Source organism: Phodopus roborovskii, unplaced genomic scaffold (genome assembly GCF_943737965.1).
Source record: "Phodopus roborovskii unplaced genomic scaffold, PHOROB, whole genome shotgun sequence".
Classification (NCBI taxonomy): domain Eukaryota; kingdom Metazoa; phylum Chordata; class Mammalia; order Rodentia; family Cricetidae; genus Phodopus; species Phodopus roborovskii.
Genome location: NW_026126625.1, coordinates 6,169,817 through 6,301,226, shown reverse-complemented (window position 1 = coordinate 6,301,226; position 131,410 = coordinate 6,169,817). Strand labels below are relative to the sequence as shown.

The following is a 131,410-nucleotide window of genomic DNA, read 5'->3' as shown; positions in this document are numbered from 1 at the left end:
TTTACTTTTTCGTGTTGCAGACACCATCAATATACCTCCCAATATGATTATGTGCTCAGAACTGGAGTCCTGAACTTGGATTTGGTGATGTCTGCTTGAAGTTTTAGAACTTGGAACTAAAGAAAATGGCTGGGCTGTCCTGAACAGGAGGCAGGTGGATGGGGAGGAAAGGATGGCGCCGTGTTGCCTAGCACTGGGGAGTCAGGACTGAATTAGACAGTTCTTGCCTCAAGGTGCACATAGACCAGTGAGAAAGCAAGACTCTTCAACTAAACAAGCTGTTCAGTTCAGACAAGCAAAGCCAAAAGCAGGTGGAGGTAGCACATATACCTAGAATCCCCAGGAGCATCAGGAGCTCAGGGTCATCACCTGCTACATAGTGAATCTGCAGCCAGCCTGGGCTACATGAGACTGACTCAGAAACAAAAAAAGGCAAAAAGAACAAGAAAATGGATCTCTGGAACTTCCCACTTACTATTTCTGGGCTGATTGCCAACACATACTGCAAATGCAAAAAGTGATACCACAGCTAAGGACACCACCACCCCTATCCCCACCCTACCACACACACACACACACACACCACACCACACACATACCACACACACCACACCAAACACACATACACCACACACACACTACACACACACACCACACACATACCACACACACCACACCAAACACACATACACCACACACACCACACCAAACACACATACACCACACACACACTACACACACACACCACACACACACACCACACACACACCACACACACACCACACACACCACACCAAACACACATACACCACACACACACCACACACACACACCACACACACACCACACACACACCACACACACCACACCAAACACACATACACCACACACACACTACACACACACACCACACACACACCTGTACATACACCCACACACACCACACACACACTACACACACACACACATACTACACACACCACACCAAACACACACACACACCACACACACACCACACACACACCACACACATACCACACACACACATACCACACACACACACACCTGTACATACACCCACACACACCACACCACACACACACACACCACACACATACCACACACCGCACACACACATACCACACACACACCACACACACACACACCTGTACATACACCCACACACACCACACCACACACACCACACACATACCACACACCGCACACACACATACCACACACACCCACCACACACACACCACGCACACACCATACACACACACCACACCACACACACACCATGAACACACACCACACACACACACCTGTACATACACCCACACACACCACACCACACACACACACACTACACACACCCACACCACCCACACCACACCCACACCACACACACATACCACACACCACACACACACCACACCACGCACACACACCACACACACACACCTGTACATACACCCACACACACCACACACACACACCACACACACTACACACACACCACACCCACACCACACACACATACCACACACACACCACACCACGCACACACACCACACACACACACCACACATACCACACACCACACACACACCACACACACACACACACACACACACACCTGCACACCACACACACACACACACACACACACACACACACCTGCACATACACACACACACACAGTGCCAGGCCAGGCCAGACTACAGCATCTCAAAAGCCCAAGACAACAAAAGTAAACAACTCTCCCAACAAGAAATAATAAGAAAAATGTTCTACAGTTCTATAAAAAGCAATAGTGACTTCTTGCCTCTGCCTGGATGCTGTGTACATGTGTACTACCTCAAATCCACACCTCAGTGGATCGAATAAAGGGTTCCCATGGAGAAGAGAAGGCACCTTTCCAACTTAAAAAAAAAAAAAAAAAAAAAACAGTGGAGAGGGAGGCAGGAACTGAGGAAGACAAGTATCAACTGCTGGCCTCCATATTCCCACCAACACTCAAAGACTGTGTCATGCTCATCACTAACTACATGCTAATTTATTCATTTGATTTTTAGAGTCAAGGTTTCTCCCTGTAACAGTCCTGGCTGTCCTGGAACTCACAGAGGATCAAAGGTGTACGCCACCACTGGCCAGCAGTATATGCTAATTTAAACAACTATGGTCCATATATTGCTCATCATAACGGATTTTGAAATTCTGCCTGTGCTCTGAAAGAGCTGTATCACAAGTAGACTGATGCTCAGGACAGCAGCCTTTCGGGGGGACAGTTTGCCTCCCTATCAGCAGAACTGCTGAGGTCTTGGAAGGAAATATGATAAAATATTTTTATATTCTTGGAATAGAGAAAACTCTGGAAGCAAAATCTTTAGAAATCCTAAGGTGTGACTTTATCAAAAAGGAAAAGCCACATAGTGCTGGAGCCCACAGCGAAGATAAAGAAAAATGACAGATACTTCATGCAACATGCATGACCACCCTAAGATACAAAGGGCCCCTCACATCAGAGGATGCAGCTTCATAGCCCAGTGCAGACACAGCCCAGGGAGAAGAACAGTCAATTTACGGGGAAGAAACTCCATGGCCAGCTGTTAAGAAAAGATTTGCTGCTCACTGGCTCTCTGTGGATCAGAGAAATGCGAATTTTTTAAATGGATCATATCTAGCGTCTGTGGGAGGAAGGGAACATGCCTGTAGTCTGTGGGCATTGCTTTTATTTAGCCTTCTGAAAGGCCTTTGGAAGACCCTGTCAACATGTCAAATGTGCAGATAAACTTGTAGCTGTTTGGCTTTTGGCAATCCAGACTCAACCACACTTGGCAAGGAATGTCTGAATCAGAGAGAAAATGGCATCGTCAGAACAGCAGGAGTGGGAAGAAAAGGAACAGCTTACGTTTGCAGTTGTGTGTGAGAGAGAGCTGGGGGGGGTGCACAGGCACAAAGGGTGTATACACATGGGTTAGTGCACGAGGGGCTGTGTGAATGTCTGAGGCCAGCTTTTCTACCTCACCTGTCTCTTTCTTCTTTGCTGGTTTCGTTTTGCTCAAAGACAGCCTGACTAGAGTTTAAAAGAAAAACTAGAGGGCGGGCAGGCTGGTACAGGGAGATGGGAGACGGGGAGAGAGGTGGCCATGTGGTGGAAGCAGGAGAGGAGATTGATCCAAAAGAGATAGAAAAGGAACAGTTGGGGAATTGGGCTTTGAGCTTTTCTCAGACCTGACTCAGCTGCGGGCAGGCCTTAGCAGAGCCCTTGGCGGCTCCATCCGCCACTGCCTCCTCCACTTTGTTATTTAACGGGTCTTCGTTTTGTTCTGCTGTCCTGCATGCTCCCGGCCATCTGGCCAGCGAGCTTCCAGGCCATTCTCCCGATTTCAAATGTGCACCCACTGTTCCCAGATATTTTTTTTTTTTAATTAACATGGGCTCAGATTCAAATTCCGGTTGTCAGAGGCAGGCTTGCATGCCCGTGTTTCCATATGGAGCCATCTCTCTGCCCCCCCCCACTTTGTTTTGTTTTGGGACAAGTGCATCAGATATCCCAGACTGACCTGGTTCTCACAAAGTAGCTAAGGATAACCTTGAACTTCTGACCCAGCTGATTCTACATCCTGAGTGCTGGGATTACAGGTGTGCCCCACCATGCCTGGCTTGTGTGGTGCTTGGGAGGAAATCCAGGGTTTCGCTCATGCTAGGTAAACCCTCTACCAACTGAGTTACAACCTCAGCCCAGTTTGGTATTGTATTTTGTAATGAACACTAAAAAGGGAAATTGATTTTTATCAAAAAGGGAAAATGTTCAATATCTGCTTCCAGGAAGTTGGAAGACTAGACTGAAATTCTGGCACCTTCTGCCCAAACGTCTACCCAGACCAGATGTCAGCTACAGCTAGTACAAAGAAGGCTGAGGGAGGCGCGGCATCCATGCAATCCAGCCTCTCCCAAGGGAAGAGGGAAAACAGAGGAAGCCCACCCCCGGAAGCCCCATCCCCATCCCCCCCACACACACACCTAGCTGGAGGCTGACACAGGGCAGGGTAGGGCACAGCCACCAAGTGGGCACCATCTCAGCAGGCCCTCACCCATTTACAGGGAAGGCACAGAAACTCAGGAGCCCAGGGGTAACCTGTGTGCTGAGGGCCAGGACTGCAGTGAAGCTGGGCTGGGGCTGGGGACCCTGTCTTGTGGAGTGAGCCCTTCTCCTTGTCTCCCCCATACATCTTCCTCTCATAGTCTTGTCTCTCTGCGAACCCATCCCTACTAGGCGTAATGGTCAGAACAGCTAACACCTACTGAGCATGGACACTGTGGCGATGTGAGAATGGCATCCAGAACCTCAAACACTTGAATACTTGATCCCAAGTGGATGGCCCTAGTTAAGTAAATTTAGGAGGCATGGTCTTGCTGGAGGAAGTTTGTTGGGGTGGGGGAGGCTTTGAGAGTTTAAAACACCTTCACCTGCTTAGTGTTGTCTCCATCTTTAATCCCAGTAATCCCAGCACTCAGGAGGCAGAGGGAGGCGGATCTCTATGAGTTTGAAGCCAGCCTGGTCTTCAGAGTGAGTTTTAAGGCAGCCAGAGCTGTTACACAGAGAAATCCTGTCTTGAAAACACAAAACAAAATAAAAAGCAGGCTGAGCAAGCCATGAGGAGCAAGCCAGTAGGCAGCTCTCCTCTCCAGCCTCTGCTTCAGCCCCTGCCTCCAGGTTCCTGTCTTGAGTTCTTGCCCTGGCTTCCCTCAGTGATGGACCGGAAACCATAAGACAAAGAAGCATAAGACAAAATGAACCCTTTCTATCCCAAATTGCTTTTGCTCAGTATCTTATCATAGTAATAGAAAATAAACTAAGACACCGACCAACCTAAAATATTTTCATCAACAAGAATGTCCATAGTCATTAAAGGCTCACAGCAAATATCTTACCAAGGAAAGAGGCAAACCATTAAAACCATCATGGACACATGTCTGAGAGGAAGAGCCTCAGTCCAAGGTGGGGGAGGGTCCAGAAGAAGACACCATCATCATAGGATAGCCCCATGGGTGTCACTGACCCTAAAGACCAACTAATAGGACAAGCGCAGGAGGGTTACAATGATACTGATAGCCCCAACCCTGGGCAGGTCTAGCTAGAGTAAGGAGTGTGCTTAGATTCTGTTGTTTTGTTTTCTTTTAAATTTTAATTTCGTGTGTGTGTGTGTGTGTGTGTGTGTGTGTGTGTGTGTGTGTGTGTGTGTGACAGAGAGAGAGAGAGAGAGAGAGAGAGAGAGAGAGAGAGAGAGGGAGGGAGGGAGAACAGTGTCCTCAGGCTGGAAGAGTGCATTAGAGTCTCTGGACGGGTGATGGGAGTCGAACTTGGGTCATCTGCAAGAGTAAGTAACATGCCCTTTAAAAATGTATTATGTGTATGCATGTTTTGTCTGCATGTGTATCTCTGTACCACATGTGTGCCTGTTGCCTGTGGAGGTCAGTAGAAAGCATCTGGTCCCCTGAAACTGGAGTTACAGGCAATTGTGAGCTGCCATGTGGGTCCTGGGAATTGAAATTGGATCCTCCAGAAGAGCTCCCAGTGCTTTTAGCCACTGAGCCATCTCTCCAACCCCTTGGGTCTTAACCGTTTAATAAAAATGTTTAAAAGGTTTTTAAAGAACTAAGAATAGAAGTTTCTGGAATAAGGGCAGAGACAAAGACTCTGATTAGCCCATCTTTTCTGGTTGCACAAAGACATACTGTGAGTTACTAAGCTCTGTCTGGGTGAGTGTCTTAATCAGGAGTCTGCCTCCTGGAACACTGAGGTTAACAAGCTGAACGTAGTGTAATAGCATCTGAGTTGAGAACTGATCCTAACATCTCCCTTCAAGACTACCCATATGGTCACAGTTACTCATGAAGATTCCTTAAATTACCCTCAAGTTTCTGTATTACATAGCACTACCTATCAGCCAATTTTCCTTCCATAAAGGGGACAAATGGCTGTCTCTCTGGATGACACCAGATGAAGTAGAAGGCTTGCCTTATGGGTCATGTTGTTTGAAAAATAGAGATCTGTTGACTTAAGAACCCCACTTCTCTTGAGGAGCTGCTCCCATGTGAGAAGCGTATGAGACCCACATGGAGGACCTGGAAGATACAGGGAGGGCCCACTAGGCTCTAGGAGAAGCAGAGCCTTCCATGTCTTCTGTCTCTGCTCTGTCTCAGACACTCTCTCTCTTTGTGGAACTATAATTGGGGTTTGGGCTCTATCTGAACTATCCTTCCCTCTTTCTCTTTACTTCCCTCAATTTCCTTCTGAATATGGTGTTAGAAACAATAACCTCATTGCTCTTGTTGAGGTCACTCACAGACAGAGGTCTGGATACAGGAAGAAAACTAATCTGGCACCTCCCAAGAGCCCCTGGCTCCAGGAGAGGTCCCTACGGTCCTGTTCCCTGAGCCTGGTCTCTCCCGAGGACTATAAAGAGATTTGAGTATATAGAGTTATGCTCAGGGAGATCAAACAAGGATATTACAGAGAACGGGGTGCTTTATCATGTTAGACGGGCCCTGGAGCTTGGATGAATTGGCTCTTAGGAAACTGGGTTGTTAAAGATGAGACGGACAAGAGCAGCCTGTATGGGGGGGGGGGGGTTCTGAGGAAGTTAAAGGGGAGCAGGAGCATCAGGCTTAAAGTGTGACAATACAGGCCAGGCAGTGGTAGTGCTCACCTTTAATCCCAGCATTTGAGAGGCTGTGAGTTTGAGGCCAACCTGGTGTACAGAGTGAGTGCCAGGACAGGCTCCAAAGCTACACAAAGAAACCCTGTCTGGAAGGAAAAAAAAAAAGTATGGCAATACAGTATTGGAAGAAAAATAGACCTTAAGTTTCTGGATCAAATGAATCAAAGAGAAGAAAGCTACTTACAAAATGTGTTCTCTCTCTCTCTCTCTCTCTCTCTCTCTCTCTATCTATCTATCTATCTATCTCGTGTGTGTGTGTGTGTGTGTGTGTGTGTGTGTGTGTTGTAGTTTGTATCACCATTGTGTCTCAAATGTGTTCAAGCTTGGTCCCAGTGGGTTAGCCTTGAAGAGGTAGAGCCCTGTGGAAGTCTTCGGGTAACTGGGGCATGCCCTTCAAGGGGACTGTAGGACTAAGTCTTGTCCTCTCTGTCTTTTGCTTCCCTGTCATGAGGTGACTGAATTTGTTTGGCCATGGCTGACATACTGCCTCCCCAAAGTCCAAAGCAATGAGACCTTTAAAATGGTCAGCCAAGATAACCCTTTTCTTTTACACATTGATTATCTCAAGTATGGGCTATAGTGACAGAAAACAAATACATACACAATTGCAAAACCCACAAAGACCAAGTTTTATGTGTTTTCTCACCAAATTTAGTGCACTAACTCACCTGTGTCTCTCTTCCAAATCCCCAGGTAAAGGGTTACTGGACTTATCACTGCCCCTTTTGTCCTGTGACTGCTGTGGATGGGAGCAGGAATGTTTGGTGGGGACAGAGCCCACTCACAGAAGTGGCAACGGATGTGGGAGTTCTCAGATAAAAGGGCAAAATCCGGAACAACCTTCAAAAGCATCTATTTAGGGCTGTTTGCGTTACTGTATATTGGTGCTAAGCCCACAGAGCACACCAAGAGCGACCTAATGTAATAGAAATTGAACTGGGATGCATCAGTGTGGCTGTGATTATAACAAATGCCATTCCTGGTGGTGGGGGTTTACAAAGTGAGGGGGGAATGGCACTAAGCATGCAGAGGGCCAGAACTTAGGAGAACCCTCTGCCTTCCTCTCTATTTTTCTACATAATAATTGAAAAGGTTCCAAGTCTCCAAAAAGAGATGCACCAAGAAGTCCCTGGGGAAGCACCTCTGTGCAAGCCATCTGAGGCTCTGCGCTTTCTCTGAGGGGATTTCATAATTACATGTAAATTCCTAGGGCTAGACAGAAATCACTTCCACCGGAGCCTGCAATGAGGCGGTAGGTGTCCTGATGCTCCCCAGATTGATGGGGCAGAAAGGTCTGCTCAACTCCCACATGCTGAGGCAGCATCTTCACACAGCTTCTTCCTCATTTAAAGATACTATAATTATATATCATGCCCTGACATTGCTGAGAGTCTGTGTAAAATCTTGGCCCACGAAGAATCAAATCGCGATATGCAGTTTCTATGATTTAATGTGGCCAAGATTTTCTCTAAAAAATAATAATAATAATAGTAATATAAAAAAAACTGCATGTTGTCAAAGACAACTCCAGGAGCAGAGCTGTCTTGGAGGACACCCTCCATGGATCTCAGAAAGGCACTGACAGGGAAGGCTGGTGGGCAGCCAGAAGGCGCTTTCCCAACACACAGCTGCTGGGGAGGTGTGGGCTTGGCCACAGAAAGGAGGCTGCAGTTTCTGTCTTCTGATGTTAGATAAACCCCAGAAGACGGGATGCCTGCTTTGGCCTCTTCATAAAAACAATATACAGCCGAGTTCCTCAACCTGCGCCTGCATCGCAGAAATCTGCTGGTGCCCAGAGGAGGACCTTGCCAAGGCCAGATGCTGGCCTTGTCCTACTCAGAGGCTTTGGGGAGTGCATGGCTGCTCTGTGCTCTGAAAGGCAGGTGCTAACATCCAGGACCCACCTTCATACCGTGAGCAAAGGAGCTCCAATTGGCTCTGGTTGATTCATCTCCTTAATTTAATTGTTGTTTGAATTGTTGTATTTTAAATATCAGTTAAATAGCAGCTCTCTCCTAACCCAGCCCTTCAAAGGTCAAACTCAAGTGTTTTACATGTAGCCATTTATTTCACTGCCACCACCCTCAGGACAATGGGATTCTATAGTTTTATGTAGAGCTGTGAGGGTTCCGTTGAAGCAGTTCTCAAGAAAGCAATGAGGCTGGCCTGAAGGTGGCAGTCAGGCTCAACCCAGGAACCCAGACCAGTGGAACTTTAGTTAGGACAGCAAAAGAAGATGAAGGTAGGAGATGATGAGAGGGGCCCTGACTCAAACACCTGAGGTTTGAAGTGCCTGTGGAGTATGTGGGCCATAAGAGGGGAGTAAAAAAAAAAGGGGGGGGGACTGGAACAATGTGGGAAAATACTTTTTTAAAGTAATAGCTGGCTTCCAATTTTCTGTGAAGAAATTAGCTTTGTGTGGGAAAAAGTCATGTTAGGAGTTCACCCTAGCTGGGAAACTCCCACTCTAGAAAGGCTCGGAGTTCATCTCCAGATTCAGGGAGGAGAGAAGCTTCAATAACAGAGAGGATGTTGGAAGTGCCATGGCAAGTTGTAGATGAAGGCTGAGATGCTAAGAGAGAATGAAGGAAAATCAAGATGGCAGGGGCTGGCCAAGGCCCAGAGCCTCAGGCTTGGAACACCCCCTACCCATAGGCCAGGAACCCAGAGTAGATGTGACCACATCCTTCCAGAGAGCTGAGGCAGAGGCTGAATTGTCTGTCAGCATTCCTGGTGAAGACAAGCAAGAAGAGACAGGGCCAGAGGACCCAGGCGTCAGAACCCCAGGGAGACCTTGAGTTCTCCCAAATACAAGACTGTTGGCTCCCTAGGAATTTGCCTAGGAAGACAGAGTAAGCATAGTCCCCAAATAGAAGTGGAACAAGGCAGTCAGGGCCTCACTTAGCTGAGGCCTGTGTGTGAGCTTCCTGAGGAGGGGAAGGAACATTTATAGGAATAAGAGGTCCGGGGTAGTACCAGGAAGCCCAGAATGGTGAGAGCTGAGGAGGGCTCTCAGAGGTGGTCTGCTTCAGGAGGTGAAGGGGTACCTGAGGTCACAGGGGAGGAGGAGCTGCATTGTTTAGTGTGTACCCTCTATTAATCTGTTGAAATCCTAATTCCCTTGGGACAGGCAAGATGGCCAGGAGTATAGTGCTAGCATTTGAGTTAGAAGGGGAAGGGAAGATCAGAAATTCAGGGTCATCCTTGCTACATAACAAGTTCAAGACCAGCCTATGCTATAGGAAACCCTTTCCTGTACAAAGTAAAATGCCCAGAAATAGGGCCCAAGAGATGGCTCTAGCCATCAAGACTGGTTGCCTGGATTTGATCCCTGGGCTCTCCTGGTAGAAGGGAAGAACTGGCTCACACTAGTCCTCTGACCTCTACACGTGCACTGTGGCCCATGCATGCTTCTCAGATACCCTTTCTCAATAAATAAAAAGACAAATAAAATATATAAATCTTCTAGGGCCTGCATGAGACTTGAAAAAGAGGTAAAAAGTAAAGAAAACCAAAACCAGTCAGTTGTGGCACATGCCTTTAATCCCTGAGGCAGATGGCAGGTGAATTTCTGAGTTCAAGGCCAGCCTGGCCAGAGTGAGTTCCAGAACACAGAGGAACCCTATCCTGGAAAAAAAAAAAAAGGAGGAGGAGGAAGAGGAGGAGGATAAAGATGAGGAAGAGGAGGAGAAAACCAAATCCCTAATTTCCAAAGTGATGAGGTCATGAGGATGGAGTTCTATCTAATGGAATTCTTGCCATCATGAAACAACCCCAAGGATAATCTGCCTCTCCTATCTTCCCTACTGTGTAGAGGACACAATGGGAGATCTGAGTTCTGCAACTCAGATCAGGACCCTACGGGAAACCGGACTCTGCCATACTGCTCTCATCTCCCATAAATTTCTGTGTTTGTTTGGACAGAATCTGACCGTGTACTCTAGTATACTGGATAATTTTATGTCAGCTTGACACAGGCTAGAGTCATCTGAGAGGAGGGAACCTCAACTAAGAAAATGCTTCCATAAGATCAGGCTATAAAAATTTTCGTGTTAGTGATTGATGGGGGAGGGTCCAGCCCATTGTGGCCCATCCCTGGGCAGTGGTCCTGGGTTCTATGAAGAAGCAGGTGGAGTAAACTATGAGCAAGCTGATAAGCAGCATCCCTCCATGATCTCTGCATCAACTCTTGCATTCAGGGTCTTGATGCTTGAGTTCCTGTCCTGACTTCTTTCTATGATGAACAGTGATGTGGTGGTGTAAGCCAAATAAACCCTTTCCTCCCCAACTTGCTTTTGGTCATGGTGTTTCCTCACAGCAATGGTGACCCTAACTAAGACATCTAGCCTGAATCAAATTCATAATCTTTGGGTCTGTCTCAACCTCTCAGATAATAGGATTTCAGGCTTGCACCACCACATTTGGCTCTGAGTGGAAACACACACACACACAGCAGTCTCACTGTGTAGCTCTGGCTGGCCTGGGACTTGATATGTAAACCAATCTGGTCTCTTACTCACAAAGATCTACCTGCTTCTATCTCTGTGTCCTGAGTACTGTGGTTAAAGGAAGGTGCCACCATACCAGTTAAAAATATTAATAAACGTAAAAATGGAGGTGTTGAAGCCAGCAATGATGGCAAGTGTCTTTAATCCCAGCATTCAGAAGGCAGGGGCAGGCAGATCTCTCTGAGTTCGAGGTCAGCATGGTCTACAGAGCAAGCTCCAGGACAGTCAAGGCTACACCTTGTCTCAAACAAACAAACAAACAAATGGAGGTGTTAGGTTTATAGCTCAGTTGTAGAGTGCCTGCCTAGGATACAGAAAACCCTGGGCTCAATCCACACCATTCATAAACCAAGAGAGGGGATTCATGCCTATGATCCTAACACACAGGAAGTAGAGGTAGCATAGAAAGTAAAGTTATCCTCTTCCACATAGAGAGTCCCAGGTCATCTGGAGATACATGTGATCCTCTCTCTCTCTCTCTCTCTCTCTCTCTCTCTCTCTCTCTCTCACACACACACACACACACACACACACACACACACACACACACACACGTTCTACCTACCAGCCATAAGTAGAGTTGAAGACCCCAGAGCAGTCCCTCATTTTGGCATTCATTCCCTTGCTCTGTCTTGAAGGAGCCCCACAGGGCTCTGGCTCTCTGGTTTGCATTCTGCCCCTACCTTCCACCCTCTGCTTAGAAAGATCCCGAGAGGTTGGGCAGCCTTGGGATACAGATGGTGAACAGGCTACACTGGAATACTGAAGGAACAAAGAGAAAAACAGAACAACAACGAGGAAGGGATGGAAACTCTAGAGACATAAATACAAGCAATAGCCAAGGCAGGGACTAAATAAAGCCTTATGTCATCAGAATATTAATACACAGAGTGACAACCTATAGGACAATGACAAACTAAAAGGAGGCTAGAGAAGACCTCTCCCAACTATTTCTGGCTAAGATGTCACCAATATTCAGGTGAAGAGAGGCTGTTACTTCACTCCATGGCAGAACTGTGTCTACCCTGGAACAGTCTCTCCAGAGCTGGCTGGTTCTTTACAAAAAATCCATTCCAAAATGTGGGTGGGTTTTTCCTCACAAGTCAGTGCTCAGATGGACCTCCCCACCAGGCTCACATTTGGACCACAAAAAAAAAAAGGATAGCCCTGATGGATTGTTGGACGCCTTGAAGCATTTTCTCAGGGACAGATGGGTGAGAGGCTGTTGGTTGACATTTAACTATAGCTCCAAATTGATCCAACGTCTCCCTGCAGGCTGTCCAAGTCAGTTCGGACATGGGCTACACTACACTGTCTGGGCTCCCACTTATATGGGCACAGACCTCTACTACAGAGTGTGGTCAACTGCCCAAGCTCCCACCAAGGACACTTTTCTGTTAAAAACCTATTCTGTCTCTTCGTTCTTGCTACAGGCAACATGGTGTTAGTCTTCTCAGTAACAAGACATCATAAGCCAGGTAACTTAAATAACCGAAATTAATTTGAGAAGGTAGAGATATCCAAGATCAAGGTTCCGGCAAGCTCATTTTCATTCTGAGGCCTCTTATTTCACCTTGAAGATGGATACCATCTTGCTTAGTGTTCATATGATGGCTCCTTTGGGAATTCCCAGAGATTTTTTTACCTCATTATTCTTATAAGGCCCCACCCTTGTAACATCATTTAACTATAATGCTTTACCAAGCTCTTATCTTCAAATATAGGCACACTAAAGGGTTGTTCAGTCTTCAACTTATGAAGTTTAAAAGAGAGATGATCATAGGTGGATAGATAGATAGATAGATAGATAGATAGATAGATAGATAGATGATAGATTTGGCTCTCTGTGTGTTCATTTGCATATGCACACATTTGTGTGAGTATGTTCACCTGTGGCCAGGAGAAGGTTCATGTGTCATCCATCCTCTAGCACATATTCTTTTGAGGCAGGGGTCTCTTCATGAACCTAGGGCATGAGTTTCTCAGTTAGGCTAGAAGCCAGCAAGTCCCCATGGCCTTTTGTTTCTGTCTACACCATCCCTAGCATGCATTCCTAGTCTTCCTGATTGTGAAGCAAGCACTCTTAACTGCTGAGCCTCCGTAGCCACTGCCCAAACATCTGAAGTTTGAGGTACCACAGTTCAGTCTCCATCATATGGACAAACCAACCTCATAATCTGATCTGTGGCTCCGAGAGTCAGAAGTGCCGAGTACCTTATGCTCTTTCCTGTCCAGTTCTGTGTGTTGTGAATGTGTGCATAAGTGCTACCTGGCTGCTGTGAGGTGAGCATCCCCTGGGCCTAGCCTCAGCCCAACAGCACTGTATCCAGCCAACCTTGGACCAGGATCTCTGAAACCATGTTCCAAAATCTATCATTTCTCTTTTTAAATTGTTTATCTTAGGCATACGTCACAGAAAACAACAACAATAAAAAACTAATATACTGTGTGCATGCCATACTTCCATTTAAAAATATTTTGGAGGGAGACCTAAGTCTCCCTGTGTAGCCTAAGATCAAACCCAAGGTGCATGCTAAACAAGCGCTCTGCCAACCAAGCTGCATCTCCAACCCTAAAAAACTTTTAAATGAACAAATATACATACATGAAAGAAGTAAGACCCCAGAAGCCTTTAGGAATCAGGAAGGAGGCCCATAGAGTCCATAGACCAAGAAGAGACTCCAAGGACTGACTTGCAAGAAGAAAAAGAACTCAACTTTTACTGACCATTTAGTTTCATCAGAATGGTCTTTGTGATTAAAAAAAGTTCTGGTTAGTTCAAGTATAGAACCTAAGAGAATCCCAGCAGCTAAGCACTTCCCACTTTCCAGGCCACAGAACAAGGGGTATTCAGTCCCTCAGCACTGCTGTGTGTGCCCTGTACAGCAGCCCTTCCCTCCCCCTCAACACTGCATGCCAGCTGCCCCTCCCCACTGTGACAACCAAAAATGTCCCAGACATTTTCCAATGCCCCTCTGATGGCAAAACTCTCGCCGCTTAAAAACCACTGGCTGTCCTCTGGGATTCTGGGTAAGACTTCCTGGAACAAGTAAGGAAGCTCTAGCTCCTTAGGTGATGGTTTCAGTATAATTGGGATAAGAGCTCCAGAGTATACTAAGACCTCATAGGACTCTGTTTACCCTGCAGTGAGTCACCTGTGAGAAGTGAGGGGTGGAGACTGGTCAGAGCACCACCCTGTAGCCAGACAGCCCAGTGCTCACAGGATAGACCACAGCTGACCCAGGGGACTCCAATCCCCAAGTTTACTCAAATGCCCAAGTGTCCTCAGGGTGCTTTTTACTGTTCAACTTGTTTAATGTTGGGTTTTACTGTCACCAAGAGAAAGTCCCATTTAATTCGTACCAGATGCTGGTGAGTTGCATGAATCAATACAGCATCACTAGAACCCACCAAATGAGTCACACAGACAGACAGTGTTTTTTCCCTGTAACAGTCACTAAAATAGTGCCTTGCCATTTAGGAAAAATTAAAACAAGGTTAGGAAGAGGCCTTCGGGAAATAAACTGTGGGTCCTGAGAGAGACTTGCAGCTGAGCCAGTGGGTGCCTGCTGGGAGAGAGGCCCACTGAGGAAGGTTCCAGATTGAGCATCCAACAATCCCTTAATCATTTATGTGATCAGTTTTCATCCAGGTCTCAGGCGTGCCTGAGGTTTGGTCACCTGCTGAGGTTTGCATGTCATTTGCCCCTAAAACGTTGCTTGAGAGAAGCTTGGTCCCATGTGTTAAGAGCCAGTGTGGACTGCTGGGTATAGTGACAGAGGCCTGTAAAGCCCACTCAACATTGATGGGAGTGAGCCAGTGAGCTGCCATGTGGGTGCTGGGAATTGAACCTGGGTCCTCTGGAAGGGCAGTCAGTGCTCTTAACAGCAGAGCTATCTTTCAGCCCCCGTTTTTCTTTTCTTTCTTTTTTGTTTATTTTTTACTTTGTTTTGTTTTGTTTTGTTTTTGAGACAGGATTTCTCTATGTAGCCCTGGCTGCCTGGAACTCACTCTGTAGACCAGGCTGTCCTCACACTCACAGAAATTCTCCTGTCTGCCTCCCGAGTGCTGGGATTAGAGGTGGATGCCACCACTGCACAGCTATATTTTTTTCCAATTTTTTTCTTTATAAAGTTACTTAGCCTCAGCCATTTCATTACAATTTAAAATATATACGGTTGTCTGGGCATAGTGACACACACCTTTAATACCAACACTTGAAACAAAGAGGCAGGTAGATCTGCGAGTTCAAGGCGCACGCGCGTGCGAGCACACACACACACACACACACACACACACACGACACACACGGGGGAGGACCCCTGGGAACTGGGGAGTCCCTTCCAGAAGCCGGGGGCCCCAGCCTCTCCTGGTGAGTTGACATGGTCCAGGAGCCTCTTGAACACTTGCTTTCTTGGCGCTGCTTCCTCTTCCCTGATTCTGGGAGGGACACGTAATCCATGGGAGTCAGACACGATAGAGTGTAGGGTGAAGAGGGGGTATCAGTGTCAGCCCAGCTGGACACAAGGAAGCAAGACATTGGGGTGGTTGAATCCCTGTAGGGACCAGATGGGACACTGTCAGTTCCGCGTGAGGGCTCTGGGACCGCCGACTTTTCCCAGACCCAGCTCTTCGGTGTTCCTTTTTACTAGGTACGGGGCGCCACAATGTTGTGGTCAGGGTCCACATCTGCTGCTTGCCACCTCAGCCCTGAGTAGCACGTCCCCTCCAAAGTCCATGCTGTCTGTCTAGACTTCAGTGGCTTTGTCCCTTATTATAATCTTCTCTGTTCCTAGGGTTATTGCAATCTCCCATTGGTCAGGTACCCTAGGCCCTCCTATGCCCCCATTGTCAGGAGATGAGGGCTTTGTTTTTTGTTTTTGTTTTTTTAATTAATTATTTTTTTTAGAGACAGGGTTTCTCTGTTTAGCTTTGGAGCCTGTCCTGGAACTCATTCTGTAGACCAGGCTGCCCTCAAACTCACAGAGCTCTGCCTGTGTCTACCTCCTGAGTGCTGAGATTAAAGGCGTGCAACATCAGCATCCAGCTGAGATGAAGCTCTTATATCACAAAAAAAGTTCTGGCAATCCCAGGAGTTCCACTAGCTTCCTCACACAAACCCCATACCCTCTAACCCTCTCAGCTGCCTCCAGCCTGCACATTGTAGGGTATTTAGCAGCGTTGCTGGCCTTTTCACACTAGACAACCACACTACATCCTAGTCATGACCATCAATATGTCTCCAGATAGCAGGGCATGGCAGTGCACACTTGTAATCCCAGTGCTCCAAATGCGCAGAGGCAAGAGGACCTGTAAGCCTGGATTATATAGTGAGACTCTCAGTCACATGAAGTGTGGCCTGGAGCTATAGCTCAGCTGTGCCTAGTATTCACAAAGCCCTGGGTTCGATCCTCAATACCACATAAACCAGGCCTGCTGGAGCACACCTATGATCTCAGCACTTGAGAAGCCGAAGCAGGAAGATCAAAAGTTCAATGTCATCCTTAGCTTAATACTGAGTTTTCAGCTAGCCTAGACTATATGAGATCTCTCTCAAAAAAGGATTTTAAAACACCAAGTTAGAAAACAAACAAAAACAGCAACAACAAAAATAAGTTAGCCAGGCGTTGGTGGCACACACCTTAAGCTTTAGTCCTAGAACTCAGGAGGCAGAGGCAGCTCTGTGAGTTTCGGGCCAGACTGGTCTACAGAGCTAGTTCCAGGACAGGCTCCAAAGCAATACAGGAAACCCTGTTTCAAAAAACCAAAACCAAAACAAACCAAAACAAAAAAGAGTGAAGCGTGTATAGTTCAGTGGTTGTGTGCACAAGGCTCTAGGCTTCACCTTCACACCCCATATGGGGTCATTTTGCTGAATGTGGTGGTTTTGAAACGTTTATTAAAAGGTTTCTAGATATACAACCACAAGTTAATCCAAAATCAGACACAATGAACCAAGACATTTCTGACAGTGCTCACCTGTATTGCATCATGCAACTTCACCGCAGTCTCTGTTCAGAACATGCCCTTTGCATGTAGTCACACCACCTAACACCACAGTCAGTTACCAGAAACACTCTGGCTTAGTGGCTTTACCGTGCATACAAAACTTTCTGCTCGGATAGAAACAACAGCTTAGTTATAGAAAACAAAGACAAGGCCAGGCAGATGTGATGGCACACACTTTTTATCCTAGTGCTAGGAAGGCAGAGGCAGGTGGACCTCTGTGAGTTCGAAGCCAGCCTCTCTATGTAGAGTGTTCCAGGACAGCCAGACTACATGGTGAGACTCTGTCTCAACAACAGAGAAAATAACATTTTCCTATTGTCATTTCTCATTACGTAAGTTTAAAATTAAAATATTTTTGGATTGGATTGTGTAGAATGTTTGATCTTAAAAACTGCTTTCTGAGGGCTAGGGAGGTGGCTTAGCAGTCAAGAGTGCTTACTGCTCTTCCAGAGGACTCGGGGTCAGTTCTTAGCACCACATTGGGTGGCTCCCAATTGCCTATAATTCTGCCTACGTGGTATCTAACACCGTCTTCTGATCTCTGTGGGCATAGCCACACACATGGCATAAAAATAGGAGCATGTGCACACACACCCACACACACTCACAAAACAAAAGATAAAATAAATCTTTAAAAGGTTGCGGCTGGAGGGGCTGAGGATAGGTCTCAGTGCACTGAACTTGTTGAAATGCTTGTTGTGCCAGCATGAGGACCAGAATGCAGAACCCCACATAAATGCCACTGTGTCTGCCCACAATCCTTTATGCAGTAGATGGAGACAGGAGCCTCCAAGCAAGCTGGTTAGCTGGACTAGCCAGATCTTAGGGCTCTGAGTTCAAGTGAGAGAGTCTGCAACAACATGCAAGACACCTGACCTGAATCTCTGGCCTCCATATGGATGTGCATACATGTGCAACCACACACATGAAATATGCAAGGCAATAAAAAGTACTATGTGAGTTGTTGACTTGAGTTTTGTAAGAAGTCATTTGATGAATCTTGGCTTGGGATTAGCACTGGATTCCCAACAATTTCTGAAATGGCCTTAAACATACCTCTGCCATTTTGTACTGTGTGTTTATGTGAGGCAGCATTCTCAGTCTTGGCAATCATAAAATCAAAATGTCAATCAACTCCAAAAAATATTCAAGATGCTCTTCGGCCTACAGCATTTCAGCCCAGATTTGATTTTTTTTTATGTAAAAATAAGCAGACACATTTTCTTTCATCTTTATTAAGTGGTAAAATGATATGTAGCCACACACTTTTTAAATATAATTATTTATAATTTATTGTCAATAAATGTTTGATTTTTATGTCTATATCTATGGACCAATTTTCTCAAGTGCAAAGGGATTGTGAGTGGAAAAGGTTTAATTGTTTTATTTTGTTTGTTTGTATGGAAGGGGTACACACATGTTACAGCACATATGAGGATGACTTCTACCACATAGATTCAAAGATCAAACTTAGGTTGTCCATCTCAGTGGCAAGTGCCTTTATCTCCCGAGCTGTCTCCTCAGTCTGGTTGGTGTGCCTATTTGATACATTATAAAGTCACATAAACACTTCTTGAGGAAAAAGGGGTTGTAAGTACTAAACTTGGAGACATCTTGCTCTAGACCAGCCTGGCCACCCCTTCTCACACCTGTGACCCCCCCATCCCCTTCATGCCATATGATCGTCCCTCTTGGAGTACATCCCTGGGTCTCTGGCTCTAGGAGCCACCTTTCTGTTTCCCCCGGTGTCCAATGGGAGGCTTCAGCCAGCACCAGGACATCTTCCTCACCCTGAGGCCTCTCTTGGAAACTTTCCCCCATCGTGGGTGATCATTCAGTGACTGAAACTCATTCTGGACATTTCTTTTCCAGGTCCTGTGTGGTGGTTTGGCATCCCATAATGGAATTGTGGGGGGGGGGGGCTGCCTCACTGTGTGGGACCTCAGCCAACTCTGAGTCAGAAAGAAGAGCCAGTTAGTGAGAACAGGTTCCTGAGGGCTGTCTCTTTCTCCGGGGAGTCTTCTCATGACTGTTCATTCCATCTTCCTCTCTAGCTGGAACCTTCCAACTGACACTTAAATGCATTTAAATCTCTAAAACAGAAACAAAACAAAGCAAAACAAAAAAACTGCCTTGACCCAAACCATCACCTTAAGTTTTCCCTCTCCCAAAGCTAAGCTTGAAAAATCAAAGCCAAAAACAAAACACCTGCATTCTCCTCACCCCCCACCTGAGCTGCCTGACTTCCCTCTCACTGCTCACTCTGGAAGCTGTCCAATGTCCTCCTGAAAAAGCAGCTGAGCTGAGTTAAGGCTGGAGAGCTGTGATAGCATTGGCCCTATCAGGACCATGCCATGGGAAGGCGCCACTGGAGCCACCTAGAGTCAGCAATGGGAACGGCAGACCATAAAATTGCCCCCCTGAGGAATTTCCACAAATAATACTGGGCCTTGAGTCCTGAGAGTATGTCAATGACTCTTCCCATTCATTCATTCGTTCATTCATTCATTCATGCATCCATTTATTTATTCACACACTCAAGCCATACTGAGCACAACTTGGGCCAGACACTGAGGCAGGCTCTTGTACTCTGTAGGTGACCAAACACAGTCCATGAAAGACAGGGCTACCTAAGTTTTAGATAAAGAATCATGGAACCATGCAATAATAGCAATAACACTTGCAGGAAGAAAGAAGAAAGTGAATGCAGGGAGCCTGATATGACCTGGAATGTCACAGGCTGAGAGATAGATGCTGGGTAGGAACAGCTGGTGCAGAACACAGAGGTAGGTGCTAAGGAGATTGGGGGAAGGCATTCTAGGAGTGGGCAGGGGTAAGGCAAGCTGGAGAGAAATTCCAGTTTTTCCTCTGCCTTCCCGAGTGTGGCAGGCCATTTTCCTGCTTATTCAGAAGGACCGCAGCACCAGCTCCCTCTCCACGGTTTGTTCCTTTGATTCCTTCTCCCTGGACAATGCGCTCACCCTCGCCCCACTTTTAACATGAAGGCAAGTGTCACAAAGGTCCCCCAGGCCTTACTATCTTCCCTAACACTGCGTCTCGCTTAGGGGAACTGTCAGCACTTCTCTTCTGTGTCCCTCTGCTCTTGCTCTTTGTGCTGGGCATTGAATCAGGGCCTCATGCTTGCTAGGCAAGGGCGAAGCCATGAACTTAGTCCTTTTGTAGTTAAAATAAGTCTTTGAGATAGAATCTTACCAGGTTGCTCAGGCTGGGCCTTGAGCTAGCTCTGTAGCTCAAGCGAGCCTTGAACTCTGGATACTCATACTCTAGCCTCCTCTAGGAGCTGGAATTGCAGGCCTGTGCTACCTGGCCTGGCTGTAGACTATCACTTCTAATAGATCATTGCCCTGTTCATCATTTTAAACCCATACAGAATTAGGAAAATATCTTTTAAAAACCTTTTTTGTAAGATGAGATACATTTTAGAAAAAGGTTTATGTGTGTATGTGGAGGGGGTATGGTGTATGTCCCATATGTGCTGCTAACTCTATAGCCATCTCTTCAACCCTGAGATTAAATACTGCCTTTTAAAACGATTTGGGCTGAAGACCCTGCTTCAGCGGGAGTGGAGGTGGTGGGGGGCACAGGGTTCAGGCCTTAAAGAGGATGTGTAAAGTCATCGGTGTTAGAAATAAAGTGCATGGGAGATCTTGCGGATTCCACAGCAGGTAAGAGACCAACATTACAGGGAGACAGAGCTTAACTGAGAAGTTTTATTAGAAAGGGAAGAGAGGGGGGAGGAAAAGAAGAGAAAGGGGGAAGACAGATTAGGAGAGAGAGACAGGAAGAGAGAGAGAGAAGAGGGAGGCAGGAAAAGTCCTGTCTGCCCTTTCAGAGGAACAGCAGGAGAGACAGTAGAGCAGACATGGGCAGGGATTTTCCTTTTAAAGGGCCCTTTACACCTGCATGCAGACTATGTAGTGATATAGCAACCATGGAGCCATGGGCTGACCAGGGTACTGCCTGTGTGCTTTCTGCCAGGGGATAGTGACAGGGTGCAGGCCAGCATAATGCCTGAATACTTACAAGTGAGAGAGATGGGGGGCGGGGAGAAGAAGGGGGACTTGGGATGGCTGACAGCAGCCTTTAATTGAAAAAAGATTGCACCTTTTATATTCTATAGTTGCACATAGGATTAAACAGGAGACAAGGGGCATGTGAGCTGAGGCCTGCCTTGAGATCAGGAGTTGAAGAATCTAGCATTGACTTTGACAATAGGTACCAGTCATGTGTTAACGGAAGGGCCTCTTGCTAGAGATAAGAATGTCTGCTTTGCTGGGCACTGGTGGCACACGCCTTTAGTCCCAGCACTCGGGAGGCAGAGGCAGGTTGATCTCTGTCAGTTCCGAGGCCAGCCTGGTTTACAGAGGTAGTTCCAGGACAGGCTCCAAAGCCACAGAGAAACACTGTCTCAAAAACAAAACAAAACAAAAAAATTACTGCTTTATCAAGCAGGAACTTTCCTCAAGCCTCCCTCGAACCCCAGGGAATGGAGACTCTTATCCAAATGCCTGACCTTGAGGAAAGGACGTCTTCTGGGGACCAGACACTATAGTGTAATTTTTTAGTCTGTCTATATGTGCCTGTTGGCCTCATATGCTCCCAAAAGGGAAAGTCTTACTCTTTTCCCATTATAGTACATCTTTTAGGGTCCATGAGAAGTTCCACAGAAGACCACCAGTGACATATGCAATCAGCAAGAGCTGATTTTTTAAAATTCCAACATGTTGGGGTGGCTCATGGCGATGAGGAGAGAAGCCCACGGGTTTCTTTTAATTAAAATTAGGGGAATTCCAGGGAGGAGAGATTAGTCTGGGGACTGATTGATGGCCTCAAACAGTTTACAGGTTGTTATAGGATTAGTTGGTGGGGCAGTAGTTAGGGGCTCTTCACCTGCAGGGTGGGAAAAGATATCTTTAGTTCTCCTAAGCTTGCACAAGGATGTGGAGCACCCTCTGATTGGTTGCCCTGGGTTGTGGCTTTCCCAACAACTGCTTGCTCAGCTCCAGCCAGTTCCAGTAAACAGAAACTAAGGCCTGGTCCCAGGGAGGGCCACTAGCAGGGCCTGCGTGGCCCTTGTCTGGTTTCCCAGCTCTCTCATGCCATTCTGATTGTATTATTAACTGAACTCTTGCCCCTTAATAGCCTCGGCCTCTGGATCTGAATTGTAGGCATTTCATCCTTGCGATCAGGTGTGTCTAGTAAATCTCTGACATTCTTGTTCTTGGTATAATTAGGAGGGAACAATGGAATTCTTTGTTCCACAGTGGTGGGGATTTTTTTTCCCCCAAAGATTATTTTGTTTAGAGATGCTATCATTGTACACATTTTTTATCCTTTACCAAAGCCTGCACAAAATTCCCCAAAGGGAAAGGCATTGATATTGAGAATCATTAAAAATGAAAGTAAAAATGTGCTAGAGAAGTGTGGTCTGCAAAGTCGAAGTCCTGTTACTTTGCAAAGCAGCAGTGCTCAACATTTGGTCCATGCCAGATTTGTTTATTTTTTTATTCTGTGTGTATGTGTGGGCGCTGGCAGATATCAGCACACATGTACAGGTTCATTCCCATATCCAAGAAGAGGCTAGAAGAGGGCATTGGATACCCTGGAACTGTAGTTATGAGCCACCTTGTGGGTGCTTGGAACTGAGCCCAGGTCCCCTGCTAGAACAGCTAGTGCTCTTAACCATTGAGCTATCTCTCCAGCCCAGAGTTAGAAACAATCTTGCCAGGTCTGCTTTCATAGGCCTGTAGTCCCAACACTCTGGAGAAGGCAGAAAGTTCCTGAGTCCAAGGCCATCCTCAGCCACATAACAAGTCTGACGCCAGGCTAAACCATGTGAGACCCTGTCTCAAAACAACAAAAATGAAAAATAAAAAGATAGCCTGCTTTTCATGAAAATAAAAAGCCTTCTTTTTATTCTTAATTAAAAAGGGACCACCCAGGCTGTATATAGTAACAAATATCTATAATCCTACTACTCCTGGAGGCTAACACAGCAGCATCAGGAGGCAAGACCAGCCCAGGCCAAAAAAAAAACAAGATTGAGAGAAAAACAAACATGCAATCATCTAAGACCAGATCTCCAATCTCGCAGAGCCTGAGAACTTGACCGGACCTATAAGGCGTGGAGCAGATGGTGACTGGTGAATAGCTTTTCTTTATACCGATAAGGAAATTGAAATTAAACAAAGAACTCTGCTTAGCCAGCCAATCAGGTTGAAGCTAGCTCCCAGCAAAGCCTTGCTCTAGATCCCAAATTGCAGACTTCCTCTTTTATAATTCTTTCCCACTGCATGGAACTGGGTTGTTCGGCATGGGTGATGGGTGTGGGAGGGTACAACACTGTCCTTTTGTATGAGTTTGAACTTTTTCAAAATAAAAATCAGTTAGAACTGTTCTCTCTCTCTCTCTCTCTCTCTCTCTCTCTCTCTCTCTGTGTGTGTGTGTGTGTGTGTGTATGTGTGTGTGGTAAGTGAAGGACAACTTGTAGGAACTGGTTTTCTCCTGCTGTCATTGTGGGTCCTGGGGGGGGACTGAGCTCAGGTTTTTAGGTTTGGCATAAGGCTACTTTACCCACTAAGCCATCTCACCATCACCAACTTTTTTTTTTTGGGGGGGGGGGGTAAACTGTCATTCTGTTGCCCAGGATGGCCGTTGATTCAGGACAATTCTCCTGCCTCAGCTTCTCCAGGGCTGAGGTCACAGGTATGAACCACTGCTCCTGAAAAGGAAATGTCTGTTTCTCCCCCACTCCCACATACCAGCCCTGGCTCACTAATTAGTTTCTCACCTGAAATATAACTCTTGCTCTGAGAGCATTCTGGATGAATTAGTTTTCATTTTGCTCCTTTGTTCTAACCATATGTACGTGTGTGCGTGTGCTGCTCTGAGAATTTCTGAGCAGGAGGAAGTGGTTCAGCCTGCATGTCTCTGAGCAGCTGTTGGCTTTTAGAAGAAAGGAGCGGCTCTGCGTTGTTTCCGATTCAGATGCCGCACGAGGCTTGCTTTTATCCACGTATCTAAATTTAAACGCCTGTCTTCTCTCCCTGGAAAGCTCTGTGCTCTCCCTCCATAGAGGGGTAAATGCCTTTTCTTGGTGTTTAGGTAAGACCCGCAAGGAGTGCTGGTATGGAGAAAGACCCCAAGGAGGGCCTTCACGATGGCGCAGTGGGTAGAGGAGAGTGCTGTTGAGACTAAGTCAATCCTACACTGTAGAAAGAGAACTGATGTCCTCACTTGTCCTATGACTCCCACACATGCCGTGTGGCACTCCCACCCCCACACGCACACAATAAAATACAGAAAAACGTAAAATAAACAAATAGATTCCAAGGGAGATTACTAACTGGCCTGTGTGGAAACCTGATGCAGGTCAGAACGCTCCAGGCGACAGGGACATGGGATAGCCTGTGTAGGCATCGAGGTCAGCAGGAAAGTGCGCTGGGACCACGACCAGCCAAGGCCACCGTGCAGTAAGGATTCATCCTTTTCTCCAGCCATGACTCTGTCCCTTCTGGCAACCCTCCCGCTACTGTCATCAGCGGAAAAAGGCAGCCCCTCTGCATGGAAACCTGGGGCCTGTGTTACTATCAGTTTGCACATTTCTCCCACTTTGTTTAAATGTTTATTTTGATATAATTTCAAACATACAAAAATCTTGTCTATATGGGGCAAATGGACTTTTATGTTTGCTATGGTTTAGTTTTAGTTTTTGAGACGAGTTCTCGTTATGAAGCCTCAGACTTCTTCCCAGACTTCTAATTCTGAGCCTTCTGAGTATGGTGATTTTACTATGCCACGTTAACCCCACTAACCTCTTCTCTCACTTCAACCCCCTCCTCCTTTTGTTGAATCTTGCTGGACTTTGTGACCCTTTCTGTTCTTTTCAAAAAGAAAAACTGTAATTTTCTTTTGTTGGTTTCCTGTTTGTTTGTTTGTTTGTTTGTTTGAGACAGAGTCTCTATATAGCCTTGTTTGTCCTGGAACTCACAAGGCTGGCTTGGAAACTCAGAGACCCGCCAGCCTCTGTCTCTCTGAGATTAAAGGCATGTGCCACCATGCCTGACTATTGGTTTCTTTTTTTGTTTCTGTTCATTTTTATTATGTTTTTTCCTATCAATTTGGATTGAAATTAGTTTGTTTTTTGAAACAGTTTCTTAGCCTAACAGCCCTGGCTGTCTTGGAACTTGCTCTGTAGACCAGACTGGCCTCGAACTCAGAGATCAACCATCCTCTGCTTGCTGAGTACTGCTGAGTGCCACCACCCAGCTTCCTCACTCCCTCCCTTCCTCTGTCTCTCCCTCCCTCCCTCCCTTCCTTTCTTTTTTTGATCTAAGCCCTGAAAGCTACACATTTTCCTCTGAAATGAGTCTCATCTACATCTCATAAATGTTGATATGTGGTTGGTCAGTTGGTCCCTTCCTCCTCTTCATCATTTTAACTCATTCCTTTTCTTTTGCGACTGGAGCTCTCTCTGTAGCTCAGATCTTGAACTCTTCTCTTCCTGCATTTATCTTAATCAGTAATTTTTGTTTCCTTGATCCATAAGTGCGATTGTTAGAGCTCTGGAGGGAAAGGTACCCTGAGAAACTGGAAGTCAGGAGATACCTGCAGCTGGGATGCAGTAGAAGATAGTCTCCAAGCAGGACCTAGCAATGCCCCTCAGAGAGAGAGGGGGGAGAGGGAGAGAGAGAGAATGCAAGAGAGAGAGAACGCCCGCCCCGTGGTTACAGCTCAGCTCTGCTGGTTCCCCTAAGAGACCCTCCTAGTAAAGGCATCCATTTCTTCCCCTGCACTCAGCTAAAGACCAACCTCTGCAGAAATGTAGCAATCTCCTCTGGCTCCCGTGAAAAGTTTTTTTGTTTTGTTTTTTTTTTTTTCCTGCTCTACTCTGAAGGGAGTTTCCCAGCAGATGTGACTGTTTCTTCTGTTTTGTCTTTTTATTTTTATTTTTTATTTTATTTTTTTTCTGCTCACCCCCCTTAAGGGAACATCTCACTCAAAACTCTTTTAAGAAAGAAATTTATTTGTGAAGGAGTCCAGGAGAGTGACTGCCTCTGTCAGAGTGGAAAAGGACAGCCAGCAATTGAACAGGCAGAGAGGCTCATATAGAATTCTAGGTCAGTGAGAGACCCTGACTCAAAAAACAAAGGTGAATAGTGCCCGCAAGGTTGTCCTCTGGCCTCTATGTATATCCCAGCCTCCATGTATGTGTGCACATGCACTTGGACACACACACACATGTGCACACACTGGTGGGCTGTCTTCCAGACACAGGGAGAAGATGATCTTCAGACAGAACCAATCTTTCCAGTTCCCTATTCTTAAACATCTAAGGCTGAGGAGGAGGCTCAGTGGTTCCCTAGCCTGTAACAAAGATTTGATGCCCAACATCAAAGAAACTGTCAGTGGTGGTGCGCACCTGTGTTCCCAGCACTCCATAAATGGACACAGAAGAATCAGAAGTTCAGGGTGAGGCTTGGATGGGTGGCTAAACAATTAAGAGTACTGAATGTTCTTCCAGAGGATCTGGTTTCACTTGCCAGCATCCACGTGATATCCTGTCTATACCTTAGTCCCAGGAGACTCAATGTCCTCTTCTGACCTTTATACCAGGTACTCATGTGGCAAACAGATAGATATGCATGTAGGCAAAACACTCATGCATAGAATTTTTTTTAAAGAAGTTCAAGGTCATTCTCTACACAGTAAGTTTGAGGCCAGCCTGAATACACGAAACTCAAAAGCAAAAAATAAAATAAAATAAAATTCTTATGTCTGGCAACAAGCCTTATCTTGAAGCTTACTTTATTTGACCTTTATCTTATTTGTTCTTATTCCTGTTTGTATTTCTTATTATTAACTTATTATGTCTATATAATATATATTTCCCCATTCTCTTACTCTTATTTTATCTGTTCATTTGAAATAAGTCACTTAAGACTGAATACATTTGAGTCCTTATCTAGTTTGATATTCTCTGCTTATTAACTCAAGTGTTTACTCTACTTACAGTTAGTGCAATGCTTGGCAAGATTGGGTTTGAATCTACCGCCTTGCTATTTGTTTTCTGTTGGCTCGACTTTTTTTTTTCCTAATGTTCCTTTCCAGCCTTCAATTAATCACACATTCCCAGACCTCTGTTTCCTTCATTTGTTTTAATTAGCTCAACTTTGTCAAAGGGTTCTCATTTTAGTTCCAGGTGATCAGAATATGCATCCTTTATTGATCATGTTCTGCTTGAAACCAAGGTATGCCAATTTCCATAAAAATTTATTTCTCTATTGGTGGTGGTGCACGCCTTTAATCCCAGCACGTGGGAGGCAGACACAGATCTCTGTGAGCTCCAGGACAGCCAGGACTGTTACACAGAGAAACCCTGTCTCAAAAAAGGGGCGGGCGGGACACAAGATGTTGTGGGATAATCCTTCTGTGCACTGTGAATATGTATTACTCTCATTGACAGGACAATAGCCTGGCAGGAAGAATAGGCGGAACAGCCAATGAGGAAGAAGGGCAGAGTCAGAAGAGTCATCAGGAGCTGCAGAGACAGCAGAACAGAACATTGGAGGAGAGGTAAAACTACGAGGCAGAGTGTAGATTAGTAGAAACAGGTTAATTTAGGTTAGTAATAAGCCTGGGCTATCAGATGAGCATTTATAATTAATATAAGCCTCAGTGTTTTTATTTGGAAGCTGTTGGCAGGACAGAAACTCTGCCTACATCAAAGATGCTTCAAATATGAGCATGAGGGGACCAGTAAGATTGCTGAGCAGGCAAAAGCACTTTTGTCACAAGCTGCAACCAGAGTTCAGTCTCTGAAACCCACAGCAGAAGGAGAGAGTGACACTAAAAATTGTCCTCCAGCCTTCACAATTGCACCATGGCATATGTGTTACCACCCCTTAATAAACAATTTACTTTTTAATTAATTTATTATTGTGTTGTGTACACTTATGGGCACCATGGCACCAGCATGGAGCTCAGAGGACAACTCATGAGAATTGGTCCTCTCCTTCCACCATGTGGGCTCAAGAGATCAAGCCGGAGTTGTTCGGCTTAGCAGCAAGCACCTGCTGAGACATCTCACTGACCTCAGGAAAATCTGAGTATGGGAGCTCTTCTCAACTCTTTGATGACAATCATGTGTGTTAATTTTGTATATAATGATAATTCTTTCCTTTTTTTTTTAAGTTACTAGTTAAGATGATTTTTATTTCTTTAAAGTACTTTTAGAACATGTATTCATATTCTTTTTATTAAAATCTCATGCATTGGTGGCACATGCCTTTAGTTCCAGCACTCAGGAGGCAGAGACAGGCGAATCTCTGTGAGGTCAAAGCCAGCCTGATCTACAGAGCTAGTTCCAGGACAGGAGGATGTATTTTCTTTTTTTTTTTTTTTTTTGAGACAGGGTCTCTCTGTGTAGCTCTGGCTATCCTGGAACTCACTCTTGAGCTCAGAGATGCTCCTGCCTCTGCCTCCTGGGCGTTGGAATTAAAGGTGTATGCCACCACTACCAGTAGGAGGGTGTGGTTTTCATTGAAAGTGTTGAAAGTTAGGAAAGCCAATGGTTCTGGCTCTGTCACAGTCGGTATTTAGATTGTTTTGATGCAACCCCATTGTGCTGATGTGACTTGAGAACACTTGCTCCCTTGGAGCATACTCGAAGGGAAAGAATGGGGGCCTCGGTAGAATGCACTATACTGGCTGGAGATGGTTTTGTACATAATCATCTGGGATTTGCACAGTGAGGAGCTTGTGTGGAGCATCTTGAATCCAACATACAGGAAGACTCAGGATTGCCAGGGCTCATAGTCAGGGCTGGTGGTTCAGGTCTCATTTCCACATATGAAGTTGAAGCACTTTCCTTAACCCAGTTGCAGTCAGTCTCTCCCTCCATCTTTCCTGATGGTGAGAAGTCTGGTGAGGGTTCAGAGCCCCTTCTCCTCAGGAACAGACAGAATGCTGAGGCAAGGACAAAGCCAGGACAACCTGTGTCAAGTAAACTTACTACCCGACCTGGGGTACAAACCGTGAGTCTTCCAATGGTGACATTTCTGTATACCTGTGAACATACATTTCTATTCATGTGATCACCTTGTTTTCATCTGGATGATATGAACAGAATAACGCCATTGTGGATTGTGTCTTCCATTACAGGCTTAAAAAGGGTGCAGAAAGAGGTTGTGGTGGCACACACCTTTAATCACAGCACTCTGTGAGTTCAAGGCCAGCCTTGGTGGGATGTTCTTCAGTCCACTGTAGAACATACTGAAACACATCAGCAGTACCCATTCACTGAAGTCAGTCCAAGAATCCTGTGACTACAGCAAATACTCTGGAGCGCCACCATGTGGCTACCTGGGATGACTGGTGGTAATAAGGTCATGTGGTGTAAGACATATGGTCTCAACAGTTTCCTCCCTGTATTTGGGGTCTGGTTTAGAGTGCAGAAATGCTAAAGTCAGTCAAAGGAGCCTAGCCATTGATAAATATAGAAATAAATCATGGTTCAAGAAAGAAAAAAAACTGCTGCAGTAGCCAGGGTTTTCTTTTCTTTTTTTTAAGATTTTTTTTTTTTTTTTGAGAAAAATTAGTTTCATAGCAAAATTATTAGGGTAAAGTACTAAGATATCTTATATCCTCCCTACCCCACAGCACACCCCAGGATCAATATCATCCACTAGAAGGACTTTTATACAGTTGGTGAACCATCCCTGACTTATCTTCATTACCTACACTCTCTAGTTTAAGATTTGCTCAGGGACCTGGAGAGATGTGCTTCATGGGTAATAACACTCACTGCTCTTATAGAGGACCCAAGTTCAGTTCCTGGCAATCCAATTAGGCAGCTCACAACTACCAGCAACTTCAGCTCAAGGGTGTTCTGATGCCCTCTTCTGGATACACACACACACACACACACACACACAACACACAACACACACACACACACACACACACACCACACAACTGCTAGCTGTCTTTTAGAGTAACTACTATTTTTTCTGTCCCAGTGGCAATGAATGAGCTCCATGTTCTTATTAGGGTTTGGTACTGTCAATGTTCTAGATCTTGGTCATTCCAATGTATGTAGTGGTATCTAATTATTGTTTAATTTGTATCTCTCTTGTCACATATAATGTAGGGCATCTTTTCATATGCATGAAAAGTGTGGCAGTGTGTAGGTAGCTCATGTCTGGATCTCATCAGCTGGGAAGTTAGATGTGCTGGCAGAAGGATCAGAAATTCAAGGTCATCCTTGGTTACACAGTGAATTTCAGACCAGCTTGGGCCACATGAGACCCTGTCTTTGTAAAAAAATTAAAAAAGAGCTGGGCAGTGGTGACACATGCCTTTAATCTCAGCACTTGGGAGGCAGAGACAGGCAGATCTGTATGAGTTTCAGGCCAGCCTGATCTACAGATCGAGTTCCAGGACAGCCAGGGCTACAAAGAGAAACCCTGTCTCAAAAAAAAAAAAAAAAAAAAAAAAAAAAAAAAAAAACAAAAAAACAAACAAAACAAAACAAAAGATAGAAGTGGCTGGCTGGGTGGGGTGGTGGTGGTGGTGGTGGTGGTGGTGGTGTGTGTGTGTGAGAGAGAGAGAGAACATTCAGCCTTGTGGAAGGTATCAGGCCTTGTCTTCATGAAGTACTCAGCCTTGGTATGTGTTATCTCAACAGAAAACAGACTTGAGACTCATGAGAGAAAGCCTGTGTTACAGCAACCACCTGGTGTCAGTGATATAGCTTTAGGCAGTGTAACCCTGCACAATGGTACGGCTGCACTCTTCCATTGCTGCCGCTGCCTGCCACTGGCCAAACCCAGCCCCTGCTTCAAGAGGCAACTGGAAAGATGCAAACAGGGGTAGGGGCGGGGGACCTTACTACATTCAATTTCACATTTACTTTAGAAACTGGAGTATGTTATCTCACTTAACAAGATGCCGGAAGTCAGGTGACTCCATGTTTTGTATAGCCAGCAATGTTGTAGAGGACCCACAGTCATCCATCTTTTCTTTCTTTCTTTCTTTTTTTAATTTTTATCATGCTGTTTAATTGAGCACAGTTGCCTAGAAAGGCAAGAGTACAAGTATTTCTCCAGCATGTCTCCTAGAGACCACTTCACCCACTGCTCTGTTTGGCTGCTAGCCTCTTGTCTCTCTCTTCAGCAATGGTGAGGAGGATTCCTTTTCCTCGGGGGAGAGAAATCCAAGCTTTGTTGCCCTTGCCAATAACAAAAATGTTAGAAAGCCGGTGGCAAAGCTGTTGCCATTGGCATCTTTCACATGAACCACATCAAAAGAGCCAGGATGTCTCTCTCTGTTGGTGGTCACAGCAATTCTTCCCAAGTTAGCACCTCCAGTCACCATACACAGGTTACCAGTGTCAAACTTGATGAAGTCGGTTATTTTGCCTGTCTCCAAATCAATTTGAATGGTGTCATTCACCTTGATGAGGGGGTCAGGATATCGAATAGTCCGAGCATCATGGGTCACCAGATGTGGGATTCCTTTTGTGCCCACAAAGATCTTTCTCACTTTGCACAACTTGTACTTGGCCTCCTCGGGTGTAATACGATGAACAGCAAAGCGACCCTTGGTGTCATAGACCAGACGGAAGTTCTCTCCAGTCTCGTCATTGCTGATGACATCCATAAATCCAGCAGGGTAGGTTATATCGGTCCTGACTTTGCCATCAATCTTAATGAAGCGCTGCATGCAAATCTTTTTTACTTCATCTCCAGTCAAGGCCTACTTAAGCCTGTTTCTTAGGAAAATGATCAGAGGCAGACATTCCCTCAGCTTATGAGGGCCAGTGGATGGACGAGGTGCAAACACGCAGGTCAATTTATCCAGCATCCAATGTTTTGGAGCGGCTACACGCTTCAGATGTTTCTTGGGACCACGAGCCATGGCTGCGCTGGGAACGGAAAGAGACTCGCCTTCTTCCGGCGAACCAGTCATCCATCTTTTCACTCTAATTTCTGATCATAAAAAGGCCACTGTCACCAGGCAATAGTGGCCCATGGCTTTAATCCCAGGACTTGGGAGGCAGAGGCAGGTGGATCTTTGTGAGTTCCAGGACAGACTCCAAAGCTACACAGAGAAGCCCTGTTACAAAACAAAACAAAACCCAGAACAAACAAAAACCCTTATCTCATCCATGTCCAGTGCTGACCTCTTGAACCCTGCCTTTAGGAGGTGACAACTCATGTGCACGAACAAAAAAGCTTGCTTTAATTAATTTGGCCTTGATGATTGGGGTCTGTGGTCCTCACATCTGTAGTTTAACAATGGTTATCAAGAGGAGGGCTCTTCCTGGGGATCTCTTTCTGGGAAACAGAAAAATTCAAAAAAATCTCACCTCCATGTGAGATTTGTCCTCATTGGTCAGAACCCTCCAACATGACAGTGTTTGTCTAATCAAGACTCGCCTGAGCAGGGGATAGTGTCAGCTCAGGGTGGGCAAATAGCTGTATGCATGAGTCTCAAGGTTTTCTTAGCAAAAGTGGGAAGTGTGGTGTGAGTTAGTAGTAGGGAGACTTGTTTTATTAGAGACCTGTGTAAGGATATGTACATATATGGTCCCTATGACCAGTAGAGATTAGTAAAATGGAAGCCAACTACTTGGTGAGGCGACCAGAACTGTGTTCGGGTACTCACAAACATTACTTATTATACTTCCTTTTCTTCTTTCTTTCTTTTTTTAAATACGGGTATCTGCGTATGACCTTGAACTTCACATGCTCCTGCCTCAGCATTCTAAGTGCTGGGATTAGGGAGGGCATGCTCCACCACACCTAGCTTTGTATTTGGGTTTTTTAGACAGGACTGGACCTGAGGTACACAGCCAGCTTTAGAGGGCAGTCAGGACAGAGGTCCCCCCACATCAGATGCCACACACAGCTAGGAGGGCTTCACTAGGCAATAGGCATTCCCATTAGTCTGGGTTTGCAGGATTACAGTTGAGTCTTTCCCCCATGGAAGATAGCTAAGTGCTTACTGCAATGGGGTACTACAAGGACTTGTTTAAAAGGCGGGAGGGGAGCCTTTTAAGTTTTGAGACCAAGGCATTATTTAATGGTGTTAGCTTGGGTTAGCTGTAATAGCGGTTTTGTATTTGAAGCATATTTTTATCATTTCCTGCCAGCAAAGGCCAGACATGAACAAGAAGGTATGCATTAGTGAAATGGCGGTGAGCTCATGTCCCTTGAGAGCAGTTGCTTCTCCAGAACAGTGTGTCTGGTTCGCCGATGAATTGTGTACACCCAGTGAGTGGGACACACTCCTAATTGTAATTTATTTTAGCAAACTCATGGCCCTTAAGGACACAGAAGAAAGGAAGATTAAGAAATCTCTTTTGAGGCCCTTTAATGAGGAGGAGGCCAACAGAAGGCCACTAACATATTAGATAAGAACATAGTTTCCAGGAAATGTTATCTAAATCATTTTTAAGAAGCGGGGAGTACCGGAGTCCTGGCCCATTTGCAGATTAAATACCCACATCTGAGTTCATTCCTGCCAAGCCCTTACTTGCTATAAGTAAACGATGTTTTAACGGCAACAAATCTATACAAATAAGAAGAATAGAATGGATAATGGCAACAACAGTGTGGGAACTCAAAAACAGGAGAAAATAGAGACTATTGGCAGTCAAGGAATGACAGCTCTGGGGCCTCGGGCAGGGTGGGGGGGAGCTAGGCCATGCAATTACCTGGCTAGTAAATCTGTAAAACAGCCTGTGATATAGCAGACCACAAAAGAATAAGTATTCTGAAAGAGTAGGAATTCTGTTTGTTTTAAGGTTTATTTTTATTCGTGTGTGTTTATATGAGCATGTGCCATGTGAGTTTATGCCACAGTGTTGGCATCCACAGAAGCCAGAAAGCATGTGGATCCCCTGGAGCTACCGTTACAGTTGGTTCTAGCTGCCTGACATGGTGCTGAGAATCAAAATGGGGTCTTCTGGGAGAGCAGCCAGCTCTCAATTGCCAGCATTTGGTTTAAAGGCCACTGGGAGGCTGGGGATGTAATTCAATCAGGAGAGGGCTTGTCTAGTGTGCATGAGGCCCTGGGTTAAATCCCCAGGGTTGCATAAACTAAGCTGGAAAAAGCCTCTCATCCCAGCACTCAGGAGGTAGAGGGTGGAGGAATGAAAGTTTCAAAGTCCTCAGCTACAGAGTGAGTTTAAAATCAGTCTGGGGTAGATGACCTCTGGTTTGTTAAGTAAGCAAATATAAATGCCATCAGAAAGGAAGATGCAATGTGGCTAGTAAAATTAAGACGGTCTGCTGTAAAATGTTTCTTGCACGAGAGAAAAGCCAATCTTTGGTTCTTTTCTGGTTTTCAACTGCTTAGCAGCCTGCCCATGTTGTAGAGGGTGTTACAACCCGAATGTTTATGTTGAAGCCCCCACTCACAGAATAATGGCATTTGCAGAAGGTTGTGAGGGAGCGTTCAGGCTTTTTGAGCTATAAGAAGACACGTATGCACACACTCACGCACACAAGCCCATATATAAATTCAGGTGTGGTAGTCTATTCCTATAGTTCCTGTACCTGGGACATGGACACAGGAGGATCAGAAGTTCAAGGTCACTCTCAGATACATTCAGAGCTACAGAGTTTGAGGCTAGTTTTTTTTTTTTTTTTTTTTTTTTTAAGGTGGGCATGGTCTTGCATGCATTTAATTCTAGCACTTCAGAGGCAGGCAAATAAATTTGTGTGAGTTCGAGGCCAGACTGACCTACATAGCAAGTTCCAGGCCAGCTAAAGCTACATAGTTAAGACCTTGTCTCCAAAAATAAAAATTTAATTTTATATATATATATATATATATATATATACACACATTATATGTGTGTGTTGTACATATGTATGTGTATATGTATCTATATTTCCATTTTGGGCTAGGGGCTTGCCTTGTAGACTCTGTAAATAGACCAGACTAAAAAATCAAAATGGACTCACAAATTAAACTCTACTCCATCTGGCCTTCTTAGGTGTAGAGAGCCACCGGTGCCATTCCCGAAGATGGCACCGGTTTCCTGTCCATAAGCCAGCAAGGCGCGGATGTGCGATCCACGTCACGGGGTGACCGTTACGACCGTTGCAGGCTGCAACTGTCAGTAACGGACACAGCTCCTCTGCAACTGTCAGTAACGGACACAGCTCCTCTGCAACTGTCAGTAATGGACACAGCTCCTCTATATAAGCAGAGCCCTTTTTCCTCCTCGGGGTCTTCCCTCAACTTGCTGTAATGAGCTGCGCAATAAACATAGCTGCAGAAGAATCCTGTTGTTGAGCGTCGTTCTTGCAGGCAAGGCGATAGCGCTTGACAAGTGATGCCGAAACCCGGGAACCTGACATCAACGGCACAAGGGGGACCCTTCAGTCAGCTGGAGAGGATTCAGAACTGTGGCAGACAGGTAACAAAATAAGGTAAGTTCTGATAGACATGCTATCAGGAAAGCATGTCAGAAGCAGAACGTGACGAAAAGTTGGGTGCGCGCAAAAAGAAAAAGGCTAGCAAAGAGAAAGTGAAAGAGCCCCGAGAGACTGATCAAAAAAATAAAAATAAATAAAATAAAATAAAATAGAAAAGAACCGAATAATAAAAAAGCCACAGATGGAGAGAATCTGGATACTGTACGGTATTATATAGTCTTTGTATTGTTTGACTGCTGAGGAAACAACTGTTAAAGGAAATGTTGCTGGATTAATTCAATTTATATATTTTAAAAGTGTTTTGAATCCAAAATTTAAGTTCAAGGACAAGTTACTGGGAGAAAGGATTTCTATTTTTGTTTCCACAGAAAATAAAAAGCTATGAATTCCTTCCAAACTAATGTGGTTTGAGCAAGCCAGACCCCCTGAAATAACTACTGCTTTTGCAATAGCGCAGGTGAAAGCTCTTAATCGCCACATGGTGAAACCATTTTGAAGAGTAATGCCACCTGGATTAGAGGTTGATGTCCTACAGCCCGGGAGAGGGGTAACTCCACTATTCCCCAGCAACCCAGGTGGGCTCCTTATTGTAATCAAAACCCAGCTCAACGTGGAGCCTCTAATCCTTTTGTGTTTGTGATTAAGCAATAGCACCTTTGCAAACTCTAGTGAGAGAATGCTATATTGTACACAAGTATGCTTCTATTCTTTATGTTGTGATGGAGGAAAATTTCCTTTGGCCCTTGTGACCAGAATGCCCAGGTACGTTCCCGTTCCGGTAGAGAGCCAAGCACCATGACCCTCTTTAGACAGAGGAGAGATTTTGGAATCACTGCTGCTATCATGGTTGCCATTACAGCTGGAGTAGTGGGAGCCACCAAGGATGCCATTGCCATGCATTCCACTGTTGACTGCAGCTGCCTTAAATAACCTGTCAGCAAAAGTAGCCACTGCTTAATTAAAAGGTGGTATTATGGTCTTAAATCAATGAATTGATCTAGTTCAGGAACAGATTGACACTTTGTGGCAGCACAAATAGGATGGGAATGGAAGATGACAGGGCTATGTGTGACCTCTGTGCCATATCAAAAGTCAAAAGCATGCCTCAATATGGGGCAATATTTGGAATGGAAAGCCATATGGCATGATCTTAGCCAATCACAGGCCTCCATTGATTCATGATTAAAAGGAGGATTGATGGTAGTCAGAGAATTGATTTGGTGCAGGACCAAATTGACACACTCTGGTAGCTAGCCCAACTGGGCTGTCAATGGAAATATTCCAATTTATGTGTCACCAGTGTACAATATGAAAATTATACATGAGCTGCAAACCTTTCCAAACAACTTTTTCAGTATCTTTTAGGTGAATGGACAGGAGAATTTGATAGCCTTGATGGACCAACTTCGAATGGCCATCGTCCATGTGAATTCCACCCGTGTGGACGCCTCTCTATCAGAAGGATCGTTCTCCTGCTTTTTCCCACTTTAAGGAATGGGCGGGTGTAATGGGGTTTGGCCTGCTGTTATATGATGGGGTGGTGCTCCTGCTTTGGTTGGTGTGTAAGCTACGTGCTCAACAGACACATGACAAAGTGGTTATCGCTCAAGCCCTAGCTGCTATGGAGATAGGCTCCTCTCCCACTATGTGGCTAAACATGTTTAAAAATGAATATTAATTGTCCAATAGGACAGCCCTTGCACCCTGAGTCTTCTATGACATTGCACCAGGTTAGGGTGTCCATTTTTTTTTTACCAGAAACAGCCCTAATGCTCTGTGGGGTTTTTCCCATTGCACGCAGACAGGTGCTTCTTTAGTTTCGCCTACTGTAATAAATTCTTCACGCTCAGGTTGTTTGGCTTAGCACTGCACTCCATGTTGACTCTGGCCATGAGCAGCTCTGAGAAGGGCAAGTCTGGTTGCATGTGGGTTGGTGTCCAAGGCCCCACCTCCAGGGAAAAGATGCTGGACGGGTATGGCACTGACTTGGCTGACTACCAGGATTCAGGGTCATTACAATGTCCATCTCATTACTGGAGATCAGACCACTACCCTTGCCTGTTGCGTTTATAAAACAAAAAAGGGGGAGATGTAGAGAGCCACCGGTGCCATTCCCGAAGATGGCACCGGTTTCCTGTCCATAAGCCAGCAAGGCACGGATGTGTGATCCACGTCATGGGGTGACCGTTAGGACTGTTGCAGGCTGCAACTGTCAGCAATGGACACAGCTCCTCTGCAACTGTCAGTAATGGACACAGCTCCTCTATATAAGCAGAGCCCTTTTTCCTCCTCGGGGTCTTCCCTCAACTTGCTGTAATGAGCTGCGCAATAAACATAGCTGCAGAAGAATCCTGTTGTTGAGCGTCGTTCTTGCAGGCAAGGCGATAGCGCTCAACACTTAGGAACCCAGAGAAACAGCCAAGGTTCCTTAACAGGCAAGTTCTGTTGGTATTGCAATGAACTTCCTTCTGCTTTTCTTTTCTTTTCTTTTCTTTTTTCTTTCTTTCTTTCTTTTTTTTTTTTTTTTTTTTTTTTTTTTTTTTTTGTTTGTTTGTTTGTTTTTCGAGACAGGGTTTCTCTGTATTGCTTTTAAGCCTGTCCTGGAACTCACTCTGTAATAATTCTATATTCTTTAGTCCTCTAACTCCCGTAAAAAGGAACCTGAAGAAAGCATACCGTAGCCACTCTGTTAGTCTTCCATTGCTCCCTGTAGCTGGCCTTCTCTTCAGGCTGCCAACCAGCTCCCAAATAAAGATGTGGAGACTTAGTAATTAGGACTGTTCGGCCTTAGCTTAGGCTTGTCCCACTAGCTCTTATAATTTAATTTATCCTGTTTCTCTTTATGTTTTGCCTTGGGGCTTTTAAACCTCTTTCATTCTGTATGTTCTACTTTCCTGCTATGCTTCCTAGTTTGCCCTGCCTCATGGGGACATTAAATTGGAAGGACCTTCTGCTCTTCAATATGCTTTTTCAGTTCTTCTGTCTACAACACAGACCTACCTCTCTCTGCCCTGCCCAGCAAAATACTCAAATAAATAAATCAGAGCCTGGTTGCTCGTTCCTAGAATCCCAGTCCTTGAGAGACTGAGGCAGGAAGTTTGCCTTGAGTGTGGGGCTATCCTAGGCTACAAGAGATCTTGTTTTAAATGAACACACTAGCTTTAATTCATGTGATAATTAAAGTCCATCTTGTATGTTTTTTGAATCAGGGTCTTCTAATGTAGCCCAAGCTTCCTGACTCCACTTGCTAAGTGATGGGTTTCAGGCATGAGCCACCATACCCAGCTCCATCCTCCTCCTTCCAGTATTTCATGTAATTCACGCTGACCCCAAACCTACTCTGAAGCCAAGGATGACCTTGAACTTCTGAATCTCCTGACTTACCTCCCATGAGCTAACACTGAAAGACCCTCAGAGGGCGTGGACCCTCACACCCCGACTCAGGAAAGGCGCCCCCCCCCCCAAATCACTCACGAGAAGCGGGTCTTGATGCAGAAGCATGAGGTCTTTTATATTCCAGTGTACTGGGGTCCACAGCCATACTCCACATGGGGTAGAGGACTGGGAACCCTGGGTACAGGGTTTAGATAGCTTTTATAGGGTTACAACAAAGCCCGCGCATCATAAACCATCTCATAGCATCCAGTGCGGACCAATCAATTTGAACTATCCAAGCCCGCACTTAGCCCAGAAAGTCTACTTTTGCTAGGGCTTCTGGGTGGTGTGACAAGGCTCATTTCCTGTGTTCACTCACTCACAGGTGCTGTCGTAAACAGCCCTGGTAAACAGTCAAGAATGTGACCTTTTGCCTACTCACTGCTAGGGGGCAGAGTCTAGGGAGAGTTAGGCTAAATTTTTCCATCCTTACACCACAATTGGTTTATGTGGTACTGTTGTGCCCAAATCACTGAACCCCCAAATCACCAAGACACCCATTCCAATGCAAAAGCAAAGTCTCTTTTGTTTATTTAATGAGTTAACTGCCTTAACTGGGTTCCCTTGTCCATCCAACATGGCAGCTGGCATGAGAAGGCCCGGAATTTATTGGTGCATGCAAGAAGCTTGTCTCAGGATTGGTGCGCTTCCAGGCTTGGGCAACCTATCCTGTGTTGATTGGTCAGCTGGTTGTTATGGCTTATAGGCCCTCCCAGGACGGTTGCTATGCTCTGCATGTCACTATCACATCACTTTTATTGTAAAGCAAGTCCAGAGCCCACCAGCTAACTTCTGATTGGTTCCTTGTTATGTGGAGAGAATCTGACATCCTAGTGACTAGGGCAGTTCCTGCAAGGTAAGGAGAATGGAAACTCAGCAACATGTGCTGAGTCAATGGCGTACATCTTGTTAGGTCTTTTCTGTAGCTTGTCATGGTTGCTAAAGCAGGGGGCTGGGTGAGTGTTTGGTCCCTTCAGTACTGGGGATCAACCCATGGTTTAGTGTGTGTCAGGCTTTACCAACTGAGCACCAGCCCTAGCTTTCTCTTTAAAAATGATGACTTGCCTAAATTCCCCACAGCATTTGTTTCTTTGCCAGATATTAATTTATCTTCTTAGAATATAAAATTTGGGTGTGATCTCCCTTTCCCCACCCTCCACCCCCTGCAAAACAGGGGCTTTTTAAAAAAAATTTTTTTAATTTTATATAACAAAGTCCAATTAAATGAAAACAAACATTTATACACAATATTTGGGAATTTGGGCGTCGTTCTTTCCAAACTACTTCCTGCTGGTAAGGGGCGCTGTCTTGGGGGGATTCGAAGAAGATTCAGATATCCTGGCTGTAGTCTGTAGGGCTGTTTTGTCCAGCTAAAACAGGGGCTTTTAAGCATTCTAGGCAAGTGCTCTTTTCCATTGTGCAACATCCCCATCCCTACAGTATAATTTAAATCATCTCTAAATTACAATACCTGAAACAATGTGGAGGGGTGGAGACTTTGTTGTTTTTGCTTTGTTTTGTAACATGGTCTCATTCTATGATCCAAGAGGGTCTCAAACTTGTGGCAATTCTCCTGCCTCAGACTCTCAAATTCTGGGAGAACAACTATGATCCACCATATCCAGCTGTAAATGGCCGTTAAAAAACATAAAATGAAAATTCAATTTGATCATGGTGGTGTACACCTTCAGTCGCAGGACCTAGGAGACAGAGGCAGGCATATCTCTGTGAGTTCAAGGCCAGCTAGGACCACATAGACAACCCCCTCCTCCAAAAAACAAAATGCAATCCCAGCACTTGGGAGGCAGAAGCAGATGGTCTCTGTGAGTTCAAGTTCAGCCTCATTTACAGAGTGAGTTCCAGGACAGACAGGACTACACAGAGAAACCCTGTCTTCAAAAACCAAAATTAATTAAGTAACTAAAGGTTGGTTGAGACCACAGAACATGTAGACAAAAACTCTGTCTTGATTCTCTCTCCAAGGCACATGTGATTTCCAGGCAAGCCTCTTAGCACCCACTCTCCTCTGAAGTCCTCCTAACAATGTCCACTTAACTCAAGATAGAATCCAGACTCAGATAAGGTCCCTTTCCTTCCATTTGTCACTTATCACTAACCTCCATTTTCTTGCATTTTATCAAAGGTGCCTTGTAGACTTTCTAGTTTACTGAGTTTTTTGACTGGGTGGGGGTGGGGGGGACTCCATTGGGAGATTGGAATCCAGAGCCTCATTCATGCTGAGCTTATGCTCTACCACTGAGCTGTCTCCCTCCCATTTTCCTGGCCTTACCCTCCGTTCTTGGTATACCTTCACTGCAGTCTCCCCTGGCCCTCCACAACTGCACATGAATCTCTCCTATGAAACAGCCCTAGTGTTTCAGTTACAAGCACACACCACTACAGGCAGCTTGTACTGCTACTGGGAATATTAATTTATGCCTCCTCCTCCATAGACAGAGCATCCTCTGAGTGGGATTTATTCCAGGCCTATCTAACACAGTGGCTTGTCTCGGGGCAGAGTTGAAGAGCAGTGAAGATAAACATACAAGAGAATTCAAAATGAAGGAATTCCAGCTGAGTTCTCTTTTGAGGTTGTGAGCATCAGTATTCATTTCTTCTTGTCTGTATTCTCTCTCTCTCTCTGTTTTCATTTTGGTATTGAAGAACTGCTCATTATTGGGGCCTGGTGATCAGGCCTGCTTCTTAGAAGGCAAGGGCATTGAAATTTCAACATATAGCTGGGCCTTGGTGGCACACACCTTTAATCCCAGCTCTTGGGAAGCAGAGGAAGGAGGATGTCTGAGTGCAAGGCCAGCCTGCTCTACATAGGTTCAGGACAATCAAGGTTATACAGAGAAACCCTGTCTCAAAAAAAAAAAAAAAGAAAAGAAAAGTAAGAACAATAGCAATAACAAAAACCTGAAAGAATTTTCAAGTCATGCCTGAGTTCAAGGGTAGTTTGGGCAACTTAGTGAGACCCTGTCTGAAACAAACAAAAATGAAAAGGGTTGGGAGGTGAGTGTAGTGGCACGTGTCTATAATCCTAGCAGTCAAGTCAATAAAGGATCAGCAGTTGTAGGCCAGCCTGGGCTACATGAGGCTCTCAAAAAGAGATAGTTCAGCAGACATAGGCACTTGCTACCAAACCTGATGACCTGAGTTTGATCCCTGGGTCCCACATAGTAGCAGAAGAGAACCAACTCTCTTAAGTTGTCCTCTGACCTCTATAAGCTTGATGTGCTATGCACATGCTCCCAAACATATACATATACATAAATAATTGTAATAAGAATGTGTCAAAACTGGGGGGAAAGGGGTTGTGGATGTAGCTCACCCGCTGGCAGAGCATCTGTCTAACAGACAGCAGGCGTTTGGTTCACTCTCCACTGCTGCCAAAACAAAACCAAATTACTTCTTAGTTTATCACAAAGAAGGGCCTCTAGGGTAATATTGTAAGACCGAGTTTTGTTTCGAAACAACAGCTTTGTTTGTGCAATATTTAAAGACCGGCAGAGGCTGGGTGTGGTAGCCTTTGATCCCAGCACTCAGGGGGCTGAGGCAAGGCAGATTTCTGATTCTGAGGCCAGCCTAGTTTACCATAAACAAGTTCCAGGCCAGCCAGGGCTACATAGTGAGACACTGCTTAAAAAAAGATTGTTGTTTCATCCACTGGTAGACCTTGGACAGTTTGTGGTTGTTCTTCTGGTTTGAACTGGAATGCCAAAGAAAATGCGCTTTCTGCTTGTCTTTGTGGTAGTCCAGATTGAGTTGGGGAATACATGTATATGATAGGAAAGTTGTGCGTTTAAGCTGGAGGTAGCTCTTCATTCGGTCTCCTTATTTTGCAGTAACAAACTGGATCTAGCACCAGTCACAATTGAACCCCAGTCCTCTAGAAAATCTGGAAGATCAGTCCGCTCAGCCATCCCTCCAGCCCCAAAGGGCTCATGCTTAGTGGCAACTACCCGCTAGAACTGAAGTTTCATACCCAGGCACAGTGCATAGCCCCTGAAGCATCTGAGGTTTGCGACCCCAGTTCGGCATTAGTGACAGTCATCAGTGGAAAACCGCTTGAATCTCACAAGAGCAGAGGAGGAACACAGACATTGCCTGGCTTATGGGAACTGGGAAGTCTCAGCTGCCTCCAAACACCAGCAAGTTTCTATCATGTCAGAGGTGGGCTTCAGGTGCCTTTTCCCCACACTAGAAAACAAACAAACACAAAAACAAAGCCTAGCGCCGGAAGCCGGGTGGTTTTGCCATAGTCACTTGACACACCGGCTGAATTCTGATTGGGCTTTGGAAGTATGTGCTCTGGTGATTCCGCCCGAGCTAGGGGCGGGGCCAAGTGCCATAGGCTACGGTATTGGCTAGTTCCTTTAGAGCTCATCCAATCAGAACCATCCTTCTTGCGGCGCGCGAAGCGAGCAGAGCGGGACGCCGGAGGGCCTTGTCAGCGCGCGGAGTTTGGATAATGGTTCTGCCTGGCGCGGCGTGAACTTGAGTGAGGTGAGTTCCACGAATTCCCGGCTGCCGCGACTCCGCCGGGTAACCGGCTTTCCCCGGTCCCGAGGCCTCGGCCTTTCCCCTAGTCGTCCAACCCAGTTCTCCGTAGCCTTGCTTGTAGAGAGAAGCCCAGGGGAGAGAAGAGACCCGGAGCCCCAGAAAAGGCCATGTCAGGCGGCTGAGGCTTGAGTCTTGTCCACACATTCCTTAAGGCCCAGGATCGCTCTTTTTGTCTGTCACACGCGAGAAATGATCTCATCTGCTTCCCGGAGTTTGTGTAAGGCTCCTCATCAACACATGCTTCCGAGACTCTAGAGGAGGTGAAATTGTATTGCTCTGGTGTTAGACATCGGAAGATCAGACCTCGTTTGCCGAAAGGGCTTGTGGGCCTGAATGCTAGAGATAAAATTTGAATAAGACCTGCCCAGCGCAGAAGCGAATCCTACTGCCACAGGCTTTCCTACTTCCCCAACCTGTCCATAGGTCACTTGATGGCTGAGATGAACCGGTCTCCCACCTGACAGCTCCCGGCGCCATCCTCAGATACACAACACTCCTGTTCCCACCGCATTAAACTATATAGATTTTCTGAAGTAACTGTGATTATAATGTACTCATAGTTGAGTGGTTCAGATATATTTAATTGAGTATGCTATGTAGCAAAGACTAACGATGAAGCTAAACTACCAGCTCTTGGTTTTTGAGGCAAGGTCTTGTTATATAGCTCAGGCTGGCCATGAGCTAGCTGTCCTTGTCTCTGCCTCCTGAGTACTGGGATTATAGTTGTATGTTAAATGACCAGCTCTTTGTGTGTTTTATTAATATCTGCTGTTAATTGTCTTTCTTTTCTTGCTTTGTGTGTTCTAGGAGTTGAACCTAGGGACTGGGACATGTTGGACAAGTGTTTGATCACTGCTGAGCTACACTCTAGCAGTTGATGTTTCTAAGACAATCTGGGTGCGAGTGATGGTTCTATGGTAAAGTGCTTACTACACAAGCATAAAGACTAGGATCAAGCTCCCCAGAACCCACATTCTAAAGCCAGTTCCAGTGGCACAAACCTGCAATCTTAGCACAGAGAGGAGCTTGTTGGCCAGCCACACTAGTCAAATTGGTGTGTTCCAGGTTCAGTGAAAAGACAGCTAATGTAGGCTTCTGGCCTCCACACTTGAACTTACATTCATGCACTTGTGAATACAACAACAACATAATAAGATATGTCTCAGAAATCACATTATTTGGCCAGGCAGTGGTGGCACACACCTTTGATCCCAGCACTTGGAAGGCAGAGGCAGATGGGCCTCTGTGAGTTCAAGGCCAGTCTGGTCTACAGAGCAGGAGTTCCAGGACAGCCAGATCTACAGAAGACAAACCCTGTCTCGGAAAAAACAATAAAAAAATTTTTTATTAATAAATTAAAATGTTGTGTTATGTGATTATACCAGTTGTTTTATTTTTACTTTATTGTGATAAGAACACCTGAAATCTCTGAATGGATTTGTTTCACTGTTGATTTTGAGACAGTGCCTCACTGTATAGCCCAGGCTGGTCCTGACCTGTTGCATGCTGTGAGATTTCTTTAGGTGAATAATACAGTGTGGACAGAGTGTTGTACTGCTGCTCTCCAGAGATCCTCATCTTTCAGGCATAGAGCTAATTAAATTGAATTTGCTCATTTCCCTACACATGGCAATTTTGCCCTACTGTAAGTGGAATTATGTAATATTTGTCCCTCTGTAACTGGCAATTTTGTTTAGAATGTTTTCAAAGTACACCTGGGTTGTAGGATTGCCTTTTAAAAGGCTAAGTAATAATATATCATTGTGTATACCACTGTGAAGGAAACCTCATTTCCCCTCCATTCCCATGTAATACTTCATTTCTGTCTTGCTGTCTAGGTCAGGCTGCCCTCATATACTCAGTGACCCTACTGCCTCAGTTTCTTGCCCACTGGGGTTGTAGTTGTGTACCACCACGCCTGGCCCCCACCTTTCTTTTCTCAGCTTCAGACTCTAACCATAATTAGGGGACCCCAGTATTATGTACAACTTTTGTCTAACCTGGCTGCAAATCAGATTTTCATGATAAGGTGTGTGTGTGTGTCTGTCTGTCTGTCTGCCTGCACGATCACATGGGAGTGGGATAGGGGATGGGTTTGGGTTGAGTTGAGTTTCAGTAATTTGCTAAGACAGCTCACAGACCTCAAGGAAAATAGTCTACTGGCTAGGTTATAGTTTGTTTTTAAAAGGCTGTACTTCTGGAAAGTGAAAGAAATAATGGAAGGTATGTGGGAAGGGGTTGGGTCTCTATACCCTACCACAAGAGTTCTTAGAAGCCTGCCTTTTCAGGTTTTGTGTAGGCTTTATTGCCTAGGTGTGATTGATTATATCATTGACCATTGGTGACTAAGTCACTGTTTGGTCCAACTCCTCTTGCTAGCAAGTGTGTATTGAAGAGCAAGTGGTTGGGTCAAGAGAATACATACTTTTATTTTACTGTAGAATGCTAGTTTTTAAATGGTTAATCCTCTACAGCTGTGCTGATTGCACATTGCCCTACACCCTTGCTAATGCGTGTGTGTGTGTGTGTGTGTGTGTGTGTGTGTGTGTGTGTGTGTGTGTATTTGGGGAGGGGGCAGGGTCTCATGTAACCAAAGATAGCCTTGACCATTGCAAATACAGGGAGTATAGGTATACACCACCACCATGCCCTGCTCTTTTGGGGAGGGCGGGGGGACAAGGTTTCTTTGTGGCTTTGGAGACTGTCCTGGAACTAGCTCTGTAGACCAGCCTGGCCTCGATCTCACAGAGATACTCCTGCCCGGCCTCCCAAGTGCTGGGATCAAAGGTGTGTGCCACCACCTCCTGGCTTTGTTGTTGTTTTAAAAAGAAAACATATTGAGTACTCTATGAGGGTACAATTGTTGAGGCAAAAAACAGAACTTCCTCCCAGCTCTTTTTTTTTTTTTTTCTTTTTCTTTTTTGAGAAAGGTCCCTTTCCATAGGTCAGGCTGGCTTATAATTCATTATCAGCAATCTTCCTGCCTCAGCCTCCTAAATGCTGGAATTACAGGAATGTGCTGCCATGCCCAGCTTCCATGGTGCCTTTGTTACTTTGTTTAATAACTCTCTAGGCGGTTTTAAAGTTATTTTTGTTATTATATCCTAGAGACTATTATTTTGTCTTTTACACTTAGGTCATTTTATTCTTTCTTTCATTTGGGTAAGTTTTACAAATTTTTAAGATTTAATTAGTGTGTGTGGGAGTACATGGCAAACAGTGTCCTAGGCTGTCCTCAAACTAATCAGGTAGTGGAGAGTAACTGAACTTTATCTTCCTGCCTCTACTTTCTAAGTCTTGGGGTTGCAGGTATGCACTCCATTCAATGGTGAATTGAACACAGGGCTTTGTGCATGCTGGGCAAGCATTTTCCCCAAGGAGCTACACCTGCTTCGGCCTGAAGGAGTTCTAGGTCCCAATACAAGTTTGTCACAATGACTGTTCTTACCTAGTGCTCAGCATTGTATGAGTTTATGCTTTTTTTTTTTTTTTTTTTTTTTTTTTGAGTCAGAGTTCCATCATGTAGCTAAAGTTTTTAGGTCTTTCTGTATCCTGCAGAGCAGATCTCCTCATCTTGTATTGTTTTCCAGGAGTATATTAGCTACTTTGCTACTTTACATCTCTATTAAAGTATTAGACCCAGGGTAGGGGTGGAACAAGGGCTTGCCATCATTCCATAAGCCTGACAACAGGAGTTGGGGTTCCTAGGCCCTTGAAGCTAGCTAGCTGCAGAAATGCAGGTGTCTCTAACCCCAGTGCAGTGATGGGAAGTGGGAGGTGGAGGCAGGAGAGTCTAGAAGCTTGTCAGCCTAGCTTACACAGTGGTGGAGAAACCCGTTTCAAGGGGGGCAGATACACTAGGAGCCAAAAAACTGAACATTGTCCTCTGACCTCCACACACATGCCACATTGATGTATCCCAGTGTGCACACATGTACACAGTGAGAATTTTGATTGGAATTTTGTCATAAATCAGTTGGGGAAGACGTGGCATCTTGAGAATATTGCCTTCCTGTCATGAATGTGGCTTATATGTTTATTCTTTAATTTTTTAAATGACTTAATAGTTCTCTCTGTATATATGTGTATGTACACATATATGTACATGTATGTACATACACACATATACAGAATTTGGATATTGTTGGAGGGTGCTTAAATATCGATGTCACTGTATGTAAGTTTTCTGTTTTTTATTTTGTAGTTGTCCATAAGTGTCACATAAAAATAGGATGTTCTTGTGCTAATATTTTCTAGCAGTTTTTGTAAATAGCTACTGTACCAAATTACTACAAGTTGTAATGCCTGTCATATAAGCGTGGTGATAGTGGGCATTTTTACTGTTTCTGGTCTGAAAACAAACCTAAGTTTATTGTAGATTTGGTTTATTTTAAGGTATATTCCTTCTGTCAGGATAGGAACATTCCCTTCCATTCATTCGTTTGTTTTCATCATTCATTGTGAATAGTCTTTTGTCATGAGTTTATTCTGTGGATCTTGAGGAAGTAAGTGTGGTTTGTTTTGTTTTTGTTTTGCTATACTCTAATATTGTGGTAAGTTATCTTAATTGATTTTCTTTCTTTCTTTCTTTCTTTTTTTTTTTTTTTTTTTTTTTTTTTTTTTTTTGTTTTTCGAGACAGGGTTTCTCTGTGGCTTTGGAGGATGTCCTGAACTAGCTCTTGTAGACCAGGCCGGTCTCGAACTCAAAGAGATCTGTCTGCCTCCCAAAGTGCTGGGATCAAAGGTGTGTGCCACCAATGCCCGCCTCTGAGTTGATTTTCTAATGCTGAACCAGCCTAGCATTCCTGAGACTGTAGAATATGGCCATGGTTTTATATATAGCTGGGTTTTGTCTGCTGTCATTTAGAATTTGAGAACCTACCTCTATGAATGAGTGTTAGCCTAGGTTGTTCTCACTGTTGAACTGGCTTGCAGTGTTCACTGTCAGGACAAGAGTGTAGAATAAGAGAAGCTAGAAGCTGATCTGTGCTTGAGGTTGTCTGTGAGAAACTGGAGTGGTTTTTTTGTTTTGTTTTTCTAGTTTTTTGAGACAGGGTTTCTCTGTATTGCTTTGGAGCCTGTCCTAGAACTAGCTCTGTAGACCAGACTGGACTCAAACTCTCAGAAATCCATCTGCCTCTGCCTCCTGAGTGCTGGGATCAAAGGCAAGGGCCACCAATGCCCAGCATGGAGTGCTTTTTTTTTTACCATAAATGTTCAAAGCACTCTTTGTACTCCCCTCCTTTCCTCCCTCTCTCCCTCCTTCCCTCCCTCCTTCCTTCCTTCTCTCCCTCTGTTAAAGACAGAGTCTGATGTGATAGTCCAGACTACCTAGAGCTCACTGTGTAGCCAAAGCAGGCCTTAAACTCACAGCAATATTCCTGATTTAGCTGCCTAAGGCGTTAGCCATCATATCAACACTTTTAGTTTTCTGAGACAGGATCTCATATACCCCAGATTGACTCTGAACTCTTTATATAGCCGAGACTTGCCTTGAATTCCTGATCTCAATCCCTTACCAACTCTAGTCATTTAATATTGTATTGGTGGCTTAAGACATGAAATCAGGTAAGAGAAATTATTCAGAGGCACAAAATTTGGGAAATTAAAAAAAGTATCACTGTCCTTACGTGCACATGATAATAGAATGTGTCTAGAACACATAAATAACAATCAAAATAACTAAATTTAAAAAGAACTTAACATGAACTGATGGTACATGCCTATAATCCCAGCACTTGGATGTGGCTGCCTAAGAATTGGATTCAAGGTCCATCATAGCTACATGTTAAGTTTGAGGTCAATCTGGACTATATGAGACTCTCTAAAACAGCATACACAGAGGAAAGAGAGAGAGAATTTAGTAAGATAACAGTAGAGAGAATTTAATAAGATGACAGTATACAGCTGATATGCAAAACCAATTGTTTAACAAATAAGTTAGACCATATAAGGAAGGAATAGTCTCAGAGTAAAAACAAAAAGATTAAAATGTTTTGGAATTTTAAAACATAAATGGTGAAATCTTTAAGACACTGCAAAATGTTACAAAAGTTGACTTAATGAAATGCAAAGTTCTCTTCCCAGGATTGAATAACTTAACATTCTATATCTTTGGATCTGCATAAGTTAACACAAATTTAATGTATTCTCAGTAAAGATAGCAAAGTGTTTTTTTCTGGTGCTAGACATTGATTCTAAAGTCCTCATAGAACAAACAAAATACAAAACCATGAAGCCAGGTATGGTGGCACACACCTGTAGTTCTAGCATCTAAATCTATAACTGGCAGAAGGAAGGAAGTAATAAAGATCACAACAGAGACCAATGAAATAAAAAAGAAAGCAATTAAGAAATAAACACAATCAAGAGTTGGTTCTTTGAAGATGTGGAAGTCAGAGGACAACTTGAGGAAGTCTTTCTTTCCTTCCGTGTTTTCTCAGAATGTAACAAAGATCATCAGACTTGGTGACAAGTACCGTTAATCACTGAGCCATCTTCATTGGCCCCCGAAAAGATTTTTAAATTGACAGTCTTTTAGCTAGATGAACAAGAAAAGTGCCTTAGTTAACTTTTCTATTGCTTTGACAAGGCATCATGACCAAGGCAGCTTATGAAAGAAAACATTTAATTTGGGGGTTCATGGTCACAGAGGGTAGTAGAGTGCATGACTGTCATGGAAGGAAGCATGGCAGCAGGTAGTCAGGCAGTCATGGTGCTGGAGCAGTAGCTGAGAGCTTACATCTGATCTGCAAATTGGAGGCAGAGAGAGGAAGGGAGGGAGAGAGAGAGGGAGGGGCAATGATATGGGCTTTTGAAATCTCAAAGCCCCCCAGTGACACATCTCTAACAAAGCCATACCGCTTTTAACAAGGCCACACCTCCAATTCTTCTCAAACCAAGATTCAAATATCTGAGCCTATGGGGGCCATTCTCATTCAGACCCCACAGAAAGAAAGGAGATTCCATTAAGTAAGGAATGAAAGAAGGACTGTTACAACTGACTATAGAAATACAAGGATTTTACCCTGGTCTGGTAGTATAGGCCTATAACTTCACCTTCTCAGGAGACTGATGCAGGAAAATTAAGTTCAAGGCCAACCTGGACTACAGAGTAAGCTTAAGATAACCCTGAATAGCTTAATAGGACCTGTCTCAAGATAAAAAGTGTAAAGGATAGTTGTAGTGCAGTGGCAATGCCTAGGTTCTGTTCCCAGTATAAGGTGGGACGTAAAGGAATAGAACACTTTTCATGAAAATGCTATGAGCTGGGCGGTGGCACTGGCAGTGCACGCCTTTAATCGCAGCACTCGGGATGCAGAGGCAGGGGGATCTCTGTGAGTTCAAGGCCAGGCTGGTCTACAAGAGCTAGTTCCAGGACAGCTTCCAAAACCACAGAGGAATCCTGTCTTGAAAAAAAAGAAAGAAAATGCTATGAACAATCATATGTTGACAACCATGATTTGAGTATGTCCCTGGAAGAGTTCACATGGGGACTGGAGAGATGGCTCTGTGGTTAAGAGCACTGACTGCCTCTCCATGGCCCAGGTTAGTTCTCAGCACTCACATGGAATCACAACAACCTGCAACCCTAGTTCCAGAGGATCTGCTGCCCTTTTCTGGCTTCTTTGGGCACCAGACATGCACATGGTACACAGACATACATGCAGACAAAATATTCATGTGCAGAAAAACTTTTTAAGAACGGGCTTGGTTGTAGGCACTTTTAATTCCTCATTATGATTGTTGAGAGGTGGGGCCTGCTGGGAAGTATTAGAATCATGGCAAGAGAAATCTCATGATTCATGAATGTCTTCTCATGGGAATATGTCTGTCTCATTTTCTTTTTTCTGCATGACCCCTTTTCCATCTCGAGGGGCCCACCAGAAATTGACAGACACTGGCTCTGTGTTGTTTGACTTCCTGCTTGTTATAATTGTAAGCTGAAGTCGACTGTTCCTTTATAAATTACCCGGTTTCAGTATTCTGAACAACAGAAAAGTTGTGATACTTGATAATGTAGATCAAATGTCTGAGTTCAAGAAATGTATAACTACTGGGTCATGGGAAAAGAAAAAACTGAACAGATTCAGAATTAGTAAGTAGATTGGATACCTTAATCAGGAATGGTCTTAGACACAGAAAAATCTCAGGACCAGATGGCTGCTGGTGATTTGTACTGTAAATATAAAGAATTAACCCTCAGTACTACCAGTTAAGCTGGTCAGGTTCTTCATGAGATCCCAGAGTGCAGTGGCTCCAAGGTGCTGCCCCTTCTTGTTGTGTGGGCAGCCTGTTGCTGTATGTGTTGTCCCAAGGAACCCTGGGGACAGTCCTCTGGTGGATATTCATGTGTCTGCTCTGTTTCTGTCTCTGACCTATGCTTCAGATATGTGTGCAGGTTGCCTTTGGGCACAGTGGCCAGGAGTCATGTTGATCATGTGATTGAGACCTGGTTCAAGTTACCTGGCCACCAGATCCGCATTGCAAAGAAGTGAGACGTCACCAAGTTTAATGCAGACTAATTTAAAGACATGGTAGCTGAGAAGCTGCTTATGTTTGGTGACTTTGGGATCAGAAGTGCCCAGCTGGGGTGCCCTGAACAAGTGGTGGGCCCTATGCTCTTGAGGATCTCCACTGTGTTGAGTCTACACCCTACCAAACAGTCTCACATCCAGTTAAAAGATTCACACTAAAATCATCTTCAGACAGTATGAACAAATTCTATATACCGGAATATAGCTCAACAAACTACAAACACCAGTCTGAAAGTACATAGATGAGTTGAGAATTTAACTTAATGCTTGCACCCTTTAAAAGACCCCAAGTTTGCTTCTAACACCAAAACAAAGTATAGAATGGGCAAAGGGTTTTCTAGAGAGGATACACAGTGAGTGGCCAGTAAACACATGAAAAACATGCTCATTTTCATAAATTGTTAGAGAAATGCAAATAAAAATCAGGATAAAAGAAAGGCTCATATCCATTAGGATAACTGTCATATTAAAAAGTTTTTTTTCAGAGCCATAAAAGTTTGAATGGGTATACTTTATATATATTTTATTTGTTTGTTTTATCTAGCAATAATCTAGGACAATGACCAACGAGCCATTTCTCAAAGAACCAGATAGTGAATTTTTTAGGCTTTGCATGACTGGCGGTTTCTGCAGTTACTCTCCTGTGCAGTACAGAAACAGCCATAGGTAATATGTGAGCATGTAAAACAAAATTTACAAAACAGGCCTCAGCTCGGATTTGACCTGAGCCATAGCTTCCCCATTGTTTATCTGGAGAACAGTCCTGACTTGGTGTCCTCATAACAATTGTTATAGAATGACTTCTATACCTATGTTGTTATGCTTCTCTCCTTATATATTGGACATTGTATGTTAGGTGCTAGAGTTTTCTTTTTTGAGTATGAGTACTATAACATTTAAATTTATCATTACGGGAGGGTGGTTTTGGGGCTTAAACCTAGAGCCTCTTGCATGCCAGGCTAATGCTGTCCTGCGGACCTGTGTCACTAGGTGCTGCTCTGGTGTTACTTAGTACCTTCATCTTATGCTTTTGTCAACTGAATTTTACTTTGGATTTGAGTTTCTTTAAATTTTTAATTAAAATAGAATTACATTGTTTTCTCCCATCCCTTTCCTTCCTCTAGCTCCTCAAATTTTTCTCTGATTATTATTACATAAATTTGAACAGTTTTATTACAGTTTATGTGTGTGTGCATTTGCACATACACATGCAGAAGTCACAGAACAACTTGCAGGAAGTGTTTTTCCTTTCTCCTTTCACTTGTAGTTTCCTGGGATCACACAAAGTCCTCAGGCATGACAGCAAATGCCTTCTCTGCTGACCCATCTCACCTGGCCCTCAGCTGAATTATAGAGGCATTTTTGTCAAGTTTTAGAAAATATTCTTGTAGTATTTTTATTAGAATTTTGTTAACTTGTATAATAATATATAACTAGACCTTTCTTTTAAGAACATGAATGTTTCCATCAATCTTTTGTTTTCCCAGTAGTGTCTGGTCATTTTTTTCTTCATATCACTTATATATGTCTTTTGATAGATTAATTGCTAGTTGTTTAATACTCTTCACTACTATTGCAAAATGAATGCCTTTTAAAAACTGTATTTTCTAGTTATTATTACTACATGAGAATGCATTTGACTTTTGAGAATTTATATTTATCTTTTATTTTATTTTATTTTGTGAAGTTTTAATTACCTATTGTTATGACTGATTTTCCTTGGATTGTGCTAATGTGTAATCACATTGTCTCCATGTAAGGATAAACTCATCTCTTCTTTTATTTGTTTTTTTGCCATGACAAGAATGGCCAGTAGCAAGAGTGGAAATGAGAGAACAGTCTTGGTTTCCCTTTATTTTTAATAGACTCATTGCTAGTATAAAATAAGACATTATATCAGTTTTGGATTTTTAAGTACTTCTGGTTTGTTTTGTTTTCAATTTTTAAATTAATTCAATATTTAATTTTATGTGTGTGAATGTTTGCGTGCATATGTCTGTGTGCTAAGCCTGCTGAGGCCTGAAGAGGTTGTTGGATTCCCTGGAATTGGAGTAATAGACAGTTGTGAGCCAGCCTATGAATGTTTAGAACCAAACTGGGTCCTCTGCAAGAGTAGCAAATGCTTGTAACTTCTGAGTCAATTCTACAACCTTGATGATTTGAACACATCTGTTCAAAATGGTTTTAGAGCTGGAGAAATGGCTCAGTAGTTAAGAACAACATATAGTTTCTTGCAGAGGACTTAAATTTGATTCCCAGCACTCATAATGGGTGGCTTACAACTACTTGCAACTCCAACTCCAGGGAAACCCAAAGACTCTGGTGTCTGTGGGTACCATGCACTTACACATACACACGCACACACACACACTTAAAAGTAAAATAAAATAATGGTTTGAGTTTTATCAGACATCTTTTTTAGAAGATTATGTGTGAACCAAGAAGTTCAGGAGCTGAGTATAATGGCCACTACTGCTATCCCTGCACTCAGGAGCAACAGTCAGGCGAGTTTCACCAGCTGAGCTACATAGTGAAGCCCTGTCTCAAAAAGAAAACAAGAGTGTGGGCTGGAAAAATGGCTCAGTAGTTAAGAACCCTGACTACTCTCTTTTTTTGTTGTTATTTTGTTTTGATTTTCGAGACAGGGTTTCTCTGTGTAATAACTCTGCTTGTCCTGACCAGACTGGCCTCAAACTCACAGAGATCACCTGCCTCTGCCTCCTGAGCACTAAGATTTAAGGCATGTGCCACCATCAACCATCAAGTTCTTTTATTGTATAGAATTGTGTGGCTATCCTGAATTTTTTGTTTTTCCATGTGAAGTTGAGTATTGTTTTTTCAAGCTCTGTAAAGAATTATGTTAGGATTTTTAGGGAAATTGTGTTGAATCTGTAGATTGCTTTTGGTAGGATGTCCATTTTTACCATGTCAACCCTACCAATCCATGAGCATGGGAGAGCTTTCCATCTTCTGATATCTTCTCCAGTTTCTTTCTTCAAAGACTTGAAGTTTTTATCATACAGGTCTTTCACTTGCTTGGTTAGAATTATGCCAAGATATTTTATATAATTTGTGGCTATTGTGAAGGGTGTTGTTTCCCAGCCACTTTGACGAAGGTGTTTATCAGCTGTAGGAGCTACCTGGTAGAATTTTGGGATTGCTTATGTATAATATATCATCTGAAATAGTGATACTTTGCCTTCTTCCTTTCCAGTTTGTATCTCCTTGATCTCCTTTTGTTGTCTTATTGCTCCAGTTAGAACTTTGAGTACTGTATTGAATAGATATGGAAAAAGTGAACAACTTTGTTTTGTTCCTGATTGTAGTGGAATTGCTTTGAGTTTCTCTCAGTTTAATGTGATGGTGGCTGTTAGCTTGGTGTAAATTGCCTTTATTATGTTTAGGTCTGTCCCTTGTATCCCTAATCTCTCCATTACTTTTATTGTGAAGGGGAGTTGGATTTTGTGGAAGGCTTTTTCAGCATCTAGTGAGATGAAATGATCATGTGGTAGTTTTTTTTTATTTATTTTATTTCTTTTTTTTTATAATGAGACAAACCTATTTTTCTTAAAAACAGTAAATGAGAAGATTCTTGGAAAAATGGGCTTTAAAGCTCTGATAACCATAATTAATTCAGGAGTACATTTGGACAGCTGTTTTTCTACTTTAAGTTACAGAGTGTTGCATGTCTTGTCCTAGTTTCCTTTGCTGTTGCTATGATAAAATACCGTGACAAAGTACCTTCAGGGAGAAAGGGTTTATTTTAACTTGTAGTTCAGTGTACAAGTCCATCATGTCAGGGAGGTCAAGCTTGACCTGCTTGAACTGCTTACATGGTATACACAGTCAGAAAGCAGGGGATAGATGAACACTGGCAGCTTCTCTGCTCCCTCTCCACACACCATGCTGCATCCCCAGCCCAGGGAAGGTCACATGTAAGTAAGATGTATCTTCCCATTTTAAGTGATGTCATCATATATTTTCTCACAGGCACACTTACAGGCTTCTTTCCCAACTGACTCTAGCGTCTATCAAGTTGATAATTCAATCTAACTCTCACATTACTTTTTTCAGAAGATAAACTGTACATATGAAGAGAATGTAAAACAGAATGAGGATCCTGTCTAAAGTTTCTGTTCAGAAGTTGTGTGCATGATGTTTGGCTTGATAGCCCCTTGTTTCTAGGTCCCAGCTGAGCCTTATGAAGTTATGATTGTTCATATGTGAGGCCTTCCACTTTTGTCCCAGGGAAGATCACCTTTCCCTGATGACAAGTCACCTGGGGAGGCTTGTAGAGCTTGGCTGTGTTTTCAGGAACCACTTCCAAAAACCTCCACTTTCAGCAGAAAACTACAGTGTCTTGTTGTGAAGTGGCTTAGAATAGTCTTTGGCAGTCCATCTCTTCATATTTTGAAATAGCTTTCTTGTTACAACAAAAAGAATAAAAGGAAACTTTGACCTAGAAAGAGAAGTTGTCCTAATTTTGATGAATCTAAAAATTGCTTCATTTATTTGAAATTGAAAGAGAAGGTATCCCCTGCCCACCAAAAAACTTGTTTTCTCTGTCATGTCTCTGTGTTTATTTAATCTATCATTATGATTTGATTTGATTTTAAGACAGTCTGTGTAACCTGGCCTGGAACTCACTCTGTAGACCGGTCTTAAAGTCACAGGAATCTGCCTGTCTCTGCCTCCCAGGTGCTGTTGTGCCACCAGACTTGGCTCATTTTGTTATTGTTGTTTGTTTGTTTGAGACAGGGTTTTTCTGTGTAGCCTTGGCTGTCCTGGAACTAGCTCTGTAGACGTAGGCTGACCTCAAACTCATAGAGGTCTGCCTACCTCTGCCTCTTGAGTGCTGTGATTAAAGGCATGCGCCACCACCACCTGGCTTAACTGGCCTAATTTTATAAGATTACATCTTAGAGCCCTGTCTGGTAGCATAGTCCAGCTACTGGGGAGGCTTAAGATAGGAGGATCTTGGTTTCAAGGTCATCCTGGAAAACTTATGTGACCCTGTCTCAGAAGTTTTTAAAGTAGCAAGAATGTATCTTAGTGATAGAGTACTTGCCTAAAGTGTGTGAAACCCAAAATCCATTCCTTAATCCCATCAAAATAAATAAATAAAAAAGACTACCCCTGAATGTTATGATCCGGTTATTAAATAATATAGACTCCTTCAGTTTCTGATCTGAGATCTTATTAAGTCAAGACATAGCTCAAATTAGATTCCTTTAATCATCTATTCTTTTCATCATTTGCTTTTTGGGATAGATGTAGACCATGCTGACTTTGAGCTTACTATATATCTCAGGCTGGCCTCAAACTCTGATCATCCAGCCTCAGCCTCCCAAGTGCTGCTGGAATTACAGGTGTGAGCCATCATGTCTGGCTTGGATATGGTTTTCCAGTTTGTTTAGCTGGCTACTGTTACTTTGTTTCTTTATGAAATTGTGTCTTACTATGTAGCATAAGTTGTCATAGCTTTTCTTTTTCTATGTAAAGGACATTTTAATCGCTTTATAAATTGTACTTGTGATTGTTGTATATTAATCTGAAATGGGTTCTACTGGCCAAGCATGAAACACATTGACATTTGTAAGGTTTCTGAAATGCCATACTATATTGGACTGAAGCATACTGAGTATGTTTAATTTATGCCTTCATACTGACTGATATTTGGAAAAAAGTAGTCACTCGGAGAGGTAAGGAATGATTCATTGTTTAGAATGCCCCCCCTCAGTGAGCCTGTGTGTATGTGTGTGTGTGCACATGCAAGTGTATGCTTACTACAGTGCATGTGACAGCCAGAGACCAGGTTTGGATGTCAGTCCTTGCTTCTCCCTTGCTTGGAACAGAATCTCTTCCTTGTCTATTGCATACACCAGGCCAGCTGGCTCTCCAGCTTCCAGAGATTCTCCTATCTTTGCTCACTGTAGAAGCACCAAGATTACAGATAGGCACTATACATGGATTTTAGTGTCAAACTCAAGTCCTCTCCAGTGTGTGGCAAATATTTTATCCATTGGACTGTATCCCTGATTTTGGAACTAATAAGACAATTCCAGTTACTGAATTAAGAAAGTATGACTCAATTTAAATATCACCATTTTCAGAAGTGTAGTGTGGCCTATCTAATATTGTTAATCCTTCCACCAAATATATATATATATATTATAAAAATAGAATGGTAAGCTGGGTATGGTGCCTGTAATCTCAGCACTAGACACAGGAGTTTCCTGAGTTTGAGTACAGCCTAGGCTGTCAGGGTACTCTAAAGGAACAGAACTTATAGAATGAATCTATATGTATATGTAAAGGAGACTTAGTAGAATGATGTACATGCTGTGATTCAGCTAACCCAGCAATGGATATCTACGAGCAGAAGGTCCAAAAATCCAGTAGTTGTTCAGTCCATAAGGCTGGATGTCTCAGCTAGGCTTCAGTAAACACCAGATCCTGAAGAAGTAGACTTTAATGCCAGTGGTGGAATGGGCTTGCCAGTGAGAGCAAGCAAGTAAACAGCAGACACTTACTTCATCCATGTTTTTTATGTAGGCTTCCAGCAGAAGGTGTGGTTCTGTTTTAAGGTGTATCTTTCTACCTCAAAGATCCAGATTAAAAGTGGGTCTTCCCACTTCAAATGATTTAATTAAGAAAAAAATCCTTCACAGGTGTGCCTAGCCATTTGGGTTTTAGTTCACTTCATATGTATTCAAGTTGACAAGCCATCACAGGTCTACCCCTTGTCAACTTGACACAATTATATCTCCTTATGTCACACTTAATTTCCAAATGAAAACAATAACCAGGTCATAATTATGCCTAACATGATTTAACTATCCCACATACAATCACAAAATGTATTATATATTTAATCAGGTTATTATTAATGCCAGCATGATAGAACTATCCCTTACAAAGTCACAAACTTTTCTATCTTAGTCATTGTTCTGTTGCTACCACGACCACAGCAACTCTTGTAAAAAGAAAGCATTTAATTGGGGGCTTGCTTAGGTTGCAGAGGCTTAGTTCATTGTCATCTTGGTGGGGAGCATGCAGCACACAGATAAAGACATGATGTTGGAGAAGTAGTTGAGAGTTCTACATCTGGATCCACAGGTAGCAGGGAGAGACAGAGAGAGAGAGAGACTAGGCCTAGCTTGATAGCTTGAGCTTCTGAAGCCTCAAAGCCCAGCCCCAGTGACATACTTCCTCCAACACAGCCATGCCTCCTAATCCTTCTGATCCCTACCTGGTGACTAAGCATTCAAATATGAGGGCCATTCTTAGTTAAAACACCACACCTTCTATCAGGAAAAAGCATAAGGACCTGTAAAGTGGTTCAGTGGGTAAAGGTCTTGCTCTGCAAGCCAAGGGCCAGGTTTGATCCTTGGGATCCACACAGAGGTGGAAGGGAAAGAGGCAGCTGCAGAAAGTTGTTCTCTGACCTCCATACAGTGTGGCAGGTGTGCCTCTCCATCATGCACACCTGTACACATACACACTAATACCCACTAATAGTAAATTTTGTTTTAAATCCAGGTGGAGTGGGAAAGGGGGTTATAACTTATCTGTAATAACTTTTTTTAAAACTTCATGATTTCCAAGCTCTTTCTTTAGCTCAGTGATTTCATGGTGGTTTGAGCTGTGCTTTATCTGGGGGAAAGCTAAGCAGTGCAACAATTTGTTAGACAAGGGATGTAAATGGATAGGGCACACTGTTCTGGGCTGGAGCCAGATGGTTGTGCAGTAGCTCCCTTGCTGGTCAACCTTTGCACTCGTTGCAGGTGCTGTTCTGCCTTTACCAGATTTTTACCTTTGGACAGAGAATTCGCTTACTGGGTGTTCTCTGGGTTTTAAATTTGCTTTGATCTCACCACCACCACCACCACCAACAACACACACACGCACGCATGCACGCGCACGCATACTTTCTGTCCGCTTCCCATTTATCCTTCAAGCCTAGCCTAGGTCCCATTTTTTTCTATAAGCCCTTTCCTAGTCATTGCTTCTCTAAAATCTATTGTGCTGATTTTAGCATCTGTTGAGGAAGGAGGGAAACCAGGCCATTTTGTTATTCAAGTAAAATCTTTGGCTGGTTAAAATTTATGTGTTTTAAATGTCACCAGATGTAAATGTTAAAGCAATCTGTTGATGGGGGGGCAAATAAAACAAGCAATAAAAAGCATGTTACTCTGGGCACATTAGGAACAGTGGCTGTTTTAGTCAAGTCCTTTACCTCCTCCATAAATATCCTGAATGATACAAATTACCTAACTCTACTAATGGTTGCCCTCTTCCTTTTTAGACCATGGCTGCTGTTCCTCTGAACAACCTACAGGAGCAACTGCAGCGCCACTCGGCCAAAAAACTTAATAATAAATTCAGCCTTGCAAAACCAAAATCTTCGTAAGTATATTCATTAGCATGTTGATGATAACTCAAGTGTCATACAAATGGATCTCTTGTCTTTCAGCTCTGTCTGAGATAGGATCCCATCTGTAGCTCGCACTGGCTTAGAGCTTACTGTAGTTCAGACTAGCTCTTCTCACATGGCAGCAGTCCTGCCTCAGCCTCAGATGTGCTAGAATTAGCACCACCCCTGCTTCTTCTAGCTCTTTGTTTTATAGAGGAGATGAGAGCTCAGTGGTTTTCCCACTTTGCTAATTAATGTTCTAGCAGATGTGGATAGTGATTGCTTTGCAGCTTTACATAGTTTACATACTTGTTCAGCAAAGTTGGATAAACAAGTAATGAATTTCCTTGTGAATTTGAACAGATATTATACCTTAATATAATCTTATATGCTCTGCCAAACTTTGCTGTTTCCTGCAAGGTATACTCTAAGTTCCTAATGGTGCCTGATAGTAATTTGTGTTTGGCTGTGCCCTTAGGTTGTGAACACTGCTCCAGGCACTTGGCTTTAAAGTCACTATTGACCTTCATGTCAGTAGTTTCAGCAGACAGCCAGGACTCCTGCCTCCTTTATGTCCTCCAGACCTTAGCAGTTCCTCCCTCCCTCCCTCTCTCTCTCAACTCTTTTCTCCCTGAATATTTTTTTCAGAGTGGTAAAAGCCACATTAGAGTGTCACCCTTTTTTCCATACATTTCTGTCTCTTCCTTCTGAAGGTGCTATTAAGGACTGCCGGCCTGAGAAATAGTGTGAGGCCTGGCCTAGGAACTCTCAAACACAGTAATTAGCCTCCGAATGGGAAGGATCAGAGCAACCAGATGTATTTGTTACCTGGTAAAATTTCAAAGCCACAGAGGGAGATGGATTCTGTGCTCATTTGTAATAAAACTAATGTAGCTCATGTTTGAAAATATGTTTTGTAAGTGAGTGAGTTTGTTAAAATGGAAGAGGATCTATCAGGGGGCTGGGATTGTAGCTTATGTTAGAGTACTTGCTTAGCATAGCATAAATGAGGCCTGGGTTCAGTCCCCAACATCAGAAACAAATGAATTCATCTAATTTCAGTTTTTCTATTACTTTTCAGAGGTTTTACTTTTAAAAAGAAAACGTCAGAGGGCGATGTGTCTGTAACTAGTGTGCCAGTGGTAAAAACACCTGTATTAACTGATAAAGATGTGAATGTATCTGAGTCCTCTCCATCTACTAAGTCTCCACTCCACACACCCAAGCAGCAGCCTGGGACCGATGGCTTCTTTAAAAATTCTCTGGGAGGACAGCAAGCCAAGGGGACTGAACCATCACTGCTGGACTTGGTGCACATTCCTCAGGAAGTTGTATGTACTACCCCCAAAACCCCAGCTGTAAAGAAACCCCACATTGCTGTTTTCAAGAAATTAGAATTTACTTCTTCACCAGATTCCCTCAATGATTGGGCTGATATGGATGACTTTGATATTTCAGCATCACATGCATTTGTTTCGCTGACCAGAACCCCTGTCATAAGAGTAAGCACCGCTCAGAAACCAAAAAAGACTAACAGAAACTTTTTTAAACCACCACTCCATAAAGCAGGTGTGGTGAAGGCTGGTTTGACTCTGTCTTCCCCTGAAAGCTCGCAAGTGGATTTAACTAAGGAACAGAAGGAAAAGTCGGATTGCCTAAGCAGTGATGTGATTTACATCGATAGTGACCCTGGTTCTGAAGAACTCGTGAAAAAAGACACTCAGGAAAGTCAGTCTTTGGAAACTCAATTGGGAGTTGAAAGAGGTAGCCATTATCTCATCTTCATTTCAGTTTGTTTACAATACTTTTTTAATTGAAAGCTAAGCATTGGGAATAGCAGTAAACAGTTTAGTCCTTGAGGGTCTTGATATCTGCTATGCCAGAGTTAGCTCTATGATTTTATACATGTGGAAAGGAGTTCTGATGCTGGGTGGTGGTGGCAGCACATGCCTTTAATCACAACACTCAGGAGGCAGAGACAGGCAGATCTCTGTGAGTTCAAGGCCAGCCTGGTCTTCAGAGTGAGTGCCAGGATAAGATCCAAAGCTACACAGAGAAACCCTGTCTTGGGGGGAAAAAAAGAAGAAGGAAGGAAGGTCTGCAGAGGTTAAAATGGGTGAGTAGTGATAGCATTGGAAAGTGAGGTGAGCCTTTCTGTATGTGTAATTTCTTAATGGCTTACCACCATAAATTATACACCAGATATTGATGGTAATATCCAATTATCCTGCTTAGTACCATCATGTATCACTTAGTGACAAGGATGTGTTCTGAGAAAAATATGTCATTAGGCCATGTCATCCTGCAAATACCATAGTGCACTTACTCTAACCTAGATGGCAGAGCCTACTACACACCTAAGCTATATGGTTTGCCTCTTGCTTAGAATCTCCAAAACCATAGGTCTGTGAATACTGAGGTGTTTGTAACACCATGGAATATATTTGTGTATCCAAACATTTCTTTTTTTTTCTCCCCCCTTTTTATTTAAATTAAAAACAATCTTATTTTACATACCAATCTCAGTTCCCTCTGCCTCCTGTCCTCTTATGCCCCCCCACCTGTTCCCCATCCCATGCCCCATCCACTCCCCAGGGAGGATGAGGCCTCCCATGGGGATCATCAAAGTCTGACACATCATTTGGGGCAGGGTCTAGGCCCTCCCCCATGTATCTAGGCTGAAAAACTATCCCTTCATAGGGAATGGGCTCCCAAAGTCCATTTGTGCACTAGGGATAAGTACTGGCTCCACTGCTAGAGGCCCCGTAGACTTTCCTGACCGCTCAACTAACACGGACGTTCTGGGGGCCTGTTTTGGTTCTATGCTGGTTCCCCAGCTGTCAGACAGGTCCATGCGCTCCAACTTGCTCAGATCAACTGTTTCTGTGGGTTTCTCTAGCCTCTTGACCCCTGTGCTCATCACTCCTCCCTCTCTACAACTGGTTTCCAGGAGTTCAGTGTCCAAACATTTCTTAGTGTACAGAAGGTACAGTAAATGTAAATATTGACATTTTTTTTTCAAGAATTTTATGTACTGAGTAGGGTACATACCATGACTAGAGCTGGTAGAAGAACTACAAGCTTCTCTGAGAATAGAAAGTGAATGTAGAGGTATAGGATGTTGTTGGCCATTACAGTACATTATAAACACTGCAATTATCCTATAGTGTATTCATTAAAACTTTACTTCCTCATTACTTTTAGTTCATTGTCATTTTTAAGCTTTAATTACATTATTATTATTATTATTTTGGTTTTTTGAGACAGGGTTTCTCTGTGGCTTTGGAGCCTGTCCTGGAACTAGCTTGTAGACTAGGCTGGCCTCGAACTCACAGAGATCCGCTTGCCTCTGCCTCCCACTGCCCTGCTAAGCTTTAATTCTTGTAGTCACACTTAACTTAAACCATAAAAGACATTGATTATAGAGCCATGCAAAATGTTTTCTTTCTTTTATTTATTTTTTATTTTCTTATTTTATGTTGTACTGGCAAAGGTAGTCATATTTTTGTGAGTTCAAGACCAGTTTGGTCTACATAGAGAGTTCCAGGTCAGCCAGGACTATACAGAAAGTCCTTGGCTTAAAAATAAAATAAGTAAAGCTGGGTGGTGGTGGTGGTGCATGCCTTTAATCCCAGCACTCGGGAGACAGAAGCAGTAAGATCTCTGTGAGTTCCAGGCCAGCCTGGTCTACAAAGCTACACAGAGAAACCCTGTCTTGGGGGGGGGGGGGAGTGAATAAATAATAAAATTTATTTTATAAAGCTGGTTACTTCCACATGGCTCTTGGCTATCAAATTTTAATAACTAAGACCAGGGACTGGAGAGATGGCTCAATGGTTAAGAGCATTGACTACTCTTTCAGAAGAACTAGGTTCAATTTCCAACACCTACAGGGTGGCACTACATCATTTGTGACTCCAGTCCAAAACCTTCGTCAGACCTTTGAAGACACCCGGTATGCATGTGGCACACAGACACACATACAGGCAAAAGACCCACACACATGAAATTTAAAGAAAAAGTAATAATTACAATGAACCAGGGCCAGTGAAATAATTAGTGATCTGAATCATTGATGCTCAAGCCTGAGAAGCTGAGGTTCAAACTCAAGAGTGGAGGGAGAGGATGGATTCCAAAGTTGTTCTCTTGACTTCAAGTCTCCCTCACATACATACATATAATAAATAAAAGACCTATTCAGGAAATGTCTTTAAAAACTTTTTAAAATTTTATGTATGAGTGATGGGTTTTGATTTTATGTATGTATTTATTTATTTTTGAGGTAAGGTCTGTACATGTATGTAGCTTTAGCTTTCCTAGAACTCACAGAAATAAACTTGTCACTGCCTCCTGAGTGCTGGTGGTGTCTGAGGCTCTGCCTGCATGTATGCATATGTACCATGTGCATTGCCGATGCCCTCAGAGGTCAAAAGAGGGCATCAGATTTCCTGGAACTGGAGTTATAGATGGTTGTGAGCCACCATGTGGGTACTGGGAACTAAACCCAGATCCTCTACAAAAAACAAAAGCCCTTAATTGATTTGCCATCTCTGCAGCCCCCAGAAAACATCTTGAGTATGTTTTATAATATAGTCACACACCACAGGACATTGCTGCCAACAACCAACCACCTATAGGACAATGGTCTCCTAAGATAAAGCTAAAATACTCATATCATAGTACAGTGCCTTATTCTTCTGTTTCTAGTAATACAATTACTTACAGTATATAATACTTGACATAATGATACTCGTGTATATATTTACTAATGTATTCCGTCTACTGTAGAATAGTCTCATACAGGCCCTTTAAGAGGTATTCTAAACCGGCTGTAGTGGCACCTAGGAGACAGAGGCAAGTGAATCTTTGTGAGTTCCTGGTCAGACGATATAGTAAGGCAATATAGTAAAACCTGTCTCAAACAAAAGAAAAATTGGTATTCTGTAAGAATGCACAGGAGGGTACCAGGCAGTGGTGGCATAAGCCTTTAATTCCAGCACTTCGGAAGGCAGAGACAGGCGGACCTTTGTGAGTTCAAGGTCAGCCTGGTCTACAGAGCAAGTTCCAGGACAGTCAAAAAAGAAAGGAAGGAAGGAAGGAAAGAAGGAAGGAAGGAATGCACAGGAGAGCCCAGTGTGGTGGTACACACCTTCAATCCCAGCACTTCTGAGGCAGAGGCAAAGGCAGGTGGAGTTCTGTGAGGTAGAGGCCAGCTAGGTCTACATAGTAAAACCCAGGACAGCCAGAGCAAACAAAAGAAAACAAACAAGGGGTTAAGAGCACTGGGTGCTCTTCCAGAGAACCTAGGTTCAGTTCCCAGCACCCACATGGCAGCTCACAACTGTCTTTAAGTCTAGAACTTCTGACATCCTCACATACATGTACATGCAGGCAAAACAAACAGAATGCACAGCAGATGAGGATTATTTCCTGTTACTGCCCCTGAAGACCTTCTAAGAGAGATGTGATAGCAGAAAATGGTGATGCTCACAATCCTGACCCTATGTTAAACTTGCATTCATGTTCATGTCTTAGTTTTACAGAAGAAAACAAAACATGAGATAGGTATTGAATTCCCCAAGCAAATCTATGGCTTTAGTCCAGCTTTGTACTTTCAATTGATTCACTTTGTGAAGAAATCAGCAACATTAACCTGCAGGAGACTCTGATTCCAAATGTTCTGATTGTTTATGACTTTCCCAGAAAAACGCTCACTCATAAGAGCTTGTGCCTCGTCTATCTCATTAATTATTCAAATATCTGTGTTTACCAACTTTTTCTTTAGATAATAGTGAAAAGAAGAACCACATAGATGAAGTTAAATTACAATCAACTGAGGAAGCTCTATACTGTCAGCATGGCGATGATGATTATGATATAGATTTTGTTCCCCCTTCTCCAGAGGAAGAAATTATGTCTACAGCTTCTTCCTCTTCAAAATGCTTCAGGTAAAATAGTTAATAATAAAGATTCTTATTTGTTTCTAAGATGACTTAAGGAATGTAGTTTAGTTATATAATATCATCTTTGTGCTTCTGTGGTTTCTTTTGTATTCAAATGAAAACATCCAAACATTGTAATTTATTTATTGGTTGTTTAGAAACCATTCTTAGCTGGGCTTGGTGGCTTGAGCCTTTAGTCCCAGCACTGGGAAGGTAGTGCATACAGATCTCTGTGTTTGAGACCAGCCATAGTGAGACTTTGTCTCAAAGACAAAAAAAAAACAACAATAAAACTCTTACTGTGTAACTCAGGCTGGCCTTGAATCCAGGATCCTCCCGCCTTAGTCTTCAAAGTGTCAGGATTATGGGTGGGAACTACAATAACTGGGATGAAGGGGGATTACTATTGTATTTTACCAGTCACATTTGAAAGACCTCCTACTCCAGAGACTTAAGGCAGGAGAACTGTCTGGTCCAGATCTCAGTCCAGGTAAGTGTGGGATATCTACTACTGTATTTGTTGTTCAGTCTCTATTTTTTTATAATTCATTTATTTATATTTTATGTACATTGGTGTTTTGCCTGCATGAATGTCAGTGTAAGGATGCTGGATCCCTTGAAACTGGAGTTTCAGACAGTTGTGAACTGCCATGTGGGTGCTGGGAATTGAACCTAGATCCTCTAGAAGAGCAGCTAGTGCTCTTAACAGCTGGGCCATCTCTCCAGCCCCGTTTAAATCGCTATTTGGACAGAAACAGATGCCTGTAGTATATCATCTGGATTAGGAAGGGAAGGAAGTGGGGTTTTTTTGTTTTGTTTTGTTTTTTTAATTTTTTTCGAAACAAGGTTTCTCTATATAACTTTGTAGACCAGGCTGGCCTTGAACTCACTGAGATCTGCCTGCCTCTGCCTCCTGAGCAGTGGGATTAAAGGCATGTGCCACCACTGCCCAGCTAAACTCTCATGGTCCACCTCTGGTGGCCTCTATCTGCCAGCTGGGCCCTATGTCCCAGAGATTTCTATAACCTCTCAAAAGGGCATCACCAGGTATTCAAACAGGAATCTTTCATGTCCAAAGCATAATATTTAGATTTTTAGCATCTGTAAGTGATTACTTATAAGGTTGATTCTTTATGTTTCCGTTACAGCCTAACATGAATTACTGTACACATTGTATCTTAGTTAGGGCTTTATTGCCATGAAGAGACACCATGACCAAGGCAGTTCTCATAAAGGAAAACATTTAATTGAGGCCAGCTTATAGTTCACAGGTTTAGTCCATCATTGCCATGATGGGGAACATGGGAGCAGCAGGCAGACATAGTGCTGGGGAGGTATCTAAGAGTTCTACATTGGATCAGCAGGCAGCAGGAAGAGAGAGAAGACTGGGCCTGGCTTGAGCTTCTGAAACCTCAAAGCCCACCCCCCAGTGATCCCCTTCCTCCAACAAGGCCACACTTCCTAATAGTGCCTATGAGCCTGTGGGGGGCATTTTCATTCAAGCCACCACATACTGTAAAGTTGAAATAGAATTTTCTTGGATATATTATGAATAATATAAGCTTAGGTTTTATGCATATTTTATTTCTTATTATTATGATTCTTTATTGTATTTTACTTATTGTTTATTTTTGAGATAGACTCGCTGGCCAGTAACTCCTTATGAATCCACTTTTCTCTGCCTCTTCAAAGTATGAGGTGGATATGCACTCAGGGCCTCATGCTTACACTGCAGGAGACTTATGGTCTGAGCTATCTCCTGGCCCCGTGTTTGCATTTTAGCAAGGATCTCAACCTAAACTCTTTGTAGTCAAGAATGGCAGTAAACTCAGTCTCTGAGTGCTGAGATTACAGGTGTGATCCATACCTGGCTTAAAAATACTTTTCTGTCCACTCAAACACAGGTTTTAATTAATATGCTTTTATAGAATCATATATATGTATATATGTACACACATGGTGCACATTGGCTTTAATACAAAAAGTTCAGGTAAAGCTGCTTGAAATCTCAGAAAACAGTGTCATTAGTAACTCCTTTCTGGGGTTAGCAGTGAAGTAATATGTGAGACTCTAAGAACATGTGTAGCTTGGGTACAGAGAGCTTGGGACAGCGGGTTTTCCAAATTGAGGGAGCAGAATCTGTCACCCTAGACAACACAGAGCTTATAAAGAATGTCAGTGGTGCAGTTTGATTGGAGCCTAGTATAACTGAAAGCATATACTTGGAGATAGGAGTTGAAAGGGTCTCTTGGAACTAGAAGATGGAAGACTTGAGGGTTAGCTAAAGAGATACAAATGTGTTTCCCACCCAGACTCGAATCTCAGCACCAGGAAGGGGAGGCAGTTGTGCTCTTTGACCCTGTCTCAAAACAAAAGGAAAACTTTCCTTTATCTGTGGGAGAGTGGGAGACAAAGTTGTATTCATTTCGCTATAGCATGATTGATTTAACTTTTTTCTTTTTTTTCTTGTAGTATACTAAAGGATCTTGATGACTCTGACAAAGAGAAAGACATTCTTAGCACCTCAAAAGATCTTTTGTCAAAACCAGAGGAAATGCCTACACAGGAGTCTGATCCAGGAACCAATACAGACTGTGATGGTATTAAAAAAGCATATGTTTCAGTACTGTAAATAAAACAATTGTATTTGCATGCTGTAGCTGCATAATGTAAAGTGGTATATGTACTCTATTCTTTGTTCTGATACCATAAATCACCCTACTTCGTTTGTTAGCTAGTGTTTTCTTGAACATTTCCTGAACTCAACATCTCACAAGGCTCATTCTGTCTGGAAAATGCTGCTGTTGACTCATTTCACAGGTGGAGCCAAAATTTGCCTCCCTGTAAATTTAATCCTTGTTAGGTGAATTAAGAGCCCCTAGAAATTTCGTTGGTTTTTGTTTGTTTGTTTTTGAGACAGGTTCTTGTTATGTAGCCCAGGCAGGCTTTGAACTCATTGGCAGTTCTCCTGTCTTGGCTTCTTGAGTACTAAAATTATAGAAAGTTCTGTAAGTTTTACACACACACATCTTTTGAGTCCTCTTTACAGCCACATTGATTTTTGTAGATCATTTAGCTCCTCCCTTGTATATATCTGATCTGGGTCTCGTGTCCATTTTAAGTTAATACCTTTCCTTGCCGATTAAATTGTTCATTTCTTCTCTTCCTTTGATGCTAGGGATTTACACCATGGCCTCTGTGCTCTACCATTTATCTGTATCTCCAGCCCTGTTTAGTTCAGTTTTGTTTTTTCCCCTCTGTCTAAGTGTCTAGTATAAACACTAGACTTTAAAACCAGCAGGTCTTTGATGGAACACCTTTGTTTCAGCTTTCAGCTTCCTAGACACTCAGGCCAGAAATGTGTGTTTTCTTTTTTCTTTTTCCTTTTTTTCTTTCTTTTCTTTTTTTCTGTTTTTCATCTTTGTTTTTTTTTTTTTTTTTTTTTTTTTGAAACAGGGTTTCTCTGGGTAAAAGCCCTGGCTGTGCTGGAAATCATTCTGTAGTCCAGGCTGGCCTCAAACTCACATTCTGTATCCCTCCTGCCTCTGCCTGCCGAGTATTGGGATTAAAGGCATATGTCACCACCACCCAGCTGTTGGGAAGTTTTTCTAGTAGTATTTTTTATTTTTTTCCTTTCTCTTACTCTATCTAGAACCTTTGCTATTTGGATATTAGACACACACACACACACACACACACACACACACACACACACACTTTTCTCATATATCTCTTGCTTTTCTACAAAATAGGAAAAATTTCTCAAGTTGTTTTGAGACTTCCTGCCTCTCCCTTCTGAGTGCCAGGATAAGCTGCCAACACCACTATACCTGATCAAAATTTCTCAGTTTTATCACTAGCTTTTTCAAATTTATTGTTTTTATCTATTCAGCTCCTGGAAGCCCAGGAGTTTTTTCTGTTCTCTTGAGTATTTCTGTAGATCATGAGAGTCTCCTTAGACAGATTCATACTCTTCTGTAGTCCATGTGTGTATAGTCTTCTCTGTTGTTTTTGTTTTCTCCAAGTTTATTGTATTGCATTTTGGTCTTAGCTTTTCTTGTTGGAAATGTTCCTGAAATGTCTGTTTCTCACTCTTCTAAGTCCTGCAATGCAAATTGTTTAATCTCCACTCCCACCCCCTTAAGATAGTCGCTGTTATCTCTTACCATAGAAATAAGGAACTTAAGATACAGAAGAATTAATAATTAAATGGTTGCAGAATTAAGGTAGCAGCAGAACTAGAATTTGAACCAGCATGGAGGCTCTTAAATTCACCTGATAACCATGGCACTAGCCTCTTTCTCCATGTCTTTAGTTTCCCTAGTATAATGCTGCAGGTATAAGGATGGAGATAGAGACCTTCAGTGTCACAGGAGTCTTCCCTCTTTGCTGACATCAATCAATTCATCACCTAGCTATAGACCTTTCTTCAAGATATTTATCTTCCTTCTCCATGGAATTACAAAAGACTAGGTTATAGGACTCCAGAAATATTGTCTGAGCAGGGAAACTGAAGGGATGGACGCTAACTTTAAGTGATGCTGAGCTGCAGACCTGCGGGTCTCCTGCAGGTCTTTTGTTGAATTAGGGCCTTACTCTATAGCCTAAGCAACTTCTAACTCATATTCCTGCTTCTATTTCCTGAGACCTGAGATCATAGGCATGCAACACCACCCTGCTCTCTGGTTTTCTTGTAGAAAATCAAAGAGAACAATGCCTGCATTGCTAGATAGCTGCTCAATTTCCAGGTATACTGTAGGCCATCAGGAAATGGCAGCTGTTGTTACCTGCTAGTCTAGTAATCTTTCCAAAGAAGGAGCATTAAGATGGCTGTTTTGTTTTTATGATCTGTCCCTCTTGTAGAGCTCTAAAGCAGCATTTTGATAATGTGTTCTAGAGTTTTGCCTTGGGTCAACAACAAGGTCACTAGTTTTTGTAGTTTTTGGCAATCACCTTTTTTAAAAAAAAAAAAAAAAAAAAATCATAACAGTGTTTGTCTTCACTTTCTTTTGAGGCCTTGCCCAGGGTTTTCCTTGTAGTCTGAGATGGATGTAGTCTGTCTGGTAGGCAGATGTGAACTCTTTGCCACTGTGTAGGTACTGGTATGTCTGGGCCTGCCTTGGCTTCAAGTTTTTCAGACCATTGTGAAATTTCTTCTTTCCAGACTGAGGCTCCTTACTTAGAGAACCAGAATGACAGGTATTCAGCAGCTCTCTGTTCAACCCCTCACAGCCATGTCCTTTTTCCCATAGTTACCAGTGGACATCCACACTTCCAGAGTCTTTCTCATGCACGTTGCTATCCCCACACAGTGTTTGTATGGCCCTGTTTTCCCCTCTTGTCTCCTTCCTGTCCGTAAGCCCGTCAGCTGAATGTTTCTCATCTGCAAGTCTCGTTTTTCCTCTCTGAGTGAGTGTGTGTGTGTGTGCGCGCGCGAATGCTCACATGCTTTCTTACCTCCTGGCCTCCAGAGAATAGTTTCTCCCTACAGCCCATGTAAACTGACATTCTCCCCTTCATATCATATGAAGTTGAGTGGGCATTTTCTTTGCTTATATTGCTTCCCTGAATCATTTGTTTTCTTTCCTTCATCAGGAACATCAGATCCTTTGAAATCATGTCTCTTAGTTGTGTAGCTTAATAAAGAAATTGGGGTGGTTTGTGAGGTAGCATACCAGCAGAGTGCTTCCCTGGCATTTTGGGGTTCTTGAGTTTCAACCTCATTCTTTATTTATAATTGCTTCATAGATAAACAGATGAGTGTACAGCAGCAGCTTATTCGTGTGATGGAGCACATCTGTAAATTAGTCGATACTGTTCCTGTTGATGAACTGAAAGCTTTGAATTGTGGGAATGAGCTGCTTCAACAGCGAAACATAAGGTATCTTGATTGTCTTCCTTCCGGAAGATATATGATTGCAGTTCAACTACTCCAAGCAAAAAAAACAAGTAGGACATCCATGCTTTCTGGCCTAGACATCAGGGTGAAAGTCCCATCACTAAGTTTTACATTTATTTAATTTTCAAGCCATTTAAAATTTTCATTCAAACTTTTGAGAGTGGGGAAAAAATGATATATTTTTTTCTATAGTTTCTGTTAGAGTTAAAAAATGAAAGTAAACTTCGTGGCTACTATAGCCAACTATTCACATTTAATATGTTCTTTTTCTTCAGAAGGAAGCTTCTGGCCGAAGCTGAGTTTAATGGAAAGGATGTCAGTCTTCTAAGTTCACTGTGGAGATGTAAGCTTGACTCACATGGCAACACTGTACAGGGTGATTCCTGCCCTGTGGGGCATCCTAGTAAAGAGTTAACTTCTCCATCCTTTCCCTCACATTCCCTTCCCACTGAGGAATGCTTACCAACCACCACTTCAGGGAAGACAGGATTCTCAGCCACCACGAAGACTCTCCTTGAAAGGCCCTTATTGAATTCCCATTTACAGAAGTCCTTTGTAAGTGACAACTGGGCTGAAACACTAAGGATAGAAAAAAGAAACGAAAGCACTTATTTCCCAGGAAATGTTCTCACAAGCACCGCTGTGAAAGATCAGAACAAACACACTGCTTCAAGAAATAACTTAGAGAGAGAAGTCCAGGCTTCCTATGATATTGATAATTTTAACATTGATGACTTTGATGATGATGATGATGATGACTGGGAAAATATAATGCACAGTTTTTCAGCCAGCAAATCCTCCACAGCTGCCTACCCACCTATCAAGGAAGGTGGGCCTGTTAAATCTATGTCAGAGAGGATCTCTTCAGCAAAGACAAAGTCTCTTCCAGTGGTGTCAACTGCTCAAAATAAAAAACTCTCAGAGTCAATTCAGAGTTACACTGGTAAGTCTAAAATAAATTAGATGCTTAAATATTATAGGAAAACAAAACTGTCCAAAGTAAGAATTGTATAATAAAAGGCACAGCAGCACATCATTGCCCGAACACCACATTGTTTCTATGCAAATTTCTACTGATAATATGAATTACAAATCACAATCTCAAAAGCAAGTTGCTCCTTTGTCTCTGTAGCAGCTGTAGGTTTATAAATGTGTAATTATAACCTATTGTAGTAAGGCTCCAAAGTCATCACCAATGCGCTTTGCCTTTTTAAACCAACATTTTCTAGTCCCTGAAACAATAAAGCTTGTGAGTGCCAAATTTTTAGTGATTTTGGGGAAGGCAAAAATAAAAAGGTGAATTTATATGCTCTAAATATGCATATTTTTAGAATTGTAGATGATGAGAAGTAATTCATTTGTACAGGAGAGAACTGTTTCATGTCTCACAACATTAAAATGTGAGGCAGCATAAGAGGGATATGAAATCAAAAATTTAACAAATATTAAGTTAATCATGGTCGCTCACACGTGTAACAGTAGTACCTGGAAGGCTGAGGCAGGAGGATGATAGTGAGTTTGAGACTGGCCTGGGCTGTAGAGTGAGACCTTGTATCAAAACAAGCAAACATGCCTTAAATGCTCAGTGAAGGCTCATGGTGTGCCATGTTCTGAGCTGGGCTCTGGGAAGATTTCAAAGAAGCCATATTGGAGCTCGCAGTTTAATGAGCAATGAACTAAGCCACTGCAGAAGCCCAGTAAAGCCTAAATAAAGTTAAAGGCTTACGTCAGCCCTGTAAAGCTATTTCAGAGTGCTCTTACTGAAACAAGAATACATGTGCAAAGGTTTATGAAGTGCAGCCCTCCCTATTTTTGCCATTGATGACTTAATAGCTCTGAGTTTGTTCTTACAGTGATGCTGTTGACCTTTAAAATAGCCACTAATGGATTTATTTTGGTGTGTTAGAATGTGTCATACTCGATGTCTGCAATTATCTCTGAGACAGTTGAGTGTTGGAGTGAGAGGAACTGCCAGAGTTGATGTGTGAGAGCCTCTTGTTCTCTTGATCCACAGCTGCCCCAGTGAGGATGCAGAGCAGGGAGAGATGTGAGAGAGTGAACGAAGTATCTGAGAAGTCAGGTGACACTGAGGTTTCAGGCCTGGGTGACTGTGACACCATTCACAGTCAGAAGGCAGAGTTTGATTTAGAGAACAGCTGAGAAGGACTATTTTCAGACTGTTGAACTTAAAACTGTTGGAAAGTCATTCAAGTAGACGTGTGTGTGTGTGTGTGTGTGTGTGTGTGTGTGTGTGTAACTGGCTTATCATCAGTTAGGAGCACTGGCTGTTCTGAGAACCTGGTTTAGGTTCCTCACATCTCCCATGGCAGCTCACAACTTTCTGTAACTCCAGCTCTAGGGGATTCAACACCCTCTTTTGGCCTCCTCAGGTACTAAGTACTCATGTGGTACACAGACATACATGCAGACAAAACGCTCATACCCATAGAATAAAAATTAAATAAAATTTAAAAATGTTTTTAAAAGAAAGCAATGTTGTGAGCTGGGCATTGGTGGCACACACCTTTGATCCTAGCACTGGGAAGGCAGAGGTAGATCTCTGTGAGTTCGAGGCCAGCCTGGTCTACAGAGCTAGTTCCAGGACAGGCTCCAAAGCAATACAAAGAAACCCTGTCTCAAAAAAAACAAAAAAAGAAAAGGAAGGAAGGAAGGAAGGGAAAGAAAGAAAGCAATGTTGTATAGGTAATTGGATGTGTGTAGGATGTGAATTTAGGAGGACATCAGGAAACAGCTAGTCTTTCTCTACACACAGATTATGTTTAAGCTTTTAGGACTAGACAATCTCCAAATAAAAATGTGTCAAGGGCCCAGAGGGTGGTGGGGTATAGTCGCTGTGTGTTGCACACTGTTGTGTCCTGGTGACAGTGCACTACAGCCTAGCACATGCAAATCGTAGTAGGTTCACTTGCTAGCACAGAAGAAATAAAGCAAATAGAAAGCATATAATTATCTTGAAACCAAGAGAGAAGAGGAAGGATGAATAAATTGTATTGATAGGGATTACAGAAAAATCAAGGAGAGACTAGATTTAGGCCCTGAAGAACATCTGAAATTAATTGGGAAGGAAACCATGTAAACAAGTGTGCTGTAGAAAGTGTGCCATTGATTCTGCTGGGGAAATGTGAATGCTAAACCGTTACTGTATTAATACACTGATGTTTTTTAAACATTGATTGTTTTTGTAGATAAGTTGGAACAAAACTTGTCATCAAAAAAGCTGAAACATGAACATTTTCAAAGTCTTAATTTTCCTCATACAAAAGAAATGATGAAGATTTTTCATAAGAAATTTGGCTTACATAATTTTAGAACTAATCAGCTAGAGGCGATCAATGCTGCGCTGCTTGGTGAAGATTGTTTTATCCTAATGCCCACTGGTATGTATTTTTAGATATGAATTGGCAGGAGTCCATTGGCAGATGTTAAATGAAAGCTCTTTAATAGAAATAAAAAGAACACCTCACATTATTCGTACTGTTCAGGGACTCTTTAAGGCCCCCCCAAGCCACAGTACGTAAGTCTGTCACCTCAGGCTCTGCTCTGCTGACATGGTAAGGTCTCTAGCTCCTTAAGGATGTGAGGTCACAGCTCATTGGGTTGACCTGATGTAGAGCTTTTCTTTGGGAAATGTCCTTTTTTCTAATCTAAATGAGCCTAGAAGAAAACAGAAGATGGATATGAGAGACTGTGACCATTTCTGGCTAATGTTTAGTGCTGCCTGGTGGTTCTCGTTGTCCATTCTGGAGTGAAGGCCCAGGCTTCCAGTGTCTGCTCCTTGCCAGGGAGGGGTGTGCCATGGACAAGCTACGCCACTCTTTGTGGGTATGTTCAGGACGGTATGCAGTATAGTGTCTACTTGACAGGTGAGGCTCAAATGAAAAGGATACAGTATGGCTCTTTCTTAGCCTCAGTTTGCTGTGCATTGTTATAAAAGCCTCTTAAACACATAAGATTATTAGCTAAGTGGCTAGGCTAGGAAGCTGGTTCAGGGCCTCCATGTAGATCTTCTGTGTGTTGCTTGCCTTGTTAAAGCCTTTAGCAAGTCCCAATTGTTGCTGCATTACTATTTTACACTATTGACTTGACATCTAAATTCTTTCAAAATGGTTTAAGTTTTTTTTTTTTTTTTTTTTTTTTTTTTTAATCACATAGTAAATATGGTAGGGGTTGGGAGAGCTTTGTGCACGCCAAGGCATACCTATGGAGGTTAGAGAACAACTTTGTGAAGTCAATTTTGTTACCACCTTTACATGCATTCCATGGGTCAGTCACACTCTCACTGTCAGACTTCTTCAGTGAGCTTTCTCCAGGCCCTGTTTTTAAAGATGAGACAATGGGGTTTGTCCCCATCCCAGACTTTATTAAGTATGCCACCATTTCAACCCCAGTTTGGTTCTTGAAAGCTCTGGCACTGGAAAGGACTTTGCAGTCATCTAATCAGAGGCTTTCAGTGGCTCTCCCAGCTTCAGGAGCTATTTTCAAGCTCTTCCTACTCTGATCTCAATCTTTGCCCCCCTCCGCCCCCCTCATTTCTCTGTTTAGCTTTTGGAGCCTGTCCTGAAACTCACTCTGTAGTCCAGGCTGATCTGGACATCCTCCTGCCTCTGCCTCCTGCGTGCTGGGAATAAAGGCTGGTTTTAATCTCTTGACAGATAAAGTGAAGAGATTCCAAATAAAGTTTCCCTTGACAACTCCTTTTTGGTTTTTTTGTTTGTTTGTTTGTTTGTTTTGAGTCAGGGTTCTCTGTGTATCCTTGGCTGTTCTGGAACTCAGAGATCCATCTGCAGTTGCCTCCCTGCCAGAAACAAACAAAAATTTATTCTATTTGGATTTCTCTGGTAGTCCCATTGATTTCAGTTTCTTTCTCTCATTCTTGCTTCTACTATTGCTTGTGCTTATACAAGGTGTCATAAAAGACTGTTTGCACATTGTTTTAATTTCCTACAGAGCCCATTTCATTCATTATGGCAGATTGCTGGCCCTGTGGGTAATAACCATTTGATGTCCTGTTAATTATTTTAAGTATTATATTTGGTTTCCTTTTGCCTTCACACTCAGGATGGAAGCTGACAATTTTTTTTTTTTTTTTCATTATTTGTCTTTTAGGAGGTGGTAAAAGTTTGTGTTACCAGCTGCCTGCCTGTGTTTCTCCTGGGGTCACTATTGTCATTTCTCCCTTGAGATCGCTAATAGTAGATCAAGTTCAAAAGCTAACTTCCTTTGATGTAAGTTATTACTTAAACTACTAATAAAAATGTGCCTTAGAAACACATTTCAGTATGCTAGGAAATCTTATTAACTATTGTTCGAATTATATGAATAATTCCCAAATTACTCTAGATATATAGCTCCATGGCAGAGTACTTGCCTAGCATGCTGCAAAAAATGAAAAATAACTAAGATTAAATAGGTAAAGTATGTATTTAAATTAAGCTCTAGAGTTAAGCACTTGTGTTAAGACACTGTGATTCAAATAGCTATCTTTATTTTGTTCTGATTTTATTCTTCTACAAGAATGTATTTCAGTGAGTGCTCTTAACCTATATTTTGCTGGTATAACTTTTTTTAGGGCTATAAAGGCGTTTCTTTTTTTGGCTCCTGTGAGAGCATCATAGTTCTCTCTCCCCTTGCACATGTGTGTGCCTTGTACACCTGTCTTTTTCCTCACTGCTGAATCGAAGGAATATGACTACATTCTAAGTTCTTCACATTGAAAAGAATTGATTACACTGTTATGAATCACATCATCTCAGTGTGACAAATGATTTGATCCTTCTTCCAAAGAATGCCAGTGCAGTGATGGTAACCATTGCCCAGCTGTCCACAGTGTAACAGCCATCACTGTCGCCACTACACAGTGAAACCCTGAAGATACATCAAGAACTTTAGAGTAGCCAGACCAGCCATGGTTGTGCACAGAACCCACTGCATCAATTAGAAGCAAGCCTGACCTTCTAGAAAGTATTGGGCTAGCCAGAGTATAATGAGACCCTGTCCCACCCAGACACACACACATACACCATGGTCTTGTTTACAGATATAAGAGATAAAAGCAATACAGAAAATGAAAGGAACATTGGGGAGGCTTTTGTAGTTTTTCTTGACACAGAAACGCCTTGCCATACACAGGCTAGCTTCAGATTTGCTGTGATTCAGAGTCTGACCTCCAGCTCCTTATCCTCCTTTCTAAGCCTCCTGTGTGCTAGGATTCCTCATGTGTGCCACCACATCTAGGTGGGAAGGCTATTTTGATTTTTGTTTAATATGAATTTTTAAAAATATGTGTATTAGCTAAATATGGCACACACCTATAATCAGCACTTTGGAAGCTGATGATGGAGGAGAATCACGACTTAGAGTCTCAGTGAGATCCTGACTTACAAAACAAAGCTTAAAAATAAAAATGTGGGCATTAGTTGTTATTATAGTGAGGTTTGTTTAAAACCTAAACACATAACCATATTTGATTAATATATAAATAAAATGAAATTTAAATTATTACTTTTAACATAGATTCCTGCTACATATCTGACGGGGGATAAGACTGACTCAGAAGCTGCAAATATTTACCTCCAATTATCAAAAAAAGACCCAATTATCAAGCTTTTGTATGTTACTCCAGAAAAGGTTTGTGTTAACCTCACTGTTTGCAGTGTAATATTACAACACACTAAAATACATCCGTGTTAAGTACTTGGTCATAACTTTTTATATACATTACAAAAACTAGGCCTTTGCCCCAGACCATAATGGTAAAAATTTTCCCCATCTCCTTTACAATCCATTCTTTCTCCAGTTTGTTCTGAAATCTTTGAGAGTGAGTTGCAGACTTACTTAATCCTAATTTACCTCATTCTGCATTTCCTGACCATATAGCATTTCGTTAGTAACCATAGTGTAATTTATCCACCAGGAAATGTACAGTGACACATGCTGTTACTTAACCTATTAACCTTCTGGTAATGACTTTGTTTTTTTTTTTTTTTTAAAAAAAAAAAAAAAGGAAATCCAAGTGTAACCTCCTTTTAAACAGTTTCCTGATTTTGACATTTTAGAAAGGTAAGGGCCAGTTTTGAAGACTGTGCCTTGACCTTGACTTGAATTTGCCTTGTTTCCTGCTGATTTAATTCATGTAACTCATGATGCAGGAATGTTGCAAATATGGTGGCATGTTCCCACAAATGCAATCAGAAGATACTTGGTATTGACTCATCCCATTACCAGTGGTTCTTGTTAACCAACCCCTTGATTAAAATAGTACTGCTGGCTGCTTCTCTTTTGTATTTTTTCATTCCCCTTTCATCTTTGTAATTAGTAGATACCCTGTTGTAGGAAATCCTGAGACTAGAAATACCCAGAGCTTCCCCACAAGTTTTAGTAACTATTGATGATTCTTTCCTGGTTATTACTATAATGAATGCCAAGTTTTTATTTTACTAATATAGTCCACCCTGGCATAATAACAGCTATGTATTTATCAGTGTGAACTTATAGATTTATAGATTCTTAATATATTTAGTGAGTTTCAGCCAATTATCACTATGTATTTTGATGTTCTGATTGCTTAGATTTGACCAATGAGAAAGCTTCATCAACTTGGCTTCTGTATCCTTTACATATGTCCCTGTCAAGCTTCTGGACAAGGCTAGAGTACAAACAAACATACAACTATATATATGTGTAATACAGTCTTTCCCCAAATATTAGGCACATGCCTAACATACATCTAAAATCCTGTTACCAGGCTGGCGGGGTGGTTCTGTGGGTAAGGGTGCTTGCCATATAGCCCAGACCTGAGTTTGATCCTGGGCACATACATGATAGAACAAACACATTAAGTTGTCTGACCTCCACACACGTGTATCACCCTACATAAAATTAATGAATAAATGTAAAAAAAGAAAAAAATTGAGTACTATCACCAAGGTGAACTTGGTTACCTTCAGATACACTGAGGCAGAAAAATATTTTGAGCAACTAACCTGCTAAGAAAAACTGTTGAATGTGAGTGAACATACTAAAATGTCTCATTTGCTATTTTACTTCTGTCCTCTTCTCGGGTATGGACTCATTGTAATAGGGGTAATTGTAATGGTAGTGGTGATCGTTCAGGTGATGTATTTATAACGCTCCCCTGTCTCTGATCTAGGTCTGTGCAAGTAACAGGCTGATTTCCACTCTGGAGAATCTATATGAGCGGAAGCTCTTGGCACGCTTTGTCATTGATGAAGCACACTGTGTGAGTCAGGTAAGTCAGTCTTGCAGTATCAATAAGTTTATGCCACCACTGGTACTCAGAACCAGCTACATGTATATTCTGCTGCCTCCCTGAGAAATAAAGTGCTTTCTCTCTATCGACCTATGCTGGCTCTCATAGAAAAGAGATACAAGTAATCTGTTTTTGTGTTTGTTTTTCCAGGCAGGGTTTCTCTGTGTAGCTTTGGAGTCTGTCCTGGAACTCACTCTCTCTCTATATATATATAGCCCAGGCTGGCCTCAAACTCACAGAGATCCCTCTGCCTCTGCCTCTCTACCTCTCTACCTCTCCTCTCTGCCTCTCTGCCTCTGCCTCTGGTATTAAAGGTGAGTGCTACCACCGCCTTGCTGAAATACAAATAATGTGAAAGCAGTATTTTTTTTTTTCCCAATTAGTGGGGTCATGATTTTCGTCAAGATTACAAAAGGATGAGTATGCTTCGCCAGAAGTTTCCTTCAGTTCCAGTGATGGCTCTCACCGCCACAGCGAACCCCAGGGTACAGAAGGACATCCTCACACAGCTGAAGATCCTCAAACCTCAGGTGTAAGTTGTTAAAGGGTGTGTGTGGTTTTTGATTCTCAGCTTCTTTCTGTATATTAAGATTACCTGTTGGGCTTTAACATTCCAAGTATCCAGGTTATACCCAGGGCAGCTAAATTAGAATTTTTTTTTTTTAAATCCTCAAGTGATTCCAGGTACAATAAAATTTGGAAACAGAATCTGGGTTTTGACTAAATTAAAACTCAAGAGCAATGAGATGGCCCAGCACATAAAAAAGGTACCTGTGGCCAGGCCTGACTGTCTGGGTCCAACACCTGGCGTCTCTGTGGTAGAAGAGAATACTGGCATCTTCCTGCCTTGTTGCCTGTTGACCTCCACAAGTAAGCCCTAATAGACAAACAAATAAATATAAACAAAAGTACAATTATCCCCTATACTTTGGAATTGGGATAAATCAATTGGTACCGGGTGACCCTGGTGTAATCCTCTTAAAAGATTAGCTTTTGCATATCTTATTTTTGCATCCACACTCCCACGGTATACTTCATGAAATGAACAGATGACCCTGCTGTCATTTTTTTTTTTTCTTAAAAGCTACAGTTGTATTTATATAACGATTTGAGAAGAGTCTAGAGCCCTCTTAGAAGGGCCTTTCAATTTGGATTTCATCATTGTTTTATCTTCAGCATAGTGGTTGTGGCTGTGCCCTGATCTGCTATTTCACCCAGCAATTGCTTTGCAACTCTGCAGGTAGCATCCTGCTTCTCTGGCAGCAGCCTGAGCGCAGCCTGGTGGAAATTCTGTTCCCGAAGGCACTGGTACTGCTGATGCCTAAAGGTAGCTTTAACTAAATCTCTATGGTCATATTTATAAATAAGACTTGAGATTCGAAGAAACCTGCTAGCTAACCTTCTCCTTGCTGGCATCTCTGAAAGAGACCATTTTTCTGCTCCACCAAACAAACAAAACAAAACAAAAAACCCGTGCCCCTACTACTTCTGATGCATCTCTATTTCTTCCAGTTGCCCTTCCATGCTCTATGATTACCTTCTGTCAACTAGTTGCTAACTCAGCCTCCTGACCCAGGGTTAATTTTACTTAATGCAAATGCATACTTGGGGTTCACAGTATGATCAGATACCCCATCACTTCATCTCTGCAGCATGTTTCTTCCTACCACCAAATCCATAACTAATTGGTAATGAAAGCCACTTGAAAATATTCTGCTGTATGTGTTTAGGCTATACTAGGCTGTTTTCCCTCTGCCTGAGTTTGCTGAGACAGATGCCTTCTTTATTACGTTCATTTGCTCAGCAAATACTTAAGAAAGGTTTGTGTACTGAGGTTTTGAGGTTGAGGTAGAATGCCTGAAGGAATAATGGCTGAACAGAATATTGAGGTAGATTTTTATTTTTTTAAATGATTTGTTTTTATTTTATGTGTATGAGTGTTTGTCTGTCTGATACATGTGTACCTGGTATCTGTAGAAGCCAGAAGACATCAGACCCCTGGGACTGGAGTTACAGATTATGAGCTTCTGAGAACTGAACCTGGATTCTCTGCAGGAGCAGCAGGGTTCTTACTTAAATGCTGAGCCAGCTCTCCTGCGCCCCCCCCCCCCCAAAAAAAAAGTGGATTTTTAAAGCACAGCTTTTGTTCACTTGAAAATAACAAACTGGTATGGTAGCACATGCATGTATAGACCCAGTTCTTCAGGAGGTGGAAATGAGAGCATGGCTCAAGCTTATGAGTTCAAGGATGGCCTAGGCACCATCGTAAGACCCAGCCTCCAAAAAGAAAGAAAAGAGAAACAGGTTTTGTAAATGTTGTAAACATAGCTCAGCACAGTAGTGCATGCCTTTAATCCCAGCACATGATAGACCAGAGGCAGGCCAGCCTGATGTACATAGAAAGTTCTAGGCCAGTCAGGATTACATATTGAGACCTTGCCCCCCCCCCAATACTATTAGCATAAAAATAATAAAAGTCGACAGGCATTGGTGGTGCACGTCTTTAATCCCAGGATTTGGGAGGCAGAGGCTGGCGGATCTATCTCTGTAAGTTCAAGGCCAGCCTGGTCTACAGAGTGAGTTCCAGGACAGTCTAAGGCTACACGGAGAAACCCTGTCTCGAAAAACCAACAATAATAATAATAATAAATAAAATAAAAGTCACACATGCATGCAGGCAGAACAAAAACTCATACACATAAAATGAATACATCTAAATAAAAATAACAAAAGTATTTCTCATATGTCCTAACTTGAAATTCTAGATGAAGCCTTTGGGGTTGTGAGCTAGCAGAGTTGCAGTCTTTGCAGATCAGATTGGTAGCTGCTAAATTGTCAGACCTATGCAAGCAGTTCATGCAACACTTTGTGTTTCTTCCAGCCTTTAAGTTGTTTGGTACCAGCCTGAAAATATTTAGTTGGTAATAGCTCTTCTACATACCAATAATGACCATACTTGAGTACAAGAATTTTAGTGTTCTCAGAATTTTGTGTGTGTGATCACAAAATGTGGAATGCAATGTTTTAATCTAATGTCACTTGCAATGAGGAATATTTATGTAAATTTGGGGTAAGAGATATATCTTGCTTCCATATTAAATATGTGCTTTAACACTATACTTAAAATGTTATACTTTAGGTTTTAATAAATGCTAATGCAAGAAAGTTGTTTCTACAAGTGTTATACTTCCTTTAAAAATGTTTTATTTCTGCCCCCCTTCCTCATGCACCCTCTTTGTGGTTTTTGTGGAGATGTTGTGCAGAGTTTTGATATGAAGCCCTAACTGGCTTGGAACTTACAATATAGAGCAGGCTGTCTGATCTTCCCACATGCTGTAAATTATAGGTGTGCACCAGCATGCTGGGTTATATGTATACAGAGAGGGAGAAGGAAAGAGAATGAGAGGGGGGAGAGAGAGAGAATATATACACACATGCCTCTGGAGGCCATCCACCTTGTTTATTGGAGACAGGATTTTCTTGACCTGAAGTTCACCATGTTGGCTAGACTGACTGGTCAGAAAAGTCCATGGTTCTACCTGTCTCTGCCTTCCCAGTGCCGGGATTACAAATAGTAAGCAAATGCTATACACTGAACTATCAGTTATATTAATTAGCAAAAGCCCACAGCCAAAAGAAATCATGTAAATTTGCTTGCATTTGAATGACTTTCTGGAAATATAGGACTTATGTTTTATGTTTGAATGAACAGTGCACATATTTATCTAGAGGCAGACACCTTGAGTCTCTTTCCTGGAACTGTGGGAAAGCAATGTGCCTGGGAAGGCAAAATTACACATATCCGGATGGTAGCACATGGTTCTTTGTGCATATCTGATACTCAGTAAGAATGAATAAGTGAAACATATGGAACGGTTTAGTAAATGTGAATAAAATGTAACTGTTGATTTCTTAATATATTTGCTATTTCTGCTTTAGAAACTTATAACAGCCATAGTAGAAATAGATTTTAAGAAGTGCTTTTTGATACACTGTCTCCTGATCTTTTTCTGCCAGCACGTCCTATTTGTTTAGTTTGCAGACTGCTGCCATGTCATGTGTCATGGTGTTAGTGAAGTCAGGTGCTGAGTGGTGGCCCCAGGCACCTCTCTTTCTGTAGTTTTGGGGTGATGTTCTTCCTCTTGAGCTTGTAAAGTCAAAGAAAAAACACAAGCTCTCATGCTGTTCTTATAGGACCCTAGCAGATGAACTAGGGGAGAACAGAGTCAGACCCAGATTTAGCTGCCCAGCTTCAGTGATAGCTGGCACAGCTTGCCCCACAGTGTGCTACCTGCTGCTCCTACTATTGTATATCACATTTTGTGTATCCACTATCACAAAACTCTTGCATGACATATAATCCTTTAGTCCTTCATTCTCTACATATGTCACAGTCAAGTGGCAAACTTGAGTCACAGCACACATGATAGAAAATATCTGAAAACCCAACACTTGGTTTATTCGTGTTTTTGAGACAAAGACTCACTATGTAGTCCTGGCTAACCTGCTATGTAGACCTCTATGTAGTACATGGATGATATTGGGAGTGTAGAGGTGGAGAGATGGCTCAGTGGTTAAGAGCACTGACTGCTCTTCCAAAGGACCTGGGTTTGTTTTCCAGCACTGACATGGTGGCTCACAGCCATCTGTAACTCCAGTTCCAAGGGATCTAACACCCTCTTCTGGCCTTAGAGGACATAACATGCACAGGGTGCACAGATGTATATGCAGGTAAAAACATTAACAAGATGGCTCAGTGGGTAAAGGCACTTACCATCAGCCCTGACAACCTGAATTCAATACCCAAGACATAGTGGTGGAGGGAACCAGCTCCCTCAAGTTGTTCTCTGACCTCTGCATGCCCACCATAGCACATGCATACACATGCACATGCACACATACACAATAAATAAAATAAATATAATTTAAACTTGTTTTCGTGTAGAATTTGCTCCTCTCCTACCATATAGGGCCTGGGAATTGAACTCCTGTTATCAAGTTTATTAAATTAGCAAGTGCATTTATCCACTAAACTATCTCACCAGCTCTTTAAATTTATTTTTAAAAAGATAAAGCAGTCATACAGAAATTAAATAACTTGCAAAGTTCATAACCCTATCAAATACAGGAGTGAGGACTACAATCCCAGAAGTCTGCCTGCAGAACCTTTTAAATAGTATTCTAAAATACAAAATGGAAGTCATGACTAAAGATGTAATTGTAGACTAGGGTAACCAGGAAGTCAGCTAATAGTGTAGAGAGCTCAGACAGTTGTAAAAGGATGCAGAACTCTTAGGAGGAGTGGCTTGCTAAAATGTTTCCTTCGTTATACTGATTTCTGCCTTTCGTACCATAAAACTCACCTATTTAAAGTATAGGATTCAGTGCAGTTTTTCTGTTTTTTCGTGGAGTTATGCAATCATCACTGCTATCTACTTTTAGTACATTTTGTCTCCCTTAAGAGCTTTGTTCTCATTAACAGCTAATCTCTTTTACCCCCCTGCTCCAGGCAACCATTCATTGACTTTCCAACTTAACATATTTTTGCTATTCAGGACATTTTACATACAGGTTAATTATCCCCAATGCTTGGGGCCAGAAGTATTTTAAATTTGGAATATTTGCATATACATAAAGAGGTATTTTAGGGATGTGACTTAGGACTAATTAAAGATGAAATTCATTGTTTCATATATACTTTATACACATAATTGGAAGGTATTTTTAATTTTTTTACTTCAGTTATTTAAAAAATTTTCACATTTATTGTATGTGTGTGTTTGAGCATGCATGTACTGTGTGTGGAAGTCAGAGGATAGCTTGCAGAAAATGGTACCCTCCTTCTATGTGGATTCCCTGAGGTTGAACTCAGGTTGTCAGGCTTTGTGGCAAGCTCCTCTGACTGCAGAGGCATCTTACTAGCTTTCATTTAGTCACTTTGAAACAGTGTCTTACCCAGGTTGTTTTAGAACTCACTAGTTAGCTTAGCCTCACCTCTATCCTACCTTGGCAAGAGGAGTTCAGGTGTGCACTATCCTCCCAGCTCAAGAATTATTTTATTTATTTTCATCTTTTTCTCGTCTTATTTCATCTTAAAAGATGGGAATCTCATGCATGTCAGACTATCCTCAAACTCTGTAACAGATGACGACCTTGAACTTCTGATCGTATGTTTACTCCCTAGTTATGGAGATCCAGACCAGAGTTTTGTGCATCTTAGGCGAGCACTATGTCAACTGAGCTCCATCTGCAGCCCAGAAAGGTCATTTGAACAGGTTTTAGTGTGTCTGTGTTTTACTCCAGCCTATATGTCAAATGAGGTCAGCTGTAGTTTTTTCCAGTCAGTGGATAACATGCCTTTCTTGTACACCCCAGGTCTGTAGATTGACCTCCCCAGTACCCAACAACAACCAAACATATACAAGCAACAGTTTTTTAGATTTATTTAGTGTGTATGAATGTTTTGCCTGTGTGTATGTATGTACCATGTACGTGCAGTACCTGTGGAAGTCAGAAGAGGGTGTTGAAACCCTAAGAACTGGAGTAATAGATGAGCCACCATGTGAGTGCTAAGAATGGAACTTGGGTCCTTTACACGAACTTTTAACTAATGACTCACCTCTCCAGACCCCTAAACAAATACTGTCGCCATTTTATGTTCACTAAGTGTAATTGACAAAACACACTGTGAAAATGTAATTTGGAGCTGGAGAGATGGCTCAGTGATTAAAAGTGATTGATGCTTTTCCAGAGAACCTGAGTTCAGTTCTCAAAACCTACTTTGGGCAACTCACAACTGCCTATATCCAGCTCCAGGAGATCTCATGCTACTTTCTGGCCTTGGAGTGCAAGACACACACACACATACACACACACACACACACACACAGAGCATATACATACAGACACATAAATAAAAAATACAATTTTTTAACATTTATCACTTAGGCTGTGAATATTTCAGTAGCACAGTATTAGCCTAGAATACTTTTAAGCCGTAGGTAAATTTCCTGGCACTGGGGGAAAAGATGGAGGAGGAAGAAAGGTGCTTTAATTCTTACATAATTTATATACAGAGAAATAATATTTATTTATTTTGAGACCGGCTCTTTATGTAATCCCAGCTGGCTGGATATCACTATGTAGACTAGGCTCGCTTCAAACTCACAAAGATCTGCCTGCCTCTGCCTCCCAAGTTCTGGGGTTAAGGGCATGCATCACGATACCCAGTTGTGAATTTTATATACTTTTATGTGTGAATTTTTTTGTTTTAGTTTTTCAAGACAGGGCTTCTCTGTATAGCACTGGTTATCCTGGAACTCACTCTATAGACTAGGCTGTCCTTGAACTCAGAGATCTGCCTGCCTCTGCCTGCCTCTGCCTCCCAAGGGCTGGTGTTAAAGGCATGAGCCACTACCACCTGTCATGTGAAATATTTTTGGTTATTCTATCACATTTACATGCAAGTAAATTATGTAAACAAATAAAAATGGTTTTTTAAATCTCTTGTACTAAATTTTTCATCGAATTAAATTATTACAATTACTAGTTAGGGGCCAGAGAAACTACTCAGTGTATAAAGGCACTGGTTACCAAGCCTAATGACCTGAGTGTGATCCCCAGAACCCACATGTTGGAGGGAGAGAATTGACTCCAACAGTGTGCATGCATGCACACAACATACACACACACACACACACACACACACACACAAATGAAAGACTAATGTCTTCATTATTGGAGTATTTACATACATGTCTGTGTTACTTGCTTTAAATACAAACTTTATTTAGTATAGGTAAACAGAGTCTTGCTATGTTGCCAGAGTTAGACTCAAATGCATGGCTCAAGCTGTCTTCCAACCTCAGCTTCTCAAGGAACTGATACTTCAGGAAATGTACCACCATGTCCAGCTTAAATGTGTTTCAAACCCTAATTTTAGGCATAAGCTTTTATTGAGATTGTATCTGTTGATGAGTTAAGTCTTTGTTTTAGGGCTGGAGAGATGGCTCAGAGGTTAAGAGCATTGACTGCTCTTCCAGAAGTCCTGAGTTCAATTCCCAGCAACCACATGGTGCTGTAATAAAATTTGGTGCCCTTTTTTGGTGTGCAGGCATATATGCAGGTAGAACACTGTATGCATAATAAATAAATATTTTTTAAAAAAGACTATTTTACAGTTTCCATATCTACAGATGAGTTGACAAAGTCTGCACATTTTTACTGTTGTGAATGTAAGCCTGAGATATGTTGCTGACATAAAGGTGCAGACGGGAATGAAAGGCATTTTATTATAGCATTAACACTCAATTATTTGAATTCCTTCTGAAGCATATGCCAAAATTACATCATGATCTGTCATCAAAAATTATTTTTAATGACCTGTCAACTGGCATCTCAGTTAAGCACTCTAAATCTTGTGGGACATAAAAAATTGGGAAGTGTTTGGCTAACAAGCAATGCTGCTTTACTATTTAGTCTTTTTTTCTGAATTGTATACTATTAAAAACTTTACTAAGTTTTATCTAATATATGTGAGGTATTCTTTTTACTTTTTCAAGAGGAACCTCTACTCTGTACCTGATGTATTTGAAATATCTTGAAAATATTTTCTGTTCACCTTTCCAAAAAAAAAAAATAGGCAGGTTCTTGCTATGTAGCCCTAGCTGTTCTGGAACCCACTATAGATCTAGCTAAACTTGAACTTAAGAGAGATCCAGCTACCTCTCCCTTCTGAGCTTTTGGCTCCTGAGTATGACATCTGGCTTGGTTTTGTTTGTTTGAGGCTTGTAGCCTAGAGTAACCTCAAATTTGCTATATAACTGAAGCTGGCCTTGACCTCCTGATTCTCCTATCTCTGCCTCCCAAGTACCTGGAATTATAGACATGTATTAACATGCCTGGCAAATTTATCATTTTAAAGGCAACATTTAATACTACTTAGTCAAGAGACAGTGAAATCTAGTTTTGAGGGTAGTTGTTTGTATTTTAAATACTTGCTGAGATAAAATACAGTTGTTTGTGGTTTTTACATTTTCATAGAATTATGTACTTGTCCCCACAGCCTAAGTCTAGAATACACTTCCAATATCCTCCAAAATAGAGTTGAGTTTTATTAAAACTTTGCTTTTCCTCTCTCATTTCTTTCATTGAGCAAGAATCATCTAGGTTATAACGTGTGTGTGTGTGTGTGTGTGTGTGTGTGTGTGTGTGTGTGTGTGTGTGTGTGTGGATTCATCCCATGACCTCACCAGTGCTATGTGAGGACTTTACTACTGAGCTGTATGTGCAACTTTCATTCTTCATTTTTGTGGTTGAATAATATTCATTTGTATAGGTGTTCCAACTTGTCTTTTTTCTGTTTAATTTTTGGTAAGTACTGTCCCTAGCTGGGTATCTAGTGATCCCTAACATCCTATTTTCCAACAGGCAATGTAGGATTTGTTATAAGCAATAAACTCTGAGGGTCTGTTTACTTTTCCATTGTAACAAACTGTTTAAATGTTGCTCTCCATTAGTGGCCTTCAGACCTTTTGTGGTAGAATGATTTGTTTGTTTTGGTTTTAGTTAGATTTGTGATCTACAAGTTTATGTTCAAATTTCACTTCATTTTATTCTTTTTGGTTAAGGTTTATTTGACCAAATTAAGTAGTAAATAGTTCTGTTTTTCCAATTATGTCACAAACCAAACAAAATTTCAAATTATGTTATGTTCCAGATGTTTCTAATAAGATACATCCACATCATCCAGCTCACATTTTTAATGTGTGATCCAGTGGTTTATGGTGTATTCTAATTTGTACACCATCACCATAGTTTGAGAACTTTTGCCACCCTCTAAAACCCTTACCTATTATCAATAGTCTCCTTCCCCTTTTCTCCACTTACCACACCAGTCCTTGGCAACCACTAATGTACTTTCTGTGCGTAGCTTTGCCTATACAGGGTGTGACATAGACATTCATTCTGTGTATATATGAACTTTTATGAATGACCACTTCTTAAATTGTGTGTGTGTGTGTGTGTGTGTGTGTGTGTGTGTGTGTGTGTGTGTGTGTGTCTACCCCACGGCAAGCATGTGGAGGACAGAGGAAAGCTCACTAGAGTTAGCTCTCTTCTTCTACACGTAGATCCTGGGGATCAAAGTTGGGTCATCAGATTTGGCAGCAAATGCTCTTACCCAGTAAGCCATCTCACTGTCCCCTTAACTACTTTTTAGCAAAATATTTTCAATATTTGTTGCTGGAGAGATGGCTCAGCTGTTAAGAGCACTGCTGCTCCTCCAGAGGACCCGGGTTCAATTCCCAGCACCCACATGGCGGCTCACAACTGTCTAACTCCAGTTCCAGGGATCTGACACCCTCACACCAAAGCACATAAAATAAGGTTAAATAAATTATTTTTAAAAAGATTTGTTGCTACAAAACATATTCCATTGTGGTGTTGTAGTATTTTCTTTCTAGTGTAGTATTAGGATCAATCTGTTTTTGTGTAGACATGTGTTATAAGTAGTGCTATTATATGCATATACAATTTTAGTGTGGCATATATGTTCATTTCTCTGTATATTCCTAGCTGTGTGTGTGTGTGTGAGCGCGCATATGTATATGTATGTAGGGACTAATTCAGGTGCTTGTGAAGTGGGAAGAGGCAACTGGACCCCTGGAACTAATTGCAGGCAGATTTAAGGTGCTACTGTAGGTGCTGGGTGCTAGACTCAGCACTTCCACTATACTTACATGCGCTTAACTTCTCCATCCCGTTTCACCCTTTAGAGAACTATCAAGCTGTCTTCCAAAGAGGCTGCACCATCTAAGAGGGTTCTGACTTCTCCATCCATGTACATCCCAATGTTTGGATCCCATGATCCAAAGCATTTGTTGTTTTAAATGAATAAAACGCTTTTCTGAACATAAAATGTAGTTTAAAATGGGAAGTGGGTAGGCAAAAAGTCATTCCTACACATATTTCCCCTGGCATTCCCATCAGTAGGAAGCCCACCATCAGCTCACATAATTCTAGAAATTTCTTCATCATTCATATAGCTAGGCAGATTCTTTGAACAGGGTCTCACTAGTCATCTCTGTCTAGCTTTGAACTCCATATCATCTTGTCTGGTGGTAAATGGTTGTTAAATAGTGTTACCATATGACTCAGAGCCCTGCATTCTGTGGCAATTTCAGGGTCAGCCCTGCTGAGGTGAGAGTCATCTTGCCCACCACATTGATGATATTACCTCTGTAATCAGAACTCTGTTAAGGCTGGAGTTCTCTGTTCCCAATGATGCTCTTTACCCTTAACAAAAAATATATAACCCTGATAAACACGGGTTTCTGATGCTTGATGGAAGAAATTTCACCTATACCCATGCCATAATTTACTTTGTCTTGTTTGATGCCCTGAGACAATGTGTGGTGGTAAAATCTGGAATGGGTGGAATGTGAAATTTCATTGTTTTATTTAGAAAGTAGAAAGAGGCCTATATAGTAAGAAATGGGAACAGAACAACCAGCCAGATAACTGGAGAGCAGGGCCATTCTCATTTCTGTTCTAGGGAAAATAGACATGAAAGCTGGGGCTTTGGGTTCCTTAGAGGGTGGTTCACAACTTTCCTAATGCTGCTACCCTTTAGTACAGTTCCTTATGTTGTGGTGACCCCAACCATAAAGTTATTTTTGTTGCTACTTTGTAACTGTAATTTTACTACTGTTACAAATCATAATATAAATATCTGTGTTTCCTGATGGTCTTAGGTGACCCCTGTGAAAGGGTTGTTCAGTGCCTAAGGGGTTGCAACCCACAGGTTGAGATCTTCCTCATGTGCTCTTAGAAAGTCTTGAAGCCCTGGGGTATGCACACTTCTGCTTTAGACCACTGCTCTAAATATATTGGAAGGTGGTTCAGGATTCCTAAAATAACCTAAGCTGAGGGGCAGTTGGGAAGACAGAGAGAAGAAAGACGCCCAGACATTTGGAGGTACTTCTTATCTGAGAAGTAGGCAAAGGGATAAGAAGTCAGAGGTGTAGGGAAGCCCTGCCAACATGTAAAGCTGTGAGAGTGGGTAGAGCTGATGGCATGGAGTGGGAATATCAGAGACTCTGATTACCACTGCATGCCCATCCAGCTCAGTTTAGAATCCAGTACAGTAAGCCAGTGGTGGTTCTCCCTCACCTTTGTCCCAGGCCCTGTATACAAGTAACCTGAGGTTGCTAACTGTTTGCAATGTTGATTCAGGCACAGATATGGCTGTGCTCTACATGAACTTGTTCCAACAGGAAGAATACACCTGGACCGGTAGAGAGCCCCTGGCCTAGGAACCCTGTCATAACCCTTCTAATCGCTTTAGTTTAAAAAATAATAGGGAGCCCATGAAGATGGTACAGTGGGTAAGGGTGTTTGTCACACAGACTGACAACCTAAGTTTGAGCCCTGGGATTTCTGCACATATGCCATGGACACACACACATCCATAATTAATAAAAAAAAATTTTTTTTTTTTTTTGGTTTTTTTTAGAAAGATTTCTCTATAGCTTTGGACCCACTCTGTAGACCAGGCTGGCCTCGAACTCACAGAGATCTGCCTGCCTCAGCCTTCTGAGTGTTGGAATTACAGGAGTGTGCTATCACCACCCAACTAATAAATAATATTTAAGCAACAGGAAATAAAAACATCACAGCAAATCTTAGATAGAATGGTAGCAGCAGAAAAAGAAGGAAAGTGGTAAGCATTAAAATGAGGTGTGTGATTGGCTGTTAAAGACAGATCTGGATCTCCTGAGAAACCTGAAACCTGCTATGGGAGGGAAAGAGGTAAAGGGAGAATATAGACAGAAAGAATTCACAGAAGAGGCCTGAATTCAGGAGATGATACAGAGAATGTACAGAAGACACATGACGGAGTAAGTGGAAGCCAAGAGCAGTCACCTAGAGGAAGAGGAGTCTGTGTCAGAGTCACTGTCTTTGCAGCCCAGAGCAAAAGCAAAGTGGTCCATGCTCTATTTGCTTATTTAGTGTCTCCTTTTATCTTTTTAAATATTGAAGTTACGCTTACTGTATAATTTTCTTTAATCATTTAAATCTTTTAGCCATCTCTGTTTTCTGTTTGATTTTTAGACAGTCTATTTTTCAATCTCTGTGTTTAAAAATGAAACTGTGAGTGTGTGTACATATGTGTGTGTTGTATTCATATGTACGTATGTATGTAAGTATATGTACTACTATGTGCATAAGCCAGAGGTCAGCATCTGGTGTCTTTCCTTCCACTATCATTGAGATAGTGTGTCTTGATGAAGTTGGAGCTCAGCAATTAGGCTAGACTTTACCTGGCTATCAAGGTGAGTTCCTGGCACCCTCCTGTCATCACCTGCCAGTGGCAAGATTACTGGAGCAGGCCACTTCCGAACTTTTCGCATGGGTGCTAGGGATTCAAACTCAGCCTCATGATTGTGCAGCATGCACTTTCCCCTCTGTGCCATCTCCCTAGACCCTGACTCTGGTTTTGGTCCACATCATCTTTGAGACTGTACTTGTCTTTTTCCTTTTATCTGCAGTCCTTGTCTCTGTCATCTAGTCTGTAGATATCTTCTTTTTAAAATCCTTAATTCTTAACCTAATGTCCATTTCAGTGTTCCATTATGTCACCTGCCAGGGATAATTGGCACTATAAGACAGCTTATTCATGAGATTTGCATAGTAGAAACGTCAGCCTTTAATATTTGAAGATGCTGCCTTCATTTCAGCTGCTATAGCAGTGTCACAGACTGGGTAACTCAGACAACATACGTTTATTTCTTGTGGTTCTGGATTCCAAGAAAACAAGGTCAAAGTTCCAAGTTATCCTTTGTCTGATAGGATCCCTCTCCCTGTTTTGAACTGGTGGTGTTTCCATTGGAGCCATTAGTACTGTGGAGGGAAGGGTCAGTGAGGTCTCTGTTTGGATGTTGTTTTTTTTTTTTCTCTTCCTTCCTTTCTTTCTTTAAGATTTATTTTACTATGTCATGTATGCACACATCCTTGTGTCTGTGTGGAGACTGGAAGAAGTGTTCTCTATTGGAGCTGCAGTTACAGACGTTTCTGAGATGTCTAATGTGGGTGTTGGGATCCAAATTCCAGTCCTCTGATAGAGCAGTGTCTGCTCTTAACAGCTAATCTCTCTCTCCAGTCCCTTTGTGTTTGTAAGGATCCTAATGTCCTTGGTGACCCTTTCTCTTCTAATTACCTCCCCTCTCCACCTAATTACCTCCCCAAGCCCCCACCTCTTAATACCATGACATTGGGAGAAATGTTTTGGGTGAAAAACATTCAGCCTATGATAGTGGGTGAAACTATATTTTTTTCACAGTACTTAAATTTTATGTTTGAATCTTTTAGGTTTAGCATGAGCTTTAACAGACACAATCTGAAATACTATGTGTTACCAAAGAAACCCAAAAAAGTGGCATTTGATTGCCTAGAATGGATCAGAAAACATCACCCATGTGAGTATAGTCATGTAATTTATTATTTCTAAAAGTAATTATGTCTAAAAGGATTTAAAAAGTCATTTCTATTTATACTGTACTATAATAGAATATATAAAATTGCATATTAAACATTTCTTTTTGCATTATGATCGCACCAACTTGATATTTGTGGGGAATATTATAATTTGAAAATCTCATTTGGCTCAATAACAATAAACCTTAAGAAAAATATATTAAATATGCCTCCTACACACCTACATTATAATTCTTGGTTTTAGTGTCTTTTTCTCTGGCGCCTATCAGTATATGAATAACATAGCCCTTTGTTTTAGTGCCTTCTCCAAGTATGTTTGCCTTTGAGTTAGGTTAACTAAAATAAGATTCTGCTGTTCTTAACAGTTTCCCATGTAACCCATTTTCAGCATCTTGATCAGTTCCCCATGACTTTCATAAACATAGGAAGCACTTTTGTTATAGTGTGTTTGTTTCATAATTCTTTATCTTAATTACCCCCGTATGTTGCTTATTGAGCTTTTAAACCATTGTAGAGTTGGTGTGAGACAGTCCAGGATTAGTCCAGGTTGCCCTTGCAGGAACAGGGTTACAAGTCCAGTCTTACTCCTGTGTTCATGAACTTCCTGCTTGAGCTCTTTTGTGTGACCACCCTGAGTCATAAGAAGGCTATGAAACTGTACATGTGTTGTTTAAGTGAAAAGCCCCGCTTCTGCTGCCTCAATCCTCTTGCTTCTTTGGCAGATGACTCGGGGATAATTTACTGCCTCTCCAGGAGGGAATGTGACACAATGGCTGACACGTTACAGAGAGATGGTCTTGCTGCTCTGGCTTACCATGCAGGCCTCAGTGATTCTGCCAGAGATGAGGTGCAGAACAAGTGGATCAACCAGGATGGCTGCCAGGTGATGCTTGCAGAAGTCAGTAAACCCTCCAGGGTGCAGTTTTTGGATTGAAACAGGGGTCTTGCTATGTAATAGAGACCAGCCTTGAACTCAGGGCAATTCTTCTGCTTCTGCCTTTTACCTAGCTTTGTTTTCTGTTTGTTTGTTTTGTTTTCATAAGGTAGGGATGTGTGTGTATGTTTTTGCGTGCGTGAGTGCATGCATGCATGTATGCTGGAGAATATGCCATACATATGCCATACTACATATTGTATGGATGTCACAAGACAGCTTTCAGGAGACTGTTCTTGCCTCCCACCATGTGGGTTCCAGTTATGGGACTTACATCTTCAGGCTTGGTGACTCTGCGGGCTTGTTTTTATCTTAAAGGTAATAAACATCAAAAATAAGACTGACAGTGAATCCATGATCCAGTGAATAATTTGAGAATGTAATGGGGAAAGGAAACAAAAATTGAGTCAAGGGCTAAAATGTTATTTATAGTAATAAGGAATAGGGATTCATCCTAAGAATATTCATTGCATCCAAGGAAGACTTCAGCAGTATAGTGGACACAGATGAAGTAGTCAAATGTATTCTACATTAATTCATAAGATACATGTACCAGCTGGCCATGGGGGCACACACACCTTTAATCCCAGCACTTGAAAGGCATAGGCAGGCAGATCTCCTAGTTGGAGGGCAGCCTTAGCTACAGAGAATGATCCAGGACAGCCAGTGCCACACAGAGGAAACCCTGTCTCAAAAAACCAAACAAACAAATTTAAAGGATACATGTACCAAACACAGGAGAGTCTTCAGAGTCAGAAGTGGGGAGATTAGCCATTCATTGTCATTTGTGTTGAAAATGACAAAAGGCAGAGCCAGGTGTGGTGGCCCATTGCTGCAACTCAGGTGACTGAGGTAGGAGGTTTGCCAAGAGTTCCAAGCCAGCCTAGGATATAATATGAGACCCTGCTTCAAAAGAAAAAATGACTTCAGATAAGAAAGCAGTTTTTGGTTTATCTTCACTGAAATAGGCACAGTTCAGTCTTCTCAAACAAGTCTGTCTATTTAACTCATCAAAGTCCCAATAGGTTTTCCTTTGAAAAACTTTCTCTAAAATTTTCCTAGATGAATATTCAAGTAGAGATAAAGAAATTTGGCAATAAGAACAATAACATGGCCAAGTAGTGATGTTGTATGCCTTTAATCTTTAATCCTAATTGGGAGGCAGAGGCAAGTGAATCTGAGTTCCAGGACACCCAGGGCTACATAGAGAAACTCTGTTCAAAACAAAATAAGAATACTATCATGAACACTGATTTGTAGTTGGCTACATGTAAAAACAATAAACGATAAAGTATAAAAATTTAATAAGGTTTGAGGTTGGAGATGTAGCTCATGCATAGGGCTCTGGGTTCGGTCCTAGGTACCTCATAAAACTGCACATGGTAATACATGTCTGTAACCTTCCTGCTCAGGATGTGGAGGCAGGTACATCTGAAATTCAAGGTCATCCTCAACCATATGCTGAGTTTGAGGCTGGTTTGGGCTACATGAGGCCCCATCTCAAAAAAAAAAAAATTAAACCCAAACAGATGAGGGATTGTTTGTTTCATGGGTAAGAACATAAGAACATATGCTGCACTTGTTTTTGTTTGTCTGTTTGGGTTTTGTTTTTGTTGTTGTTGTTTTTTTGTTTTTTCAAGACAGGGTTTCCTCTGGCCTCAAACACAAAGATCCTCCTGCCTCTGCCTCTGCCTCTCAAGTGCTGGGATTAAAGGCATGAGCCGCCACCACCTGTCCCATTTTAGATTCTTACACCAAAATAAAATATACAGAGCTGAAGAGATAGCTCAGTGAGTTAAGGTGCTTGCCACCAAAAATTACTATCAGAGTTAGATCCCAGGGACCCCCATGGAGAAAGGAAAACATCAATTCTCACAAGTTATATTTTGACCATCACATGTGTAGATGCACATGTGTACATTTACACACACACACATTTGACACATAATAAATAAATGTATTTTATTTTAAAATAAAACATAGCACTGGGTCCAGTGGTATATGACTGAGTCAGGAAGCTTGCCATGAGTTCCAGGCCAGCCTGAACCACAAGGCTATATAGATAAATAATTTTTAACAATTTTAGGAAGATGGTTCAGTGGTTAAAGTACTTACTGTTCATGCATAGGATCGACTGGAGTTCAGATTCCCAGAACCTATGTAAATGTCACCAGGACAAGCTATCTAACCAGACTGACTATGTGTAGGTAAATTCTGGGTTCAAGTAAGAGACCCTGCCTCAACAAAGGAGAGAGTGATAAAGAAAAACTCAACTTCTGGCCTCCATACACAAGCGCCATACATGCACATACACAGAAGGGGGAAGAAACAAAAGCAAGGCACAGCTGTGCATGCCTGTAACAGCACTGTGAGTAGAAAGACAGGCAGTTCCCTGGCTGGCCAGCCTAGCTAGCTGCCTTTCCAGTGGAAGCCATTGCCTCAAGGCAGGAAAGCAAAGAGCTATAGAAAAGGACCCAAGGTTCCACTCTGGTCTCTGCATGCACTCACACAGGCATAGAAGCCTGCATATTGTGCACATGCACACATATGTACACCACACTGCACATACAGTCATGTAGTCATACATACTCATAAGCATGCATCACATCAATACGCACAACAGGGTGTGCACATATAATAATTTTTTAAAATACAGGTTAAGTGGAAAGTATCAATTGTAATTGGTGTTTTATTATGTATATGCTCTTGAGTAATTGAAAAACTAAGCTTTAAAATGCCCCAGAAGAAAAAGATTGCTAACAATGACTTAAAAACTAAGCACTTGCACATAGGTAAACAAAAGGTAAACAGCAACATAAATTGTATCTTCAGAGGTAGAAGCAGGCAGATCTCTGTGAGTTTGGGGCCAGCCCCATCTACAAAGCAAGTTCCAGGACAAACTCCAGAGCTACACAAAGAAAACCCGTCTTATAAAACAAAACAAACAAAAAAAAAAATTTATCTTCAGCATATAAAATTAAGAGTTCAAATTTTTTGGTTAAAATACATATGTGCATACATATATACATATATGTGAGCCCGGTATTGTGTACACACCTTTAATCTCAGCTCTAGGTAAACAGAGGCAGGAGGATATCTGTGAGCTTGAAGACTGGTCTACATAGCAAGTTTTTTGTCTTTAAAAAAAAAAACTGATTAATTAATTAATTAAAAGAATGAGGGTAGCATCAAGGTTTTGTTTTGATTTTTGGGTTTTTTTGTTTGGTTGGTTTGGTTTTTTTGAGACATGGTTTCTCTGTATTGCTTTGGAGGCTATCCTGGAACTCACTCTGTAGACCAAGCTAGCCTTGAACTAACAAAGGTCTACCTCCTCTGCCTCCTGAGTGCTGGGATTAAAGGTGTGTGCCACCAACAGCCAGCTAGCATTAAGTTTTAAAAACAGCATAGAAATAAGGAAGTTAGAATTCAACAAAGCCATTTTCCCAGTTGTATAAAAGTGTTCATTATAGAACATGGTAGCTTGTGCCTGTGATTCCATTACTTGTGAGGCTGAGGACAGAGGCTCAAGAGTTTGAACCAACCTGGGCTACATGAGAGCCTGTCACAAATAGAAACAAAAGGAAAAACTTTCAGAAAGAATTGACATCATTTGGCTTCTTGATAACCTGTGTCATGTGCTTCACAGCCATGTACTCCCCTAACACTGGGAGGTGCACCCTGCCTTGGAGAGCCCTGCAGGTCACTGGTGGAGCTGTGGGCTAGCACCTCTCATTGGCACAGCCTTTTGCCAGCTCTCTATCATTAGAGACTGCAGTAAACGTTCTCTTTCTGGGGACATTTCCTTTTCATCAAAGAGCCTTAAGTTTAGATGGATGAGTAACCTTGAATATAAGACAGTGCATCCCATGCTAACACTGTACTGATTTGCTAACCCTGTGCATGTGGTTTGTAGTTCCTCTTTTAGTCATAGTGGCAAAACCATGTCATTACCCTTAGTATGACTGCTAGATATTTCTGTCACTTATGAAATGCTGTTCTTGCAATAGCAAGTCATTTTTTTTTTAAGGGCTAAAAAAAGACAGCTTTATTTGTATAATGTAATTTTGCCTGAACATACAGTATTTTGGCCTTGGTCAGGTAAGTCCTAGGTTTTCAAGTGAAATAGATAGTCTTTTTTTTTTTTAATTTTTTTTTTTATGCTTAACTATGTGTATGTGGTAGGGGGACAGAATGTACACATGTGAATGCAGGTGCCTTCAGTCTGGCATCGGTGTTGGATTTCCCCTGGAGCTAGAGTTTCAGGGAAGTATAGAGGTGCTTGCAAAGCCCAGCTTATTTCATTTTTAATTCTGTGTACGGAGTGCAGGTGCTCACAAAAGCCAGAAGAGGGCATCGGATCACTTGTAGCTTACAGACAGTTGTGAACTGCTCAACATGGGTGCTGGAAACTGAACTCTGATCCTCTGAAGAGCAGCATATACCCTAACAACTGAACCATCTCTTCAAACCTTAAAATAGATACTCTTGAAAACAAATTTGTATAAGCAACTTAGGCTAAGTTAAATTAAATTTTAAAAAAGGCTAAAATTTCATAAGCTTTTACTTTGAAATCAACTGTTGAAAACTAAGTTAGTGTGTGATCACGTGGTACTATGTGGAAGACTAATGAGGGAGCAGATGAGAATGTCATTGTTCCTAAGTATGGAAAGAGCTGGCAACAGTTAGCTCTGAGGGCTCAAGGCATTGTTTATGCACCTGAACTTGGACGCCATGGCTGTGTAAGCAACACCCGCCATATCCCTGTCAGAAACAGAGGGCTGATGCAGTTGATTGTGGACCCTTCAAATGGCAATACCAGGCAGCACAGGGAGAGCCTGCCACCCTGAGCAACTTTTTACCTTCTTGGATCTGAGTAGAATAGTAAGTTATCTGTATGAAAACCTTACTTTGTTCATGCTAAATACTGGGACCAAGTTAAGATATTAGGTTGTTGTGTGCAGTTATTTTACATTTTTATTTAAGGTCAGGGATAGCTTTTGGAAGTATCTATTTATTAAAGTGTCCCTTTAAATGTATATGAGTCTAATAGGCTTTTATTTTTATACCAGGTTATCTGTGCAACAATTGCATTTGGAATGGGAATTGACAAACCTGATGTGCGATTTGTGATTCATGCATCTCTCCCTAAATCTGTGGAGGGTTACTACCAAGAATCCGGCCGAGCTGGAAGAGATGGGGAAGTCTCTCACTGCGTGCTTTTCTATACCTATCACGATGTGACTAGACTGAAGAGACTCATAATGAGTAAGTCAAACACCTCTGGTGACATTGTCGTTTCCAGCTCATGAGAACAGTGTACCCCTGTTGTTATAGCATTTGGGTCCTATTTTCCTTAAATAGTCATAGAAAAATAGAGGATTTTAAGATGTATTGTGAAGTTTATTGTGTGAAGGTACTACAGACTTGTTTGTTAAGTCAACTGATACTGACATACACAGAGTACTTCCAGACCAGGCAGGTCGAGCTCCAGACAGTGGCTTCCTGATTCATACTTTCCCAGACCAGCACCATTTCCAGAAAGATAGATAAGTAAATAAAAAGGGAAATAATAAACTTTTGTTCTATGATCCAGCTTAAGGGAGAGTGGGGAAAGCTGGGTCTCGGCCTATGGATGAGTCTCACTCCCTGGGGAAGCTGAGATAGGACTGTTGCTCACTCGACCTAGGAGTTGGGTATGAGGCTGTTCTAGGCAGCATAATGAACCCTGTCTCAGAAGAAGCAAGGGAGGATGGTAAAGCCCAGTCTTAGAGAAAGGAAAAAAGGAAGAAGGAAAGAGCAGCAATAGAGCAGCCACCCTCTTCTTTTTTATCCTTTTCCATTAGAGGCTGGCAGCCTCTTGTATTTGGTGTTCCTCTTTTCCAAATGCAAGTGTTTTTAAATGTAAATGGTGGTGTGCAAGATGTCTCAATGGTTAGATGCTTGCCACCGAGTCTAATAACCTGAGTCAGTCCCCCCAAAAGTTGTTCTCTGGCCTTCACACATATATGAGCTAGCACATGTACATACATGTACATATTCTGTATGTGTGCTTAACAGACATAAATGAATAAAGGTAATTTTAAAAATGTAAATTCGCACTTTCACCTATTTAAAAGGTGCCTGGATAGAGGCTCAGGGAGAAAATAACTAAAGGTAGAAACTCTTCATAAGAATGTTATCAAAATAAGTAAAATGGAATTAAAAATGTAAATTCAATTGTATTATAGATTCATATATGTATGTGTGTATGTAAATATATATTGTTCCAATTACATAGTGTTAAGAGAAAATTTCATAGTATTATTATTTGGGGTTTACCAAAACAGTTCCCTCTTAATAGCTATTTAAGTTGTTTATTATCATTGTGCTGTATTCACTGTTATTATCACATAGTACTGGATAGCCTTGTGCAGATGTCTTTTAGCATTTGTACAATTATGTATTAGAATAAGTTTCACCCATCTTAGTAGGTCAAATGAATCTGTATTTTAGAATTTGATTTTGTCATTTGTGCACTTTTTTTTTTTTCTGCTGTGATAGCTAAGTATGTTTTGTAATCCTGTTCCTGTGTTTTTGAGACTACTGTCTCATTTACTCGGGCACAGATACTGAGCGTGGGAAATGGCACTGGCCACACTGGGACTCTTGCCTCTGTTACCCTTTCTTATTCTTAAAAGCTAGCTTGGGAAGAATAGTTACTCCTGTGAAAAAAGGAGAGCTACAAATAGATTTATCACTTGCCCCCAAAACCCTTGAGGGGGCAGCTATGGGAGGAATGGCCTCATGCACGGTAGCTTCCCATATGCATGTTCCATGTTCCTTCCTTCGTTTGTTTTTTTTTTTTTTTTTTTGAATATGGTCTCATTTTGTAGCCTGGGTTGATCTTGAACTTGTGACCCCCTGCCTCAGCCTCTTCAGCCACCAAGCCAGCTCTTCATGCTGCTTTCAGTGCTTATTGCCTATCAACTCATTTTGTCTTTACCACAGCTCTAGATGATAAGACTATTACTTAGCTCTTTGCAGAGGCATGTGGGGCATAGAGCTAGTGAGCCGCAGAACCCCGGAATGATCCCATACCAAAATGATTCTCAGCACAAAGCAATGAATTGTGCATTTGTTTTGCTGATTTGTGTTTTTAAACAAAACCTGGAGAAGCAGTCTTGTGTCCGTGGTGGCTTGACTGATTTCTGCCTTATTAGGTTTAAACGTTCAGTTGAGCCATGCTTTAAATTTTTATGGGGAGACGTTTGGGGGATTCTAATTTTTATTTTATGTGTATATGTAAGTGCCTGAATGTATATGTACACCACTCATGTGCCTGGTGCCTGCGGACATCTGAAGAGGTCATAGATTCCCTGGAGCTAGAGTTATAGCTGATTATGAGCTGCCATGTGTATGCTGAGAACCAAACCCACATCCTCTGCAAGAGCAGCCAGCACACTTAACCATTGCACCATCTCTCCAGCCCCTAGTGCTGAAGTTTAATGAGCTAGTGAAATACAGTCTGGCCTTCTCTCGTGATGTGGGGGGGCAGCCTTAGCTTGACACAGCCCCAACCACAAGGGTCAATAACCAGCAGTTTATGTTCTATGTACTAACCTAGGATCTTCAGTAGTTTAGGTACATTAAGTACAGTGTCTCATGTATAATATTTTTAACTCAAAATAGGTTTATCAAGATATGACCTTTTATAACTCTTTAAAAACATTTCATTTGTATTGTTAAGCAAAAATAATTTAGTAAGTATTTAAATCCTAATATCCTAGCAACCATTTGAAAAAAAAATACTAAAAAACTGGAAGGAAAATAGTAACCATGATTGCCTATTAATGGAAAATATACATGGGTGGATTTTTTTGCATTTTAATTGGTTTGCTATGTGTGGTGGTCAAGAACGACTTATATGAGTTGGTTCTTTCCTTTCACCATGTGGCTTAACAGCAAGCTCCTTTAACCCATTCAGCCATCTCACCAGCCCCATTTCATGCTTTTAAACCTCAGAACCAAATAGGATACTACCACTCCTAGATTCTATTTTCTGTAAACTTGTGTAGGGCGCACTAGGGATAAAACGAAGGGCCTTGCATGTGCAGGCTGGGCAGAGCTCTACCACTGAATTACATCCCTAGTCCTGGCTTTTTGTCAGGTGGTGGTGATTATTGGAAATAGGGTCTTGCTGTGTAGCAGTCCTGGCTGAGCTAGAACTCACTATGTAGACCAAGTTGGTCTTAAACTCATAGAAATCTGTCTGCCTCTGTGACCTCTGCCAGAATTAAAGGTGTGCAACAATGTGCCTGGCCAGTCCTGTCTTGTTTGTTTGTTTTGAGACAGGGTCTCACTATCTAACCTAGGCTTGTATCAAACTCATGATCCTCCTGCCTCCTAGGGCTGGGATTACAGGTGTATACTTCCATACTGGTCATGTTTGTTTTATTGCATTACTCATTTTATCATAACACCTATAGAAATTACAACTTCACAAAGCTATGGCTTCACCAGAAATATAATGTCATACAATGTTAAAATCATGAACTACCGCCGGGCGTTGGTGGCACATGCCTTTAGTCCCAGCACTCGGGAGGCAGAGGCAAGCAGATCGCTGTAAGCCCAGACCGGTCTGCAGAGCAAGTTCCAGGACAGTCTCCAAAGCTACAGACAGAAACCCTGTCTCGAAACACCCCCCCAAAAAAAAAATACAAAAAAAAACCAAAAAACAAAAAACAAAACAAATAACTAGTTAGAGTGGTGTTCAATAGTTATAGGTAGGTGTTGCTATTTCTCTTAAATTAAGGATATCTTGTCTCTGAGTTCTCTAGAATCCTCTGGATTCTTGACCACAGTTTTAGAAGTTCTAGTTTCACTAGAATTTCAGCTATGGGGACTACCTGCTTCCTCTAGATACACAGCTCAGCATATATCTACCTACAGGAAAAAATATATATATATAACTCAAATCTCTATCATTGGGGATAATAAAGATGAAATGAGAATTCAATTTGAAAAATGGAAATTAAACATGTTAGGGTAAAATAGCTTATTCCAGTAATCTTAGTATTTTGGAGGCTAATGGGGGGGGGATTTCACAATTTCAAGGCCATCTTGGGGTACAATGGAGGTTTTACCTCAAAAAAAAAAAAAAGAGAGAGAAAGAAAGAAATATAACATTCCTATAAAATTAAAACCATGAAATGTGAAGTGAACTTCAACATCCAGTGAATTGCAGTATAAAAGGATGCCTTTGACACTACATTGTAAATAGTAATTTTCTTACTTAGTATTTAAAACTAGCAGAGCACGGCAGTTCATGTCTGCTGTCCTAGCACACAGAAAACTGAGGTAGCAAGGTTATTTAAAGTTCATCTAACCATAGCAAAACCTTAATCTCCAAAATCAAACTAAAGTAGAAATGAAAGTTATGTGAATCTACTCTAATACTATTTTTATATATTCATTTGGTTTATTTTTATATTCACTTGGTTTTGTGTTATAAAATGTTTACATTGAGCCAGGCAGTGGTAGTGCATGCCTTTAATTCCAACACTCAGAGGCTGAGGTAAGAGGATCTCTTGAGTTTGAGGCCAGCCTGGTCTACAGAGCAAGCTCCAGGACAGCCAAGGCTATTCTGAGAAACCCTGTCTTGAAAAAACTGGGGGAAAAAAATTTTTTTTTTGTTCTGCTCTTCATCTCTTTTAGTGGAAAAAGATGGAAACTATCATACAAAGGAGACGCACTTCAATAATTTATATAGCATGGTACATTACTGTGAAAATATAACAGAATGCAGAAGAATACAGCTTTTAGCTTACTTTGGTGAAAAAGGATTTAACCCTGATTTTTGTAAGAAATACCCAGATGTTTCTTGTGACAATTGCTGTAAAACAAAGGTAAGTCAAGTCATTTAAAAATACTTAATAATTGCTGGGTGGTGGTGGTACACATCTTTAATTCCAGCACTCAGGAGGCAAGCAGGCAGGCAGGCAGGCAGGCAGATCAATCTCTTGAGTCTAAAGCCAGATAGCCTACCGAGCAAGTTCCAGGACAGCAAGGATTACACAGAGAAACCTTAAACCTTATCTTAAGAAACCAAGGAGAAGGAGAAGAAGAAGAAAAGAAACTTAATAATTAAGAAAATTGCTGACATGTTGGTTTTTTAACTTAAAAAAAAAAAAAAAAAAAGGCCAGGTGTGGTGGCAAACAAGGCAAGCAGATCTTTCCAAGTTTGAGGTCTACGTAGTGAATTCCAGGACAGCCAAGGCTACATTGTGAAACTCCGTCACTAAAAAAATAAGTAAGGAAATAACTATAAGGCCGGCATAGTGGAATATGGACTTAGGAGGCAGTAGCCGGAAGGAAGACCAGGGGTTCAGTGTGGCCCTTCACTATAAAATGCGTCCATGCCAACCAGGGCTACTTGAAACCTTTCCAAAATTAACAAAAAACTAAAAGATCCAACATGGACAAGCAGAGTATTTTAAATTCAGCTATAACTTATATTTAGAGATTTGATTCTCAAAACAGTCATAATTATAGTATTATGTTTGGAAATTGCTTGTTTAACTGTAAAGAGCAATGAAAATGGTGGGATGATACAATCCCAGCAGTTCAGAGACTGCGAGGAGAGAGAAAGAGAAAGTTTAAGGCCAACCTGAGCTACATAGTAAGATCACGTCTCAAAAAGTAATGATAATGATGACATAACTTCTGGATAAGCTTAATATTGCCTAACCTAAAATAATCCTGGAGACTGTTAAATTTGTTCATTGGGTACTTAAGGTAATTTCACACACACAAATACACATACAAAATTCCCCAGTACTGGGAATTGATCCTAGGACATCAAGCATACTAGGTAAGTGCTCTACCAAAGAACTGTATTCCCAAGCCTCTACCTTTTTTATTTTATATTTCAGCTTGCCACAGCCTAGAGTCATCTGAGAAGGGAGTCTCAGTTGAGGGATTGCCCAGATCAGATTAGCCTATGATGCCTACTGTGGGCAGCCACATTCCCTGGGCAGATGATCCTGGCCTATGTACGAAAGCTTGCTAAGCATGAGCCAAGCAGTGTTCTTCCATGGTTTCTGCTTCAAGTTCCTGCACTGACTTCTCTCAGTGACAGACACCCTTGTAATTTGGAATAAATCTTTTTTTTCCCCTAAGTTGCATTTGGTCAGAATGTTTTATCACAGCAACAGAAATCAAGCTAGAATAGTAGCCCAGGCTATCCTAGAACTCAGTGTAGACAAGGCTGGCCTCAAATCCTTCTGTCTCAGACTCCCATTTATTGGTATTCCAGACATTGAGTTTCATGTTCTATTGTTTATGATACCTCACAGTTTACAGACTTTTTGCTCACTCGCTATATTATTTAACTACCTGCAGTGTGCCAGAAACACCCACTGAAGGGAGGCAGACATGTAATACAGCTTCATAAGTAGTGGTAAAGCAATGTGCAGGGCTAGACAGAGCAGATGATAGTTTACTCTTGGTGGGCAATCTGTAGATTCATTGCCCTTTCCACCTGCCACATCCTAAAAATGCTGCCAGTCACTTCCTTGCAGAGTACCTGCTCTGTGACAGGCTATGTTCTAGGAATTTAGGGTCCACACCAATATGGAGAACTAGGATAGATGAAAGCAGAAGGATCATCTAGTGATGAGGAAATGAGAAGAGGAACTAAAAAGAAATGGTTTAGGCAAAAAGAGATTGTCATGTTTGGTGGCCCATATAGTTAATCCCAGCACTTAAGTATATCTATGAGTTCAATGCTAGCCTGGTCTACTTAGTGAATTTCAGACAATCCAGAGCTAGATATCTGAACTTGTCAATAAAACAGTAGCACCAAAGATGAAAGATGAGAGAATTTGTGAATTGCACTAATGGACAGAGCTTTTCATCCTAAAGGCTATCGTCTCATAAGGGACATAAAATACCCTGCACTGTTCCTGGAGTTGTGAAAAATGAAGGGCTTACTTTTCCTACTTAGAGTGCTGGTAGGTAGTTGAAAGACAAGATACACGTCTGAAGCAACAATAATAAACCCACAATAGAGGCCTAATTATTCTAGAATTTAAGAATGAACATTTGAAACTTCCTTAGTTTTTAATCTATATTTTAATGTGAAAATGAATTTTAAGTTTTACCACAACTAATATTAAGCGCTAGCAATCTGGGTCTCCTCATCTTAATTACAGCAAATGGTAATTTTTTTATTCATAGGATTATAAAACAAAAGATGTGACGGATGACGTAAAAAATATTGTAAGATTTGTTCAAGAACACAGTTCATCACCAGGAACAAGAACTATAGGTCCTTCTGGACGATTTACTCTGAACATGCTGGTTGACATTTTCTTGGGTAAGTCATCTGCTGTATTGTTTGAATCATATCAGTTAAAATTAAATATCTAAAGAAGTGAATACAAGTGCAATAAAAAGTCACTAAGGTGAGTTTTCACATAGAAAAACATAATAGGACTGGCAAGGTAACACAAAGACCTGAGCTTGATCCCCAGAGCCTACATATAGAAATCCAGAATGGCTGGGCATGGTACATACCTTTAATTCCTGGGCTTGACCCTAGCACAACATGTACAAGTTAAAGGTAATGGAGAGTGAGGCTGAGAATGGGAAGGGTAGGGTAAGATTGTGACTTGTTGTCACCCTTATTCTTCTCTCTGTTCCTCCCTCCCTTAACAAGGTGTCATTTATCATATTGCCCATATAGTTTATATCATTTGTGTAAGACAAGATACAGTCAGTCTCCTAATTTTAAGTTGTTTCACTTCAGGACATGTTTTTAATTATAAAAAATGGAATGGTAAAATAGTATTTCAAACAAACCTTTGACCACATCTCTGTTAGATTTTTCATGTAGATTTATAAAAGATTAGTAGCTGGGAGGTGGTGGCACGCTCCTTTAATCCCAGCCTCCAGGGATGGAGGCAGACAGATCTCTGAGTTTGAGGCCAGCCTGGTTTACACTTGGGAAGCAGAGACAGGAAGATCACAGATCACCACAGTTTCAAAGCTAATCTTGTCTAGGAATTGAATTTCAAGCTAGCCAGGATTGTATAGCAGACTCTCAAAAAGTGTTTTGAGCCTGGTAGTGGTGCACACCTTTAGTCCCAACACTTGAGACACAAGCAAGCAAGTCTGTATGAATTTGAAGCCATCCTGGTCTACATAGCTATTTCCAGACCAATAAGAACTAATAATGAGACTCTATCTTTTTAAAAAAAAAAAAAATCTGTTTTTTCCAAGATAGGGTTTCTCTGTGTAACAGCCCTGGCTGTCCTAGAACTCACTCTGTAGACCAGAATTGCCTCAACCTCAAAGAGATCTGACTCCCCAAATGCTGGGATAAAAGGCTTGTGCCACCACTGCCAGGCCAGAACAAGAAAGAAAAGAAAAGGAAAGGAAAACAAAAAGTTTTTTTTTTAAAACTTGTCCTGTTTTTTTTTTTTTTTTTAAGAAAAAAGCAAACTTTTTTTAATTTAATTTTAACTTAACATTTAAAATTGTGTTAAAATGAAAAGGTCATCTTAACCTTTCTTGGTTGACAAGAGAAAGGGGCATTGAAGGCACTTCTAACTTCACCTCTTTTGAGATCTGGTGAAATGCTATATTTTGGTTTCTGAATTTTATATGCTTTATCAAAACATAACTAACTAAATAAACATACTTAAATATGTACTTTATAATAGACTAGATATTAAATATGTGGGACCAGAGATGATATTTAGAAAAGCTGATTCAAAGGCTCTTACTTAGCATGTGGAAGAGCCTTGGTTCAGCCCCAGCACTGAAAACAATGTCAAAAGGTCTTTGAGGGCCAACAAGATGGCTCAGCAAGTAAAGATGCCTGCTGCCCAGCCTGACTACCTGAGTTCAGTCCTTGGGTCCCATGTGGTTGAGAGAGAACCAATTCCTGCAAGGTTGCCCTATAACTTAAGCCATGGCACATATGTGCACACAGTGAATATATAAGTAAAAATTCTTTTTAAGAGTTCTGTGAGCTGGGGGTGATGGTACACACCTGGGTGTATACACCTGTAATTCTAAGCACCTGGAAGGTGGAAATGGGAGGATCAGAGTTCAGGCAACTGTGAGGGCAGCCTGGGCTGCATGAGACCCTGTATCAGAAAACAAACAACAAAAACAATGCTGTGTGACTTTATCAATAACACACAGAAATACAAAGTAGAGTAGTGCTTACATGAATTCTTAATTTCTTTGCTCTGTTTTTTCTAATATAGTTTTATAAGCTGTGAATGCAACATTTTGAAATAACAAGCTTAAGTTTACTGTGGCTTTTGATCAACGTATTATAAAACAAGATAAGTGGGAGCAGCCAGGGGCTGGGGTAGAGTACAAGCTCAGTGTGCACAAGTGCTGACTCCTTCCCCCACCACTCAAAGAAAAAGCACACGAAACCACAGAAAACTTGGAATTCTCCTCAGATGTGCTCATAATTCAGAAATGAGGGTCTGTTTGTGCTGTGGGGTTTCCTGTAGAACAGATGATCCTTTCTGTTTGTTCAAAGACATCTTTGAATGACTTTTTATCCTCTTCTGTATGAATAAGGATACAGCTATACTTACTCATCTAACTTTCTGAATCTTCCTAGGGAGTAAGAACGCAAAGATTCAGTCAGGAATATTTGGAAAGGGATCTTCTTATTCACGACACAATGCTGAAAGACTCTTTAAAAAGCTGATACTGGACAAAATTTTGGATGAAGACTTATATATCAATGCCAATGACCAGCCAATCGCCTATATGATGCTAGGAACTAAAGCCCAGAATGTGCTAAATGGCCATTTAAAAGTAAGTATTTTATATGAGCATTTAATATCTCACAGTAAATGCACCAGACTATATCATGACAAAGTTTGGTATTCCTGAAGCTTTAGGTACTACATTTATATATACATTCCATTAGGAATGTAGTATGATCTTAGTTGGAAAGAGTTCTTAAGATTGAACCATTGCTATAACATTTGTCAAAATGAATATAATAGATATTCAAGCTACTAAACCTTCCTATATTCATCAAATAAGCATTATGGGCCAGCAAATGGGTAAAGGCACTTGCTACCAGGCTTCATGACCCAAGTTAAATCTCTGGGACCTACATGGACAAAGGAGAGAGCAAATTCCTGTAAATTGTCTTTTACATACGCACCATAGCATGTATGTATATGTTCATGCAGGTGTGCATACCTACGAACAAATAAATAAAAGAAAAAGTAAATAAGCATGTATGGAATGGTGCTCTCATGTGCCCAGCCCTGGAATAGAAAGTTGGAAAATGCACAGCCCTTGTTTCCAAGGTGGTTTACTACCTTTTGGTAGGAAAGCAATACAGGATAGGCAACATGGCTCCAGAGGTAAAGGTATTGCCATTCAAGCCTGGCAACCTGAATTTGATCCCCAGAACCCAGGTAGAGAGAAAGAACTAATTCCACAGTGTCCTCTGACCTGAACACATTCACCATGGCATACATATATGCACACTCATATACACACACACACAATATTAATGAATAGAATTTTAAAAGAATGTTTTTCAAAAAGCCAAACACTGAAAAGAACCATTCCTTAGGAACACATGTACTTCTGCCCCTCCTCTGATTGCTTCCTTTCTTATTAAGGTGGACTTCATGGAAACAGAAAATTCCAGCAGCATAAAAAAACAAAAAGCTTTAGTGGCCAAAGTATCCCAGAGAGAAGAAGTAGTTAAGAAATGTCTTGGAGAACTTACAGAGGTCTGCAAATTGCTGGGGAAAGTCTTTGGTGTTCATTACTTCAATATTTTTAATACAGCTACACTCAAGAAGCTTGCAGGTAAGTGCCTGTGCCCCTTGCTCTTCTGGCCCAGATCAGTGGCCACAAGTTCTTACTAAAGGACTCTATTATTCATTTGTTGCTCTTGAGGCAGGGTCTCACCTTGTCACCCTGATTGGCCTGGATCTCACTATGTAGACCAGACTAGCCTTGAACTCAGAGTTTGCCTCTTCCTCCTAAATGCTGGGATTAAAAGCGTGGGCCACTGTACCACGATGAGGCAGGAGCTTATTATGTAGTTTAGGATGGATGCAAACGGCTAACCTCTGGCACTAGCCTCCTGAGTATTCAGCTAATAAGCATGAGCTAGCTGGTACTAAGAGACTTTTTGTAAGTCTTGGTCTATTTTAATTATTTTTTGGTTTAATCTGTAGGTTTTTCAAGCCAGAAACACCATTTAAACTCTTTCATTTAATATATATATACAGTTCAGATATGTGCTATAATTTTAATCTTATACTTTTCTTTAAAGCTGAATGTTAGGATATGAATAATTGCCATTTATAAAGCCAGATGTCAATTATTTTTTGCCTTCCCTCATGATGCTCAGCTATTTCCGTGCAAGTGCTTTGCAATGAGGATGTAAACATGAAAGAAACTATCTTAGGCGTCTTTGAATCTGGATCTATGACACTGCTATGTCTTTAGTTAAGAAATATTTGCTGATCTGAGTTATTTGCACGGGCTGAGATAGCTTAACCCAGAATTTCAGTGGTAAGGTCTCTGGAAAATAAGTTACTGTTGTAATTGACTGCAGTGTGTTCCCTTCTGTGCTCTTCCTTCACTAAACCTCATAATCATCACTGTTCCATTCCCATCCCACCATCAAATCACTGTCCTGTTCAGTTGCCCACCTCTCTTTTCCCTTGTGTCATCACTGGCGTTCATGGTTTTGGTTTTGGCTCATAGTGGTGTTGTGCTGGGAGTTTAACCCTAGGACTATGTTCACGAAGCTGCATCCCCATCTACCTATTCTGTTTCAATAAAGGTGCTTTTTCGATGATACCTGAAGATATCAACAGAAAGTTGCGCATCTCAGTGTCAAAAGTGTTACTGCTTTATCGACTCTGAACATCTTTTTTAGGTCATGTAAAGTACATGGTGTTGCTTGCAAGAAAACTACAAACTACAATCATTTTTCAAAGACAATACTTTATTAATTTTTAAAATTTTTAAGTACATTGTGTTTTGCCTGTATGTTGTATGTCTTTGTGAGTGTATCAGATCCCCTGGAACCTGAGTTACAGACAGTCGTGAGCAGCTATGTGGGATTGAACCTGGGTCCTTTGGAAGAGCAGCCAGTGTTCTTAACCTCTGAGCCATCTCCGACCCATCAACACTTTATTAATGCCAAATTTATTACCTATTACTTAATCTCACTGCCTTTTTACATTTACAACCTTTTTGTGCTATTATGTCTTGTATACATGTGTACTTGGGGAAACAGTGCATGTATACATGTGTATGGAAACCAGAGAACAGTTTTATATGTTGTTTCTCTTCATGCTCCATCTACTTTTATTTTTCCATCAGGGTCTTTCACTAGGACCTGGGACTAGACAATTAGGATTGTATAGCTGTCCAGTGAGCCCCAGGATGTCCCTGTCTCTACCTCCCAAGCACTGGAATTGCATGCCCAGCTTTTACATTGGTGCTGGCGACCAAACTTCTGTCCCCATGCCTGTGCAACCACACAGTACTGACTGAGCTATCTCCTCAGCCCCAATAGTCTTTCTGAAGACATTTCATGTCATTGAACTCACTCTGTGAGGTATCAATAGCAGTGAGTTTGTTGACCTGCTGACAGTATTAATTATTAATAGCTGTACTTAATATTTAACGTGCACAAGCAGGAGTAAGCACAGACAGGTACAGTTTGTCCAGCAGTATTCATAGGATACTTCTTAACTTCAGAAATACTGTGAGTTAGAATCAGTGAAAAATGGTGGTTCCCCCCCCCCTTGGGTATATAGTAGTTTCTGAACTGATCTCCTTAAATTTCCTTAAATTCCTTAAAATTCCAGATGTGAGCATGGTATGCTTTTAATTTTTCCAAAACCACTAAAGCTACAACAGCTCACTAAATACAATACAGTTTTGTCAAAAGGTGAAAAGGTCTGCATCTGCTTGCCTCTCCCACTTCATCTCCCACTAGCCTTCTTCATGAACCTTCTGCTCTCTCTACCCCACGGTCTGTCGCTTTCCCTCTAAACATAGGAATGAGGTGAAAAGCACAGATGGAAAAGGATCTGAAATCCACCCTCTGCTCAAGTCAGAGATGTAGGGACTAGCACCCTCCAAAACCAGCACGCTTGGTCTCCAGAACAAATGCAAGCCTTCTTGGTCTCTTCCACTGCATCTGACTTGCTCCATCCATCTTCCCTCGGAGCCCCTTCCTAGTCTTTCCCATACAGCAGCCAGAGTGACCTTCAAACCACAGACTTGCCCAGCCATACAATGTCTGCGCTGTCTCTGCAGAAGACCCCAGGTTCCTCTTGCTGCTTCACGCACTCTATGTGGGACTGACCAGATGGAGAACAAGCCAGGGCTGGGGCAGCATCGATGTAGTCTCTGCTGAGACTACGTACTTGTCTGCAGTGCAGGCAAACAATCACAGCCAGAAAGAGAATGTGGGTGTTCCCGTCTAGTGGGCGGTGGTAGTGTACCACTTTAATACCAGCACTCAAGAGGCAGAGGCAGGCGGATCTCTGAGTTCGAGGCCAGACTGGTCACAGAGCAAGTTCCAGAACAGGCTTCAAAGCTACAGAGAAACCCAGTCTAGAAAAGGCATAAATAAATAAATAAATAAATAAATGAATAGATAGATAAATAAATAAATAAATAAATAAGGAATGTGGGTGTTTCTACCAATATAGGACATTGGTCTTGCAGCTAGACAAGTCTTGGTGTTGGGAACAGTGGGCAAGAGCTTAGTGCTGGAAGTCTGAGCATACTGCACAGATCCCACCCTCTAGCTTCCCCAGGCATCTGGCTGTCTCCCTCTCACTACCTTGGTGTCTATGCCTTTGCCGCTGAAAATGGGTGGTGGGTCTTGCCCCCTGGCCTGTCTGCTGCATTTCCAGTCTAACTTTGCCTTTTAGGAAACTTCCCATGTGCCTGTGCCCAGCAATAGTTGGCTCTTAAACAGACATGAGCTAAAAGAGTAGATGTGCTTGGATTCAGTGGGTTTTCTATGAGTGGTAATTTAAATTCTTAATTTTGTGTCTACACACAGAATCTTTATCTTCTGATCCTGAGGTTTTGCTTCAGATTGATGGTGTTACTGAAGACAAGCTGGAAAAATATGGTGCAGAAGTGATTCCAGTATTGCAGAAATACTCAGAATGGACATTGCCAGGTTCAGTATCCCACCAAACGTGTTTTCTGAAAGCCTGTTTTAATATTAAGCAATGTGTCTTACTGAATTGGAATAATGTGGTTAATGCATCCTACACCTGTCACACTGAAATTTAAGTCCTATGAGCAGCCCCTCTCGGTGTAGCTCCCGAGAACATAGTGTTTATGTCCCAAGGGAAGCCAGTCATTAAACCTGCTAATGGAGCACACACAGGAACCACTAGGCCCGTGGGCCTGTACTTTGTTCTGGTAAGGCAAGTGCCCAAGGAGTCACAAGTTGTGGGACCTATTCCAGATCTGCCATCATCTCACTGTGTGATCTTTGGCAGCACACCAGCAACCTCTGTGTGCTTCAGTTTCCTTATCTGAGGAAGGAACATGTTATCTAACAAGCATGTCTAAGATAACACGTAAGAGTAGAGCTTAAATGCTTTGGGAAAATGAACATGTCATTGGAACACTCTTGCTATTTATTAGTCATTGGAAAAGCCTGACTTGGTGAGGACATCGAAGCAGAGGTTCCCACAGGCTGCCTTAGGTGTGTTCCGTGATGCCTCATCACAAGGCCCAGCACTGGTGTAGGAGTCACTGGGAGCCACTGGGAGCAAAGGAGTATTTTCTGTGGGGACAGTAAAGGGGCAGATTGTGCCCTTCACTAACGTGCCATACACAAAAATCACCCTCAGCAGACCTGCTGTCTTAGTCAGGATTCCATTGCTGCAATTAGTGCCATGAACAAAAGCCATTTGGAGAGCAAAGGGTTTGTTTGGCTTATATATCCCGAGTTATAGTCCACTCAGGGAAGCCAAGGCAAGAGCTGAAGCAGAGGCTATGGAGGAATGCTGCTTACTGGCTTGTTCCCAACTTGGCTTGCTCAGCCTGCCCTCCCATACACCCCAAGGACAGCATGGCCAAAGGTAGGCTGGGCTCCTTCCTCCTCTTCATCAGTCAATAAAATAAGAGCCATGCGGTGATGGCACATGCTTTTGATCCCAGCACTCAGAAGAGGGGCAGGGGGATCTCTGTGAGTTCAAGGACAGCCTGGGCTACAGAGTGAATTCCAGGACAGCCAGGGCTACACAGAGAAACGTCTCAAAAAACAAAACAAAAAGATGCAAATACCTGTGGAAATTGCTTTCTCTCTTGCAAATGCATGTTTCACTGAGGACAGGTTCCTGCTTGATACGTGAAGTGTTCATAACAATTATGCAAAGGAATGGCTTCTGTCTGCAGGGAGTAAAATATGGCAGTGAATTTTCTGGTGTTATTAAGAGACTATTGCTTAAAGATGAGAGAGAACATAATTTGTTGCCTTTTTATATTAGACTTGTTTTCTCAGCATGTTTAAAATGATAAGTAAAATCAGCTAATACTTATGGCATCCTTCGCTCCAACTCACAAGGACTAGTTGCACAGTGTGAAATGGACGAAGGCCTCATGCAGCAGAGTGTGAACTAAACCTGACATCTCCAGTTGAGTTAAAAATTATCACAGATTTTGTTAAGTAATGAGTTTTGATTTTCTTTGATTAAATGTAAATTGCCATTGAACACACTTGAGCTTTTTCAAAATAGAAACATTTGATTCCTGCTGAGTTGTTGAATCCTGTAGAGGGAAGCAGCTAGTGTTGGTCTCCAAACACAGGGTCACCGTGAACACCTGCATTTCCTGTTTGCAGCTGAGGACAGTTCCCCAGGCACAAGCCTGATGGGCAGCAGAGGCACTGGAAGGAGCGCTCCAGAGGAGCCTGAGGAGGAGGAGGAGCCTGTGTCTTCTCACTACTTTACAAATCAATCTAGAAATGAAAGAAAGAGGAAGAAAATGCCAGCCTTCCAAAGGCCCAAGAGGAGAAGAACTAGTTACGGTGGCTTCAAAGCAAAGGGGTACGGTCTTTGATGTCTTTTGCAGCATCTGGTGAAAGGGAAAAAACAGAGGTGCACATAAGTGCTCTAGTTTACTTTAAAGCACTTACTTAAATTACCGTTACTAGTTAATAAGTCGATGGTTAAGACCTGAAGCAAAATAAAAGGATGGCTTCAGATTTTTAAAATAATCTATTTTAAAGTTTGTAAAAACATCTTGAACTTTGACCTTACCTTGGAATTATTTGTTTTGAGGTAATTGCTCTTCTTAAGGTACTTTTCCACCAAAAATACAGCTCAAACACTGAATAAATAACAGGGCTTTCGAGAGTTTGCCAGTGTTTGCTACACTTCCCCTGTAGGATTCTCTTGGCTTCTCTGCTGCTTTTTTGAGACAGAGTCTCATGTATCATATACTCTGGCCATGAACTTGGTTTATAACCAAGGATGACCCTGAATTTATACTCCTCCTGCCTCTCCCTCCCAAATGTTGAGGTTACCAACATGGGCTGTCACACATGGTTTATGCAGTGCTGAGGTCAAACCCATTGCCTCCCACATGCTAAAAAAAGGCTGCCAGCCCAACTGTATTCCCAGCTTTCCCCCTGCTTTTTAATACATGGCCTCCTAGCTTTAGGGTAGCTGAGAAGACACCACATCAGGGAAGTCCGAAGGCCAGGCTGTGTATGTGGCTTCTGTCTTCCCTTCCCTTCCTGTCCCTTGCTTGGCTTTGGGCTGCAACATGTCTTCACAGGGAGAAGCAGGGAAAGTGGCCAGGTCCTGGCAGCTGCCTTGTCCCCACCGTTGCCTGTGTCACCAACCACTCTCCTGCCCTCTGCCTGGCATCTCTGCCTTCGATGCTAATGTGGTGGTCCCCAAAGAACTTCATATTCTAACAGGATTGCTTAGAAAGGGGAAACAAAGCCGCAGTGACTTTTACAAGCTGTTGTGTTTGCTTTTGCTGTTTTCCTACCACTTCTCCTTCTGGGTGATAAAAACAAGATTAAGTGGGGGAAGAGAAAGGAAGGGAGTGTCACCAAATTGTCATTTCTTGTTAAATCCATACATACTTCTTACATGTGCTAACCCTTGTGCCAGAGTACAGAATTAAAGGCATTCATAAATTTTGTGGTTTTGAGTACGCAAGTGACCACCAGATATTCCTCAGTGAGGACATTTCTCATTTCCTTCATTTATTCCTCTCCCTTGGGGACACTCATTGCCTTAGTCGCTCACAGAGCATGAGACCTTAAAAAGCTTCTGGTCCAACCCCTTGGGTTTAGAGTAGGAAAAGTGGCCCGGTCTGCGTGGGAATGGCTTGCCTGAGGTCAGTTTCAGAGGTGGGATTGGACGACTGCTCAGAGCACTTTCACTCTGCCGTCTCGGACACTCCTTGAAAACATGGGAGATCTGTCATCTGCCTTTGCTTGTTAGAAGAAAGGAAACCAACACTGTTCGTTGCTGTTGGCTCCTTTATTTAATTTTCACATTTGTTTGTGAGAAAGAAGCTCTTTGCTGTGTCACCTAGAATATAATTTAAGAAGGAGTAAAACTCATACTTAATCCGGGCATGAAGGGCCATGCCTAAGACCCTAACACTTGGGAGGGAGGAGGCAGGAAGATCAGGGTTCAAGGTCAGTCTGGGCTCTTTGACATCCTGTCTCAGAACACAAAACCAACAGCATAGTATCCTAGAGCTGGCACCAGTTGTGGGTTTAAAAGGGATTCTCCTCTGCCTGCCAGCTTGGTAACTATTTACCAGCAGCAGCTTCTTTGCATCTGCTCTGGTCCTCTGGGTTTCACAGCCCACCCCCCAGGGTGTTTCCAGCCCCTGTGCACTGGGAGAATATTTGGGGCTCCTTGCCAGAGCCCTTCACCCCATCAGGCCACTGGGGCTCTCATCCCCAGAATGACACACAATGAGCCAGGTGTGCTCTGGGCTCTCTGAGTGGGAGGAAAATGGATGAGCCGTTGAAATGGAGGCTGCTGTTGGCAGATTCATTCTGTAAATCAACATAAACAGCAGGTTTTTGCTCCAGGCTTCATTTTTCAGCAGGAAATCAGCATAGGGAAACTTCTGGCTGTTTCCCTGCCAAATCTGCAGTGAAATTGCCTACCCTTCAGCAAGAGGGAATGTTGAAAAACTCTTCACCTAGCCCCCACAGAGACAGTGCCCTGGGCTACACTGACTGCTCTGGATTCTGGAACTGATGGTGGACCTCAGTGGTCTTGCAGAGTCTCTGAAGGAGCTGCCCACTGTCACTGTAAACCCATGGGCAGGGTGCTTTGTGCTTTTGTTTTGTTAGGGGAAAGAAAATTGCTACCCTCAGGTGAGCAAAGAAGTGATGTACAGGGCTCAGCTCAGGCTGTGGCGCCCTCTTCCCTGTTCCCATGAGGCAGTGAGCAGGAAGAGTTGGCAGGTCTTTGGGTATCCACAGGGGAACTGCAGGCTATGCAGCCTGGACACTTGCATGAGGCAGCTTGGAGCCAGATCTGCAGCCTTCTTAGGACTAGTGTGGCTAGGAAGAGGCCACCCAGAGGCTCTGCCCCATCTCCCTGCCCACAAAAGCTGTCTTGCTCGGAACTGTGCTGGTGTAGCAATTCTAGGGTGACTGATGGCCAGAGATTTGGGGGTTCTAATAGATGTCTTCACATCCTCTTCTGTCAGAATGGATCCAGAGGATTCTGAGTGGACTGTGGAAGTTGTGACTGGAGAGGGAATCTGTGTGTTGGTCACAGCCCTCAGAATTGAGATACCTTAGAAAGGGAAACTCATCTCCCCTCAGGGTTTCCTAGCCGAAAATGTAGACAAACACAAGACCAAAGAAAATCATGCTTGTTCTCCTAGCAAGTTAACAGGCAAGGACCATTAAGTTGGTCTCTTTCAGCGTTTTAATTTTCTTTCCTTTGCCACATTTTAGGGTCTCTACTGCAAGCAGAAAAACGTCTTCTAAAAGTAAATTCTCTGGTGTAACTGGATCCAGCTCGGTCTCATGCGCTTCTCAAGCAACATCGGTGGCAAGTAGGAAATTGGGGATTATGGCTCCTCCGAAGCCTGTAAATAGAGCGTTCCTCAGGCCTTCATATGCAGTCTCCTAACAGCGCCGCTCAGCACACAGATCTTGTTTGTCGGCGTCTGACCATCTGTGACTAGAAAGCTGTTAGTCTTCTTACACCATTTGAAGTTTTCACTCCTATCTATTAATATTTAAATGTATCTCGTGTGATAGTTCTTATTTTTAAATAAACATTTTCTTTGCTGCCTCTGCAAGCGTGGCAGCCATTGTTTCTCAGAGCATCTGAAGCAATGGCTGAATCATCTACCCCAGAGAAATTCTGAGTGTAACATGACACGCTGAAGCCAAAAGAAAAGGCTGCATGGGACATTGTGAAACTGTAGAATTTCTTGTGTGAAACAAGCTCAACAAAAATCAAAAGACAAATGACAGAGAAAATAGAAAATATATCACATAGTAATTCCTATAATATACAAAGGGTACCTATAAATCCTTAAGAAAAAGTCAGCACAGAAGACAACAGAACAAAGGTTGTGAATAGGCTAGTCTCCCTCCCAAAAATTCACATGGCCCATAAATATGTGTGAAAATACTCTATCTCCCTAATTGAAAGTACAAATTAAAACATGAGGTGCTGTTCTTTTGCCTGTCAAATATCAACACTAGGGTTGGGAATAGTGTCCCACAGCTAAAAGTCCCAGTAGCTCCAGAGGCTGAGCCAAAGGATCTCCTGAGCCCAGGGGTTCGGGGCCAACCTGGTCATTTCTTTAATCCTAGCACTCAGGAGACAGAGGCCGGGAAATGAACCAGTATGATCCAGGGAGGCCCAGGCTACACAAAGAAACACTGTCTTAAAAAAGAAAAAAGAACCTGCCTAGTCTATATTGGATGAAGATAGCCAAATAGACTCTGCTTGCAAAAATATATTAAATATTTATATACTTCCTGGTTTGCCCTTTGTGTAATACCCAACTCCTTGACCTTATTCAGAAGGGAGCTGGAAACCTTCAGACCACTGTCCTGAGACTTCAGAACTGAAGTGGGCATATACCTAGGTTGAGGGACCACTTAGTTCCTGTTACCAGCAGCCTTTGGCTGTTTAGTGGAGAGACTAGCCAAATGAATTAGCTAAGAGCTGTCAAAGCTTTCCAGAGCTGGCAAACTGTGACTCCAGTTAGGATGCAAAGAAGGAATAGAGGACTGAGTAGCCAAGGTCACCTGGAGAGCTGTGGGTATCACAGGTCCCAGCATTCTCTGGTAGCTTGTCTGGAAAAAAAGGCTACTGCCACCTCTGCTCTAGGCCAGCTGGATTAAGAGTTCAAAGTCATCCTCAACTATACCATGAATTTGACCGCAGCCTGGGCCACATGAGACCCTGTTTCCAAAATAAAAGGACAGGACCTGGCTGGAGCCCAGAGCTTGGGTGGGGGCTTTGATTTGTCTAGAATCTGACAACCACAAGCGGCAGACACAGGCTTCACTTGGCTCTAGAGGAACATCCTAGGGTGAACTGATGAAATCGCAGCTACACCTTTCTCCAAATCGGCCTTCAGTCTGAGCAAGCACCTGGGGGAATCCACCATTCCATGTGGGCAACCCCAGAGGAGGCAAACAAAGGCAAGTGACAGGGAAGCTGCCCTGGGCTGGGCCCTAATGATGTTCTGCACAAACATTGCCTAAAGGAAGGCACAGGGGAAGGTCCACCCGGAATGTCTAACCCTAGGAACAATGGTCAGGAGGCTTGACCCCTCAACAGGGCCAGCCAGCTTCCATGGAACCTTTGTCTTATGCACACCCCCCAAGAGACCCTTGTACTCCTGAGAGCTGATGGGTAACCACCTGATCACTTCCAGGGACAAATGACTTCACAGAGGAAATGTGGAGAGCCAAGGCCATCCAGCAGCCAGCCCTGAAAAGCAACACGTCATAGTATACTTTCTTTTTTTGTGTGTGAGAAGCAGAATTCAGAAAGGTTATGTAACTTGCCCAGATACACACAGCTAGGAAGTGGTAGGGTAACACAGGTCTGCTTGCCCTGGAGTCCCAGTTTGTACCTGTTTTTCCTGGTGTAACTAACACAGCCCCCTTTCATTCTCAGAAGTGTTCCAGTTAGGACAATAAATCATGTGATCTGTGTGCTCAAGAATCCGTTCTTTCCCTGAGCACCCCAACCTCCTCTCCCAGCTCTCCCTTTTTCCAGAGCCTCAGGGGCCACCTGCTCTGACCTGCCCCTTGCAGCAGGCTCCAGGGACAGCCAGCCTGCAGAGTCAGCCAGTGCAGCTTAGCTGCAGCTGCTCCATAAGAGGAAATGGAGCCCCAGGGCCCTGCTCTTCCTGAAAAACTGCTGTACCTCCACCTCCCGCCACAGCCTGGAAGACTCCTTCCATCCTTAGAAAGCTCCACAAGCCTGGCCAAATCTTTTCTCCCAGCTCCACAACTGTGTAGGTAGAGGACTGCCATAGGCAGTAACCTCCCTGGTGGGAACCAAAGAGACAAAAGCCTCTGGCACAGGAGGCCCACTTCCTGCCCGACCCTGCAGGGTGCTGTGGTTCTTTGCCTAGGTCCTGGATGCTCCCGGCAAGGGCTCCGCTCTGTATCTGCAGCTTTGCAGAGCAGAGAAAAGCTCCAGGGAGCAGACTTTGTGAGCTTGGGCTTCCAAAACAATCTCCTGCTTTTTACCCCCTACTTGGTTCAGCCACTTGTCCTCTATTGACAGGAGAGGGGCGGAAACAAGCTATATAGTGGTTGGGCTAGCCTTTTGACCTGTTCTGTGATGACTGGAATGACAATGAGCCAAGCCAGGCCTGGTGGCACATGTCTTTAATCCCAGCACTCAGGAGGTGGAGACAGGAGGATCTCTGTGAGTTCAAGGACAGCCTGATCCACAGAAGGAGGTCCAGGACAGCCAGGGCTACACAAAGAAACCCTGTCTCCAAACAAAAGGAACAAGCCAAGAATCCAGAACTTAAGTTTACAGAGCCCCAAGGAGGGTAGGCCAAGTGTGCAGTGTGGTTTGGGAGCAACAGGAGGTGCCAGAATGATACTCTGTATAGCCTCTAGGCTGAAATCTGTTTGCCCCCAAAAGACCTGTCAAGGCCAACCACACAGGGCCAACCATACTCATACAAGGGCCAGCCTGGTCTGTTGTTGTCTCAGACCCTGCTGGGAACTGTGTAACTTTTTGCTAAGGCAGGGGTTCACCTCCCCCAGAGAAGACTTCCTCATGGGGAGAAAAACCCCAGGCAGTGGCCCTTGGGACAGGGTAAGGTTTGAGTTGAGAAACCTGGGGCTTCTAGCCATTAACAGCTTCTGACATCCCTACCTGGAAAGAAGGACATCAGAGACACCAAGACTTACAGCCAGAGGCCAGCAGAAGCTCAGCATCCTTGGGTCTCTTCCATAAGGGAACCCTGGAGGTCCCTCCCTCCATGACTAACAAAACAGTAACCCCATTAATGTCATAGAACCATGTCAACATCCGGTGGCTGTGCTGTATAGCTGGAGGTTAGCCGTGCAAAAACACATGCCTACTCAAGCTCTACTAAAAAACATCCCATCACAGCGGTATGCCTGGTGCAAGGACAAGGACTCAAGCAAGCATCTAGGGACAACCTGGGGCTCTTGTGTCATCCACCAGGACACAGTCAAGTGACTGTAAGCTCTGTGGCCCCTCCCCAGTACTGGGAGTTGAATTGGCCTACGCACATGCTATCCAAGCACTCCCCCACTTAGCTGCATCCTCAGCTCCGTTTTTCCTTCTTGAGATGGGGTCTCACTAAGTTGCCCAGGAAGACTGAATTTGTAATCCCACCTCAGCCTCCAGAGTAGCTGAGAGTATAGGTCCACACCAGAACCAGCTCAGTTTCTCATCTGCACTATAAACATCTGTCTTGTCACTGCCTCTGTCCCTGAAGGTTGTGGATATCCTCTCTTTAAGGAGAGGTAGGTGTTGTGGCCTCACTCTGTTCCTCAGACTGGCCCCTAAACTCTCAAGTAACTGAGACCACAGTCATACACTACCATGCCCTACTTTTGGCCCCGTACCCAGCTCTAATCCTCAGCAATGTGGCAGTCGATGGGAAACGCTCCAGAAAAATGACAGCAAAACACTAGAGTAAGGGACAGGTGGGGGTGTGGGGTGCCAGTCATCGATGACATGAAGAGTCTGCTCTCCTGTAGGAGCTGGACTGGCAGTGGAACTTCCAGGCCAGGATATAGTGTCTGGTCCTCCCCATTGGTGTGCTCCGTGCCTTCCTGCCTTCACCTACTAGGAAGAACAAACAGACCTCGGTCTCGGTCTCACCACCTGGGAAGCTACTCCCTAAACAGAAACCTTCCCAGCTCCTGCCCTCCTCACTTTAAGAGACAATCAGCTTTGATCAAGTCACCTGCCCAGGCGGAAGGAGGTGGGGACCCAGATCTCTGCAAGGACCCTATGTGGGTTGGATCTCGTCTCCTCGGAAACCATTGTTTAGACAGTTTCATGTATTCTAGGATAGCCTCTTTGCTGTATAGCCAAACGTGACCTTCAACTCTCCATTCTTCTGCCTTTGCCTCCTGAGTGCTGCCATTGCAGATGCGAATGTTTTGCCGTTTGTGTGCTACTGGGATTGTACCTAGAGCATTGTGCATATTAGACTGTCAAGTGAGCAGTGATCTGTCCTCTGTTGTGGAATATTGCTTTAACTAGGCAAAGATGTGTTATATTTGTTTATGCTGCATTTGCTTAATTATATAAATATATATTGTATTTGCTTTACTTTGCCTGCCTAAGGCACCTGATTGGTCTAATAAAAAGCTGAACGGCCAATAGATAGGTAAAGGAGGAATAAGGGGCTGGCAGGCAGAGAGAAAAAGTAGGAGGAGGATTCTAGAATGAGGAAGAGAGAACTGAGAGAGGAAGAAAAGGAAGGCACCCAGGGCCAGCCAGCCAGGCATTGGCCAGACAGACAGTCTCAGAGTAAGACATACAGAATGAAAGGCAGGTAAAAAAAAAATCCTCAAGGCAAAACATAAATGAAGAGAAATAGGTTAAATTAAGTTATAAGAGCTAGTAGGACAAGCATAAGGTATAAGCCAAGCATTCATAACTAATACTAAGTTTCCATGTCATGATTTGGGAGCTGGTTGGTGGCCCAAGAGAAAGCCTCTTATGCGAAATCATTTTATTATTGTTTCTATTATTTTAAAAATTATGTTGTTTTCCCTCTCCTCCCTCCAAACCCTCCCACATACCCCTCCTTGCTCTCTTTCAAATTCATGACCTTTTTACTTTAAGTGTTGTTACATGCATATATGTAAAAGAACCTACAACCACCACTTTACTAAACCAGCATAATCCCTAACTACAGTCTAAATCTTGGCCTTACACTCACAGATAAGTGTAGCCTTCACCCTTCATGGAGGAAACCTCTCTTTGCAACAGATGGAGAACACTACAGAAAACCACAGCCAATCAAAATGCAGGTGCATGCTGAATTGTCATTGTGGCTGGCGTTGGGGGTCCTTGAGAACAGGGATTAATGCCTTTCCTGTGATCTAATTCTCTAAGACTTTATTAGTGTCCTGGTTTGCTTTCTGTTGCTGTGATAAAGACTATGAACAAAAACAGTTTGGGGAAGAAAAGGCTTAGCACAGCTTACAGGCCATCATCATTGAGGAAAGTTGGGGCAGGGACTCAAGGCCACACTCTAAAGACAGGAACTGAAGCAGGGACCATGGAGGCTGCTTCTGCCTGACTGTGGCTGTGGTTTGTTCAGCCTGCTTTTCTATTCCACCCACGACTACCTGTCCAGGGGTGGCTCCACCCTTAGTGGGCAGGGCTCCCACACAACAGTGATGAATCAAGAAAAGACCATCCCACAGACCTGCCTCCAGGCAATCCCTCAATTAAGGTTCCCTCCTCCCAGATGACTCTAGCTTGTGTCAAGTCCACCTAGGTAGTGACCTCATGGTACAGTATCAAGCGTGTGCCCCATTGTGGTTTTACTTTCTGCCATGAGTCAAACCACACAAAGTCTCACCGGAAACTGAGCAGTCGCTGTGGTCAGACTTCACAGCCTTTACATTGTGAGCTAGTTAGACTTTTCTCTTTCTAAGTGAGCCACTTTCAGGTGTTCCCTTATAGCAACAGAAACAGATAGAAACAGCTCCTGTGGATCAGGCTTTCTCGGACCTGCAGCCCCCAAATCATGACATGGAGGCTTATTAACTATGAATGCTTGGCCTTAGCTTAGGCTTGTTTCTAGCTAGATTTTTTTTTTTTAAATAAACCCATTTCTACTCATCTCTGTGCTGCCCTGAGGCTCATTTATCTCATCTACATACAACAGTATGTAGATCCTGCTTCCTGCCTGGCTGGCACCCCCCATGCCCCCACTCCACTCCAGCTGACCGGCTCATTGGCTCTCCCCTACAACAACACATCTTTAAATAATTAAACAATTATTCTGTAACACAAACAAGTATAACACAGCTTTACTTAGTTAAACAAATATTCTGTTCCACAACACCCCCTTTTATTTAAATAAAAAGGAAAGATTTTAACTTTAACATAGTAAAACTATATACAATAAGAACAATTATCAAGGAAGAATTATATTTACAATATCCAGTACATTTACAATATCCAGTATTTGGTAAACTTCAGAGAAAATATTCCATTATTTATTTTATCTTGGTCAGTCCAAAGTTTTGTTCCTAATTTACCTTCTATCATAACTAAGGAAAACAGTGACTATAACTATCTAGTCTTGAACTCTGTCAAAGACCCCAGAAGGATATAGTATTACCTGAGTAACAGGAAGTTCAGTGCAATCCACTTCCAAAACTTTGAAATTGACAGAGACATCTGGCTGCCTGGATAGTCACCCAGAGTTCCTGTGCAACAATGGGGCATCCATCTTTGGCCTACAGGCCTACAATATCTGGCAGACTTTTCCATGAAGCAGGAATTTTGAAGGAATATCCTGTCAAAGTTCAGCAGTTCCTTTCCCTTGTGTCCTGCAAAACATCTGGCAGACTTTTCTATGAAGCAGGAAGTTTGAAAGACTCTCCCATCTTGATTTGGCAAAGTCCGGTAGTTGCTTTCCTTTGTGTCAGCATGTTCAGGTATACCTTCAGCGGTCAAGACAAGGATGTAGGCCCTGCATAAACCCCCAAGGCGCCTTGAGCAAGCCTGAAGCTGTTGACCAGAACTCCTTGCCCCAAGGCTTTTGTTGGTACTCTTCCCGTTTTGACAACACACACCTTGTAGGGAGGAGCTAAGCCTAAAATTCCTGTAATTTTTCCACTGTGCTGTGAGTATTTAAGCCTATTCTTTCCCCTCAATAAACGGCATTTGGCATTTGGTGTTCCGACATTGCCATTGAACGAATGACCCGCTGTCTTGTCTTTATTTCAATCTCTAGGCCTTCGCCGGATTCGTGGAACTGTCCTACAAAGGACAGTGTCTTGCTAGCTTTTCCACATTGAAAGCAGACTCCACATGGAGGTTCTTTGATGCCCATCATCCCTTTATGGATGTGCAGGAGCAGATGTGCCTCATTGTCATGAGAAGACTTAGGTTATCAAACATCTTAAATACCATATTCTGTAGGTCTCTGAAGTGTTTGAAGATCACCTTATCTATCTAAAGTATCTGTTTAACCTAATATGACTATAAGTGTGGTTGTTTTAGGTGACTATGAACATGCATTTCTTAATTATACATTACATTTTTAAATGAGCTGAGTAAGTCAATACCCCAAACTAGATTAGAAATATACATACAGCATAACAAAAAATAACTTTAAATTTGTATCAATATGCCAAAATCCATACCATTGTCAAATATTTGGGGTTAATAGTTGTCTTTTTATCCTATGTTCCTATATCTGCCCTAAATAATGACAAACATCCATAACCCACCAAGTGACTAAAATCTACCCACCCCAACTTTTGGAAAAGTGGGTGTTGTATTTTCTAAACTGCTTCCTGTTGTCTGCAGGCAACACCATCTTAAGGGGGTCCCAAGAAAATTGAGGTAATGGTCAAGTCCTGGGGAAACTAGTTGTAACATTTGTTGTCCATTCTAAGAACTGTCCCATGCAGAGGATTAGCATATAGGTCACCTGTCTTGAAATTTTCTTGATTTATTTCTTTATGTCTGTAGCCAAGATTTTCAGGAGGTCTCCCCCAATCAAACCTGATCTCTATTAACCTTGAAGGAATCCACAACCTTCCATGGGAAACAACCTCTCCCCCAAAGCAATACATTTTCTGAATTTCATTTTAAAATTGAGACATCCCTAAAGTATCTAGGCTAGCTTAATTTAGCCATCCTTTTTACAATCCAATGTCTTTCAGTAGCTGTCATTTTGCTTATCAGCCTCCAAAAAATTCAAAGTCAATACAGCACCATGGGGATCCAGACTCCCTGTGTGTTTCCCATCCTCATGTGGCCTTTCTCTTTATATTACTTTACTCTCTCTTTTAAAGACTTTATTATTTTTTTTAGGTGGGTATTGGTGGCACAGGCCTTTAATCCCAGTACCCAGGGGGCAAAGGCAAGCAGATCTCTGTGAGTTCCAGGACAGCCTGTTCTACAGAGCAAGTTCCAGGACAGGTTCCAAAACAATACAGAGAAACCCTGTCTTGAAAAACCAAAAAAAAAAAAAAAAAAAAAAAAAAAAAAAAAGAAAAAGAAAAAGAAAAAAGACTGTTATTTTTAACTATTTTCCCTATGACTATCTATCCCATTTTCTTATTAAATTTCTTTAATCTTTATTTTATGTGAATTGCTGATTTGCTAAGGATATTGGGTTCAGTGGAACTGGACTTTCAGACAGTTGTGAGCTGCCATGTGCATGCTGGGAATTGAACCTGGGTCTTCTGGAAAAGTAGTGTGCGCACTTAACCACTGATCCTTCTCTCCAGCCCCTCATTTTATTTTCTTTCTTGACCTATGCACATTTTTAAACACACTGTAACCTGTTTAGTGGTTTCTTCGGTCTGGACCTGCTTTACTGTGCACCTGTAGTGTTCTCTGACCATGTGAGCCACACCGTAAACTGCTAAGTAACTTTGGGCTTGCAGCCGGTTCTACAGGCTTGGGTCCATGAGAGCTGAGTTTTATGTCCTTTGGGCCTGGCCGAGAGCTGTGCTTAAGTGGGAGCTGCATTTAACCACTCCAGCTCTAGGGAGTTGGTGACTGCACTATGGCAGGCCCTTTTACTTAGCCTGTTGTTTCTACCTAGTGTGCTGTCTGCTCTGCTCAAGTACTCAGTATGTGCCTGCCAGAGCTGTGTCTCTGTGCACTACAAGCACTCGACTACTAGGAAGCTCTGTTGGGCTTTTTCTTCCCTCTTTTTTTTTTTTTTTTTTTTTTTCCCTAGCTCTCTTAGGCTAGAAATATGAGCCCCACATTGGGCTCACTTCTGCCACAGCCTTCTACCTCAGGCTTTTACCTCTGCTTCTAGATTGAGGTTCACCCCAGAGGGCTGGTGCCTAGGAGCTGAAAATGGATGGAACCATGCTTGCTTGATAGGTAAGGAGTAGAGGGAGGGATCCGTGAGTAGTTGGATGGATGAGTGGGTGGAGGTGGGCAGGGAATTGAATAGGGAGAATAATGAGGAGCCATGGATGAATTGGTAGGTGTCGGAGTGGGTGGATGGATAGGGGAAAGAGGGTGGACCAATGAATAGGTAAAGAGTGTGAAGGGGACAACTAGACGGCATTCACCTAGACACCCTTCCTAAGGGAGAATAAGAGAGTGGAGACAGGGACTTGACTCTATGACCATGGTATACTGTGGCCTATAGAGGTGATGACCCCTCCCTTACTTCCAAGACAAATGCAAGGTTTCTTCTGGCTGGCCTCAGTATTCATTGCCGTTCTTTTATGTATGTGTTGATGTTTTGCATGTGTTCGTATCTTACTTGCTGTCATGCAGTTGGCCAAGCCCCCACTTATTGACCTGTATCATTTATCATGTGCTTAGGTTTGCACCGTCCCCAGCAGCTGCTTTCAGCTCCCTTTTCTACCCTGTGCACTTGCGCTGGGGAAAGCTTTGTAAGTGCCTCAGGGCCATGGGGGGAGGGGGGAGGGGGATTCCACCTGCACAAAGCTTCAAGTCCAAGCTGGAAAGGCAGCAGTCAGGAATGGTGGTTCATGCTCTGATGGTAGTATCAGCCTCTGCTACTGTGGAGACAGCTGACTCAGCATGTCTGGGAGGATCTTAGATCTGCATTTCTTATAGACTTCCTGGCGGCTATGGTTTAGGACCCAGTGTTATTTGCCTCTTGCTGAAGAAAGGGTGACAGGGGTCAGCCCTGGGGTGCGTATGGGCAGCTGCTGAGGTTTCAGTTCCCTGGACTTGGGTAAGACTGTCTCCTCTTTGTAGCCCAGGCTGCTCTCTAAGTCATCCTCCTGCCTCAGTCTCCCGAGCCCTGACTCCCTCCTCTTTTGTCTTTGGTTTCATAGCTACAAAAATGAAGACTTTCACCAGATGTGGCTCACACCTGTAATTCCAGTACTTGAGAAACTGAGACAGGAGATTTGCCATGAGTTCAAGGCCAGTCTAGAGTTGCTGTGTGTTGTGAGTTCCAGGCCAGCCTGTGATACAAAGTGAGACCCTGTCTCAAAACAACTACAAAAAACAGCTAACTCCATGTTAGCTGTTACCTCCGTCCTCAGTGTTGAAAGGTAGGGACACAGGGAATGATGAACATAGAGTGGAAGATTGTGGATGCTCATAAAGATGGCTGCACTCCATCCTGGCACAAGGACAGAGAGTTCAAAGCTGTCAGCAAGTCACAAGACATAAAGGTCAAAGGTGTAGCTCCAGAAGGATGCTTTGGCCATCTTACTGTAAATAACAAAAGACCTGAATCTGAGGTGTGGCTACTCCTGACTGTCAAGGCTAAGGAAAGAGAAGTTGAATCTGAGGTGTGGCTACTCCTGACCTCAAGGCTTGGGAACAAGAAATTGGAACTAAGGTGTGGTTATTGAACCCTTGGAATGAGTGAGGAAGAAAAGTGTTTCATATACATGATACTGTGTTCCACTTTTTCGTTATGGTATATAAGAGTAGTGAAAAATAAACTCATGGCAT

General features: G+C 42.5%; 1 protein-coding gene, 2 non-coding genes and 1 pseudogene across 3 annotated transcripts; 3 read left to right on the top strand and 1 right to left on the bottom strand.

Moving 5' to 3' along the window:
• Window positions 1–31,366: 31,366 nt before the first annotated feature.
• LOC127238104 (40S ribosomal protein S4, X isoform-like) lies at window positions 31,367–32,226 on the bottom strand (annotated as a pseudogene).
• A 10,590-nt stretch (window positions 32,227–42,816) lies between these two features.
• Window positions 42,817–42,939, top strand: LOC127238189 (small nucleolar RNA SNORA31). The gene has a single exon (XR_007835906.1). It is a non-coding gene; the product is annotated as a small nucleolar RNA SNORA31 (small nucleolar RNA).
• An 8,988-nt stretch (window positions 42,940–51,927) lies between these two features.
• LOC127238188 (small nucleolar RNA SNORA70) lies at window positions 51,928–52,057 on the top strand. Its single transcript, XR_007835905.1, has one exon. It is a non-coding gene; the product is annotated as a small nucleolar RNA SNORA70 (small nucleolar RNA).
• Window positions 52,058–60,570: 8,513 nt separating this feature from the next.
• Blm (BLM RecQ like helicase) lies at window positions 60,571–120,948 on the top strand. The gene is made up of 21 exons (XM_051206559.1): window positions 60,571–60,668; window positions 61,757–62,439; window positions 66,461–66,623; window positions 69,090–69,217; window positions 72,366–72,498; window positions 72,792–73,459; window positions 75,723–75,914; window positions 77,644–77,762; window positions 79,051–79,164; window positions 80,687–80,785; window positions 81,190–81,338; window positions 95,177–95,283; window positions 96,025–96,185; window positions 101,306–101,501; window positions 105,930–106,120; window positions 108,453–108,591; window positions 110,863–111,062; window positions 111,890–112,082; window positions 115,318–115,440; window positions 117,118–117,322; window positions 120,223–120,948. The coding sequence occupies exons 1-21, from the start codon at window positions 60,571–60,573 to the stop codon at window positions 120,398–120,400; spliced, it is 4,239 nt and encodes a 1,412-aa protein (XP_051062516.1). The 3' UTR covers window positions 120,401–120,948.
• Window positions 120,949–131,410: the final 10,462 nt, after the last annotated feature.

What these genes read in the sequence shown, in the direction of transcription:
- Blm (XM_051206559.1), top strand. Translation starts at nt 60,571, where the DNA reads ATGGCTGCTGTTCCTCTGAACAACCTACAGGAGCAACTGCAGCGCCAC. An exon ending in TCAACCAGGATGGCTGCCAG is followed by an intron (nt 96,186 to 101,305) that starts GTGATGCTTGCA and finishes TTTTTATACCAG; the next exon opens with GTTATCTGTGCAACAATTGC. An exon ending in ACTGAAGAGACTCATAATGA is followed by an intron (nt 101,502 to 105,929) that starts GTAAGTCAAACA and finishes CATCTCTTTTAG; the next exon opens with TGGAAAAAGATGGAAACTAT.